General features: G+C 41.8%; 6 protein-coding genes across 7 annotated transcripts; 3 read left to right on the forward strand and 3 right to left on the reverse strand.

The window, feature by feature from the left end:
- Positions 1-43,131: 43,131 nt before the first annotated feature.
- Positions 43,132-54,453, forward strand: si:dkey-181m9.8 (E3 ubiquitin-protein ligase RNF31). The gene is made up of 21 exons (XM_062987792.1): positions 43,132-43,293; positions 44,187-44,277; positions 46,102-46,167; positions 46,260-46,426; positions 46,557-46,681; positions 47,224-47,315; positions 47,917-48,069; positions 48,300-48,407; positions 48,530-48,775; positions 49,552-49,643; positions 49,726-49,914; positions 50,073-50,255; positions 50,556-50,654; positions 50,825-50,914; positions 51,437-51,551; positions 51,867-51,985; positions 52,161-52,274; positions 52,994-53,060; positions 53,151-53,244; positions 53,319-53,487; positions 53,570-54,453. Exons 1-21 carry the CDS (start codon positions 43,249-43,251, stop codon positions 53,750-53,752), a joined length of 2,607 nt encoding a protein of 868 aa, XP_062843862.1. The 5' UTR covers positions 43,132-43,248; the 3' UTR covers positions 53,753-54,453.
- A 65-nt stretch (positions 54,454-54,518) lies between these two features.
- impa1 (inositol monophosphatase 1) lies at positions 54,519-59,016 on the reverse strand. Of its 2 annotated transcripts, none has more exons than XM_062987795.1 (9): positions 58,963-59,016; positions 57,852-57,972; positions 57,563-57,696; positions 57,260-57,364; positions 56,889-56,934; positions 56,489-56,597; positions 55,807-55,915; positions 55,483-55,634; positions 54,519-55,258 (listed from the first exon to the last, which is right to left on the reverse strand). In XM_062987795.1, exons 2-9 carry the CDS (start codon positions 57,912-57,914, stop codon positions 55,134-55,136), a joined length of 843 nt encoding a protein of 280 aa, XP_062843865.1. In that variant the 5' UTR covers positions 57,915-57,972; positions 58,963-59,016; the 3' UTR covers positions 54,519-55,133. The 2 variants fall into 2 exon arrangements, with proteins under 2 accessions (XP_062843865.1, XP_062843864.1); XM_062987794.1 differs by lacking the exon at positions 58,963-59,016 and adding an exon at positions 58,592-58,659.
- An 896-nt stretch (positions 59,017-59,912) lies between these two features.
- fbxl7 (F-box and leucine-rich repeat protein 7) lies at positions 59,913-101,090 on the reverse strand. The gene is made up of 4 exons (XM_062987867.1): positions 101,054-101,090; positions 95,976-96,065; positions 65,590-66,162; positions 59,913-61,531 (listed from the first exon to the last, which is right to left on the reverse strand). The coding sequence occupies exons 1-4, from the start codon at positions 101,088-101,090 to the stop codon at positions 60,795-60,797; spliced, it is 1,437 nt and encodes a 478-aa protein (XP_062843937.1). The 3' UTR covers positions 59,913-60,794.
- Positions 101,091-104,222: 3,132 nt separating this feature from the next.
- Positions 104,223-106,881, forward strand: c25h7orf25 (chromosome 25 C7orf25 homolog). The gene is made up of 2 exons (XM_062987805.1): positions 104,223-104,271; positions 105,207-106,881. The coding sequence occupies exon 2, from the start codon at positions 105,223-105,225 to the stop codon at positions 106,525-106,527; it is 1,305 nt and encodes a 434-aa protein (XP_062843875.1). The 5' UTR covers positions 104,223-104,271; positions 105,207-105,222; the 3' UTR covers positions 106,528-106,881.
- Positions 106,882-108,370: 1,489 nt separating this feature from the next.
- On the forward strand, positions 108,371-113,833 carry ralab (v-ral simian leukemia viral oncogene homolog Ab (ras related)). Its single transcript, XM_062988151.1, has 5 exons — positions 108,371-108,783; positions 111,362-111,549; positions 111,645-111,853; positions 112,670-112,844; positions 112,930-113,833. The coding sequence occupies exons 2-5, from the start codon at positions 111,436-111,438 to the stop codon at positions 113,047-113,049; spliced, it is 618 nt and encodes a 205-aa protein (XP_062844221.1). The 5' UTR covers positions 108,371-108,783; positions 111,362-111,435; the 3' UTR covers positions 113,050-113,833.
- Positions 113,834-115,083: 1,250 nt separating this feature from the next.
- mplkip (M-phase specific PLK1 interacting protein) lies at positions 115,084-116,787 on the reverse strand. Its single transcript, XM_062988152.1, has 2 exons — positions 116,339-116,787; positions 115,084-115,519 (listed from the first exon to the last, which is right to left on the reverse strand). Exons 1-2 carry the CDS (start codon positions 116,654-116,656, stop codon positions 115,325-115,327), a joined length of 513 nt encoding a protein of 170 aa, XP_062844222.1. The 5' UTR covers positions 116,657-116,787; the 3' UTR covers positions 115,084-115,324.
- Positions 116,788-144,179: the final 27,392 nt, after the last annotated feature.

The following is a 144,179-nucleotide window of genomic DNA, read 5'->3' on the forward strand; positions in this document are numbered from 1 at the left end:
ACAAGAGTAAAAAGTTTATATAATATTCTATTTACAGAGTTTTGTAGTGATATACGATGAGCAGGTAAATTGGTAACAGGTGAGCTGTGATGATTGGGTATAAATTTGTTCAAACAAAAATGGGTTGTGGTTTATCAATTTGAGCCAGTTTTCATGACAGAATGGTCAGTTAGTTCAATAACAATGTTTATTAAGAAGAACGTCTTTCACCGTTTACCGTACATAATATTATAGAAAGATATCGTCTGGTCAGGATATCTGTAGAATTCTCAGTCCGTGTAGGGCAGCGCTGGAAACCGCTGTTAAATGTGTGTGACGTCTGCACTCTCAGACCGCATTCAATTAAAAAAAGCATCATGCTGCTGATAAATATAGTCAGACGAGCTCGGGAGCACTTTGGAAAAGTGTTGTCACTTAACGCCGCAGAGAGAAAACCGTTCATCAGTTGTGTGCATAAACATCACCAAGCTCTCAGACGGAGTGAAAGCAGAGTGGAAACGTCCAGCTTGTTTATAGGGAAAATGGCCTGTCCAGACTGTTATCAGCGAAAGAGGCAAAAGTCATAGTATCTGTCATGGTATAGGGGTGCATCAGTATCCTCGGCATGGATGACTTGCATACCTTTCATCAGTACCCTTGACACAGAGGCATATGTTGGGATTTTAGGCATGTGTCCTTGTCTGGCCTGCCTGCAGCCCAAATCCACCTCCTATTATAATCTATGAAGCATTGTGAAGAGGAGAATCGGACAGTCGTGAGCACAGACCGTTACGCGGCTGGAGTTTTTGTATCAAGCAACAATGGGCAACAGTTTCACTCGCAAAACAAGTAATTAGCATCTTCAGTTCCCGAATTTTATAATGAGTAATTAAAGGGAAAGGTGATGAAACACAGTAGTAAGAACGACTTAACTCTGTGTTGTTTTGAGTGTGTTGCAGGCATCAAATTATAAATGTACTCATAAAGCATTAAAATGTTTTCTTTGTACTTTTATTAGTTAAATAAATGCTTAAAAGACGGTCACAACATGTCCCTAATTTTCTGGAAATGGAACAGTGGTACTTTGTCAAGGTCAGAAACAAAGAAAATGGACACAGGATTTGATAAAAACAGACCTGACATGAATTAGAATCTGCTGCTGTCCACAGTCGACTGAGCTTTATGTATTTATGGGTTTAAAGGCTGCTGAAAGAAGAAAGAAGACCTTGAATGAATGAAGCTTGTGTGACTGTGAACAGTGTCGCTTTCACTCCAGCAGCTTGTAATTTAAAGCAAACTTGTTTTTATTGTTTTGTTTTTATTGTTTTGTTTTTATTACATCCAATCATCAGGACACATTTTCTCTCAGCATAAGTTCATATTAATCTAACTAGCACTTTTTATACAGTATACGGGCACAGAGAAGTCACCAGCTGTGGTGAAAGTAACTTACGTTATATAACTTTTTACACTATGAATATAATGTAAGATGTTTAATTTTGAGCCGTCAGATTTAAAGTAGGGTGATGAGGATGGAGACGCCATGCAGGAGGAGAACGTAGAGGCCAACGAGGGAGGTTTATGGATGAACAGGCAGGGGGGTTGGGTGAAAGAGGAGGATGTTCTGGACAGGGCGAGATGGAGACGAACGATCAGGTGTGGCCACTACCAATGGGGGAAGCGAAAGACAGTTTTTAGACAAACCGTTGGTCCAATGATTCAGTCACAGTCAAAATAATTCCTCACACATGGGCTGTTTACATTTTTGGCATTTGGCAGTGGTGGGGCTTGAACCAGCGACCTTTTGATTATTAGTCCAGTATCAGGCTACACCTGCCCCACCTGATCATGGCATGTCCGGTTTCATTTCTACCGTATAAGCACCAGCAGCAACAGCAATAGTCAAATTTATTTTATCATTCATTTATTTATTGTCTGTTTGACCCCGCTTTATCCTATTTAGGGTCGCGATGGGTCCACCAGTCCATCACAACGTTAAAAGAGCAAATTTGATCGCTAGCTTTTCATCATTGGTTAATTATCTTAAACAGACATGTTCAACTTCAACCATGGGCATGCAGTTTACCCGCCTGCTCCCAGATCCGCTGCAAATCGCAGCTCGTACTTTATCGCAGCTCGTGCCAACTTAAATAAATCCAGAAAAAAAATCTGAACCACTACCTTAACAAGAAAGAAAAAGTGTTAACCCAATTTACCACGGCAATTAAGACGGGAGGAAGGAAGGGCAGGGAAAGGTGGCAGCGTCCCGAGGGTCCCCGGGGTCCCGAGTGATGCCACTTCCGTGCGGCTCCGCCGGTCGAGTTCAGTTCGTCTCCAATTAGCTGTAAAAGTTATTGTGATTAAAACCAGGCCGACGGTCCCCGACCCCTCATTATTTCAGTCCTTTTGTTTTTACGCAGAGCTCCTCTGCCGCTTAGCCTCCCCTAAATACGCCCGACTTTTAATCACCGCGGTCATTCAACTGATACGGTGGACTTTTAATTACCGCGGACGAGGACGGGGCAGCCGGAGGCCGTGGGGTCGGCGGGTCGAGGATGAAGAAACGGTTTTGTTAGGGGGAACGTCGGGAGTGTTGGGACGGGTTTCGGCTCCGGGCTCGCTGTGTGATGTCGGGTCTCAGGCTTTTGCTATCATGTTAGTTTGCAGCTTCTGAAACTTTGGCTGAGATGTTAAGGGTTACGAACAGAAAGCAAAATACAGTCTAATACACTGTAGAGCCAAAAGTATTTGGACACATGAGCATGAGCTTGTCCAGCATCTGATTTCAAAAACTAATGCTGTTAAAACAGTGTGATCTTTTCAGCTAGAACGACAGAAGAGGCTTCTCACAAGACTTTAAAGTTTGTCTGTGGGAATTTGTGCCTGTTCACTCACAAAGTGTTGATGTTCCTTATAAATCAAGTAATTGAGCAATTGTTGTGGCTAAAACATGTGAATCCAAAAATGAAAAAGGGCGTCCCGATATTTTTGTACCTTTTAGAGTTGTGGTGTGTCTGGAGCTTAACCTGAAGCCCTGAGTGCAAGGCAGAAGCACATCCTGAATATCATTACAGGGTACTATGTGAGCCAATCCACCTTTTGCATGTTGTTTAGGAGATAGGGGTGAATCTGAAGGATGCCCTCACACAGACACGGGGAGATTATGGGTCATTTTACACTCCTGAGAACAGGGCATGTCTAAATTCTTAGACACCTTAAAATGCTCCTAATGAGGTGCCTTAATTCTGACTTACTCACTCATTAGGGTCGCGGGGGGTGCTGGAGCCTATCCCAGCTTTTCAATGGGCGCAAGGCACACAGTAACACCCTGGACGGGGCGCCAGTCCATCACAGGGCAGACACACATATAAACACACACACACACACCTATTGGCACGGGGAGAACAGGACAGAAAGGACCTGGACCGCCCCACCTGGGGATTGAACCCAGGACCCTCTTGCTGTGAGGTGATAGTGCTTCCCACCGAGCCACCGTGCCGCCCCTTAATTCTGACTTAGTTCGTAATTCTGGTGAGTGTGGGAGGAGGAGGAATCGGTCGTGTCTGACAGACTGAGAGACGCTTATGTTCCGGATTTAGCTCCATCTAGTCTCCACCTTTTTGGAGAGGAAGAAGATTTTCATGTGATAATGATGTGAAAGCAGCGGCGCATCAGTGGCTACGAGCTCAACCAACAATATTTTTTGTTGACGGCATTAAAAAGTTGGTACGACGCTGGAAAAATGCATCGGAAGGCGACGATGTAGAAAAGTGATGGAACTTATGTTTAAAATTCTTAATAAATAGAGTTAAAAAAGTGCTGGAACTTTTGAAGAACCCTCGTATGAGAGTCTAGAGTGTTCTCGCCCCCAGGTACCGACCGCAAACACGACGATCCTGTAAAAGATAAAAAACTTAATCTCGCTCTTCGGGAGCAGAATATCTGAATCTAAGGTGGATGTGATGGTGCAGTGGAGCAGGCGGGTGCACCAAGGGGGAGTCGCTGCAATTAATTAAGTGTGTGTTTGCGGGCGAGTGTGTGTGTGTGTGTGTTTGTGCGAGGACACAGAGGAGTCACTTAATTAATTAAGTCACGGATTTGTGCGGAGGCTAATAAGATGACTTTATTGCATATGCACGGCCCGTGTTTACAGTCAAACATGATATTCTGCACGGCGACGGAGCTGCAGGAGAGAGAGACGATGTGTAGATCTGCTGGTGTGTAGCGTACCTGTGTGTGTGTGTGTGTGTGTGTGTGTGTGTGTGTGTGTGTGTTTGATACGGTGTGTGTCACCGCATGTTCGATAGGCTATAGCGCAGCACCTCTAGTGCTTCAATAATTAGCTTGATTGCGCCACAGCTGGCGGCGTTAGTCAACATCGTATTTCAGCGGCGTTTTCATGACAAAGTGGTGCCACGCGGTCTGTGATGTATTTAGCGGGACCGTGTACGTACGATTTACTTTCCACCCCCCACGTTTACCTCGTTCCTATTATTCCTGCCATGATCATGCACTGTATTCATAACATGTACCTACAGGGAATTCAGGACTGTAGGGGCCGGGGTGTAAATACACACGACATTTTTGACTAACTGTTTCCCCCGACCGACATTCTCAGCTATTTTGCTGGCAAGAAATGGTCATTATGACCAACGTTGTGTCCGAAATCGCATACTTCGCATACTGCACACTTGCGTCCTGAAAGAACGTACTGCTTAACCGGCCGAGCAGTGCACACTGCCTCCAATTTATTACGTAGTGTTTAAGTATGCGGGCGGCACGGTGGCTTAGTGGGTAGCACTGTCGCTACTCAGCAAGAAGGTCCTGGGTTCGATCCCCAGGCGGGGCGGGGCGGAGTTTGCATGTTCTCCCCATGTCTGTGTGGGTTTCCTCGTGGAGCTTCGGTTTCCTCCCACAGTCCGAAAACATGCAGTCCAGTTAATTGGATACACTGAATTGCCCTATAGGTGAACGGGTGTGTGTGTGTGTGTGTGTGTGTGTGTGTGTGTGTGTGTGTATGTGTGTCTACCCTGCGATGGACTGGCGCCCCGTCCAGGGTGTTACTGTGTGCCTTGTGCCCTGATTGGATAAGCAGATAAGAAAATGAATGAATGTTTAAGTCTGCGATTTAGGACGCAGCCCAAGTGAATCTTGAGGAATAATAAACATAATATACAGACGAGTATCGGGACGCCCCTTCTAATATCTAATTCACCCACAACAGTTGCTAAAAAGTGTAATAAACAATAATATATTGCAGCAACAGTTTAGGGAAGGCCCTTTCCTGTTCCAGTCCTGTCCTCAACCCCACTCAACAGCTCTGGAATGAACCGGAACATCAACTGAGCCTTTCTCGCCCGACATCAGTGCCCAGCCACACAAGTGCTCTCATCTTCTGACATACAGGGCACAAGTTCTCACAGACATGCTCCAAAGTCTTAGAACATGTCACACACAGGTGACTCTATTTGAATATTGTTTGTTTTTGAAATGATGTGCTTTTAACTGTACACAGGAATCCCTAAACCTGCACACACACACACACACACACACAACCCCTTTTTCATTTCATTTATGAAATCCTGCCTGAGCCGCCTCAGTTATTTGTCAGCGATTTCTCATTCTCAGTCGTAGCGCACCCGCGCGTCTCCGTAATAGGAGGCGTCACTACAGAGCCCCGCCGCACCTCCATCCTAATGCGCCGCCATCGATATTGCAATCCAGTTTTATATCCAAAAACACAATTACATAACGGACGCTCCTCGCCACGGCGGCCGAATGCTAAACGAAATAACGGCGCTGGGGTTTTACTGCTGATGTAACGTTTATGTTTGTTTTACTCTTAATATATACAATGGATTTAAGGCTTTTTGTACAGACACTGACTTGCATTGCATCAGTTCAGGCTGGAATAAACTGGAAAAAAGGACAGAAACACTTGTATTAAATACACGGTAGCTTTACTGTAGCTGCCTGTTAGACTCACACAGCTCCATGCTCCACAATATTAACCAGATTAGACTGCATTTACAAAGACATTCTGTCATCTCACAGCAAAAGGGGCGTGGGTTAAGTGACTTACAGTATTGTGACAGTATATTGTCTAAGCAATTGAGGGTTAAGGGCCTTGCTCAAGGGCCCAATAGAGGCAATCTGGCAGTGGTGGGGTTTGAACTAGCGACCTTTTGATTACTAGTCCAGTACCTTAACTGCTAGGACACAAGTGGTTTCCTCCCACAAGTCCAAAGATGTCCAGTCAGGATAAGTGGAGCTACTACAAATTGCCCTAAAAGTGTGTGTGTGTGTGTGTGTGTGTGTGTGTGTACTGTGATAGACTGGTGACCTGTCCGGGGTGTTACCTGCCTTTCGCCCAGTGAATCAGACCCCCCGTGACCTTGACCAGGTTAAAGTGGTGGTAAAACAGACCATAAATGAATGAATGGAAACAGTTAAACTTACATTAAACTAGCTTAACTTACTAATTACAAGGGTGTCCACATACATTTGCCACGTCTCATAAAATTAAGTAGATATTATAAATTACAAACAATCAACAACATCCTAAGACTTTGATTCCTCCTTCACCACACTTCACAGCTGCCACTTTGCATTCTGAAACCGAGATTTGTTGGGATCATAAGATTGATGAATCACAAGGGTGTCCACATACATTTGGCCACGTCTCGAAAGTTTCACTTCAGTCGGCTGCAGAATTGGACTCGGTGTCGCCGCGTTACTCAAACTTAGTTTTAAAGATAGTGCCGAGGTCAGCGGTGTCGGTGCAGGATTAAATCCTGATGATGCCACGGGGCAGGGCTGACGAGCGTGAACGAGATGCCCGAGACAATTTAATGCAATCACAGATTACGCTGCAGGACCAATGTACCAATCTACACCCCCCTCACACACACACACACACACACACACACACACACACACATACAGACATACACGAACATACACGGCAGATTGTATTGGTGGTAAATCCAGGAGTATATGAAGCAAGGACACCCACACAATGAGGAGATAAGCTGAAGGGATATTATATCCTCGGCTCCTGAATCCCAGCTCCAGGTTATCAGTTCCCACCGCACCGCTTTTAATTCGCCGCCCAAAATCAGCGAGACCTCAAATGCCACCCGGCCGGGGTGTGTGTGGATTCATCCTCTCACTCGTCACGATGACATTTCGTTCCCGGTGACACAGTTTCCTCACGTGTAGCTTAATCCTCGCATCGACGTGCATCTGTTCTATATGCATCAGTCTCATTTGCATGGCGGTGATTATGCAGCAGCGAGCCGACAAGCGAGCGAACGCTAAAATCTGATGACATTTTATAGAGATTACGTCCGTGCATCTGTCAGCGTGCGGTTCGAGCCGGAGCTGAGCAGCAGGTACGAGTTTATTGCCACAGAACAGTGGACTTAATTAAAGATGACATAAGAACCTGATCATGTCTGGAGAAGATACCACATGCATTTCAATTAGTCATTAATAACACAGACAGAAAATAACGCAAAGCGCACTTCTTTTAACGCTATTTATTATCATTTATTATTTCTACATACATTTCTACCAATATATTTTTCCAGCATCATACCACCTTTTTAAAACCGTCAGCGAATAATGTATGTGGTTGAGCTCGTAGCCACTGATGCGCCACTGCTTCCACATCATCATCACATGAAAATCTTCTTCCCCTTAAAGCTTCTCTGAGCATCCAAAAAGGTGGAAATCAGATGGAGCTAAATCCGGACTATAAACGTCTCTCGGTCTCTCAGACACGAGCGATTACTCCTCCTCCCACCCTCACCGCTTCCAACCGCATGTGGACGTGGATAGAAATTGAACCCGTACGTCTGGGATCGTTGTACTGTGCTGCACTCTTGCTACCAGCTGTGCCACAGTGCTTCAAGCTATATATTATTTGTCCCCGTATTTAGGCGTCGCCACAGCAAATCTGGTACTTATACCAGTCTTATACCAGTATGTGGACACCTGACCAGGAGCATTTCAGAAACCGGAAACAGCAGGAAAACGAGACCAAAACCTAATAAAAATAAACCAGCCAATAAAGCAATCCTCTGTGGTTGAGTGTTAGTAGGATTTTAAATAAATTCTGTATGCTGGTGTCTCAGAGCCGTAAAGACGGGAACACGCTGCGATCGTAAGCCTGAGCTGAAAACTCTTCATTACTTTCTCAAGAAACAAGAAAAGTTCCCGAATATCACCGGCACAACAACTTGGGGCTTCACTAAATATTTTTGATTTGATTATGAAATCTAACCGCCTGCAGTAATCTCCGATACCGACAGACAAGCAAACGTGCTAAAAAGGATTATACTGACTGACATTTTTATGAAACGCTTGATTTCCCTGCCGTCTGCAGTGGCGTCTCTCGGAGCTTTAATTACCTCCGGCTATAGTTTATCAGTTTAGCTCGATCGGGCTCGACGCGGCCGTCCGGTCGCTCGGCGTTCGCAGGGCGGCGAGGCTGATTAGGAAAGAACCAGCAAGGTGGACAGCGATGCTTTTAATGAGCTGCCTTGAGGTTGGGAGTGATTTAGCGGGTGTTAAATTTTTCAGACTCGCCATGAGGCTAGCTCTTTGCTGTCATGCTAGAGGATTGCTCGCCTTCATTTATTAATGCGTCTCATTATCACGCGAGTCCTCGGCGAGGGAAGCCTGCGCGGCGGCGTAGCCATTAGTTCGAACGCTGCTTCAGTCTACCGTGTGTGTGTGTGTGTGTGTGTGTGTGTGTAGATTTACAGCAGGATGGATAGCGCACGAGCGTCAACGTTTTATTTGTATTCATTGCATTCCTGACATCAATATAATATACACGTGGTCACGTAGCCCAATGAACCGCCGCTAAATCAGTCATCAGATTCTGAATGTGATATGATTCTGTTCCCGCGACCCAACATCACACAACAAACCACGACAAGATCGAACAAACTAATATTTACTGCAAAGCTAAAGCTAACAGCGCTTCGTTAATCCATGTGGACGCTGCGCATCACATTTTGTTGACAAGTGCTAGCTGTAATGTCAAAGGAGCCGCGTGTAGTGGACGAGGGATTCGTCAGCAGGCTTAATACACTCAACCTTAACAGTGCTTTGCTCACCAGCAGAATAAAGTCGTGTACAATGGAGTACCAGATACAAAAACATGCAGCGTGTTTCATTAATAAATAATACAAAAGTATTCGGACACCTTTTAAAAATCTGGCGTGAGAGAATAATGTTAATTTACACTAGAAGTATTAATACATAATCAAATACTACTTAGAAAATGTAGATTTGGGCGCCCAGGTGGCACAGCAGGATATTCCGCTAGCACACCAGTGCCGAGATTCTGAACTCCTCGATTCAAAACTCGGCGTTGCCTTCGGTCAGCTGGGCGCCATCTAGCGGCCATAATTGGCAGTGCCTGCAGCAGACACGGTTTTGCTAGGGCGGGTTGACCGGACTATGTGGGTGGGGTCTTCAAGCGCTGCTCTTATATTTTGAGATCATTGTGGTGTTCTTTAAGTTTAAGAACAGAGGAGTCTTGTGTTAGTGCTAGTGTGCTAGTGTTTTTGCTGTTTTTCTAAAATCTTTGGTGAATTTCTTGCAGGCCAGAAACGTTGTTCTTGGTCTTGGTTCACCTAGAAACCTTGATCTTGGTTCACCTAGAAATCTTGATCTTGGTTCACCTAGAAATCTTGGTGTTGGTTCACCTAGAAACCTTGTTCTTGGTCTTGGTTCACCTAGAAACCTTGATCTTGGTTCTGCTAGAAATCTTGGTCTTGGTTTACCTAGAAACCTTGGTCTTGGTTCTCCTAGAAATCTTGGTCTTGGTTCACCTAGAAACGTTGGTCTTGGTCTTGGTTTACCTAGAAACCTTGATCTTGGTTCTCCTAGAAATCTTGGTCTTGGTTCACCTAGAAACATTGGTCTTGGTTCTCCTAGAAATCTTGGTCTTGGTTCACCTAGAAACCTTGGTCTTGGTCTTGGTTCACCTAGAAACCTTGATCTTGGTTCTCCTAGAAATCTTGGTCTTGGTTCACCTAGAAACATTGGTCTTGGTTCTCCTAGAAATCTTGGTCTTGGTTCACCTAGAAACGTTGGTCTTGGTCTTGGTTTACCTAGAAACCTTGATCTTGGTTCTCCTATAAATCTTGGTCTTGGTTCACCTAGAAACATTGGTCTTGGTTCTCCTAGAAATCTTGGTCTTGGTTCACCTAGAAACCTTGGTCTTGGTTCACCTAGAAACCTTGATCTTGGTTCTCCTAGAAATCTTGGTCTTGGTTCACCTAGAAACCTTGTTATTGATCTTGGTTCTCCAAGCACCTTGTTCTTGGTCTTTATTCTCCTAGAAACCAGGCCAGACATGGTTTAAGTTTCCTCCATATGGAGATAATTGCTCTCACTGTGGTTCAGTTAAGTCCTTAAGGCCTGGTAACTACTGTATTATATTATTATATATTTTGCACCATTTCTTCTCCCAGAAATCTTGGCATGGTGTTCCTCTCACGTCTTTTTGATGTCTCATGCTCGTTCTAGATGATGCTGAGGTGCACATAACCCACCGCCAGATTGGTCCCCGAAAAAAAGCCCATGATTGCACCTCTGTGTTCCAGGCTCTGATTCACCCGGCACATCACGCCCTCACCATGCCTCGAGTTTATTCCGTCCACCCTTTCACCCCCTTGTTTCAGTCTTATTATGACCATTATTCATCCCGGGATTGATTTTCTCCGTGTACGCCGCACCGCTCTAACGGCAAAACATTTACTGCTGTAGCAATCGAAACCAGGAAGCTTGTAAAACAGTGCTGAGGGTGGATTTAAGAATGCACACTGTATGTGGACAATATCGATCCTTATAAAAAGAAAAAGGTGGAATTAGCATGTGATTATAAATGCACTCGTAAAAACTGAACTCAGGAGCTGAAAGAGCAGCAAAGCTTCCCTGCAGCAGCTGGATTTACTGCCAGGACATCTAGAGAGAAAATATATATATATTTATATCCACTTCAGTCTTGGTCCTGGTCTTGATTCTTAGAAACCTTGGTCTTGGTGGTTCTCCTAGAAACCTTGATCTTGTTCTTGGTTCTCTTAGAAACCTTGGTCTTGTTCTTGGTTCTCCTAGAAACCTTGTTCTTGGTTCTCCTAGAAACCTTATTCTTGGTTCACCTAGAAACCTTGGTCTTCATCTTAGTTCTCCTAGAAACCTTGGTCTTGGTTCTCCTAGAAGTCTTGGTCTTGGTTCTTTTAGAAACCTTGTTCTTGGTCTTGGTTCTCCTAGAAACCTTGGTCTTGGTTTTCCTAGAAGTCTTGGTCTTGGTTCTTTTAGAAACCTTGTTCTTGGTCTTGGTTCTCCTGGAAGTCTTGGTCTTGGTTCTCCTAGAAACCTTGTTCTTGGTCTTGGTTCTCCTAGAAGTCTTGGTCTTGGTTCTCCTAGAAACCTTGTTCTTGGTCTTGGTTCTCCTAGAAACCTTGTTCTTGGTCTTGGTTCTCCTAGAAACCTTGTTCTTGGTCTTGGTTCTCCTAGATGTCTTGGTATTGGTTCTCCTAGAAACCTTGTTCTTGGTCTTGGTTCTCCTAGGAGTCTTGGTATTGGTTCTCCTAGAAACCTTGTTCTTGGTCTTGGTTCTCCTAGGAGTCTTGGTATTGGTTCTCCTAGAAACCTTGTTCTTGGTCTTGGTTCTCCTAGAAACCTTGTTCTTGATCTTGGTTCTCCTAGAAGTCTTGGTCTTGGTTCTTTAAAAAACCTTTTTCTTGGTTCTCCTAGAAACCTTGTTTTTTGGTCTTGGTTCTTCTCACAGAATTAGTTGTTCGTTTTCCAAACTCAGTTACCCGAGTCGTCTTTTTAGCTGCTTTACATTTCGTCAACTTGAACGTTTTGACTAAGCAATTGCTAACTGAATTGCCGTAGGGTTGCTAGGACACCTCATAGTGCAGATTAACCAGTAAACATGAGACACTTGAACTCTAGTGAATGATTAATGTTAAATCACTAAACACAAACATTAAAGTTTGAATTTCACAGCAAATTGCACATTACAAGAGAAACGGCTCATTTCACGGTCTGTGAATCAGGTCCTTAATTCTAACCGCATGTTATTATTATTATTTTATTATTATATTTATATTCGAGCAGGAAATGATGCGGGGTGACTTGGTAGGAAACAGAATCTCACTCTCACCTCGTCTCACCTCATCGTTTCTGTTTTGGTTGTTTTTTTGTTTCAGCTCCAGTCGAGTGCAGCAGACTTTTCTTTATCAGCGCCGCTGATTGAATCACGTTCAGCTCCAATAAGCGGCGAGCGTGATGGAGGGACGGCTGTGGAGCAGAAATGGGTTAAGTGCTGAGGGTTTAATGGAAGATGGCGTGAGAGATCCTGCACAGCGCTGCTCTGATGATGTGAGTCATGCTGTGTGTTTTTCACTCATACTTTACTATTGGATTATTTTTTATATATTTTATTTTGTGTGTGTGAGTTTATGCTTTATTTTTTCTCTACAGACGCTGTAAATGCGCTCACTCGCTCATGTAAGAAGAGCCCTAATAAGCCGTCAGTTTAAAAGGCCACACACTTCAAATATTCCTAAGACCCTAAATAGGACGACGCTGCGAATGAGAATTTACTGTCAGCGTGAAATATTTTGCATACAAACCCGCGAGTCTTTTATCCGCTATCTCCATAATAGAGCCGAATTGTCAGGCAGGTACGAGCAGCGGAAAGCTGGATTCACCAAACCGTTAAATTACAAGGCGGCTGAAATAGCGCCGACGGCTCCCGGCATGATAGGCCAAATATTGTATGAGAACAAAAGCGTGTCTCTTGTCCCCCCCAAAAGATACCTCAGACCCATCAGGCAAAGCGTGGAAGCGTATTCTTCCCCGGACGTATCAAATGTCGCAGTTATAATAAGGACCATTCATCAAACCGATGCCAGCCTTCCAGGGTTCTGGGGAACGCGCCATTCTTCTACAACTCTCTGACCTTCATTAGCATGGCAGCGTCTGGGTTTCTGTACTCACAATGACAATTGCAAAGTACTAATTGCGCCTAACTTTTCACGGAAGAAATGTCGGCGCTGATGCCGCAAAGGTTGCCGTTGTGTTTCTTCCGACGGCGCAAACTGGTGAGTCTCACCGAGCTGGATGTGATTTGATGAGTGAGAATTCTCTGTTCCGGGGTGGCAGGGTGGGTAGCACTGTCACCTCACAGCAAGAAGGTCCGGGGTTTGATTCCCAGGCGTGGCAGTCCAGGTTCTTTTTGTTCGGAGTTTGCATGTTCTCTCCACGTGTCTGTGTGGGTTTCCTTCAGGTCCTCCTGTTTCCTTCTACAGTCCAAAAACATGTAGTCAGGTTAATTGGAGGCACTGAATTGCCCTATAGGTGAATGTGTGTGTGTTTATCCAGGATGTTACTGTGTGCCTTGCACCCATTGAAAAGCTGGGATAGGCTCCAGCACCCCCCGTGACCCTAATTGGATAAGCGGTTAAGCTTGGTGTGGCTCGGTGGGTAGCACTGTTGTCTCAAAGCAAGAAGGTCCTGGGTTTGATTCCCAGGTGGAGCTGTCTAGGTTCTTACTGTGTGGGGTTTGCATGTTCTCCATGTGTCTGTGTGGGTTTCCTTTGGGAGCTCCGGTTTCCTCCTACAGTCCAAAAACATGCAGTCAGGTCAACTGGAGATACTGGTGTCCCCTCTACATGGGTGTGTGTGCCCTGTGATGTACTGGTGACCTGTCCAGGGTGTTTCCTACCTTTCACCCAGTGAATCAGACTCATTGCGACCCTTGATAGGATAAAGCGGAGGTAAAACAGACAGTGAGTACAGCACATGAGCATGAATATTGAAACAGAGCCGTGAAGAACTCATCATGCTCTGAACTTCACCTGTAATAATGAGACGCTTCCCCGAATCTGATATCATGCACTGTTTATCTTCTGATGTACGCGGTTCAAAGCCCAAACTTCCTGCGCTAATTCCCCGTCCCTCCAAACGTCTAAGCGTTCGTTTCTTCTCCGCTCGTGGACCCAAAACGTCAGCTCAGATGAAACGCTCCGTCCCCCGTGTGCATCACTCCCACTCCCTGGAACCCTGCACCCACCCCTCCGATCCTACCTGCGTCTCTTCATCCAGGATGGGAGGTCCGCCTGTCACTTCCACGCCTGCGTTCTCTCCCCGGATTTCTCCCGCGGCCCCGTTCTGCTTCCTCATCTCAGCTTCGTTTGCATATTTATCTTGCATATTTTCACTTCCCGTGGTTTATCAGTCCTAGCTGATTAACGTGATGGAGAGAGGAGTCGGCGTGAGGTTTTCATGTTCAGGAACATTAAATGGAAGTGTAGAAGAATAGCACGCAGCGTATATTAACGTTACAATATTTATTTATTGTTTTTGCAACCTGGCTGGTTGTTATGAGGATTTTAATCATTTTTTTATTTAATTGTCTGATATTCATTGTGCGCTACTGGTGTGCATATTTCGGTCCAAACTGTCACAAACAGACCCATGAGGGTGGCATGAGGACCTGACGTCTTCTAGCGGGACCTGTGCTCACAGCCCAGCACCGTACAGCTCGACTGGTATTCGAGAGAGAACACCAGGATTGGCAGATCCGCCAGGACGCCATCCACCACCTCATAAGGAACACGCCCAGACATGGTATGAGGGTAAGGGGACACTACTGGGTCACAAAATACATCAGATTGTCCAGGTGGCACATCGGGATATTTCGCTGGCACGCCAGAGTGTTCAGAATCTCAGCTCTGCTACTGGTCGACTGGGCGCCAACTAGAGGGCACAATTGGCAGTGCCTGCAGCAGACAAAATTGTCCATCAAGTCTACTGGGTGGGAAAAGGCCGGACTAATAAAGTGGGTTCTGTAGTTTCTTTGAGACAATGACTTGATTCAAGTGATTCATTGTATTTCCTGATGAACTCATAAAAGATCTAAAATTCATGCCGTTTTTTGAAAGGAAATCTGTCAATGTTCCACCGTTTCAATCCTTCAGTCACAGTAAATCATTCAGTCACATTTGCACAAATCATTCGAAACGTACGACTATAAACAAATTTACTTCCCTTACAAGCTCACGTTAGCGTTTGACTTCACGTCTGGCGCTCTTCAGTGAGTCCGAAACGTCTTTTTAAGTTGGTTAGAGCCTGAAGAGGAAAATAAAGAGAAAGAAATGAGGTGTCATTACAGATAATGAGACGTTTGTGACTCTGTGTGTGTGTGTGTGTGTGTGTGTGTGTGTGTGGCTGCACCACCTCAGCATTCGATTATCACACGGTGCACAGTTTGCATGGACACACACACACTTTCTCCAGGTGCCCTGGTGTGTGTGAGGGATTAAAGCAGGTGCCACCGCAGCGTGTTTGTTAACGACGTCTCACATTAAAGAGCTCCGATTTCCCATCATCACTCTCTCCACGCTGTACTTGTTCATCAGAAGAAACTCTTTTCACGTACATGATGTGAGGCCCCCATGGCTCAGAATCCCAGTTTAAAGTGTTGGGTTGAGTACTTACCAGAGCTCTGTGTAGGTGACTGGAGTCAATTTAGAACTCGCTTTGTGCTCAGGGATGTAATCGTGCTGAAAGAGAAAGGGGACTTCCCCAAACTGTTGCCACAATGTGTATCAAAAAGTGGATCCTTTACCTTTATATCATTTTGTACACCTGTTATGGATGTGGCAGAAACAACTACATGTAATTATTAGGAGGGCCGTCCACATACTTCCATCCATGTAGTGTATTAAATTTTATGATTATTTTTTTTTTTATTCTTGGTTGATGTGGAGTGTGTTTTATTTATTTATTCGGTCACAAAATGATCAGGAACCCATCCGTGTACACACAGCGTCCTCTCTCTAAACCATCTCCGGCACCTTCAACAGAACGGACGTTTTCACGAGTCTCAGTGGGAGATGGACACTTCTAAGAAAGTAAAACCTCATTTAGACACATTTTCCCCCAATCCACACTCTCCTAATTACTGTCTGGGCCATTAAATCCCAGTGGTGTTGGACATAACGATCAGTAAATAGCCTCCGAACGTCGCAGCCCCCTGTTTTGTTTAACTGTGGGTGAAACTATTTAAAAGTCACTGTGGTTTAAGTAGGAATCAGAATGGCATTTTAAATGAGACTCCTGCGAGTCTGAGATAAAAATATAATAAGGGTTTTAACGTCGTAAATAATTCAGCTTTATGTGAAACGTGCACATCAGATATTCCACATAAAGAGTAAAAGAATCTAAACAAACAAGCTGCTTCAGCAGTTAAACTCATCTAGTTTCAATTATTAACATTAGTATTATTATTCATTCATTCATCGTCTGCCACCGCTTTATCCTGGTCAGGGTCCCGGGGGGGGGGGGGACCCTGACCAGGATAAAGCGGTGGCAGACGATGAATGAATGAATAATAATACTAATGTTAATTAGTACAATACACTGAGCGAAAGGTAGGAAACCCCCTGGACAGATCACCACTCCATCATAGGGCAAACACAAACACTCCTATGGACAGTTTAGTATCTCCAGTTAACCTGACAGTCTTTGGACTGTGGGAGGAAACCCACACTCTGAAATAGGGAGAACATGCAAACTCCACACAGAAAGGACCCGGGCCACTCCACCTGGGAATCGAACCCAGGACCTTCTTGCTGTGAGGCGACACTGCTACCCACCGAGCCATCATGTCTATTATTATCATTAGTAGTAGTAGAAAGTGTGCATATACGCTTCACTCTTTCATTAAAGGCATACACATAGATTTGAAGTGTGAGCTTTGCATCCTCTCGTGGCACATGTGACTCACCCTAACAGCTAATTAGATGCTGCCAGGCTTGCTGGGTTACCAGGCAACAGCACCAGGGAGGCATCGGTGAGATTAGCAGGTTGGTGCTGCCCCCGAACTCCGGATCCTCAGCAGGTTCCTGTTTTCACTCTGCAGCTGTGAGGACCAGAGATGAAGACTTCTACACCCTCTACACCTTCTGCTGCTGTGAGAGGACGGGGAGCGCGTGCTCGACCCCTGACTGTGAGCGCCCCGCCATCTCCGGCTACACGAATACGACGAAAAATAAAGTTCCAACGATCTATTTTTCACTTTTTATTATTTAGATATTTTTTTATTTGTTCCTAACAAGTGAAATATACAGATGGTCGTGGAAGAAAAATAGCAGAATTAATGAGTGAGGAAATGTAATGAGTGCAGATGCTGCAGACAGGTGTAGTGCATATTCAATTAAGCAATTAACTCCTCACCACGATTCCTGGTACGTCTAAAAACAGCTCAGTTTAAACAGGACTAGGAAAAGATCTTAGTGACTAAACCTAGGGTTTGTTATTGGGTTAGAAGCCTGGAATAAAAACTTCAAGCGGTGCGGTGTCAGTTACTTTTATTATTTTGAACACAGCACGGTGACATGTTGCATGCTTAGGGTTGCAGTTTGCCGCTGACCTTTTCAAAGCTCCTCCAGTGAGACAAACTGTTTGATACGAGGCGGTAAAATCGTCTCAGGCTGTACAAACAAAGCTTAACATGACTTATTACGAATTTCATTAGTGGAGGAACTTATGAGCAGTAATAATAAAGAGGAGTTTAGTGCTCCTGTCTCCTTCTTTTAATACATTAAACCACGTTAAGCTTTCATTTGAACCAGAAGCGTTTTAGACTCTGGGAGAAGCTGATTCTGATTCTCACAAATTCTCAGAAGCTTAAGCTGTAACACAAGTTTAAAAGTGAAACAGGGAGGAAAATCCAGATAAACACAGATACACGTGGAGCTGTAACCCTGGATCTGACGCTTATTCCACACAAATGCAGTTGCAGCACACGAATCCAGCCACTCTGTTCTCCTGAAGCACATGTTGATGTGCCACACCCCTCTCTCCAGGAGCACGAATGATCCTTAGCTGCTCCTCCTTTCAGGTGTAATGCTCATGGCATTTAATGGAGCAGCAGTGGATCCTTCAGTGGAGACTATTTTGGTTTGACTTGTCATGATTTTGGTATGGTATGCTATGCTCTTGTCTAGTCAAGTCCATGCTCTTGTTCATGCTCCAAAGTCTTGTTAAGTGTTGTTCATGTTTAGTGTTAGCTTAGCTTATGGTCTAGTATAGGTCAGTCAGTTCATGTTTAGTTGTCCTGTTAGCCCATTCGTTACAAATCAATGAGTCTTGTGTAACCCGTACTTACCTCCTGTCCTGTCATAAATGGAACCAAAGGTGTAAAATATGATGTTAAAATCCTAATAAATAAATTCTGTCTGTTTTTATTGATATTATGAATCTATTTGTCGCTGTGGATCTACATTTCTGTAAAAGTGACACAGAAGACAGCACGTCTCTTGTGTGCCATGTCAGCCGGCTGGTTATTTCTATCACTAAATGATGTGAAATGTGTCAGAGAAATATACAGTCGGGGCCAAAAGTCTGACAGCAGCTGTGAAAATGCTTCGTCTTTGCATTTTATTCCCAGAATTTAAATTTAATACAATGTTTTTTGGTTTTTTTTCATTACAGATGAAATGAAACTGCTGCTACGTACACAAACACACATACTGCATAACTGAACCTTTACAATGACTGCTGTGTGTCTGCTGCTGTTATTTATTCTTTTCGTTGTGTACAGTAACTAGTTTTAGCTTTATTAGTTTTTAGTTAGTATTTTAGGTTAGTTTAGTTTTAGTAGTTCTAGTTTGTCTAAGTTTCTATTTTTTATTGCTGCCTTAGTTTATTTTTATATTTTGTATATAACAAGTTTTATATTATAAACGTTTTATACCTTTTATTCTGTTAGTTTAATTGATGTTCATGGCTCAATGGTTAAGGTACTGGACTACTAATCAAAAGGTTGCCGGTTCTAGCCCCACCTCTGCCAAGTTGCCAGTGTTGGGCCCCTGAGCAGGGCCCTAAACTCCTTAATTGCTCAAAATGTATTCAATCAAAATTGTAAGTCTTTGGAAAAAAGCGTCTGCTAAATTGTGGAAGCTGTAGCCTAGTGGTTAAGGTACTGGACTAGTAATGGAAGAGTCTCTGGTTCAAGCCCCACCACTGCCCTGTTACTGTTGGGCCCTGTGAGAAAGGCCCTTAACCCTGAATTGCTTGGACAATTTACTGTCACAGTAGTGTAAGTCGCTTTGGATAAAAGCGTCCGCTAAATGCCGAGAATGTAAATGTAATGGAACCAAATGTTCTAGCATTCTTGCATCCAAGATCCAAGATAGGGCAGCTGTAGCCTAGTGATTAAGGTACTTGACTAGTAATCGAAAGGTTGCTGGTCCAAGCCCCTTGAGCAAGGCCCTTAACCCTCAATTGCTTAGACAATATACTATCATGGTACTGTAATTTCCACTACATCCCTTACATCTGTCAGAGCTGAATTAGCTCTAAGCTGGAACTCATCATCTAAACAAAACTGCACATAAAATAATGAGTATTATTATATTCTATTATTTAGCTTGACAAAATACTGATAATTCCACTAAGAAAAAATATTACTATCCCAATTCATTACCTTTTTATTCTTTAAAGAATTTATGATGGATCATGTCAGATTAATCCCGTCTGCTATACGTGGCAGTTGTGACATCAATAAACCCAGAGACAGAAAACAGAAGCGAAGTGGCAAAATATTAAACACGTATCAAAGCGCTAATGTGACGTTCAGGTGGCTTTCCCAGAACTAGCTTGTTAGACGTTAATAGAACATTGTTCGGAATGATTGAAGGCTAGTAGGCGGTTATTAGCATTAAGCAGTTGAAGTTTCGCTCCCAGCGAGCTGTCATCCGTTATTAGTTAGATTAGAGAGCTATTAATTTTGGTGAAGTGCTACTTACAGAAGCGATTCTTCCTCTGCGTCAGCCAACCTGAGTATCAAAGTACAAAAAAGAAATGATTTTAAGCTTTATGCTCGTTTTTCTGCGTAGTTCCTGCCAGTGTTTTCTGCTGAACAAAAGGAAATGAAAGGAAATACATTATAATCATCAGGAGTGAGTGTGTGAGTGTGTGGGTGTGTGAGTGTGAGTAAGTGTGTGGGTGTGTGAGCGAGTGTGTGAGTGAGTGTGTGGGTGTGTGAGTGAGTTAGTGAGTGTGTGAGTGTGTGTGTGTGAGTAAGTGTGTGGGTGTGTGAGCGAGTGTGTGAGTGAGTGTGTGGGTGTGTGAGTGAGTTAGTGAGTGTGTGAGTGAGTGAGTGTGTGAGTGAGTAAGTGTGTGGGTGTGTGAGTGAGTTAGTGAGTGTGTGAGTGAGTGAGTGTGTGAGTGAGTAAGTGTGTGAGTGAGCGAGTGAGTGTGAGTGAGTGAGTGTGAGTGAGCGAGTGTGAGTGAGTGAGTGAGTGTGAGTGAGTGTGAGTGAGTGAGTGAGTGAGTGTGTGAGTGTGTGAGTGAGTGAGTGAGTGTGAGTGAGTGTGAGTGAGTGAGTGAGTGAGTGAGTGTTTAAGTGAGCGAGTGAGTGTGTGAGTGTGTGAGTGAGTGAGTGAGTGAGCGAGTGAGTGTGAGTGAGTGTGTGAGTGAGTGAGTGAGTGTTTAAGTGAGCGAGTGAGTGTGTGAGTGTGTGAGTGAGTGAGTGAGTGAGCGAGTGAGTGTGAGTGAGTGTGTGAGTGAGTGAGTGAGTGTTTAAGTGAGCGAGTGAGTGTGTGAGTGTGTGAGTGAGTGTGTGAGTGTGTGAGTGAGTGTGTGAGTGTGTGAGTGTGTGAGTGAGTGTGTGAGTGAGTGAGTGAGTGTTTAAGTGAGCGAGTGAGTGTGTGAGTGTGTGAGTGAGTGAGTGAGTGAGTGAGCGAGTGAGTGTGTGAGTGTGTGAGTGAGTGAGTGAGCGAGTGAGTGTGAGTGAGTGTGAGTGAGTGAGTGAGCGAGTGAGTGTGAGTGAGTGTGAGTGAGTGAGTGTGTGAGTGTGTGAGTGAGTGAGTGAGTGTGTGAGTGTGTGAGTGAGTGTGTGAGTGTGTGAGTGTGTGAGTGAGTGTGTGAGTGAGTGAGTGAGTGTTTAAGTGAGCGAGTGAGTGTGTGAGTGTGTGAGTGAGTGAGTGTGAGTGAGCGAGTGTGAGTGAGTGAGTGAGTGAGTGAGTGAGCGAGTGAGTGTGAGTGAGTGTGTGAGTGAGTGAGTGAGTGTTTAAGTGAGCGAGTGAGTGTGTGAGTGTGTGAGTGAGTGAGTGAGTGTGTGAGTGAGTGTGAGTGAGTGTGTGAGTGAGTGAGTGAGTGTTTAAGTGAGCGAGTGAGTGTGTGAGTGTGTGAGTGAGTGAGTGAGTGTGTGAGTGTGTGAGTGAGTGTGTGAGTGTGTGAGTGTGTGAGTGAGTGTGTGAGTGAGTGAGTGAGTGTTTAAGTGAGCGAGTGAGTGTGTGAGTGTGTGAGTGAGTGAGTGAGTGAGTGAGCGAGTGAGTGAGTGTGTGAGTGTGTGAGTGAGTGTGTGAGTGTGTGAGTGTGTGAGTGAGTGTGTGAGTGTGTGAGTGTGTGAGTGAGTGTGTGAGTGAGTGAGTGAGTGTTTAAGTGAGCGAGTGAGTGTGTGAGTGTGTGAGTGAGTGAGTGTGAGTGAGCGAGTGTGAGTGAGTGTGTGAGTGTGTGAGTGAGTGTGTGAGTGTGTGAGTGTGTGAGTGAGTGTGTGAGTGAGTGAGTGAGTGTTTAAGTGAGCGAGTGAGTGTGTGAGTGTGTGAGTGAGTGAGTGTGAGTGAGCGAGTGTGAGTGAGTGAGTGAGTGAGTGAGTGAGCGAGTGAGTGTGAGTGAGTGTGTGAGTGAGTGAGTGAGTGTTTAAGTGAGCGAGTGAGTGTGTGAGTGTGTGAGTGAGTGAGTGAGTGTGTGAGTGAGTGTGAGTGAGTGTGTGAGTGAGTGAGTGAGTGTTTAAGTGAGCGAGTGAGTGTGTGAGTGTGTGAGTGAGTGAGTGTGTGAGTGTGTGAGTGAGTGTGTGAGTGTGTGAGTGTGTGAGTGTGTGAGTGAGTGTGTGAGTGAGTGAGTGAGTGTTTAAGTGAGCGAGTGAGTGTGTGAGTGAGTGAGTGAGTGAGTGAGTGTGTGAGTGAGTGAGTGAGTGTTTAAGTGAGCGAGTGAGTGTGTGAGTGAGCGAGTGAGTGTGTGAGTGAGTGTGTGAGTGAGTGAGTGAGTGTTTAAGTGAGCGAGTGAGTGTGTGAGTGTGTGAGTGAGTGAGTGTGTGAGTGAGTGAGTGAGCGAGTGAGTGTGTGAGTGAGTGAGTGAGTGAGTGAGTGAGTGTTTAAGTGAGCGAGTGAGTGTGTAAGTGAGCAAGTGTGTGTGTGAGTGAGTGAGTGTGTGAGTGAGTTAGTGAGTGAGTGAGTGAGTGAGAGTGTGTGAGTGAGTCAGTGCACCCACACCCACTGGCACCAGCATCGCGTGCCCAGATTTGGAGAACACGTCTGCTGGCTGGACGTGAACCTGCAGGACGGTCATTTCATCCCTGTTGTGATGCGTCTCCTCCGTCTCGTCAGGCCTTTCGAGGCTAATTAAAGCGAAGAGCAGCTTTACGGCTCGGCTCCCTCCTGTCACTTCCACTCGCCGGCCCGGTCCGTGACTTTCACCTTGAGGGATCGGTGCCTGTTAGTCACGGCTCTCCCGGCGACGGACTGAACCGGAATCTTGTTTAGCTCGCGGTTGAAAACCTTCCACTCTTTCACTCGGAATCTCTGCAGGCTGAACAGGCGAGCTTCTGATCATCTCTGACAAACCGAGTGAACTCTGAAACACAAAAATCGAGCAGACACGAGGGTCGAGGGTAACGAGAGAACGAGGATTTTTGGTTCCATACAGACGCATTTCAGTTGAGTAGTGAGGTTAAAGTAAAGGTTACATACACTTACACCGATCAGCCATAACATTAAAACCACCTCCTTGTTTCTACACTCACTGTCCATTTTATCAGCTCAGCACTTTGTAGTTCTACAATTACTGACTGTAGTCCATCTGTTTCTCTACATGCTTTGTTAGCCCCCTTTTACCCTGTTCTTCAATGGTCAGGACCCCCACAGGACCACCACAGAGCAGGTATTATTTAGGTGGTGGATCATTCTCAGCACTGCACTGACACTGACATGGTGGTAGTGTGTTAGTGTGTGTTGTGCTGGTATGAGTGGATCAGACACAGCAGCGCTGACGGAATTTTTAAACACCTCACTGTCACTGCTGGACTGAAAATAGTCCACCAAACAAAAATATTCAGTTATTCACTCGTTACTCCCTTATTATTCAGTCAGATTATCACTAAGAATTAAGGCGCCTCAGTAGGAGCATTTTAAGGGATCTAAGAATTTAGACACGCCCTCTTCTCAAGAGTGGAAGATAAAATTTATCTAGTGTAAAATTCTATATGGAGTTAAAATCTTTAAAATTAAAATTTTTAATTGGCTGCTTCAGCAGTATTTTATTAAAATATATTTTACTATACATTTACATTTACATTTTCTGCATTTAGCAGACGCTCTTATCCAGAGCGACTTACAGAAGTGCTTCCATAGTAAACATTTCATTTCTCAAGTTTTAGTAAACAACAGTCAAAGAACACAACTCTGCAGAAAATAAATATAACGACCGTACGACGTGTTATTAAGTTCATTTCACATTCATCCCAATTGATTTGGCAGCTTTTTATACAGAACACAACGTCCCGACTGTACCTACAAACGCCGGAACAGATTGTGGATTTAACGTGAGCGCATTTATCGCAAAGTTTACGTCTTAATTTAATGCCAACTTGGATTTTCTGTGCCAAGTGAAAATGCACTCGGCGTCACCCTTATATCAAAACAACAGCCCGTCAGAGGTGTTATTGAGCGGCTGCTTCAGGACTCCAGAAATCTGACGAGTCCTTGGTTTGTTAGGTGATCAAATGGGCGAGAGACAAAATAAATAAATAAATAAATACATAAAAAATGCGAGTTCATGATTTATTCCTCCTGATGAATCGACTCGAAGTTTAAAAAGCCTTGAGATGAATGCAGGAAAGTTTTACATCTATTTTTTATATTTATTACAGCCTTCAAATAAATGTTCTGCACGTATTGAACATCTTTGCAGCCGATGATGCAGAATGCCAACTAAAACAATTCTGTAGATTAAAGTTTCAGAAGAAAAAAGGATTCATTTTACACGGTTAGGAGAAATAAAAAAGTGCATGTAAGGGTTGAATTAATGTGAAGAAATGTGAAGAAATGTGCATTCATCTCGGTAACGGAGCTGCAATCTAATTTTAACCAATCATAATTCAGGCGGCTCCCCGGTCCCTCATTATTCGTCTCCTTTCATTTCTCCTCCTCTGCCATTTTTTTTACTTTATTTCTTTAACGGCCTGACAGGACTGTGGCCTCATCTGGCTGTAACTACATCACATCAGATCTTGTATTCACACACAGTGTCCAGGTTAAAAGGAAATGTGTATCATGTCAGTTTGGGGAATTCAAGGATTTCTGCCACTCTCCCTTCTGCATGTTAAAATGTTCACAAATTTGACTTTATATTTTTTATATAAAAAATAAATCAAAATATTTATTCAGTGTCTGTTCTACCATCGCATTGTCCTGGTCAGGGTCACAATAGGTCCGATTTATTGTGCAAAAGGCAGGAAACACCCCAGACAGGTCGCCAATCCAGTCATCACAGTCTTAGGACTTCTGGGAGAAAACCGGAGCACCCGTAGGAAACCCACATGGACCCACTTCATTAGGTTAAAGTGCCATCAGATTAAAATCTCTAAATATTAAATGTGCATTTGTGTGTGTAGAAAGTTTCTAAGGTCGTTGAACTTTGTGGTGATTATGTATCTACAGCTGCTGACATCTGTGCATCTGTGTGAACATAAATAGAGCAAGTTTTTTTATGCGGCAATTAAATTAAGCCTCGATCATGGTGATGAGAACGTCTGTGCTGTGAAGAAATGATACCGAGCATGTCGCAGATGTACATGAGCATCACTGAGGCCATTTCTAAGCAACTACAGGCACAAGATCTGTAGGTACAAAGTACATGGAACAGTAGACGTGATGCCAAGTGCTGAAAAGCTGTCATTTACACTGAAAGGACATTTTTCAGTTAAACAGATGAAATCCAGGATCCACAAACACATTTCACTGGAACATGCAAGACTGTACACAGTTGAGCAAGCTTCACGTTAATGCTTGAGTAAAGTGTAAATCTTGAATGCGTTTGGATGTTACAGCAGTGAGTGAGTCAGTGAGTAAATTAGTGATTCAGTGAGTAAGTCAGTGAGTCAATGAATGAGTTAATGAGTGATTGAGTCAGTAAGTGAGTCAGTGAGTCAGTAAATTAGTCAGTGATTCAGTAAGTCAGTAAGTGTATGAGTGAGTGAGTCAGTAAATAAGTGAATGAGTCAGTGAGTCACTAAGTAGGTAAGTGAGTAAGTCAGTAAGTGATTGAGTGAATAAGTCAGTGAATAAATGAGTGAGTCAGTGAGGCACTAAGTAAGTGAGTGTGTCAGTAAATTAGTCAGTGTGTGAGTGAGTCAGTAAATGAGTTAGTGAGTGATTGAGGCAGTGAACGAGTCAGTAAATAAGCGAGTCAGTGAGTCATTAAATAAGTGAGTGAGTCATTTAATCAGTAAATAAGTAAGTCGGTGAGTAAGTCAGTGAATGAGTCAGTGAGTCAATGAGTGTGTGAGTGATTCAGTGAGTATGTCAGTGAGTGAGTCAGTAAATAAGTGAGTGAATAAGTAAATTACTAAGTGAGTGAGTCAGTAAATGAATCAATAAGTCAATCAGTGTGTGACTGAGTCAGTGAGTGAGTCAATAAATAAGTGAGTGTGTGAGTGAGTCAATGAGTCAGTAAATAAGTGAGTGAATCAGTAAATTACTGAGTGAGTCAGTAAATGAATCAGTAAGTCAATCAGTGTGTGACTGAGTCAGTGAGTGAGTCAATAAATGAGTGTATGAGTGAGTCAATGAGTCAGTAAATAAGTAAGTGAGCGAGTCAGTAAATTAATCAGTAAATCAATCAGTGTGTGAGTTATTGAATCAGTAAATAAGTAAGTCAGTGAGTCAGTGAGTGAGCAACAAGTATTTACAAGTGGTAAAGGAACCAGTGCAACCTTGACCAGGATGAATCAATTAGTAAAATTAAAGGCTATAATCAGAATCTAATGTATATTTGATGTAAAACTAACAGATTCCACTCAGTAGCTTTGTGTAACATCAGGATCCATCAGTGTTCCCATCAGTCAGGAATGTTTTAGAATTCCAGCCCCCATTATCTCCCCACTCCCCATGTTTAATTCATGGCTGCAGCCTTGGAATGAATGATTCTTTTGTTTAGACAGAGCATTATTATATTTCAGATATATGAAATGAAATGAAAACAGGTTTATGGGGCTGAAGATGATTTTTTAGGTCTCTACACCCACTGAATCTGACAGTCGACGCAAATGCATCATTTTGACGAATTTCATCTCATTTGGTGTGCGTGTAACCTTCCCCCGATAAGCCACTCCGTCACCTTTACCTCACCAGCGTGTGATATTTCGGAGCTGCTTAAACACCTGCTGCAACCTCAGAGCGCGTCTCCTTTTTAATACGCCGCCTCGAAGCGCTCCTCTGTGCCGCCGCCGTGGTGGCGTAAATGGCAGGGTTCAAAAATATCACACGCCGTGCTTAAAAGCTGCTGCTGGATCTGAGGGAAAACGAGAAACGCCGCGCCTCCGTGTACGAACGTGAGGATTGAATAAAAAAATAAAACCTCTGGTCTCGTTCAGCTAAATCACATTTGGAGTAAATGAGGTGTGTCCCGCTGCTCCCCTTATTTTTCCTCTTCGCTTGATTCCGTCCTCTTCACTCGCCGCGCCGCGCCGCAGTCGTGCAGCAGGCCGCTGGTTTTGGGATGATAATGTATGCGTTATAAAGAGTCTCCCTGCGTTTGAAGCGTGCGGGGCTTACACACACAGACGGTGTTTGAAGTGAGCGCACGCCTGCCAACAGTGTGAGACCTGAGCACGTTCCCGTACCTAAAAAAGCCCTAATATATCGCATATATTACAATAAATTCTATTTATACATAGAAATATATCCTATGAATAATGCATAAGCAAATGAGGAATTCATAATGGTCTTGTTTTCACGTTCTGTGGAGTCTTTCTTCCTGTCGGGCAGATACCTGAGCTGGTTTGCAAATGAAAAATAATAATGCCTGGTGCTCTTTGATTTCAGTGAGGTTGGGACGGCAGTTCTTGTTATTTTTAACAAATGTGCGTGTCACATTTAGGGCTCTATTAAATGTTGGGCTGATGGGAGGAGCTCGCTATAGATAAATGCTGCAGATATGGGCACCATTAATACCTGATTATCTTTGATAAAGGCCAAATCATTATGGCCAGAGATTGTCTCAGTGGGTAGCTAGCACACTGCCCAAGTAGCCACTGTTGGGCCCCTGAGCAAGGTCCTTAACCCTCAATGGAACAGCCTACATAAGCCAAATGGCATAAATTGTGTTCAGTCATAATTGTAAGCTGCTTTGGATAAACGCATCCACTAAATGGCACAAATGTAAATGTAAGTTTGCATGTTCTCTCCACTGTTAAAGTGACAGATGTACAATAGCCATTGATATTAAACATATATTTACATTTTTGGCATTTAGCAGATGCTTTTATCCAAAGCGACTTACAGTACTGTGACAGTACACTTCCTAAGCAATTCAGGGTTAAGGGTCTTGCTCAAGGGCCCAACAGTGACAACCTGGAACCAGCAACCTTTTGGTTGCTAGTCTAGTATCTTAACCAACTGCCCTAGAACAACAGGGTGGTATTTTTACTTTCAGCAATTAAGTAACACAGGTTAGAAAGTTTTGAAATGCAGTGCAGGCTTACTTGCCACCCTTTCAGCCACACTACATTTAATTGTTAAAGGGGGTGTGGGCCGTACAGAGATCGAACCCGAGACCTTGGCGTTATTATCACCTTATAGTATATATTATACTATACTTCACATAATGTACCATAAGTACCCACCAGTAGTGCTATGAGGAGTGACAGGCCCCAAACTTCAGTAAGATGTTCTGAGACATGTTATTTAATAAGTACCTCGGCCAAAACCATAGAAAAGTTCTGATTCTTTTGTTTAAAAGAACGTGTTTAATTTTTACCTATGACTACATGTTAACCAACCCCTTATTGTAAAATGAACGGTTAAAAAAGTCCTACTGGCATGAGAAACCATAAGAGCACCAGGGATTCAGTGGATCATTTCATGTGGCTCTCAGACACTTTTGCTGAAGCTCAAACCAGAAATTAATGTCCTATTCCTATTCCAGTAGACAGTATACTGCTATTTCAAATCCCAGAAAGAACCAGTACGGGCCCCTAAACAAGGCTGTTAATCCTGCACAGCTCAGTTCTTTGCCTGTTAAGATTACACCCCTACAGCAAGCATGTATAAAACTATCATGTCAGAATCGTGTGTAACGCCCCGGAGAAAGAAATAAAAGTTAAACAAGCAACGTGTTTGTTCGGCTCTTTTCGCTGCGACTCGCGCTGATTTATGTTCCTGCGCGTTTGGGTTTTTAAAAAAAAACTGCAGCTGCAGCCGGAGAGACTCGTCGCTGAAGTCTGGATGAGGTGGCGTCGGAGGCTTCACGCTTAGTGGGAGGTTCAGTCGGGGACAGGAAGAGCTGCTGCTTAACACATCTGCAGATATGCTGAGAACGGCTCTCGTACCCGGCTATCTGTCACAGGTTGTGCTGCTGCCTTAAACAAATTGAGAGCTCACAGAGCTAGATTTATGGGGTGCAAATCTGGGAAATTTGCATAGCAAAGCTAGGAGAGGTTAGCTGGAGGGTGTTTGTTTTGGACTGCCTGCAGGATGGTGGGTGCCAAAGCTGTGCAACCTGCAAACTGGCATAAATAAAATTTGGTAACACTTTAACCGTATAGTTGACGTCAAAGGTGTTCTGTTATTATCCAGGCTTGGGACCGGCACTAAGAGTGCACTAACAACAGTGCCCCCCAATGGTTAGGCTCTATGCGGACGCCCACTCGGCCGATAGCACTCCTGAGATTTGAACCCTGAATCCCCAGATCTTAGCAGTGATTGGTCAGTGTACTTTACCACATTTCCTGTGAATAAATAACATCCAAAAATTGTTTCCTGTGGGTTTTGGCTGTTCGACATTATCTCTACAGAAAGAGTGAAATGAGAGACTGAATGAATGTGTGATTGGATGATGGATTGGCACCGTATCCAGGTTGTAATCATGTTTTTCACCCATAGTACTTCTCCACTGCCATGGTACCATGTTGGTGCCAAAATCCCAAATGGTTCGACACATTTCCACCACAAAATCACAGGTTCTCAGCCAGAAAGATTGGTGCCCCTCTGGCCCCATCATCAACAAACCTGTGACGCAAGCGGCCGAAGAGCAGGGGGTCCTGGCATCAGCATGGTAACGTGGTTTACCCGCCTTTTTACCATTTACAGCTAAAAGCGAGAGAACCGCGGCAAAAATGGTAGTAATGGTAGTAATAAATCATCACTGATCGCATTACCTGTGATACCGTCCTCATGAGAAATACAAGATGAACTTTCTACAAGATAATCTTTGTCTATGATCATTGATCCATTTGTGCTTCACAGATGCTCAAAAAGATCGATTCTGGACAGTCAGATCCGCCCTCAAAGAAAGAAGAATAAACTGCATATGAAGAGCGTTCATGTTGTTTACAGAGTCTTCCGACTTCTGTTTCCGGATGATCTGACGCTCACATCCACATACGTAATCGTTGGGCTTACAGACCAGTGGAAATGCGTGTTTGTTCTTAAAGGGTTCGCTAGTTTCCAGTGTGTCCAAGTGGCATTGGAACCCCTACGACCTTCACGAAGATGAAGTATTTTAATAAAAATGTAGAATAAAAGAATAAAATAATACATTGCACGGCGCACATGCCTGCTTTAATCTGACCTTTTTCAGTACTTGCCATGAATTCTTATCTTAAAGAGTAAACAGCAAATAAGCTAAATAAAGAAAAGGCTGATTCATCACGCACGGGTAAACGCAGCGTCTGCAACCTCTCGTGAAGGAAATGCAAGCTCATCCATATACGCGGTAAAGAGAAATAAAAATGGAAACCAATTCGTCTGCGCTGCCTCCCGCTTCACATTCGCGCCCGCAGAGAGGAGGGGTACGAGGCCTATCTGAGCCCGAGGTATGGTATCTGAACGCTGCGGCGGCGGCGGGTCACGCAGGGTGAGAACGAGGACGAAGGAGGAACGCTTGACCGAGTCTGCAGGGCCGGGAGCTGGAGACACGGCAACACAAAATGAGCGTGTTTATTTTACTACTGCTGATATGGACACAGTGTTCACTGACCTAAACAAAGAGACCACTGTTCCATACATATACACTGATCCACCATAACATTAAAACCACCTCCTTGTTTCTAAACTCACTGTCCATTTTATCAGCTCCACTTACCATATAGAAGCACTTTGTAGTTCTACAATTACTGACTGTAGTCCATCTGTTTCTCTGCATGCTTTGATACCTCCCTTTCACCCTGTTCTTCAATGGTCAGGACCCCCACAGGACCACCACAGAGCAGGTATTATTTAGGTGGTGGATCATTCTCAGCACTGCAGTGACACTGACATGGTGGTGGTGTGTTAGTGTGTGTTGTGCTGGTATGAGTATCCACTCACTGTCCACTCTATAAGACACTCCTACCTAGTTGGTCCACCTTGTAGATGTAAAGTCAGAGACGATCGCTCATCTATTGCTGCTGTTTGAGTCGGTCATCTTCATCACCTTCATCAGTGGTCACGGGACGCTGCCCACGGGGCGCTGTTGGCTGGATATTTTTGGTTGGTGGACTATTCTCAGTCCAGCAGTGACAGTGAGGTGTTTAAAAAGTACAGCAGCGCTGCTGTGTCTGATCCACTCATACCAGCACAACACACACTAACACACCACCACCATTTCAGTGCTGAGAATGATCCACCACCTAAATAATACCTGCTCTGTGGGGGTCCTGTGGGGGTCCTGACCATTGAAGAACAGCATGAAAGGGGGCTAACAAAGCATGCAGAGAAACAGATGGACTACAGTCAGTAATTGTAGAACTACAAAGTGCTTCTATATGGTAAGTGGAGCTGATAAAATGGACAGTGAGTGTAGAAACAAGGAGGTGATCAGTGTATAACATGATTATAATCATAACCACATATGTTAATTAGATTATAGAGTTTTAACCACCCAGTTAACAAATCTTAAGTCTGTAAGTTGCTGTATGTATATTTTCTATGTTTTTCATAAGCATGTGGTTTAATCATTCCCTTCACATGTAAGTAAGCTTTTAACTTTAACGTGGACGTATTGAGAGTGAGTAAACTCTAATGTGCACAATAAAATATAACACACACAAACCTCTGTAGCATTAAACAAGATAAATATGAAGTGAACACACGGCAGCAGGAATTACACTTTAAAAAAACTGCTGATCCCCGCCTGCGCCGGCTCTCTTCATCCCGCTTCACATTCCTTAACGTCAATTAAAGGAAACACTTTTAACTTTCTATTTTATTTGTTGCAGAAAGCCGAACGTCTCTGCATGACAGCTTTGTAATTTAGCTAATTAAATTTTCCCAGCGTGCGTAGAGATAAGAGATTTAAAATCGGCCTGCGCTGTACTCGCCGTGCTATCTTTATACTGTGAAGAGATCGATGTGTGCTCTCACTGTTCCTCTCACGTTCTCACGTGGAGGTGTATGATAACACTCTGATAATTACACTCTCACGTTACCCGGGGACAGGATGAGTCCGGGCGCTGGGGTTTATACAGGTGAGTAGAACTCATGTTCAACCGGTGTGCCATTGTACGACGCCCCTGGAGCAGAGAGGATTAAGGGCCCTGATCAGGGGGCCAATAGTAGCTGCATGGCAGAGCTGGGATTTGAACTCTCAGCCTTTCAGTTCATAGCCCAAAGTTCTAATCACTAGGCTACCACTGTCCCTATATTGGTAATTTACAGTTTAGCTATCTAATGACCCCCACACACACCAAACTGGTGTTTTTATGTCTTTCTGGGGGGTCAAAGTAGGGTTATACCCCCCATACCCCTCATAATTCAGCAGTTTTTTTGAGTGTTGTTAAACATTCTACTGTATAATAAAATTTGCATTTATTTATTTAATTGCATTTTATTTATTTATGCTATGTAGGGAGCTCGGTGATGCAGCGGAAAGCATGCCAGCCACTACTGCTGAGATCTGGGGATCCAAGGTTCGAATCTCAGTGGCGCTATCAGCCGGTTGGGCCGTTGGGTCCCAAGCCCAGAAAGAAAAGGGAGGGTTGCATCAAGAAGGGCATCAAAGGCAACTCTGGATGGAGTTTATGGGGTTAATACAATAGTTTTAAAAGTTCACTAGTAGACTTGGAATAAATACTATCTCTCTTCAGTTTTCTTTAAGATCTGTATTTTTATTAAGTAAAACTGGTCTTGTTTGGACATCCAGCATGGAACCGAACAGGAGCACCCTCCCAGACACACTATCAAATTACTGGCTCCAACAGAGAACAGAAAAATCTGCCTCCTAACCTCTTCACCTTCAGAGAAGCGAAGAGTCTGATAGATTTCCCAGTGTCGCACAGTTGCAGGATTTCTCCACATGTCATCAACGTCTTTGATCAGCGATTCACAAACCAAAACGTCGGTCCGAATTCCGACTGATCCGGTCTAATCCACACCAGAGCCGGCGGATGTAAAACATCTGGACCTTAGTGGTGAGATTCTTGTTTCACGCTCACTTTTATCTCGGCGTCTCTACTCACTCGTGAATTTACACAGATTGTTTGAAAGATGCCACCTGGGGTCTCTGATATGAGGAAGCAGCAACACAGGCTGCGTTTCTTTAATCCATTTCAATCCTGCCGACACTTTGATCACAGTCGGACCTTTCGTGTTAATCAAAAAATGTTTTTATTTATTTTGCTTTTCATTTTTTCTGTCATCCAGCGCAGTGCTGGGATTTGAGCTCGTAGCAAATAGCGCACAGACACAATAATATACGCTATATGGACAAAAGTATTGGGACACGACTTCTAATTACTGTTACCATTTATTATTCCTATCAGATGTTTAAAACCCATGATGAAAAATTAATGATATGCCTCCAGTACTAAGTAAGCTCAATAAAGACTACACAGAGCTCGGACTTTTAACCCTGTTAAAACCACTGAGATGATTTGGAACTTGATTGCAAGCAGCAACCTTCTTGTTCAGCATGTTTTGCTGTATTTATACCTGCATGTGATATAGTGACAGATGCAAAATTTGGTCCATCTTGAATCAACGAAGTTCTTTGTTGCGCATATGGCAGAAGATGTCTCCTACCATCTTTACACCAAATCCCTAGCCAAAGAGCCCAGCGGTCACTCTATTTCCTGTAGAGACTGACCAGAGCAAAACATACTTGTCACAACAAACATCATCCTGAACCGCCGTCCATACTGTCTGTTATTAGAATCACAATCTTTTGTAACACCCTACAGCGGGTAGTAAAAACAGCTGAATACATCAGCGGGGTCTCATCCCTCTCCAGTGAGGATCCTTACATCTAATAATGCATCTGTAAAGCCACCAGCATAAAGAATAGACTCGTTATCCCCCTGCTGTCTTGCAAAAGGTACCAGAGCATCCAGGCCACAACTGCCAGACTCTGTAACAGCTTTATCCCCGAGGCAATCAGAACCCTTAACGCCCAGCTGCCCACCAGCAGATTAAACACCCGCAGTGCTGATGGTGCACGCTCCTTATAACACAGTGGGCAGACGGGGATGGAAAGGTAAATCTGCGGCATGAGTGGAGAAGCTAAATCAACAGATTCAGAGTAAAAAGGTACACCAGAAAGTGCCAGTAGCATGCTATTATATATCATCAAGGTTGTCTCTCTTAGATTATTAATGTCACTTGTTGCAATGAAACAGTGGAGCAGGTCTACCTGATACTTAGTGATAAAGATTCTTTCAGAGTAATGTGTAGGACTGTGATTAATGAACAATCAGGGAAGAACAGCTTGTGCTGGTCAGGATCCAGTAAGGAAAAACGACTGTGTGAGAGGACAAAAGCAAATTCAAAGCACCAAGCCAACCCAAGGCTGTCAGCAAGCAGATCTTGAAGTTTAGAATTTGTAAGTACAAGCAAGTGTTTAGTTTTATTAGGAGAAAATATTATGAGTTTCTTTCTATTAAGGTACAATTTCTGTTTAAAAACGCTCTATAATACAGCAGAATTATCACTATATGGGAGAGCTTTATAGCTACAGTAATTCTACTGTGCTTCCCAACAGTATTTGAATGTTAAGTTGTAACCCTGTTAATTCACCTGCTATTGAGCATTTTATCATCGAGAGGAGTGGAAGGTTTGGGACGGAATGCTCAACACGCTCATGGTCAGGTGTCCACATAATTTTGGCCATATAGGTTTGGTCTAGACACACTACTGTGTAGGTACAGAGTTTAGAACCACATACTGTTGATCAGGCTATGTTGTAATGATGCCTATAATTCGGTCTGGTTTTATTTGTATGAAATCTGCCAACCATAGCCAGGAAGTACTTTTGATCCCAATAGCAATAATGGAATGGAATAGAATGCCTTTATTTGTCATATATACATATACACGTGTACAGTACAATTAAATTCTTTCTTTGCATATCCCAGCTTGTTTGGAAGCTGGGGGTCAGAGCGCTGGGTGAGACATTGTAACAACAGTGGCTTCATGCAGAGCCGGGATTCAAACTCTCAACGTTTTAATTGATAGCCCAAATCTCTACCCAGTAGCCAGTAGGCTACCCAAATATACTTCGGGTCAGGAACAGTGATGAGGCTAAATGAGATTAAAAAATATTTATAGAATAGAATAGAATAGAATAGAATGTCAGGTTCATGTCATATTGTGCTCTGAATTGGTTGATATTTACCTGTGCAAATATTTTCCAATCAATCACTGGCAGTTGTTCTAACACTTGGACAGGGGCCATTTACGCTGACCTGAGAGCAAGCAAATATACAACATAAATTACATTCCAAACAAGAGTGCTGAGCCGGCAAGCTATAACCTCAACAAATTATCAGACGCAATCAGACATCCTGATACATAATCAATAGCTCGCACCGTCAGGGTTTCGGCCCTTACCCTCAAAGTACAGCCTCGTCCCTCCTAGACGGTCCTCACATTAGGCATTCAGAACACAATCGTCTGGATCATATATTCGTCTGCTTAACCTTTTCCTTCTCTACATCTAAGTGAGGAGCGACGTGTGATGGAGACAGAGGTGCAAAGCCTGCGGTGCTAAAGCGTCTTCAATTAAAATGGATTACAAAATCAATCCACCCTTCTCACTCTGCACAAGGAGAATGGATTAAGTGGACCTATAGAGAGCTGCAGAGAGGGGAATTTGAGCCATGGAGAAGACGTGCAAAAACAATGAGGTGATAAAACGCTTAAACGGCTGCAATCGATGTCCATTATGCTTTCAGAATTTATAGGCCACGAGGGGATTCATGAAGTGTAACCATTTTCTTTTAAATAAAGCATGTGCATCACTTCGAACCCGAGCAGGTGATTATTGCGATGCATCGGGAGCCGTCCAGCCTAAATTGCAAGGGCTTGAAAAATGGAAGGCTCGCTATTTGAACAAATGAAGGTGCCAAGAATCCTACAGGGGTTCTGTGCTGTTTCTTTAAATCTCACTATATTAAACTAGCCTCCTTTTATACAAACGTTTAGTCTGATATCAGATGTTAATGTTGTGTTGTTGAGTACTACATTCTATTTTTTTTAGTCAAAGGTAAAAGGTCTGTACACATAAAATAATAAACATTCAGAAACACTATTATGCTTATAATTCTTATACAGTTACGGATGTGTTGTAGCGTAGACTCTTTGCAGTAGTAACATCAGGGTCAGTGTAAACTCAGCTCTCTGTGTTCTCTTCTCATGAGTACAAGGTCTAGTTCAAATCCAAGACTGGCAAAGAGCCACTTGAAGTTCTTAAATAAACGTTAGGTTCTTAACTCGTATCCGATCAGCTCAGTGCTCCTGCCTCACTTGTGCTACTTTGCATGAATAAATCTGCACTATGAATCTTGAAAATGAAGAAAGTTACCAGAAATAGATGAGACATGAAATAAATAACTGAGATACAGAACAAATAAAAGTAGAAAAATGATAGTAGAAAATTGAGGGAATAAATACCAGAGAAACTGGAAACTTCAAACAGGAATAGTCTTCAAGCCGAACTGGTGAATAGTTAAATATGAAATAGACACTACACTACAAGAACTAGCAATAAAAAAAACAAGGAACTGGTAAATACAACCAAAGGAAGGAATAGTTCAACTTCAGACATGTAGGTTTGTAACTAGTATTGTGAACTAGATAAACAAGGAACTGGAAGAACTATAGACTAGTAACTAGTATCGTGAACTAGATAAACAAGGAACTATGATATAAAATAACTATGAATTAGACAAACTACGATAAACTAGCATTCAAAATCAGTGGAACAATAAATAACGTGGACGAACCAGGAACGAGGTGGCTGGGGGCAACTTTGTATAAATGCTCATGGTTTTGGAATGGGATTTCCAATAAGCATTTATTCAACTCTTCTCCTATTTTGACCATATGGTGTATATTGTCTTCTACAACTTTTAATCCTTGTATTTACTCAGTGAAATAGAATAAACCTAATCCAGAGGGGTGTCCGGAGGGTTTGGGGCCTGGATAAAAGCTGAAGCAGAAATAAGAAACCTCAATGGACACTTTTATGACATTGATGCCATGCTAGATGGATTTAATCTGAAATTCTATGCTGTCAGCCAAATGGGTGTGGAAGGTTGGGGAAGGGTTAATACTGGGCTGCTGCTGAGACCCTGATGCTGACTGCACTGTGGGAGTACAGAGTGTTTGCAGTGGGATTAACAGCTGATTGCTCTTTTCCACTGGGGCATCACCACTCCCCCATCCACCCTACGGTGAGGGAAGCGAGTCCAGGCCAGGGCTGCACACCAATTTTCATTACTAGCCTGCAAAACTTTATAGATCTCCTCCCTGTCCATGAGGATCTTCCAGAGCTCGGGCAGATCAAGACTGTGGGCGCCCATTAGAAGATGACAAACCCCATTACTCGGTACCCCACGTTAGACTCAAGTGGATCTGACAGGGCGACTCGAGCCGGTTCAAAAGCTTGATAAAACACACTCACGGTGCAGAAACATACAAACTTGCATCGAGTCCACAGAGATCAGGATGCACACGATTAAATCCCTTTCTGCAGACAGCGGTTTGCTTTATTCTCTGCTGGGTTTTTTCCACATCCATCATTGAAGGTCCGCTGGATAAATGCATAAAACAATAAATCTTGTGGGGAATTCTGGGTCAAACATCCGTCGTGCAGAACAAAGCAAATCCAAACAGCGTGCTGCATTTCTGCTGTGGGTCTCTATAAAAAATAAATGACTAAATAAATATAAACTATTTTTAAAGCCAGAGTTTTTCCCCATCTGGTAAGCTCTGGATTTCTGGTTCTACCACAGCAGCCGAAAGCCCTTCAATCTCTATCGGGTTTTAATTACATTTCTTTGGTCTGAGGTATTAGCTGCATTTTGTGCTTCAATCCGAGACGTATGTGATCCGTAATTTAAAGGCCCTCAAAGCCTAAGGGATTTTATATCCTTTTAGGCAGAATATGCATCACGCTACTACTTTCATGTGGAAAAGTGTGCGTGCATGTGTATGTGACAAAGGCACTTAGCTAATATTAATGTCTCCCGTGCTAAGCCTCGCTGAGGTTTTTAAATGGGTTGTCAGGCTGGGGATGGTTGCTTTGAACTTGGCATCAGAGTTCTGCTGCCAGACCAAGAACCAACAAAAGCTAAGTGTGTGTGTGTGTGTGTGTGTGTGTGTGTGTGTGTGTGTGTGTGTGTGTGTGTGTGTTTCTCTCTGTTGACAGTCTCAGAACACAGCTTGGGCAGATTTGATCAATTTTTTTTCCCTGCGCCTGATAATGCTGCACCGTCTCTAGACAAAAGTGCACCGAGAGCCGAGGTAATGAAGTGTGCTTCTATTGTCTGGAAGTAGGGCAGTGGTACAGCACTAGATACATACTCTCCCACCCGAGATCGAGTGAGCTATTATGCTTCAGCCAGGTGATTTAGTCTTCACGTTGAGAGCGCACAGAGTGCTTTCTTGTGGAAGAAAATAAAATATTTCTAATAGCCAGGCATCAGTGAACCATGTTGCTTGGAAAATCGGGCAGAAACTGGGTGAAGTGTGTTTGTGACCATGCAGTCCACGTGAAGCTGAACTAAAAACTAGCATGGATGGAAAGTTGCGACTGGGCATGTTTACCGTTGGGCAGTAAGTACAAAATGTTCTCTGCCTCATAGTAAAACTGCAGAAAACGCACTGAATGTATAATGCAAGTCCAAAAGGTGGTGATTTTATATCAATATATTTAGTTTATAACCTCAGAAAAGGAATGTATGTGGACACCTGATCATAACCAATGAGTGACTGAGCATCACCTTCCAAAACCATGAGCCCTATTTGTAACTAAAACAGATTCCACTTTTCTGGGAAAGTTGATATTGGACCATGTCTGTGGTATTTTGCACTTATTTTATCACTAATGTTGGAGGAGAATGTCTGGAGAATGTTTTTATGGACCTTGCTTTGTGTACAGAGACGCAGTCATGCTAAACCTTGAAAGCGCTGTTCACTTTAACGTTTAAAGAGTATAATGTACTGTATCTAACTGATTTATTAATAAAACCTGTAAGCAATGGGTGTGGTAGGGGTGTCCACATACTTTTGTCCACATAGTGTGTCCACATGTTGGAAGGTTTTTCAATGCATATAAATCCAACATGCCATAGTGTACACGGAGCCTGTCAGGCTGATCAATTGCTTTTTTAGATCACATTTGTGTAACAGGACATTTTTCAATAAGACAGCTATTATACTTCCAGTTCTAGCCGTACATCATGGCAGTCTACAGTCTTCGGCACCCTCTCAGCAGCACACACAGCAGATGGAAATGGAGCTGCACCGTTGCACCAAACTAAAGGAAAAGCACATTAGTCTTACAGCTTTTCTTATCTCACTCTGTCCATTGGCTCCTTTTTTTATAAGTAACCCGTGTCTATCTGTCCTGTCCACCCACTACTTCTATTTCATACCAACCGAAAAGCAACCGAGAGTAACTGCAATCCTTTAAATATATCAAATTGGAGGATGTGACCCACATTACATGGACTTTATTAGGAGAAGAAAAGCTTGGTCTGTTTGTTGACTGTGACCATACACAACAAGTATACTAAAATCCTTAATGCTAACCATAAACTTACATTATACTGTATGTTAACTTGGATTTGTAGACTAATATACCAGTCGGAGGACCATGGGCTCCCCCTGCTGTCTCCTGAGGTTTCCTGCCAATGGATAGCTATCATTGGGGTTGTCCAGTAAGCTCATGGTCAAGCATTTGCCCATATTGTGTAACCTTTTTAGGATTTGGGCCTGTATCTAAAATATAATCTAATCTATACAAAAACATGTACAGTCAAATTATTAGTTAAATAGAAACGTATGTCATGACATTCTTGGTGTTTTAATGATTTGTGCAACAGTACTTTTCTGTGAGTAAATATTTGCAACACAATTTCATTGTGTTCACAAGTTTTATTTATCTGCTGAGTCAAAAATATACGTAAAGCATCGTAGACTTAGGTTGGTGGTGCAGAATGTTATATATTTATCAATTAACTTCATGGCAACTGACTACAGCTGTCGACTTCTCTGTGATTATGAAAAATGGTTTGACTGCATGAAACTACATGAATCAGTGCTTTTTTGTCATTACCTTTTTGGGTGCTGGTGCAGAAGAAAGAAGCCCATGCGTGTATTTTTAATGGTTCTTTTAAGTTTGGGAAGAGACTACTCTTCCATGTAGTTTTAATAGGTGCAGTCAACAAGAATGCACATCAAGAAACATCCCTTACAAGTGTAGGTAATGTGTAGATGTTGTCAAAAGCTGCTTTTTTATTTTTGTATTGGTACACACAGCATATATTAGCACCAGTTAATGATGCTAATGTGTTAATGTGGCAGAATAATTAGCCAGTAATTAAAATGTCAAAGCAAATACTAAATTACACTTTCCTGTTTTCTTAAAGAAAAAAAATAGTGGTAATTTTTACTTTGTACTTTACTTTTTTTGTACTCTGGCATTACAGTGGTTCATGGGGCATAAAGCTTATAATGTCTCATTTTAACAACCTAAATCAATATCAGAATCGATTTAATTGCACTTCACAACATTTTATAACAGCACATTTGTCAGCAGGTTCTTGTGTTTCCTATAAAACTTGCTTTTAAAACCTACACCGGTGTAAATGCACATCTAACTTTATGTTAATGTAATGAAATATAAATGAACTAAATTTAATGTTTAGGGTGTTTTTAATGAACATAATTAATATGTTTACAAGTTCTGGGGAGGTAAAAACCACAGCAGTCACCAACTCAAATACTTCCTGATGGGTGTAAGAAAGCAAGTCCAAATTTTGCAGGGTGAAATTAGCATAACGGGTCGATCAGTTTGTAGCATTGTAGTTCCACATAGACTACATTACCCACAAGCTACCGCGCTCATCAGCACACATTAGCTTCACCTGTATTAGGTGATATATTAGTGTGATCCAGGATCAACGGTGTGCTGAGTCTTTGTTTCACATTGACTCAGTGGGTATGGAACATGGTAGGTATGATAAATAAAAATATATGCATAATATAAAAACTAAAATAAATAAACATTAAGAACAAATGAGAAAGGGTTTCTATATTTATCTAATAAGAGAATCTTGACTGTGATCAGTATATCACATCTGATAAATAAATAAAGTAGTAGTACTGCAGAGTGAATTACAAAATTGAGCTGATTAGTGTTAAAGTACTAAGGGCTGATTGCATTCAGTGAAATAATTAATTACTCCTTTCATTCAGAATCTGATCAGTGTCTTCTCTTCTAGTCCTATTATGCAGTGGTTTAGTACAGTCTGTAGTTAGTTTTTAAAACTCGAACCTTGATCTATGTGATTGGATTCACATTTTAAGCCAGCCACATACTGGTTTTGTGGTTGGTGTGTTTTTTGGGTGTACTGCCTCTAAAACTTTATTCCTGCACTTGGGTCCTAGTCATTTGGATGGTAAATTGGCAGTCTGTTTTTTACTACCTCTATACAATTAAACATTTATTTTCTAAAATTAAAACTGAAGGAGCTCATGCACTAACACACACTCAACTCCCTTCGACTTGTAGATTCATTTAACGTTTTCTAAATTGGGATTTCTTAACTGCCCTGCTGTGTTTCCCCAGCACCCACCACACCTGATTAAGTTTGAGCTAATTATGAAGCTCTCCATGAGCTGGCTCTGGTGGTTTGGTAGCTGGGAATGTTTCTTACAATCTTAATATAGCCTTAAAGTGTGTTTCTTTGCAAATGATTAACATCTCTTGAATGTCTTTTAAATGATATCACAGATACTCCAAATTAAGGTGTAGATCTGTTTTACGTAAGATAATGAGCTGGCAATGAGATTCATCTGCAAATTCAAACCAAAGCTCACCAACACTTATTGTCACAAAGAAATCTTTAGGTTTATTTAACCGCTTTTTATTACATATAAAACATGTCATGGCACATGTAACTCCTATTTGCTGTGGCGATAGTGTTGTTTGATCGTACGATTTTAAGGTTATTCTGCCCCCCAGTGTCATTTGTACAGTAAAGCAAAGTTAAATGCAGCTTGACTATACAGTATGTAGCAGGTCTTTGCACCTTTTTGATAATTTATTTTAGTTTATTTTAATAATTTTACTTTTAAGTTTTAATAATCTACGCACATTTTATTTAGCAATTGAATGATTTAATCACATCTAGCCATGTAGGGCATGTGGAATAATGATTGCTAACCACATAATGTTCAAAACATATACTATAGTGTGATACGCTTATTTAGTTATTTAAGCAACACTTTATTAAGACAAATTGATTCCTGTTTATTGAAGTAATTTTAGTCTAATTAAATTTGGTTGATTGAGTAACCATAAAGCAATTACTTTTTTACATGGGGTTAGTTTGTGTACCTTTTTATTTGCAAATAAATAAAACAATAATTTAAAATCCTGTTTGCTTGTGTTTCTTTTGAGCTTGCTAAAGTTGCATTTGCCTGAAATTAAATAGACCTATTGTTTAAATATGACGAAAACAACAGCATTGTGTGTAAAACTTAGACTGACTGTATTTACATTCAGCTATTTACAACTAAGATGAAAGGGCCCAGGGCCCAACAGTGGCAGAATAGTGGTGGATTGGATTGAATACTTCCAATCAATAGTCCAGTACCTTGACCACTAACTAACCCAATGCCATCAAACATAGGATCACTGTAAGTGTTTGATGGTGCTCCATACCACATTTAACCCAATTTCTTGCCCCATCAACTATGGAAACAGATTTGGTCTCGGAGAGGCTTTTCTAACATTGGTTTGATTTTAAGGCTCCAGTATTATTTATTACTGTAATAAAATTTGAGTGTCTCATACAGTGCTAAAAAGTAATTGTTTCCATTTGTGATTGCCTTAGTTATTGCATATTTGACACACTGTAGGGGAACTTGAGTAAAACACTATTGTAAAACATGTTATTTGAAATGCCAACAACCAATTCACATTTAATATACATATTCCAGTGTGTGCGCCTCGACCCACAAGACTGCAGTGGCCTGTTTTTTCTTAACAAAACATGCCCACTGATCATTACATCATAAGGAACGGAATGTAAACAGCACCTAATGGATGAATTTGATTTGTAGATCTGCATTAACTGGCACGTTCGGTCGTTTCTGCTTGCTCTCTGACGTGCTTGTGTTAGAGTTCGTTTTCAGTGATATACAAACCATGCTTAACGGAACTAAGAGTTTGGATAGCTAAGAACTATGATTAGTAGATCTGTGCTAAATGTCACGTACGGCAGCCGCATACTACACCCCTAAGTAGTATGCGAAAATAGTACGTATTATGATGTTTTGACGTACTAGGTAGTATGGTAGTGAACTGGTTGGAAATAGACGATCCATGAGTCAAAACTGAAACTGTCAACTTTGATCTGCGAGGGAACTTGTGGATATGTGTCTAAACATGAGCGGCAGCTGACAGCAATATGATCAATGTTAACGGTAGTTTGCAGAAATATAAATATATAACATCGGCATGACTCGTGTAACTTCTGGTTTGGAGTGTGAAACATTAGCAGAGGTAACTATGCTTTCTGATCTCTAGTACTGTATGTGTAGCTACCAGCTAACTGGCTAAGCCTGCATAACAAGGTGCATAACAACTGAACACATTTTATATTTTATATATATATTACGTCTATTACAAATATGGTTGGCTAATAACATGGCTGTATTAACTCCACAGTGCTAAACAATATTGTTTTGGCTTATCTTGTAACTAATTGTGTAATAACCAGTTATAGTTTTTGTATACACATATTACATATATGTTGAGTGTTTCATGGTTTTGGGCAGATGGATGGGTGTGGTTGTGTGTGTTTGTAAGAGGGTACGTTTTGAGTTTGGGTGTTGATTAAGTGTGTGTCCAAACTTTGTGTCTGTGTGTGTCTGTGTGTGGCAAGCTGTAGCTTAAGGTAGTGGACTATCAGAGGGTCACTGGTTCAGAAGGTCACTGGTTCAAGCCCCACCCCTGCCAGATTGCTGCCGTTGGGCCCTTGAGCAAGGCCCTTAACCCTCAATTGCTCAGACTGTATACTGTAACTGTAATGTAAGTTGCTTTGGATAAAGGCGTCTGCTAAATGCTGTAACTGTAATGTCTGTGTGTGTGTGTGTGTGTGTGTGTGTGTGTGTGTGTGTGTGTGTGTGTGTGTGTGTGTGTGTGTGTGTGTCTAATATGTCCCCAAAGCCACTAAAAACACAACTCCGGGTGTTCCATAGCTGTATTATAACACAATAAATGTTAATACTGACATGGTGTCCAGATTGCACTCTGAACCTAAACACATGAACCTAACTTTCAAACCTATAAATAAAATGGAAGTCCATGTTTGATTCCTGGTAATATAAATGTCTGCTTTCATCATGTCTGAATAGATGAGTATTTATCATGTGGATCTTTGTTTTTATTGATAGTGTAACTACTGCTACCCAACTGAAGTTCTGTCTGAAGTCAGAGATGTCACAGCAGCTTTTCTAGACCTGCACTTGTATGTCGGCTATTACTGTAAGTTTATGTTTTATGATTACATAATCATTGGAGAGATTAGCTTATCCCCTTATCAAATTAAACATTCAACAATGAGTAAAGCAGTTTTATAGTGCAACATTTTAATATTTGATATTTGAGACTTGACTTTCCTAGAGTGTTACCAAGAAAATGCATACACACTTACTCCTCTTTTATATACTGTATATATACAGGGGTTGGACAAAATAACTGAAACACCTGTCATTTTAGTGTGGGAGGTTTCATGGCTAAATTGGACCAGTCTGGTGGCCAATCTTCATTAATTGCACATTGCACCAGTAAGAGCAGAGTGTGAAGGTTCAATTAGCAGGGTAAGAGCACAGTTTTGCTCAAAATATTGCAATGCACACAACATTATGGGTGACATACCAGAGTTCAAAAGAGGACAAATTGTTGGTGCACGTCTTGCTGGCGCATCTGTGACCAAGACAGCAAGTCTTTGTGATGTATCAAGAGCCACGGTATCCAGGGTAATGTCAGCATACCACCAAGAAGGACAAACCACATCCAACAGGATTAACTGTGGACGCAAGAGGAAGCTGTCTGAAAGTGATGTTCGGGTGCTAACCCGGATTGTATCCAAAAAACATAAAACCACGGCTGCCCAAATCACGGCAGAATTAAATGTGCACCTCAACTCTCCTGTTTCCACCAGAACTGTCCGTCGGGAGCTCCACAGGGTGAATATACACGGCCGGGCTGCTATAGCCAAACCTTTGGTCACTCGTGCCAATGCCAAACGTCGGTTTCAATGGTGCAAGGAGCGCAAATCTTGGGCTGTGGACAATGTGAAACATGTATTGTTCTCTGATGAGTCCACCTTTACTGTTTTCCCCACATCCAGGAGAGTTACGGTGTGGAGAAGCCCCAAAGAAGCGTACCACCCAGACTGTTGCATGCCCAGAGTGAAGCATGGGGGTGGATCAGTGATGGTTTGGGCTGCCATATCATGGCATTCCCTTGGCCCGATACTTGTGCTAGATGGGCGCGTCACTGCCAAGGACTACCGAACCATTCTGGAGGACCATGTGCATCCAATGGCGGTGCCGTGTATCAGGATGACAATGCACCAATACACACAGCAAGACTGGTGAAAGATTGGTTTGATGAACATGAAAGTGAAGTTGAACATCTCCCATGGCCTGCACAGTCACCAGATCTAAATATTATTGAGCCACTTTGGGGTGTTTTGGAGAAGCGAGTCAGGAAACGTTTTCCTCCACCATTATCACGTAGTGACCTGGCCACTATCCTGCAAGAAGAATGGCTTAAAATCCCTCTGACCACTGTGCAGGACTTGTATATGTCATTTCCAAGACGAATTGACGCTGTATTGGCCGCAAAAGGAGGCCCTACACCATACTAATAAATTATTGTGGTCTAAAACCAGGTGTTTCAGTTATTTTGTCCAACCCCTGTATATATATATATATACATACAATACATATCCGAACATGCTCACAGAACTACATTCCACATTAAAATGTTACCCAAACATACATAAAACTTTAAATATTAAGTTGAATTGCTGTGTTGTATTTCCTGACTGCTGGATCCTTTGCTGTTAATAATTAATTCAAGTAGACCAAAGCAGTCCACCACTTCAACATGTTGTTCATCAGTGTCAACTTCATTGGTCTATCCTGTAGTCTGACTCTTACCTACTTTATATTGAGCTGAAGTCCCATTTTTAACTCTGTTTTTTAACCTTCCTTATAACGGCCTTCAGGTCTTCCTGATATTCACACGTCCTTTTTTAAATCATTATACAATTTCTGGTGTTCTCTTTTTCCTGAACAGATTACCCTAACAATGACAGGAAGAAGCTGGTATGCTTGCGTGGCACCGTCCCCGTTATTTATGAAGGTAACCTCAATGTTCTTCACAAATACTAAATGCCGTGAGACATCTAGATTAAAATGAAGCACATCAGAGATCTTGTGATGCTGCTTTCCTAGGTACTCAATACAACATCCCAGTGTGCATCTGGCTCCATGAGACACACCCACAGAACCCACCGCGCTGCTTGGTTTGCCCCGTAGCTTCGATGGTGATTAACAGCAGAAGCAGCAGTGTGAACGAGCAAGGCCATGTGCTCCTGCACTGCCTCAGCAACTGGAAAAGCGTGAGTTGAGCTTTCACCGTCCACATCAGTAACAGTTCCTGAACAATTCCTTAAATCATCATGAGTTTGAATTTGATCATGAATGATATTTCCAATGTTTTCCTAAATGTGAATCTGTTTTGACTAACAGAACTGGTCCAACTTGTCCATTGTCCTGGAGGAGATGGTGGCTGCATTTCAGCGAGAATCACCTCTGTTCTCCACTTATCCAGTCAGATCTCGGGATCATCGCAGATCTGATTCGTCTGATGGCAGGTCAGTAACAACGTAGCAGAGTAATAATGAGGTGCTGCCTGTGTGTTGTCTGAAAGTAGCTGATTGTGATTGATAGTTACAACACTGATGAAGCTAACGTATGTTTATTTATACCTTCTATATTTAGGTGACATGAAAGAGTATTTAACATTAGCTTGCCCTGTATAATAAGTAATTGCCCTCTTGGTTGCTCAAATCTCATTAATATTTAGTTTAAGTTGGATTAGACATGTCAAGGCTTTGCCTTAATAAGATAAAACAATAAATTCAGCTCTTTACCAGGAGATCCTAAGGAAAATGTTAAGCTATTAGTCCATAATCTGAAGCTTGAGGGCTGTTGGTTCATGCAGTAAGATAACAGTATAAATCAGAGTAGTTGAACCATTTAATGGCATAACAAAGTTAAGCTTTTAGAGTAAAATATGACTTGTCATTGAGACCAAATAATGATTAAATATCTATTCTTTGCTCTCTTTTTGGATTTTTGGATTCTGCAAATGAAATTAACTCATTCGAATGATCCCCTCTGCTTTTCCATGCAGTCTGACCAACACCGTTGGTAACTCGGTTCACAGGAAGTTCTCGCACCCTGAAATGTCGTCGTCATCATATGTGAATCAGTCAGCCATCAACTGTAAGTTCCCTTATCTGTTCTGCATAGCCTATTATATATTTTTTTACAGGAAATTTCTTCAAGTCGACCATGCTGTGAGCATATGTACTCACTATTGTGTGTGGTAGATGGTAAAAGACCTTAATTGTTTGCAATCTTGAACTGATGAACAATTCTCTCACGAAAATTGGCACAAACTGGTGAGCCATGGTCCATTTTTACTTGCACAAACTGCGTCTTTAATGGATCCTTTTTTTTAATATAACTCCTCACTCTTATTTTGCACATCCCAACTTTTTTTGAGTGTGCTGCAGGCATTCAATTTATGTTTATAATTACAAAATACAATCAGGTTGGTCATTAAAAAAATTAAAGCTCTTTTCTTTGTACTTTTCAGTTAAATGAAGGTTCAAGATAATTAACAAATCACAGATACTGCATTTTACACGTCAGGTGAAACTGTACTGCTGTAGCGCCGGTTTATCACAGGCATAGATATTGTTGCCAGAAAGAAATGTGGCCTACACAAGCTCATGTTTCATTTCTGATCTAATCTGTATGTATTTTGGCTACAGATTTACGATACTGATTTCATCTTTTGCTTTCTCTTTACTTTCATCAGCAGCGTCTATGGGAATGAAAGCCAGCCCAACGATGGCTGGTGCAGGCGAGCTGAGCAGCGTGAAGAGGTCGTACACACAGGAACTGCTAGATTTTGGGATTACATTCGGAGCATCCAACGTCCCAAACAACCCAACTAACCCGTTTATCACTGGTAAGACCTTTACTATTGTTTGTATAGACACAAGTAGCTTTTTTGGACTTGATTTTAGCTTTTCTAACTGTTTTTACTTACTAGGAAAGAATTACAAACATGTTTTGTGAGATTTTAGGCTTAACTGCAGTTAATCCTGTAATATAAGCTTCACGTGACCAACAATAAGTAACAAGGAGCAGCATTTTGTGTGCCTGTCAAAAACAAATGAAACTCTTGTGCTTTTGTAGCTCCGAATGTAAACACCTCTAATCCAGAAGACATTCAGAACCTGTTTAAAAGCCTTCAGCTGGAAAGAACAGTCGGCACATACCAGCTCGACAACAAAGACACAAAGGGTACGAAGCTTAACCTTTTTAAATAACAAAGTATTTGGTCACGCCAGCAATGTTGTACCTTTTATTTTTAGAGTCAGTAAGAGTAATTAAATTCTGTTCCTCTCTGAACTGTTCCCTTAAAGATATCCCCCACGTGTGGAGGCAGAGTCAGGGCCACGAAGGGAACCTTTTCACACCGACAGGGTTACTCAGTGATACACACAGGGTTCTGGTGAGCCACCTGCCCGTGGGCGTGTGTCCTCACAGAATGAAGAACAAACTCACTATTTACTTCCAACGGAGGCAGAATGGAGGCGGCGAGGTGGTGGCGGTTACGTACCCTTCGGTTCAGCCCGATCAGGCCGTCATCACCTTCAGACACTACAAAGGTAGCAGTGGTAGCTTTTATTGTCCCTGATTTATTAAGTAGAATAAGATGTACCTTTTTAGCAAGTCATTTTTATTTAAACATCTGCATGGTAGTGTAGTACTACACTGTGTCAAACTGCCTCTACATTTATTTACATTTATGACATGACATTTAACAGACACTTTTATCCAAAGCGACTTAAATTGTGACCATATCTAGTCAATGAGGGGCTTAAACCAGTGACTTATTTACATTTGTGGCCACTTTTATCCAAAAAACATTTATACAATTTAAGCAGTTGAGCTCAAGAGCCCAACAGTGGCAGCTTGGTGGTGGTGGTGGTGGTGGTGGTGCTTGAACCAGCAGCCTTCTTATCACTAGTCCAGTACCTTAACCACTGAGCTACCACCATTCTAGAAGCAACAAAAACAGTCTATTAGTAGTTGAATAAAGCACATCACTATTAGACTCTGGAATAGTGAAAATGCATTCTGTAGATTAAAGAATCACACTTTGGCAGTATTGATCGAAAGATCTCGCAGTCTGATGTTCTTTTAGATTCTTTGGGCCCTTAGCTCTAGTAAAAAGCAGGCTTGATGCTACCATTTATGGTGCAACTGTAGAGAATTGGCATATAATGATAACATTTTGGGGAATGCCCTTTTCATTTCTAGTATGGCAGTCCATATTATTGCATATAATTGTCCAGAAGAACAAGACTTTTTGCCCATTTTGTGTTTTACAGACGAAATATAAAGTGGGATTGTATTTGAATTGTGTTTACATGTCGTATAGATGCAGCACGTGTTCTCATAGAGCCACACCGGCTCATCACGGTGGAAGAACAGCAAGTTGTAATCCATCTTAAAAAGTTTGTAGGCCGTCAGGTAAGTGCACGCCGAACCTGCTCTGACCCAATCGAATCCTTTCTACGTTTTCCACCCCTGACCCCGAGCTTTCCACGGACAGGTGGCCATCCCAGAGGACGTTCAGGGCGAGAAAGCAGAGGTGTTCAGCATTATCTCGAGTCTGGAGGGGAGTAATTTTAGCCCTGCAGATGTGCTGGAGGCAGTTCAGGCATGCCAAGATGTTCCGTCTGCTCTCAAATACCTTACGCATGACTGCCCTATCTGCCGGGAGCAGATGTCCTTCAGTAAGGTCAGGCAACGCTGCACTCATTTTGTAATGTTAGCAGCATGTTAGGCTCAGTTTTTTTCTGCTGTGTATGTTAATTCTGTAAAACAGGTCCAGTTTTCAGCTGGTACCAGTGTTATAGATCGTTTATTATCCTGAGTAACCAGATTATGGATCCACAGATGATCACCATGACCCACTGCTCATGTACGTTCTGTGAGACCTGCTTCAAAGCCTACTTCTCATCCGTTATTAAAGAGAAGAGCATTGAGCATGCGGTTTGCCCAATGTGTAACGAGCCTGATGTGCGCGGTGCAGGACGGAGGGAGGAGTCCATGGAATATTTTAACCTGCTTGACACAAAGGTCAGACTTCCATTGTTCAGAGTTATACAATTCCAGCACATTTTAGTTGGACCTAAGGGCATGTCAGTCAATGTCAGTGTGTTCTTGATGTGAAGTTCTGTCATTGTCAGGTCTTACGCAAAAGTTTTGACAACCCAGTCCAACTTGGTCTATAAAAAATCAATCAAATACAAATTTCTGTACATTTTAGTCCACAATTCCTATTTATTTGCTGGATTTATTTGCATTTAGGTTGTATGCAGATGTGATAGTGGTACATGCTTACTTTATACTTCTGCTGTTTGTCTCAATTGCTAACAGATCAGGCATTATCTGGATACTCAGACCCACGAGTTGTTTCAGAGTAAGCTAAGGGACAAAGCTCTGCAGGAGATGCCCAACTTCCGCTGGTGTGCTCACGTAAGTGTTGCTTATTTTTAGTTATCATCCAAACAAACATAATGTTAAGCATTAAGTAACATCAGCCTTGCCATTAGTTAGGTTATGACAAGGTTATGCAGGCTTAATGATGCTTTATTATTTGTTTACTTTTACTGTTAATAAGCTGGAACGATACCTCTCTTCTGCAGTGTTCTTTCGGGCTCCTCCACGAAGCGGACAGACTAAGGATGGACTGCCCAAGCTGCAGAAAAAGCACATGCTTCAAGTGCAAGAACCCAGTATGTATAACTGTACTGCAGATTTACATTTATATTAGCAATACGTGCAAGCAGTTAAATCAGTAATGTTGCAGAAGATGCTCTAGGTCAAGGTGTTGTGCGATTTGACTAAAGTGAGAATGAACTGAACTTAGCAAATGTGGTATGTATAGTTAGTACAAACAATAAAAACAAGTATTAAACAAGTTCCTTCATTACTATGGAACATGGTACAAATTATAGGGGAAATAAGCTTAATTCCCTACTATTATTATATACAGGGAACTGCTTAAATCCATACTTATCACAACTGTAGTCTTTCTTTACAGTATCCTTACTCTGGTACTCCAATTATTAATTACTACTTAAAATTGATAAGAATTGTGTTGCATCAGGGTGAGAGTATTGTGCGCACTACAGTGCTGATAGTTTTTGTTCTGTTTTACCCCCCAGAGCTTAAATACTATACTTACTATAAGCGTTATCTTACCATCAATCTTCGACACATTGCTTTAAATTGTCTCCTAAATCTGTGTTTTCCAGTGGGCTCCTCAGCACGAGGGACTGTCTTGTGAGAAGTTCAAGGAGTGGCAACAGTTAAACAGCCCGGAGTTTCAAAACTCACGTCTGGAGGTCCTTCTCAGCCGAAATAAAATAGGTCCGATGCAATAATACTGTATTATCCAACTGTACCAGTAGTACTCTCCTCTTGTCATAGTTGTTGGAATAGACATGGTAGTTAAAATATGCATGAATTAATTGGTTTTCAACCCCACATTTCCCTCAAACTGTACTAAACGAAGCAAATTTTAAAACTACATTATCCATGTAGCTCTAGTACAAAACTAAAGAACTAAACGTGTAGTTGCAGATGCTTTGATTTCATAGTCTGAGGGATTTTTTCATCTGTAATTTAGCTCTATATATTCCTCACAGCTGAAGCTTAAATAAAAACTGCTCTGTTCTTTCACAGACTGCCCAAAATGCAAGTTCCGGTTCTTCCTTTCTAAGGGCGGATGTTTACATTTTAAGTGCACCCAGTGCCAGCATGAATTTTGCGGAGGCTGCAGTCGACCCTTTAGACTGGGCTCAGTGAGTCTTTCTTTTTGTTTCCATGTAGTAATGTAGTAATTACTTTGCATTAACAGATTAAATTCCATCCTACTGATTTTTTATGAGGCTCTTGTGTGAACATCTTAAAAAGACCCTTCTAAAAGACCTGACCTGGCTTCCCTGACATTTAACTTTCTTTATCTGGACGGTGCAGGCGTGTGATTTCTCCGCTGAGTGTGCTGCTAAAGGTTTACATGCCCATCATCCCAGAGACTGCCTGTACCATCTTAGAGACTGGAATGTGTCCAGATTGCACTCTCTGCTACAGGTAGGTGCTTATTGTAAGACTTTCTGTGCCAACTAGACATCCGTCAGCATTTGATAATATCGGTTATATGCTATATTTTATTATACTATACTATTAAGAATATTTGAGTGTCTAACATATTAAGACCATTTTTATTACAGTTCTACGTGTGTGCTTATGTAGTCAGTGTAGTCAAAAAGGCTTCACCTAGCAATAAGCTTGTTATGGATCTTTAGTCATTGTTTTATCGTCAGTTTCATCTTCGTGCAGCTCCACATTTATTTTCATGTAAGCTCCTATGGATATTTTTCTGTTGTGTGGTTTCCATACATGATGTTTTTTTGAAAAGCGTATATACAACCCTGTTTTATTATGTTAAACAAACAATATATAATAAATATACCCATTTTAGTCTGTACTGGAGATCAGGTATGTAAACAGCTGGACTAGAGTTGTCTCTGTCCGTTTTATCAGTTTAATTCCACTAATTTTGGCGGCACGGTGTGTCCTTTCTGTGTGGAGTTTGTATGTTCTCCCTGTGTTTGTGAGCTCCGGTTTCCTCCCAAAGTCCAAAGATGTGCAAGTGAGGTGAACCGGAGATACAAAATTGTCCATGACTGTTTGACATTAAAACTTGATCTAATGAATCTTGTGTAAGCAGTAACTACCTGTTGTCATGAATGTAACCATGAATAAATAAATACATTCCCCTAATTTTTATCTTTTCTTGTCTTTTTTAGCGTTATGAAGTGTCTCACCCGTTTGTGTCCAGACAGAAGGACGATGGTGGACAGAGGGGCCCAAGAGGTAGCCACTGCTGTGTGTTAGACTGCTTAAATTTGGTGATACACACATTTAAATACCACTTATTAGTATCACTGATTTTGTTTGCGGTAGGTGTGTGTGCCGTGATGGAGCACAAAGAGCCAGGCAGTGTAAGAGAAGAGCCATGTGGGCGTCCAGCGTCCCCAGAATTCAACAATTACTGCACGTACGTTGGACCTTTTTATTGGCTGTTAATATTTTTAGTGCTTGGTGCAAACTACATGTCGTTCTTTGCTTCAGGCTGCATTTTAAGGAGTGTCTGGTAGAGCTGATTAACCAGAACAGACTCGACCCAGTGGTGCTGCTGGATGAAAACGAGCTGCGTGTCGAACTCGGTCGCTGGAAGGTCCCGGTCCCAGAGAAGGAGCCTCTGGAAACAGAAAAGCTCTACAAGAAACGACTGAAACAGGTCAGACGGGCTCATGGATACTTCATATAAGCAGGATTCATTAGCCGGTCGTCCTTCTATTGAACCTCTTCTTTTCTTATAGATCTTGATCGAGAAGGTGCCGCTGACCGGCAGGGCTGTTTTGGGGGTGAACCCAGCTGCCTCTCCTACCCCGTCACCCTCCCCCACCTCCCCGATGCCCGCTGGTGCTCCCTGGTACTCAATGTTGAACCCAAGTAGAGCCAAAGCTGAGGACTCCCAACTTCTGCTGCTGCTTAATGATTGAGGAATGATCCAGATTACACACTCGCATTCATCACATCAGTCTAAGTTGGACACCTCTGGTCATAACCCATGTTTAAGTTAAAACAACTTTTCAACATCTGTATGCACTATTTTTGCTGGATTTCAAATATTTAAAAACACGTTTGCATACAGCGATGTGTCAGCATCTACTAAATTCTGTAGAGAAGCACACCTGACACCTAAGGTTGCAAAAAACCTTCAACACTGAGTTCTCCTGTTGTAATCTATGCTCTCACCAGTGATGCACAACCACGTCTGTAAGTTCAGTTTTGGCTCTTTACTGCAGCACATTGGATTTAAAATGAAAATAATGTGATCAAATGAACTCAGATTGCTGAAATTTGCACAAAATTGTAGTACAGAGCCGAAACAGATCCTACCAGACGGCACTGCGTTTTATCTGACGGGACAAATACGGTTTTTTCCTTCATGAGCTGCCTTTATTTAATTATTCTTTGCACTAAAAGACGTACTAAAGCAGTGTAACAACAACTCCTCAGTTCTTCCTAGCTCATCGGTTATTTAATAATCAAGTGTGATGGTGTAAATAGCTGTGCTGTGATTCTTTTAGGTACGATAATGCGACGCACTTTTAATGAAGAGGCTCGAATGCTGAAGTGAAAATATGATATTAATCTTTAACTGTAAATAACTGCTATAATAAAATATTTTTTTACCATGCCCATGTTTGAATGCCTTTTTAATATAAATCAGTGTTATAAAATATACAAGCTGGGATAAATATATTACAAAAGAAATATGTTTATTCTGAAAATAAAGAGAAAAAAGCACAAATTTGATCTTAGAGTCTAAAACAGAACCGTGATAGAACTCAGTGGCCTCCTAAGTTTACTTGCTAATGCTGCTTATTGGTGCCTGGATGGCACAGCGGTCTATCGGCTGGCCAGGCGATCACACGGGCATGATTGGGTATAAGGATGAGTGGTGTGGCCCAGCAATAGACTGGCTGAGACTGGTGGTACAACTGGACCCACCATGTCCCTGACCAGCGGTTGATGAAAATGAAATGAAGGCTTGACTATAATGGTGACTTCTCAGTGCCCATATTCTGGTAGTTTAGGTGCACCCATCAGAGCGAGTCATTAACATCACTCGGAGCCAAATTCAGGTTCCACGTTCATCTGTACAAGCGATTGTTCAGAACTAAAACCTAAAACCACCAACATGCCATAGCTGATCAACATAATTTGGGAGGTAGGAAAGAATCAGTGGCATGAATAATAACTTTTGCACAAGTATTCCATTTAAACAACAATTCAATTTTCTTCAATTTTCGCTTTATAATATACACAATTCTATTAAAATAAACAGAATATTGAGAGATAAACCCGGTATCTTCATTAAGTCTGTAAAGGAGCATCGTCCCGGACGGCAGGAAATGCCTCCACTTCTTTGACGACTCTCTCTGCAATCACGTCGTTATTCGCTGCAACGATTCGTCTGGACATCAGATCCATCGGCCCGCCTGCACATCATCACATTAATGTAAACATACACACACGCGTCTGATCTACAGTTTAAAATTTAAAAAAAGGGCTGAGAATAATGCACCAATGCCACAACAGCATTATGAAACTCATTCTATCTTTCTAAATCATGTAGTGCTAAACGTGCACGTCTCTTAAACCTGTGTAGGGCTCATGAGCATCTTCACGCTGTGCTAAAGTAATGTCAAGGTTATAATCTTACCTGCTAGATCCAGGAGAACTCCACCCGCCTCTTCCACTATGACGGCGGCCGCCGCGATGTCCCAGCAGTGGATCCCAATTTCGTAATACGCCTCCACACAACCAGCGGCCACCAAACACATGTTCAGTGCTGCCGAACCCACACCACGCATCCTGACGGAGAGAAGAGAGTCAGTGTGCAGTATTCACTTACTTCTAACTGCTGTGTTACTGTTACAAATCAGACACGGATATGATGAGAATAAACAGGACGCTCATGTGCTGGCTGTGTGTGAATAGCAGCAAAGCAAGGTGTGTGTGTGTGTGTGTGTGTGTGTGTGTGTACCCATGCACTGGCAGGCAAAGTATCTTCCTCATGTTGGAGAAGATCTTGTCGACCACTTCAGGATCTCTGTTTGAGCCGAACTCTGTGGCGATAATTGACTGGTTGATCTCTAAAACACACCGCGGACAAAATAATGGAAACATGATGAAGTACTTAAACTTCAATTTAAGTAATTTAATCCCAGTTCTAAACAAAAAGTGAGTCTACCGTTGACTGACGATCTACTAAATTGTGTATTTTATAATAAGTGATCTTTTATTGCATTAACCTATAAAATTTCAAGGCAAAATAAGGCAACTAGGTGAGTTTTAATAATCTAATTGTGGGTCACAGCAGCTTCTTCTAAATACGGCCATGTAGTTCAGCCAATCCACATTCTTGCATGTTCTATGGGGTGGGAGGAAGGCAGAGTACCAAAGCATTCAACTTTCACAGACAGTGAGTCTTAGTCAGTATTAAGACTTAGTTATTGCTGTTAGTGCTAGTTTGGTATCATTAATGGAATACAAATTAACTGTCTTCAGACAACTCTGCTAAAGAATCATCACGACTGGTTAATAATACAACACCAGTTGGTATTTATTATATAAAGATAAAATTTAAACATTTTAGCGCTTGATTTAAATTTTTAAACCTGTTAATTACTTGTTAATTAATTGTTTGTAAATGAGCTGTGGCTGACCTTTCTGGTCCGATACCTGGAGAGGCTCCCCGTTACAAAACGCCCCCTTCCCCTTACGCGCCGTGTACATCTTATCCTCCATACAGCTGTACACCACTCCAAACTCCAGCTGAAACACAAACACCAATACACCCAGGTCAAAAGTTTACATACATCTGTGCGAGATGTGTACAACAGTTAAATAACATTAAAGAATTTTCTACATCACTGTATAGAGTCTTTAATTATTTTGCTGTATGTACGTTTATACAGAAAACACAAAATAAACTTACAAAGGAACATTTTATTCGTTAAAGTTTGTTTTAATAAATTGGTATGTGTTGTAATTACACAGTCATAAATAAAACAGTAGCAGAAAGCACTGAGCGTCACAGACTATGTGAACTTTGGAGTCTCTTACCGTTTTATTGACAGCAAAGCCAATACATATAGCAACGAATGGGTATCTAAATAATAAACAGAAGAGCTTTTACTATAAAGACATCAAACATTTTAGCATTTGTATATTTGGCTGTTTTTATCAAAGCAGGAGAAATAAGTTCATGCATAAAAATGACTGGCTGAAAAAAAGACTAGATTTTTTACATTTATGACATTTAGCAGAAGCACTTGAGGGTTAAGGGCCTTGCTCAAGGGCCCAACAATGGCAACCCGGCAGTGGTGGAGCCTAAACCAGGGACATTCTAATAACTAGACCTGTACTATTGGCACTAGGAATATAGCAGAACATAGTTTTAAGTAAATACCAAGCACTAGAGGTAATACCAGTACCCATGTACAAAGTTGGTGGTGCCGTCCACCGGGTCCACGATCCAGGTCGGGTTTTCAGACAGAATGCAGGGCTCTCCAGCAGCCACTGACTCTTCACCTATAAAACTGATCCAAAACATGGAGACATTACTTTGACTGAAGTGAGCAGTTAGCATCCATGTATGTTTATTTAAACATCATGGTTCACAAATACATATTTCCTGGACATACATGGTTTTAAATCGTTTTTTTTAATCTGTATTTGTTCTACTCCAGCTGTATAAACTGAGGTATAAAGCAGGCTTTAGTGTGTGTGTTTTATACCCATGTGTGGGGAATTTCTCCTTCACTGAGGAAATAATGAGCTGCTCCACTTTCTGATCAGTTTTAGTCACCAGATCCACAGAGGAGCTCTTACACATGATCTTCATATCATTCTGCACAGCGTCCCTCACAATCTGTACAGGAAACCGAGCAAACATCATGATGTGTACTGTAGTGATAAAAACCTTAGCCTATCCAAACTCACACCAATAGGCAACAGAACTGACCACTGAAAAAACGTCAAAGCAGATTGTTTATATTTATTGATATTATAAAAACAGAGACAAACCTCTCCTGCTTTCCTGGCCAGAGCCACAGCGTGGTCCATGGCTTCCTGCCACAGATCAGACATCTCACCTCTATGCAAATGTTCTTTCTAGCAACTGGAATCAAACACACGGACCCCAGCACTGAGAATAAAGTATAATTAAGCCATCAGATGCCAGGGGTGTTAAAGCTATTTAAAAGTATATTACCATGAAATATAAACAGTATTTTAGGGGGGAAATCAGTAAATATTATTTTTCTTCTTTTTCTTTGATGTAGTCATACATCTATAACATACATCATTACATCACACTATCCCATTCCAAAACCAGGGGCATTAATATAGATTTGCACTCGCTTTGTGTCTATAACAGCCTACACTCTTTGGAAAAGACTTTCACAAGATATTGGAGTCTGTGTCTGTGGGAATTTGTGACCTATAAGTCAAACAAGTATTTGTAAGGTTAAGCACTGATCTTGAACGGAAAGATTTGGCTCAGAATAGACTTTCCAATTCATCTCAAAGATGTTTAATAGGGTTTTGATTAACTGACAAAAGATTTCTAATGTTTATACTGACAAACCTAATTTTATTCTGTAAATATAAACACATTTCTATTAAAAAAGTTGGGACAGATGCCTGTTTATCACTTTTACATTAACTTTCCTGTTAATTACACTTTTAAATAGTTTAGGAACTGAAAACACGCGCCTGGGAGTGACAGCAAATCCCCACAGTCATGTTAACAACAAGTACACAACCTCTTTTGGAGTAAAGCGTTCTGATGTCCTCAATCTATTGGCCAGCGTGTGAATTATTTGATTATTTGATTATGAATACGATAATAATATATAAATCAGATTTATGCTTCACTCGGGTGCATTTCACTTATTTTATACGTCGTGTCATCAAATCACAGATCTGCTAATCATGTGTTCGGTTTAGTTACAGTACGGAAGTCAATCGCTATGTTATATAACTCAGTAAATCTGAATAAAACTGAGACATCCTGCTTCCTGACATTAACGCGAAACAAATCGTGATGGAAACATACACACAAAAGCACAAATAATAAAATGAACCCACTTATAAAAATATAACACCAAGAAAATACAATAAAAAAATCACTAACCGATTCAAATAAGCTCCCGCAAAGACAAGAAAATCCTGTATACTCTTCTTCTGTTTGGAAATAAGAGAAACAGTAAGTTAAAAACGACCCCAACTGTCACCTAGCGGACAAATACTGAATTACAATATTAACGCCACATACAGACTTACCGCCACCTAGCGGACAAACACTGAACTACGTTCTCATCGCCACCTAGCGGACAATAACTGAATTTACCAATTTTACACACGGGTTTTACTGCCATCTAGTGGACAACTGAACTGCACTCCAAATGTCACCTAATTATTATTATTATTGTTGTTGTTGTTGTTGTTGTTGTTGTTATTATTGTTTGCATTATTGTTATTGTTATTGTTATTATTATTATTATTATTATTTTGTTATAAATAGTGCTGCAACACTGCAGCATTTTTACATTTTAATTGCCTAGACATGTGTCTGTAGTCTATTCAGCTTTTACGTTGGCCAATTTACACAGAATTCACAAATTCTAATAATATTTACAAGACTTGCAGTTCTGTCCAATTGCTGCATAATTTAAATTCATATATAAATATTTTTAAGAGAGCAAAACCAATCAGCACCCAACAATGGATGGCTTATCACATCCAGGGGCTCAAACTCCTGGAAAAATGGACTTGTGTGATGCTTCTTTACACCAACCGATCTGTAACCGACTATAATAAAGTCCATCGTTCATCCTGTTACATTCTATACTAAATGTTTGTGAGATTAATCATTAGCTTTATGATTTGTTTCTTTAAACATTTCCAAGTTTTAAATCATTTATTCCTTTAAGAAATACCAAACGATATATATATATTCTGTACATGGTGGCTGGGTTAAAAACTCACGTGTAAAGGAAACACAGACAAAGCAGATACAGATAAACACATAAAAACATTCTTTAATGGTAAAAAAAAAAAAAGTTATATCAAATGTACAGAGCTTCAAAAGTGTAAAGGCAGATAAAATGCTTTATTAGTCTTAAATCATTCATTTGGCACATTTGTAAAGATAAGATGAATATTTGTTTCTGCAACATTAACGTATGGCTGAGACAGTTTACCTGGTTGATGTTTGAGGGGATAACGCGGCGGGGCGGGGCGGGGCGGGGCGGGGGTGTTTGGGGGGTCATGAACAGTTTAAAGTCAGTAAAATTCATTGCTGATTATTAAAACATTACATTCATTTATCCAGTTATTTATTTGTACTTAAGGTTTCTTAACAGCAGGTACCACAAACCAAAGTGACTCCTTGGACCTGGGTTTAAATCTCGCTTCTGGTCGCCGTCCATGAGGAGTTTGGCATGTTCTTCTTCGTGTTGTGCTTCTCCTTCTCAAAAATATGCAGCCGGTACAAAAATCAGTTAATAAATAACGTTTACTCATGGTCAGGTTGCAGTGGGTCCTGAACCTCCCGTAAATACAGGAATCACATATTTCATCACAACTAGAGTCACCTTAGAGCCACCAATTCACTTAATGCATGTAGTTTGGAAGGTGGTGGTGGGGGGGACCAAAGTACCTAGAGGAAACCAACCCAGGCATGAGGAAAACATACCAAACTCCATACAGACAGTAACAAGAGCCTGGCTGTATCAGCTTTAACTTCAGATTTAAAAAACCATCATCATGACTGGCTTTACTTCACTGTATCCAGACCTCACTTAAATATCTGACCCCAAAAGTGCTAGCCTTGCTAACAGTGAATAAAACCGGGACTAGTTAGCACTGTACAATGATTACAATAACGCTTGACGTAGCTTCCGTTCAGATTAGTACACTGGTGATAAAAGTACTCGACTGGAACCAGTCGCTCTTGTGCATCGTTTAGAAAAACGCCGGGTTGGTGTGTTCGATGATGCAGCGTTTGCAGTGGCGCTTAACAAACCGCAGCGCCTCCAGGGGCATGTCGCAGTCCTGCACGTTGAGCAGCTGGAGATCGAAACAGTTAGCCGCCACCACCTGAAGCCCGCGGCCCGTGATGCTCTCGCAGGCCTTCAGGCTCAGACGCTTCAGGTTGAAGCAGTTGAGCGCCAGAACCTCTAGCCCGGCGTCCGACACCAGCGGGCATTTACCGATGTCCAGGCTTTTGAGCTTGGAGCAGCTCTTGGCGAGGTGCTCGATGCCATGGTCCGTGATTCCCTCGCAGCCGCGGGCGTTCAGGTAGCGCAGTCTGGAACAGTACTTAGCGATGTAGCGGATGCCCACGTCTGTGATGCGACCGCAGTGCGCTATGCTCAGGTAGCGTAAGTGACCCTCCAGTTTGGCGATCTCGCGCAGGCCGAAGTCGCTGACGAAGCGGCAGTCGCTGACGCTCAGCTCGCGCACCGCCGGGCAGTAGATGACCAGGAAGCGCAGGCCCTCGTCGGTCAGGCGGACGCAGCGGCGCAGGTAGAGGTGCGTCAGCTGGGTGCAGTGAGCCGCGATGGTGTGCAGACCCTCGTCCTCCAGCGCGAAGCAGTCGCTCATGTCCAGGAAGCGGACGGAGATCTGCTGACCGTGCAGAGGCGAGAGCTTGATGGAGGCTTCCCGCGTCAGGCTGATACACGTCACCTTCGAGCAGCCTGCACGGACGAGAGGAGAGAAATAACGGTTACTAACAGGTTACTAACAGGTGTAATAAATCAAGGCTCCAATTATGCAGAAACAGTTTAGGGAAGGCCCTTTCCTCATCCAGCATGGCTGCGCCCCTGTACAAAGCAAGCTCTATAAAGACATGAAGAAAAGTTTAGCCCTACTCAACAGCTTTGGAATGAACCGGAACATCAACAGAGCCATACACATGCTCGTTTGACTGAATGGGCACAAATTCCCACAGACATATTTCACAGTCTTCTCAGAAGAGCGGCCGTTGTTCTAGCTGAAAAGATCACACAGCTCTCAGTCTAATTTAATAGCTTGCCTGCTCCAAGTGTCATTTGGACACCATTAAACATATTTGGGATGAAGTAGAACCTCAGCTGAGAGCCAGGACTTCTGTTCTAACAATAGTTTGAGCAATTAAGGGTTAAGGGCCTTGCTCAGGGGCCTGACAGTAGCAACTCGGTTGTGGTGAGGCTTGAACTGCCAACCTTCTGATTGTTAGTCCAGTACTTTCACCACTGAGCTACCACTGGCCCATGCCCATGTTTTTGGAATAGGACGTCCAACTAAGTCATGGTCAGGGTTCCACAGATTCTGGACCGTATAGTGAATCTGTATGTGGTCGTTACACGTGTTCTGAATCACAAGGTTAAACTAGCGCATCGTTACTGACTCTGGATTCTCGGCAAGGTTTGTCAGAACAAAGAGAGAGAGAGAGAGCGCGAGAGAGAGATATATCTCAGCGCTGCTACGATCCGTTCTCATTCAGGGCTGCGTCGGCTTTCGCAACCAGGCGGGAAGATTCCAGATGTTTTAGTTTGAGCTGATCCTCGCACAAATCACTAGAGGCTGTTATAGGAAATCCATAATGTAATACATGCGCCCGGAGACGCCGGCCACCTCGGCCTGGATCCGAAGAGTGTGTGCTGGTTTCAAAACACAGCCAGGGACGCCTGACGTCACCCGCGCGGAGGGTCGGCTCGGAGTTTAAGCTTCCCCACATGTCAGAAATACAGGGTACAGTCACTCAAACACTGGAGGAGCATCTGAGCATCTGAGCAGAGTTATGTCTCGTACAGGCGGGGTGGGGGGACTCTCGAAACCGGGATCCGGGTGCACAAATGGCCCCCGTCGAAAGATGGCAGCATGCCAGCTGGTATAAATACGCGGTCCTATCTGACAACAGGAAGTGCAGGAAGTCTGGAAAAAGCACCAGGAAAGGGTTCGTCGGAGGAAGTAGAGGACGTTCCGAAGTTCACCGTGCTCGAGGACTGAAAATGTCATCTTCTGTATCTTTCTGGTCAGGATTGTCTCGCCCCGTGTATAAAAATAAGCTGAAAATGAATAAAAAAAGGCGCTCGGGTGGGGCAACGTTAAAAACCGCTACACATTACTGCTGGGATCCAGGGTCCGAATCCGAAGTTGTACTATCAGCTCGTCAAGCGCCTACACATAGAGGACAGGAGTTAATGGTCAAGATCCCATGATTGATTGCCGTCCTGTTCTGTGTGTGTTACTGCATTGTACCCAGTGATTCCGGGAAAACCGGGCCCACTGTGACCCTGACCAGGATAAAGCAGTTGTAAGACGTGAAAAAAGAAATTAAATAAATAAAAATAGGACTGAATATTAAATTAGTTAAATCATTAAATTAATGACTTGCTGGCAGCACAAAAAGCAGAAATGAATGCACTTGTTATTTGTTTATAGTCTATAATGTTTTTAAAAGTGTAGGAATAGATTTTTTATGTGTGAAGGAAATTATTTATTTATTTATTTGTTTGTTGATTTATTTTTACTACGGGCTCTTAAATGATCAGACTCTATCTAATACAAACTTCATTATGTTTCATTATGTTCCAATTCATCCCAATTCACCAAGTGTGCTGAAGGGGTTTACGGTCTGAGTTTTGAACAGTTGAAAACATGCTATTTATTTAATATAATTATTTATTTTATATAATATCGGGGCAGCACTGTGCCAGCGTGTACAGACCCCGGTCAGTGAGTCTGCAGCAGCCGCTCAACGTCACCATCTCCACAGTCAAACACTGTTGGTCGTGTCCTGACACAGCCGGCGCGTCAGCACCCGCAGCGCCCGGTCCACGTGAGAAACGTCGCCAGTCAGGCGGACAGTCCTCTATAGAATTGATTTTGCCCCTGTATGGGTGTAGGAGTGTCCGCATTTTTTGGCTGTGTATGACCCTACCGCCTGTCCCTTTTGTAGATGACTGAAACCTGGCAACCCAAATGTATAGCTTCCTTCAGTGCACCAATCGTATTTTTTAGTTGCAGGAATAATAAATGTATGGGAGGATTATAAACAGAAACAGCACACATAATAAAATACATCGGGCAGTGTTCTGGTATACTGGAGTAAAGTCATGTGGTTAAAAACGTAACATGTCAAGACAGTCATTTACCATAAATCGTTTAGAGTGAATTTAAACTTAAATTTATGTTGGATGTTTAATCAGTAATTCTCCTAATGAGTGGAACAGATTTAATCCCAGAGCACCTGGGGGTCAGGGGTCACGGTCGTGCACCGCGCTTATTTTTCTGCTGCATTAAACAGACAGCCGGAGCTATTAATACGTTTCCCAGCTCCAGAAGGAAGTCGTAGTCGTTTCCGAAAAACCCTAAAAAAAAAGACCCCCGCGGTGGACCTCGCTGATGATGAGTGAACGGAGCAGGAGCAGCAGCAGAGGTCTGTTCGGTTCCAGGTTGTGTTCGGTTCCAGGTTGTGTTTGGTTCCAGGTTCTGTATGGTTCCAGGTTCTGTTCGGTTCCAGGTTCTGTTCGGTTCCAGGTTGTGTTCGGTTCCAGGTTGTGTTTGGTTCCAGATTGTGTTTTGGTTCCAGGTTCTGTTTGGTTCCAGGTTGTGTTCGGTTCCAGGTTGTGTTTTGGTTCCAGGTTCTGTTCGGCTCCAGGTCCTGTTTGGTTCAGGTTGTGTTTGGTTCAGGTTGTGATTGGTTCCAGGTTCTGTTCGGTTCCAGGTTCTGTTTGGTTCAGGTTCTGTTCGGTTCCAGGTTGTGTTTTGGTTCCAGGTTCTGTTCGGTTCCAGGTCCTGTTTGGTTCAGGTTGTGTTTGGTTCCAGGTTGTGTTTGGTTCAGGTTGTGTTCGGTTCAGGTTGTGTGCAGGTTTACTTGTTTTGGTTTAGCGGGCTATAACAGGCCACACACTCGATAGACAGACAGACAGACACAGACAGACAGAGAGAGACACAGACAGACAGACATACAGACAGACACAGACAGGCAGATAGATGGATAGATACATAGATAGATAGACAGACAGAGACACAGACAGACAGACAGACAGACAGACAGACAGAGACACAGACAGATCTTGCCGTACGACAGTTCAGTTCATTAGATGTACAGCGGTGTGTATATCATTAATAAATATATAATAGTCAGGGGCATAAAAATGATCATATTTTATGTTTGTTAATGATTATGAATGATAACTGAGCTCATTTATTTATACAAGTACTTGCCATAAACATTAAATACAGTTTTAGCTTTAAGTAAGGCTAAAAAACTACAATCCACAACTTTTGTCTTTCAAGTCGTGGCTGTTTTGTCTCTGCGGTGAGCTAACCGTCCACGTGCCCTGCTTTTCCTATTGTAAGCCCCTTTATTTAAAGTTTTTACTCCGAGACGTCGGCCATCTGTAAGTCCTCAACCTCCTACAACATGCAATTTCTTCTGCCACAGAGACATCAAGGCCTACAGACACATCAAAGAATCCTAAAAGTGTGTGATGTGCATTTGATGAGAGCATGTACTGTTAAACACACACACACACACACACACACACACACACACACACACGAGCTGGACACCACAGTTTTTACTCTGTTAAGTTACTCTTTTCATCACCACTGCAAAACGCATCATAGAAATAATTATAATAAACAAAAATACACTGAGGAAGAACCAAACAGGAGAGCAGGGAAATATATGAGGTCAATTTAATGCCCAAGAAACCCAAAAAACATCAAACCAACCGAAATATCCCAAAATATCGGCCTTTACCTGAGACATCCAGGTGCTCCAGGTTAGGGCATCGCGAGACCACCTCGAACACAGCCTCGTTAGACACGTTGTAGCATCCGGCCAGGTCGAGTCGCCGTAGCTCGGGGCAGCACTGTGCCAGCGTGTACAGACCCCGGTCAGTGAGTCTGCGGCAGCCGCTCAACACCACCATCTCCACAGTCAAACACACGTTGGGCGTGTCCTGACACAGCCGGCGCGTCAGCACCCGCAGCGCCCGGTCCACGTGAGAAACGTCGCCGGTCAGGCGCACAGTCCTCCAGAGCCGCGGGTCCCACGCCAAGTTGTACCATCGGCGGCACACCCGGGCACAGCGGCACAGCTGGTTGGTGGGCAGATGGGCGAATATCTGAAGGAAGGCGTGGTCCGGCAGCATGTCGATGGGGGCGCCCTGATGCTGGTCTTTGGATTGACACATCCCACGCTGGGGGTAGGTGAGGCCCGTGGTCTCGGGACTGAATGACAACGAGGAGCCATTGAAGAAGGCGGGCGAGGAGCGAGGAAGGATGAGAGCAGGACTGGGCGTGCTCAGAGTACGCATGCTCACGTCCGAGTCTGTGGAGAAAAAGACAAAATAGGGGGAAAAATTATCAGGGAGGTAAGAGAGACAGCGTGGCAATTTAAAAAAGCAAGGGCTCTAACTAGCACCCATAAGCGTACCTTTGTTTGGTACAGTCATGGACCTTATTGGGGAAAAATACCTCAAAACTCAACGTCTTTTAAACTCAACACCACTCCAAGACTAGATACGATGGATGGATGGATGGATGGGTAGGTGGTTGGATGGACGGACGGACGGACAGACAGACAGACAGATAGACAGATGGTTGGATGGATGGATAGATAGATAGATAGATAGATAGATAGATAGATAGATAGATAGATAGATAGATAGATAGATAGATAGATAGGTGGATGGATGGATAGATAGATGGGTGGATGGATGGATGGTTGGATGGATGGATAGGTGGATGGATAGGTGGATGGATAGGTGGATGGATAGTTGGATGGATGGATAGATAGGTGGATGGATGGATGGATGGATGGTTGGATGGATGGATGGTTGGATGGATGGATGGATGGTTGGATGGATGGATGGATGGTTGGATGGATGGATGGATGGATGGATGGATGGATGGATGGATGGGTGGGTGGGTGGGTGTTTGGGTGGTGGATGGATAGATAGGTGGTTGGATGTATGGATGGATGGATGGGTGGATGGATGGATGGTTGGATGGGTGGATGGATGGATGGATGGTTGAATGGATGGATAGATGGGTGGGTGGGTGTTTGGGTGGTGGATGGATAGATAGGTGGATGGATGGTTGGATGGATGGGTGGGTGGATGGATGGTTGGATGGATGGGTGGATGGATGGATGGTTGGATGGATGGATGGATGGATGGATGGATGGATGGATGGATGGATAGATGGGTGGGTGGGTGTTTGGGTGGTGGATGGATAGATAGGTGGTTGGATGGATGGATGGATGGATGGTTGAATGGATGGATAGATGGGTGGGTGGGTGTTTGGGTGGTGGATGGATAGATAGGTGGATGGATGGTTGGATGGATGGTTGTATGGATGGGTGGGTGGGTGGATGGATGGTTGGATGGATGGTTGGATGGATGGATGGATGGGTGGATGGATGGTTGGATGGATGGATGGATGGATGGATAGATGGTTGGGTGGGTGGATGGATGGATGGATGGGTGGGTGTTTGGGTGGGTGGATGCTTTATTTATCCCGAGGGAAATTATTGAGAAGATGATAATGGCACAAGAGACACTGTGGAGGTACCAAAAGCTGTTCAAAAAATGTTCTACAGTTAATCCATGCAAGGGTCCTGGATTGCTACTGTCGACATCCAAGGGTTGTAAAGTGGCTTACAAACACATCTAGACCCAACAGTCTTTCTCTAAATGTTTGTAAAACTCCAAGATGACTGTTGTACATGTTGTCATGGTCTACCACTCTCAAAAACTCTAACAAAGGTTGCAGGAATGTGTAGTATGAAGTAAAAATGCTGGAGAACATCAGTGAACCTCAAGTAGACATTCACATTTGAAATATTATCTTATGAACTTCAAAACTCCACTATCTGGCATCCAGGCTCTGTAAGAATGCCATCCCGATGACGAACTAGCCTCCAGCATACCAGACATAAAGCTCCCCGTCCCATCAAGATGATATAAAAGGGTGGGACAGAAAGTTTAAGCCACAGCGTTCTGAAATTCATTACGTACGAGGAGACGAGCTGTTGAAATAATTGAGGCCGGTCTTTTTATTTCTCGAGTCGTTTCCTCAGTAAATCTTCCAGCCGTCCTCACCTACAGTAAATTGGTCCTTGTTGTGCACTAATGACCGAGACTCAGTGTGTGTTTCAGGAAATGCCACGAATACATTCGGGGCTGTACGGAAGCCATATACACCGGCGTTAATCTCTCACGCCGGGCTCGACGTTTCCTCAGCCTGTCTGGCCTGTCCACTCCACTCACATCCCCGAGCTGGACGCACTGACCCCGGATTAAACCCGGCTTCCTTTTTACCCTGTAGTACACAATGCTTTCTGGTGCTTGTTGAAGACATTGCTTAATTATGCGTTAACCCCTGGACTAATGACTTCCCAAAACATCAGGTGTTCCATTTAACAAGATCAGGTGAAGCGCCCTAGACTATAAAATGCCACAAAAGTCTCAAAAAAGAGCTGCTGATTAGAACAAAGCCCCAATCGAACCATGACATGAAAATCTACAAAAATATAATTAATGACACTAGTATGTGAATCTACAATGTGATACATATACACTGATCAGTCATAACATTAAAACCACCTCAATGTTTCTACACTCACTGTCCATTTTATCAGCTCCACTTACCATATAGAAACACTTTGTAGTTCTACAATTACTGACTGTATTCCATCTGTTTCTCTACATGCTTTGTTAGCTCCCTTTCATGCTGTTCTTCAATGGTCAGGACCACCTCAGGACCACCACAGAGCAGGTATTATTTAGGTGGTGGATCATTCTCAGCACTGCAGTGACACTGACATGGTGGTGGTGTGTTAGTGTGTGTTGTGCTGGTATGAGTGGATCAGACACAGCAGCGCTGCTGGAGTTTTTAAACACCTCACTGCTGGACTTTCACTGCTGGACTGAGAATAGTCCACCAACCAAAAATATCCGGCCAACAGCGTCCTGTGACCACTGATGAAGGTCTAGAAGATGTATTAGCCAAATGAAGCACTTAGAATGGGCTATACCGTTACAGTAAATAAGCAAGACGTGCAGGAGCTAAAGGTTTAAGGTTTTTTAAAGTATGCAGCAGATCTTTGAGGTCATTGAGGATTTCTGAAGCAGCTATAAATCAAATATAAATAAATGTCATAGTTTTAAATAATAGGTATTGTTTTTTTATTAACCATTAAACTCTCTTGTACTTGTGGATCCCAAGTATCCAGTAATGGAGCTATTTTCATGAACACAGCCGCAGTATTGTTCTCAGTAGCAGATGTTTTTGTTGCCAACGGTCTGCAATAATTAAAGTGCAAAGTTGTTGAATTTAGAGCGGAAACATTAAAAAAACTAGCATTTCCCATTATGTGGCGTGCTGGCATAATGGCTTCCAGTTCAGTGCCACCAGTTCAGACTCCTCATATGGAAACCACATCGCCATAAAAACAGCAGTCGTGCAGGGGACGTCCGGCTCGGACGGACTGTTTAATGCATTTTAAATAAGAACGGAGATAAGAAACGAGACCATCGGGTCTAAATGTGAAAGCCAGAAACGCAGATATCCCAGCACGCGGGTTCAGTGCCTGTCGCTGTCAAAATGCCATCCACAACCACTGAGCTCGTTCACTATCGTACCCTGCTGGTGTGTCTTGTACCCTGCGAGTGGACCGACCGGATCTGGCAGACCAATCTTAACCCAGCTGCACTTTTAAAGTCACCGCCGGAGATGCAGGAGGGGGACGTGGGCCTCCGTCAGACTCACGCTACGATACCGCATTCTGTGTAAGCACAAGCAGGCCACAGCTTCTGAAGAGGCTCCTGGAAGGCAATTAGCGTGAGGTCTGACCCCAAGGGAGCGTGCAGTCGTCTTTATTTTCAGCACCGTCGTCCACACTGGCGTCCCCAAAACAATAGAAGTTAAAAACAAGTTAGGAGGGGGTCTGAAGGAGCAAAGCGATGATGGATAAGAAGAATGTCTTGGTCATTCGTGGTCGCCTTTGACCCACTGATTTTATGCAGACATAAGAAAGAATATTCTTCATGTTCATGTAAACCCTTTTACTTCATTTTCTGCTACAACAAATTACACGCACAGAAGAAAAGGCTCCAGTTCTTGAACCCTTGGTTTAACAATATTTCACCTCCTTTAATACAACAGGCTCGTAAATATGCTGGTTTAAGATGCAGTCATATATATTACCGGAGCGATACACGGGCCAATAATTAGGTCACGAACATAAACTGCTCTGAGGTCTCAGAACGCTCATTATACGGAGCTTTGGGTTTGGCTGGTGGAAACGAGCCTCATGACTAACATCAGCTACACAAAGACAAAGTCTAGGTTAAAATGCATATAGCATTTCATAACTGTGAGAGTAAAAATGACTTTTTTGTTAAAAATAAGCCAACAAATGTTAAAAAAAAAAAAAATACATATGCATCGTTTTTATATGGTAGGAGCTCTGGAGGTGCAGTAATAAATTACACTAGCTCACTACCGCTGAGATCCAGGGTTCGACACCCTAGAGGTGCTACTGCTTAGTCGGTCGTCTGCCTACATGCAGGGATTGGCGTCCTGTCCAGGGTGTGTTACTGCACTGTGTCCAGTGATTCCAAGGAAACCAGACCCACCGCAATCCTGACCAGGGTACATACTGGTCAGTAAGTAATCTGCCTACATGCACATATGATTGGCTATGTCTAAGGGGGAAGGATTGGCATCCTGTCCAGGGTGTGTTACTGCATTGTGCCCAGTGATTCCAGTGACTCCAAGGAAACCAGACCCACCACAACCCTAACCAGGACTCATACTGGCCAGTCGTTGGTCTGCCTACATACACATATGATTGGCTATGTCTAAGGGGGAGGGATTGGCGTCCTGTCCAGGGTGTGTAACTGCATTGTACCCAGTGATTCCAGGGAAACCAGACCCACCGCAACCCTAACCAGGACTCATACTGGCCAGTCATTGGTCTGCCTACATACACATATGATTGGCTATGTCTAAGGGGGAAGGATTGGCGTCATGTCCAGGGTGTGTTACTGCACTGTGTCCAGTGATTCCAAGGAAACCAGACCCACCGCAATCCTGACCAGGGTACATACTGGTCAGTAAGTCATCTGCCTACATGCACATATGATTGGCTATGTCTAAGGGGGAGGGATTGGCGTCATGTCCAGGGTGCGTTACTGCATTGTGCCTAGTGACTCCAGGGAAACCAGACCCAGGATGAAATGGTGGTAAAACATGAAAATGAAATGATCCCTGTATGGTTCTTCTTGTTCCACATCCTAATCTAAATTTTAAAGTCACAGAGTACAAAATGTTTTGGACATCTGACTTTTTTGCATCCTACATGTTTTTAAACAGCCTTAAACACAAAAATGTGAAAAATGGTAGAGACATATAAGAGGAAAATACTGGCAGATGACTGGTGTGCAGATTTTCTTTCTTTTCATTGTGCTCGAGGAAACCGCAATTAACATGATTCACTTTTGCGCAGAAGAACAGAGCGCCGAGGTTAAACGGCCACTAATTGAATATTTAGAAAAACAGAAGGCCTCCAACCGGCACGGGGGCTCAGATTTCAGCTTCCTAAAATTAAAGAGATATTTAAGCCGGTGTGTCAGGGCTCCCCTTCCTCGTTAAGAGGGGAGTTTTAGGATTTAGCACGCAGTCCTATGTCATCCTACATAATGCACCCTCCCGTGCGTTCCTTAGGGTTTACACAATCCAGTTTAAATAATTACACCTTCAGCGGTCGACTAATACATCGGAGCGATATTTGTATTAGATGTATTTGCTCGGAAATTCAAACGTATATTTCTTACACAAAGTGGCGTCTATCCAAGTGAAACAGCACCGGGCGTGGGTAATGTAGGACAGGACTTCCTTTTAAAATTATATTTTTGGTGTAGATAGAGTAAGATGCTATTAATCCCATACCCAAGAATTGGAGCCAATTGTGTGTAAGATATTAGAGAACTGCAGAGAGTAAACATGCTCAGTCAAGCTAATACAACACCAGCAAGCTGAGATAAAGCAAGCCAGCATTATTTATAGTGCTTAGTCCTGATTTGTTTAGTTAGGGTCACCATTTGTCCTCTTTACAAGACCTAAAAATGCGTCCAGCCAAGATTTCTAAATCATCAAAAATGTCTAGGATTCTGCTTTTCTAGTCTGTGCGCTATTCACTATTCTGTGTGTGGGTTTTTGCATTGATTTCATCTTTGTTTTTAGGTAAATTAAATTAAATGACAGTTAAAAACACTTCAAATAAGTCAGCTGATATGATTGCGCAATACATGAAAGAAACAAAGGTAAATAAGCGTTTTTTATTTATAGGTGACAACTGTTTTTTAATTTGGTGTTATTATTGTTTAGGGCTAAACACTGAATGGAAAGGAATAGGACTATCTGGCCATAATGGCATTTGTTAGATGTATATGTATTAAAGTTGGATGGCTATTGATGCATCTGGCAACTATATAAACCTCTACCCCATACACATTGCCCAGGGTGCCACCCCCTGGACCAAGTATCTCTTTTTTAAAGAGCAAAATATGGTCACCCATATGGTTTAATGTGTAAAGTAAAATTTGCATTTAATAAAATGTATTTATTTACTTTCACTAGCTGCTTGTTCCTGTTCTGGGTCATGGTACGTCTGATAGGACCTTGTAAAAGCTCATGCGGGTGAAAAGATGGGTCGGGGGTGATGGTCACGACCCTCCTCGGTCAGGATTCGGCCGCAGTAGAGACGAATTACGATTGAGTAATTGGATACGACTAGATTGGAGAATTAAGGAAAACATGCATACACAGAAAAAACACACTCTGTATGTATATTTTTGATCATTATACACTCTTTTTTTTTTTTTTTTGAAGCAAAAGCACAGCTGCAAATACTCGTCCCTTACACGTGCATGTACATTTTTTACTTTAACACCATGACAAATGTCCAAAACTCTTGCAGCAACCTTCGACTTTCAACAAGATTTCCAAAAATGGTTGTTGCACCACAAGAGTAATCGATAACACTTCTATACTTAGTTCTTCGTTTATTTCCTGACAAAGGTTGACAAATTCAAGGTATGGACGGTGACCGGCGCGTACAGGTACTTAACATGAATATGAGCGGACTCCTCTGTAACTGCTCTGTCATTAAGATAAGCAGTGGGACGCGGGTCAGACCGATGACTCCTTCACATGACAGGAGGGAATGCACGGAATGCTGTTCTACCATTTAGCATCTTTCATACGGGGCTCCTGTGAACACTCAATCCCGGGACTCCTCCAGAAGTGTTCAGTTCACGTCAACGCTCTGACTAACTGAATAATATATTTCCTCGGAAGAAACATTACAAGTTCTTGGACGTTCCCAGTGCTCACATTTTTTGCAGTTTCATCTCCAGGGTTCCAGTGTAAAGTGCTCTAAAATGTGCTTATCTTTTGGACTCTTGGACGTGATCTGAAAGAGAATCTCCTCCCTGTTGAGGGATGTGAGTGAGATGCGGGAGTACATGCAATTCTCCACGTTTTCAGCAAACCCCTGACGGCTGGGCTGCAGGTGAACCTGAGGTCACTCGATTCCCTCCTCAAGCCGGTTAGATCAACGTACACGCTGTTCAAGCCTTCAGAAAAACACATTCAAGCCGTACAGATTATTCCATGAACAATATTTACACTAGCATTTGCATTACGTCATTATAGCGAGGCATATTTTTAAGTTCTCATCCAACAAAACAATCCGAGAACGTCCGAACTGCACGAGCACCTTCCACGAACGATCCTGAATGTTTATACAATTACTGACGGAACCGAGCCAGCGGCTGCTTCTCGAACCACACGCTACATAATAAATAGTACGTCAACGTAGTAACGACAACACTGGTGGTGTTCTAATTTGACAGTATTTATTACATAGTGTGTGGTTTGATACGCAGCCAGGCGGCTTTCTTAGGATGGATGGCGAGGAAGAGGCGAACAAAAGACTATCGGAGGCCAAAGCCACAGGAAATACAGACTGGAAGTCGTGTCAAAACAAATACAGTCAGATTCTGGAATGTTTCATAGAGCAGTACCTGTGCGCTGTAACTGGGATTAGAACATAATCAGGCGCTACTCACGGAAAATGAGTAAGGTCTGCGATGATCCATAACGAGATTTGATGTCTATGGACGGATAAGCTTTACCTCATTGTTTATGCGAGACATGATCGGCTCACACTGTGTGTTTACATTCCTTCGGTGTCTGTTTTACCACCGATTTATCCTGGTCAGGGTCACTGTGGCGCTGACACTGGCCGGCCACCGGGGAATCAAACCCAGGCCCTTCTTGCTGTGAGAGGTGTGACATCCTGGTCACCTTTACGTCTTACAGTGGTCTACAAAGCTTCATGATTGCTCTTCATTCATCTACTCGGTGTCTGTTTTACCATCAATTTATCCAGGTCAGGGTCACTGTGGCGCTGATTCATTGTGTCAAAGGTAGGAAATACCCTAGATCATTTTTAGTAGCTTTAGCTTTTAGCAGTAGGACCACCGGGAGAAAACCCACACATGGAGAACATGCAAAGCACACAGAAGGAACCCTGGCCGCCCACCGGGAACTCAAACCCACGCCCTTCTTGCTGTAAAGCGACCCATTCAGCCACACATGCATTTACATGCATACTAGTAATCTGATTAAGGTCAGGTTCTGGTAGTGATCTAATTATTTAAATGATCATGTAGACCTCATACCCGATTATCTGGATTATGAATAATCTGATTAGGATATCTGGATTCCTGCCCAGCAATCGGTTTATTCACGTCATGTATACAGGTAAACCGCTAGCTATCGAATTTCTGCATCTGCCCTCATGTGGCTGGAGAGGCTGGAGGTTCCCGGAAACAGTAAACACTGTACAATGTGAAGAAAAGAACGTGTATACAAAAATGGAAGGGGAAATCTAAGTTTTAAACAGGACTAAAAAGTTTGTACTGCTGTTATTGCCCCTCACATCTCCAGTGTTTTACTGGACAGTGGTAAAGCTGGACATTGGTCACCTTTTTATTACGGGTGAGTGTGACCTCATTTTGGGTTCATTACATCCCTCAGTGGTCTACAAAGCTTCATGATTCCTCTTCATTCATTCATTCATTGTCTGTTTTACCACCGATTTACCCTGGTCAGGGTTGCAGTGGGTTGAACTCACTGGGCGAAACACAGAAAACACCCTGGTCAGGTTGCTAGTCCATTACAGAGTGATTGCTCTTCATCCCATCCTAATATGAATGTAAACGTTTGACTTTAACTTTGACTTGAAGAACAGTGGCAGCTCAGTGGTTAAGGTACAGAACTAGTAATCAGAAGGTTGCTGGGTCAAGCCCCACTACCACCAAGTTAGCACTGTTGGGTCACTTTGGATAACCAGATAAAAAGGTCCAAATATTTAAAACTAACACACTTGGCATAAAAAAGGTTTTTTTCACTTTACTATTTTTTTTTGCTCTGTCTTATCCATTATACATCAATATCAGGACATTTTATTACATTAGACATTATCTTTAATGCTTTATGTACTACGATAAGAGAAAAAATTCAGTATTAGTCACTGCATTACGTTATTTCTAATAATTCACGTTCATTCTGCACAGACAAACCCTCCACTCTTTCTCATCCTCCTCTTGGCTAAAATATGCAGGACTTGACGTCTCGACGCGTGTCTCTCTAACGCAGACACGGATTCTGACCTCTGGCAGCAGACGGTAACCTGATCTCACAGCAAGTCCAGGGGAACTCGTCACATTTCGCCGTCAGGGGTCGAAGCCCGGCCGACTGCATTTTAACAAACTGACAACTTAAGTCCCCCGTGAACGGCGGTCAAAAAAATCTAATATGATCCAACGCTACTGTGCAGGAAAAGCTGCTTGTGCCTGACGAAGACTCCGGTCCTGCACATGCCTCTCTGCTCTACCCCTTCCAGCCGGGCATCTTGCTTCGATTAAAATGCCTTCTGCGCTTCTCATGCGAGAGTCCTCTGGCTGCTCGTGCTAATGTTTGAAAGCAGCTGCGCTCGGCCCGGCATCGACGAGTACACATGGACAAATCACTCACAGACATTTTGCATTACTGCGCTCTTACGACATCGGACGTACAGACGCTCGCAGAGTCGGATGTGTTTACGACGGGCTGATTTAAGCAACAGAAAATGAGCCAGTCAATCATCGAAGATGGAAACGTCTTCAAACAAATCACTGAGTGAAAGCAGTAAATCTTCTGAGGAACGGTAGCTAGATTGTGTCTGAAAGACGTCGGATCTGCTGACTGAGTCTGCTTAAAGGCAGAAAGCCACATTTACACCACATAGTGTTCACCTTGAATGAATTTTAAACCTGTAATGGTTGATATTTATATTTAAAAGCACTAATGCAAATAGTTCACATGACACATAGAGAAAGCAGGAGTTGTGCTCAAAGATGGATCAGATTTGAACCCCCTAGTGTGCACCAACGGGTTCAACATGGCACCTGATTAACATTGGTATTACAGGGGATGATTCCTTCCGGCTGCTCTCATTAGGCGCCGCCACAGTGGATCATTTGTCCACATATTTGATTTGGCACACCAGATGCCCCTCCTGATACCATGCTTGGGACCAGCACTATGGGTGCACTAATATTTCCACTCCACCGATGGCTAGGTTCAAATAACATCATGCATTTTGTGTATTTGTGAGCCCAACCAAATGCAGAGGAAACCCACACAGACACGGGGAGAACATGCAAACTCCACACAGAAAAGACCCGGACCGCTCCACCTGGGGACCGAACCCAGGACCTTCTTTCTGTGAGGTGACAGTGCTACCCACCGAGCCACCAGGAAACACCAGGATCGATGATATTTCCTTTTGTTTCGAATTAAGAATTACAGAACCTCTATATGAAGTTCTGGAGTAGTTCTCCACCTTCTTTATTCATTTAGAAAAATGCTGGAGGAAGATACCACCACATACCACTAAGGTATGTTGGTATTAAAGCTGCTTATAAGCAATATACCACCCTACAAATAAGGTCCTTGATATGGATATTTGTTCTTAAGATCTTTAACGTCCTCTTGTGTCCATGTGGGTTTCCTCTGGGTCGTCTGGTTGCATGGCAGAAGGACATTTGGCCACTTGATGTAAATGGGTGACTGCTGGGCCGTGTGATAGATTTTTTTCAGTTCAGTTTATATTCTAGGAAAGGCTCTGACCCATCATGACCCTGATCATGTTAATTGAAGACGAATGAATTACGAGTCAAAGCAATCAGAATTTCTTTTATTTATACATATTAGCCTTTATTATCATTTCCTTTATTATTATTATTGTTATTATTCCTTATACACTTCAACGCTCTGCCTAATTATCCTGAAAAGAACTTTAACAATGGTGTCGGCGTGAATCTCAGCGGCCCTCCCTCGAATCTCTCTGAAAGCAGTGACTCATTCCCTCTAGTGCAGGATTCGTTTTATTAAATCAAGAGCATCATAGAGGAAATATTCAAACATCTGGTCCATAAACGAGGGCTTTGCCACAGTAAAGGAGGCAAAAGAAAGGGGTTTCCATGTCCCTAACCACCCTGCCTTGCCCTCTCTCCCCCCTCCTCTGTGGGTTCGGGTGATTCTGGCCCGTGATGGATAAAGCAGAACGGATCTGGAGAAACGGTCTGAAGTCTGATAGCTTCGTGCTCCGACGCGAGCCCCCGTGCACTCGAATTAACCACACTCATGCACATTAGCGAATCGGGGGGGGGAAGAGGGGAAATGTGAAGAGGGTAAACATTTAGGGAGCTCATATGGTTTCAATATTCATTCCACATCAGGCTGAAAGAATAAGGATCATGATGAGGGCTTCAAGAATAACAGTTTTAATTGCAGGACTCTGCAGGTCCCTCAACAAGTGTGTGATAATAGAGACATTATTTAATCTGCTCTCTGATTACAGCTGGAGATAAAGACCCGTGTGTAGTCTGGAATCTTGGTAGAAAACGTTTGCATTTATTAGTGAAGAGACGTGTGTCACAGCCCTGTTGGGATTTTAATTATATTTATAACTGTGCTTTTTAAAAACGTGCAGGACAATGCCTATTTCTATTAAATCTATTAAATTCCATGGTGGCTGGTGGTAGTTTCTCCTGGGGCTCAGATCACAGATGTGTCACAACATACAGTGCATCAATCCCTTCGGTTTATGGGGCTGTGTGGTCGCAAATGAGTCAAAGTGCCCATGCAAACTTTGGTCCACAGTCAAAAGCGCCTACGATGGCTGTACGTTGGAGCAATGGAAGAAGGTCAACTGCACAGACAGATCCTATTTTTTCTTCGAGATCATGTTGACATACCTGTGGAGGAGAGATGCACCAGGATGCACTGTAGAGAAGATAAAGGGCCTGCTGGTATGCCCTGGTCCAAGATACTGATGTTGTTTCGATGGCATATGCTTAATATGGCGGTCCTAATGTTTTGGCTCATCAGGTTATGTATAATGAACAGATATAGGTGATACAATAAAGCTGACAAATAATAAACAGGTTGCAAATATATTTTGCAATGTATTTAAGCTCACTTAATGACTTCCCTGCAAAAAAGAAGTTAATAAAGTATAAAAAATAATACATTAATTAAAGAATAAGGATAACGCCAGTCTAATAATAAGCATGGTCATGTTTTACACACTTCGGTGGCATTAAAAAGGTGGTACGATGCTGGGAAAAATGCACCAGACGTTTATTATATCATCACTATTGTACTAAATTTAACTTCACACACCCAGCACAGGTTCTTGGGTAATGTACCCAAGTGTAGAAGCATGTATTGTTAAAAAGACACGTCCGATCTAAATCTCACATCCTATCACAGAGCTCTGGTGATCCTGTGGTTAAAAGCTAAACCTCACACCGCCGTTCCCAGTGCTCACCCCTTCCCTGGAACATATGGGTGCTCGTAAACGTAGTGAATACAGCCTTCTCTTATTTCATTGAATTCTATGTAAACCCGACCAATTAGCTTTCCCATGGTGGCCCGTCCTCAGCTGTCACTGTCAGCGATATCGTTTCAAATTCTCTGTTTCACGTCACGCTCGCGAAGAGAACAAACAGCGTGTGATGCAGCGCAGAGCCAGATCCACCTCTTTAAAGGAAACGACGACGTCACAGGATCCGTTTGGGCACAATGGAACTAGCTGCCTACTAACTTCCTGTTCTCGGCCCTCTGTTTCACCATGCCGGAAACCGCCACTGAGACAATGGCCGTTACGTTCACCACGGTGGTACAGAGCGTTCCATAACAGGCTCTTTTCCACAAGAACTACATCCAGTCATTTGTGGTTTGGATATTTTGATCTTCAAGATCTATTTCATACAAACTTCTAACATAGTATTAGACAATTGGATGAATGGATTCCACTTTTGGACCCCACATGCTAGGAGAAGAGTCAGTACTGCACCCAGTACTCAGTGATTCTGGGCACCTGGGTTTCATTTGTCCAGCACTGGATCAGAAATCTGTGGTAAGCATATAACAGTAGTATGTACAGTAAATATACCAATAAAAGTAAATATACTGCACAGATCTTGGCGATTGCGATGTTGTAATATATGATGTACGACATACTCAGTGTCCATCTGTTGCTCATTATTCACCCAAACACAGGATTTATGGGTAAGTCTACAAACACGTGGAAACCGTCCAGGTCCAGACTCAAGGTGGATGAGTTGTGCAGCCTGATAGCTGCAATGACTCTTGGGTTTTCTAGCAGCTCCGTGAATGAATTAGCTATTTGCTAAAAGTGATGACGGAGATTAAGTGAAATATATAATAATAATAATCTGACGGCATAACGAATACATCTAATTTAGACAGTATTCTCTTCACCTCCATATTCACTGGGGGCTCGATTTTACTTGAGCGTACCACATCTTTAAAAAGTAAGCTCTCGTACCTCCTGTTAAATACTGTACATTAATATTAGTGATTCATACAATTGCACAAGTCTAAGTTCTCTTTATAAAATGGAACTTTGTCTATGAAACAAGACAGGATTAGGACACTGGTACTACATACTGTATATGCTATATAACTCATAACAAAGTACAGACAGGTTTTTACATTAGTGACCTAGTATGATATTTAGATATTTAGGGGCAGTTGTAGCCTAGTGGTTAAAGTACAGGACTAGTAAGCATAAGGTTGCTGGTTTAAACCCCACCACTACCAGGTTGCCACTGTTAGGCCCTTAAGCAAGGCCCTTAACCCTTACTGTATACTGTATAAGTCGCTTTGGATAAATGGTGTAAATGTACACCAGTGATGTAGTATAGGCATTTGTTTATGCTAGTAATGTAATACAGTAGTACATCTGTTTATTTTGGTAACTTGGCCCTAATGCTGTATTACAAACATTTGTTAATGATGTTGACAGTTTATAGTAGTTACTTAGTACAGAAATCTGTTTATGGCAATAAAATAACACATTAAAATAATATATATTGTGCTATTGTCTTCAGCTGAGCTGTTTTTTTGACGGGTGTGTAAACAAAATGTTCTTAATCGGACCACATCTTTGTACAAAAAATGCTGAACAGACATTTGTACGTTTATTGTGGTTTTCAGAAAACATGCTTAATTAAATTGGTGGCGCAGAACGTCATAAAATGTTATTTGACTGTGTGGCATGGCTTCCTAATTCCCTGAAGACTTCTCTACGCCCATATGAATAAAGATGGTTCACTGCACTTATTAAAAAGTACATAAAACAGTGGTCACTTTGCCGAAGTAATAATAAAAACGTATTACTTTAAACTGTCACCTTATAATGAATTAAGAATAAAAATGTCTCCAGATGGTTAGATACAATCCAAAAACTGGTCTGGTATAAATTAAAGTTGATGAAACATGGGTGGCACTGTCCACAGTCAAGTGAACTTTATAGGTATAAAGGTAAAGGGTCATGAAGTTCTTTGCATTAAAAATCTATCTGAGTCTTATAGACAGAGACAGATTAAACTGTAGCAGGATGATGGAAATAGGAAAATATGGATGGAAAAATAGGAACGGCTCCTGATCCAAAGCAAACCGCCTCATCTGTGAAACATGGACATGCAGTCCTGCCAGTGAAACTGGATCACTCATCTTTATTGATGATGTGACTGAACAGAAGCATCTGGAGCTCAGATTCACCCAAACACCTCAATGGATTTTGGCACTTTGCAGCAGAACAGCACATTGTTAAAGCAATAAAGAGCTTCAGGGCCAGAGACCGAGTGGACAACTCAATCAGTGAACCGTTACACTCTGCTCTTAATTGCACAAATTATCAACGCCGGTACTTATTGCGTCCTGGCAAAGTAGTCAGACTTAAGCTGTTGGACTGAATTCTTAGGAAGACACGGATGATGATGATTGAACCTAAGCTCTTCACTGGCCTCCACAATCAACAGATCTAAATGGACAAAGAGCCAGACAAAGCTGGAGCAGCCGATTCTTTCTCTCATGGCAGTATAGCAGCCTGTGGTGAAGTAAAGCTTGCTTGATTGTTAACGATGGCACTTTTTTTGTTTATGCATCTTCTTAACTTTTTCTCTTAATCTAGTCATATCCAATTACCCAGTTGCATTACGCTTTATCTCTACTGATGCCCCTCCTACTGTATAGCCTATTCCATCTTTTCACCTGCACGAGGTGAGTTCATATGCAGATCAGCTTTGTGTACAGAGATCTGGTGTGCTAGTGTGTTTTTACCGCCTAAGCGCCCCAGCCATGACATCCACTTCTCTTACAAGTGCATGTGAACATTCAACTTCAGTGTATTTGGTTTGGTTATCACAAATAATACAAAGATGAGCCAAAACATTAGGTCCACCCTTCTAACCTGCTCTCATAACACCTCTGAGCCACCAAAACATGGACTCCACAAGACATCTCAAAGAGTCCTGTGGTACTTCTTACCAGAACATTTGACCTAGTTGTTTTACCTGAAATGCCCAGAAATGACCATCATAATCTTTTAACTTGTACCAACCAAAACACAGTCAACAACAATTGCTGTTACTAACGTCATGCAGGGTTGCACTTAATGTTCCCCCTTGGCCATCGTAATAAAGACTATATGAACTAAGTTGCCAGATGCAGAACCTGTTTTGCCCGATTTTCCATCAATAATTACCCGATTGCTATCATAACACACTGTACCGTTCCAGAATCGCCCCCTTTCCCGTAGAACCGAGCACTATATCACCCTGTCAGCCTGCATAACTGAAGTGCAAGTAAAACGAATGAAAAATTAAAGCTGCGACCACACTAAGAACCGAATCCCAACCACACGGCTACTGCACTTTCCAAACCCGAAAGCTCCTGAGCCTCAGACGTTAATCGATTTAGAAGCAAGATGGAGCGCTGGAGTTTGAGGCTTACAGTGGAGCAGTCCTTAAGAGACTTCTCAGCTCGTTCCATCAGAGGTTCAAGCTGGGCTGTGTTTACTTCATACTCTGTAGATACATCCCTCCCTTCTCTGGACTGATCTGACCTGACTAGGCTTTTTTTCAAGCATAGAAATGCAAGAAACTAAATATGAACGATCTGCAGTAAATAATTCTGCATTATTTACTCATCAAAAGTGGGTCTGAAAACAAATCTGCTGACCTGCATGGTAAGAAGATATTTTAGACCTGAGATTTTGGGATTTCATGCATGTTTTCAATAACTGTCTTGATTTATTAACTAAACCAGAGGTCCCCAACCACCGGGCCACGGAGCGGTCCCGGTCTGTGGGTCATTATTTACTGGAAAGAATAAATAATTTCTTTTTTTCTGTTTTACTGACAAAAGATGTTTTATTTTAAAAAACGGATTCTTTTTTATTAACATCCGTCTGTTCCTCTTGACGCGTTTGACAAGTACCTATTTCAGCCACATAATACCAAAAAATTTAGCCCACAAGGTAGCTAAAATGAGCCAAAAAGTCATTTAGGGTTCCCACTGATATTCCATCATTCATATCTTATATGAAACCGGTCCGTGGTGCAAAAACGATGTGGGATCGCTGACCTAAACAATACACTTTGTTATAAGCTCACTCACTCACTTTCTTAACCGCTTATCAGGGTTGCTGGAGACTATCCCAGCTTTTCAATGGGTGCAAGGCACACAGTAACACCCTGGGTGGGGCACCAGTCCATCGCAAGGCAGACACACACACACACACACCCATTCACCTATAGCACAATTCAGTGTCTCAAATTAACCTGAGCTCCCGGAGGAAATACACGCAGACATGGGGAGAACATGCAAATTCCCCCGCCTGGGGATCGATCCCAGGACCTTCTTACTCTGAGGCGACAGTGCTACCCACCGAGCCACAACAACGTGTTTCCTGCATTCGTCCATGAAGTCTAATAAGGATGGCACGATAGATTGACAGAAAAGCTGCCAATTTTTCCTCAGTGCTCACAAAAGCCTTTCAGTGGATGTTTGTAACAGTGTGTGCTGGACAGAATGTGTATCTTATCCTTTCATGGCTCATTAAATGACAAATTTGAGCCCTCACAGCGAATAGGAAAATCTCATGAATAGCACCAAAAGCAACACAGCCAGAGAAACCACATTAAACTGCTCAATAAAACACGTCTATATTGCAAACTGTAAAAATATATTCACAATTTGCCGTGTTCCAAGATTCCACTTGGAAGTTTTGTTTCAAAATATTCCCGAAAGGAAAAAAACTGTTATGGATTTTCCCGATGTACCGTGCAAGTTTTTTGTGGGAAAGGAAACTTTGCTTCAGCTAAATACTCATTTAAAATAAACTACAATAGCAGTGCATCTTTATTCCCAGCTCTGTAATAGACAGACAGAACCCTGAACCCTATTAGAACCCTAAAGTTTAAGCACCTCTACTCTTATGTAAGGCATCTCAAATCACAACCAGGTCGATCCCACGCTGAGATGAGCTTTTTGCTGGACTTCAGTTTGAGAGACACAATCCATCCTACAGCCTTGACTCTCAGGTGGTATTTATTGATGAGCAACCGATATCTCAGTCCTTGTTTTTAAAACATACAAAACTGGCCCCGGATTTGCTCTTGGATGAGGCCCGGACGAGCTCTCGATTCAGCTTTCTCACCGCAGATCAGTCCGAGCACAGATGGGTGTTATACAGGACACGGTGTCGAGCCATTGTTCTGGGTGGAACCTCACAAAGCCTATCGAGTTGCTCCGCATACCTCTTTAGCCATGATTCCTTTCCAAAACAAACGGCACGTGGAGCCAAAAAAATCTGCTCTTACCAGGCGTTCCGGGGGCTAAATAATATAAAAGAGGTTCGGTCAGTTCAGAACTAACAGAATATCAAAGAGCATCAGGAATCCTGATCTTGGCTTTGTGTCAGACAGAGGGTTTTTTTCAACTTCTGGATTAAATAAGGCATAATGGGTATGCAAAGTATTAGGTCCTAAATTAAGTCCTGACATTAATCAAGTCATTTTAACCTTAGCGTCTGTGGACCATATTTTTTATACATGGCATTTCTGGAGAATGACACTGAGGGTGAACAACAGACATAATCTTATGAATACTTTAATAAACTTCCAGAAGTGGAAGGTCAGTGGTTATGGTGCTGGGCTGTAAATTGGAAGGTTGAGGTTTCAAATCCAAACACACCCAAGCAGCTACTGTTGGACTCTTGAGCAAGACTCTTAGACCTCTTGGTTTCATGGTCACCGTACAGTGCATCTTTATTTCCAGCTTTGTAATAGATACACAGAACCCTAAACCCTATTAGAACCCTAAAATTTAAGCATCTCAAATCATAACCAGGTCGATCCCACGCTGAGATGAGCTTTCTGCTGGACTTCAGTTGTGGCTCTATTGTATATTTGTCCACACCATTTGGTGCGTTTGGTGTTTGAGAGACAAGATCCATCCTACAGCCTTGACACTGTAGGATTTTTGCTTTTGTTATTTAAAATACAGCCATTGCGAATATTCACTTAATCTTCTAAATTATTTAAGAAACTTCCAGAAGGTAGGTCAAGGGTTTTGGCTCTGGGCTTTAAATTGGAAGGTTGGGGTTTCAAACACCAACTTCCCCAAGCAGCTGCCGTTGGACCCTTGAGCAAGGTTCTTACAGCTCTTGGTTCCATGGGCATCATATAATGTCTGGCCCTGGCTTTCAAACAAGCTGCAATACGCAACTATTAAACTGAGCATAAAGTTAAGCTTAAATAATGAGAGTGACATGTATTATGACACAAAATTATGAGAACAGAACTCCATTAAATACTGCTCGTATGTGTATTTACTAGCAAAATTAATTTATTTTTGCATTTTTTCCAACACAGAGCAGCGTCAAATTCTTAATTCTCCACAAGTTACACACTTCAGCTTCAATTCCATTTATTTTCATTTCATCTTTTAAATTTTGTTTAATGTTGTGATCACACAGATGGCAGTAAGACATGCTGAAAGAAATGCTCTACTACTTACATGTACAGATTTTTGGTTTAAAAAGTGTCTTTTATTAAAGGTGACTTTCAACTGAGCTGAGCAGAGCCTGTAAATGGCAGCCAGTACAATGAGGATTTGCTCCCATAGCCTTTTGAAAAGCCTTAAATGTTCAGTCCAACTAAGCTCCATCACGTTTACCAATCTGCTAAAACCAAAATATAATAATAAAATATTACTCCTAACTTCGGGTCATCATTCTGTTATTTATACACAAGCCCAGCAATAAAAGCTACAGAAAAAAACCCAAGCTGTCCATTCTTAGCACTGAGTAAACAAAGGCAGGCTCGGTGAGACTGTACGGAGCAGTCGCAGTGGGGAACTTTGACATAATTCCCATCTAGCAGAGCAATAAAGCAGCGCTTGGACGAACACTCAAAAGAAGCACATTGCTTTAGACGTGTACTGTTCCTCTCCTCAGGAAGTTCATGCCTTATTCCAAAAAGTATTACAGCATGAATTGCTCACAGAAACTGGATTATACTCGGCAGAAGTGGGATAACGGCTCATATAAACGAAATTATCTTTGCTGTTCGACAGTAATAAATTTTGCTCCTCTAATGGAAAAAGCGGTTCACAAAAACCCTTTAAAACCCTCATCTAATGTTCAATAACACCGAGGATGTTTGGGTAAACTGAACTCGGACGAGTCAAATGAAAAGCTTAAGCTATAAATCCGCAGCGTTAAATTTGACACGATGAAGAAAGATGAGATTTGTGCAGCAATATCTGGGTGGAGCTCTGCAGAAAGGTCTTTCTCATTTTCTGCTCTCCAGATGTGGCGCTTTGGGGCCGGCATTTCCGAAAAACGCAGCCACAATTGTAAAAACAGTGGAATTATGTGCACCTACAAACATCAGTGACTGAAGCATCTAGTTTAATAGAGGACTGCGAGTGTGTGTGTGTGTGTGTGTGTGTGTGTGTGTGTTTAAGTGAACTACAGCTCAACCCTGACTCCCCCTCTCCAGCAAGCTCCAGACATCTAGCTCAGATTTCCTCAGCAAGCTTACAAAGAAACACCACGCAACGCTCTCTTGCAGAATTGCCCCGCAGAACCCGAGCTAATCGCGAACAAAGTCTCGGAGCTACATTCCAGAGAAAGCATTTCTCGTCCTAGCCAGAGTACACAGATACGAAACTACTGCCTGGTGTGCGATACGCTAAACAAAAACAACACGAACGCTCGTGGTACAGGCCACGCTGAGCCGATCTCAAATCTAATAAAGATGCAGTAATGAGCGCTCGTCCTGTGGGGAGGCGGCCCGCACTCCCTTTAAATCCGTTCGGACAGGGAGAGTGAATTCCACTCGCCTGACGCACACACGCTCTCTCAATCACTGACGGCTAACTCAGAGGCCCACCAGCTTTTCTGACATACAAGAGTACTCTCTAATGCAAAAAAGTCTAATGTTTTCTACAATTTTAAAAGTTTAACCACACAATTAAAGGTCTAGATCAACTGTCCTTACTTTTTTACCCAACTGCCCACTACAGTGTCCAAAACTCCTCAGGCTGAAAATAATCATGATAATTAATGATAGAAAATGATGAGGGCTGCAGTTTCATGTCATGATCTGCTGGTAGACCATAGATCGCTGACCCTTAAACAAGCTCCCACAAAACAGGGTCAGAACCACATCTGCATGTTACCACTGGTCAATACCAAGCAGCAGCCCACAACAGGTTATGCTGACCAGAACAGCTCAGAACTCCCCACAGCACAGAAAAGGTAACATTTTCCCCTGAAGCAAACGACACGTCATAAGCACATCTGCAGCCCATAACGGGTCAGAACCACAACCCACAAGACGTTACAACCACCGCACTGCCCACAACAGGTCATAAACATGTTTGCAACCCTCAATAAGTCTGAACCACCCCTGCAGCCCACGACAGGTCAGAACCACACTCGCAGCCCACAATCAGTCAGAAGCATGCCCAAATCCCACAACCATTCAGAAGCATGTGTCCACCACAGGCCAGAACTACCCTCACAGACTCTAACAGAATATAACCACCCCTGCAACTCAAGTCAGGACCATGTCTTCAGCCCACCCTTCTAGCCAATAAAAGTTCAGAACCACCATCCTAACCAATAACAGTTTAAAACCACCATCCTAGCCAATAAAAGTTCAGAACCACCATCCTAGCCAATAAAAGTTCAGAACCACCCCCTAGTCAATAGCAGTTCAGAACCACCCTCCTAGCCAATAGCAGTTCAGAACCACCCCCTAGTCAATAGCAGTTCAAAACCACCCTCCTAGCCAATAAAAGTTCAGAACCATCCTCCAAGCCTTATTACCCTCCTAGCCAATAACAGTTCAGAACCATCCTCCAAGCCAATAACGGGTCAGAACCACCCTCCTAGCCAATAACAGTTCAGAACCACCCCCTAGCCAATAGCGGTTCAGAACCACCATCCTAGACAATAAAAGTTCAGAACCACCCCCTAGCCAATAGCAGTTCAGAACCACCATCCTAGACAATAGAAGTTCAGAACCACCCCCTAGCCAATAGCAGTTCAGAACCATCCTCCAAGCCAATAACGGGTCAGAACCACCCTCCTAGCCAATAACAGTTCAGAACCACCCCCTAGCCAATAGCAGTTCAGAACCACCATCCTAGACAATAAAAGTTCAGAACCACCCCCTAGCCAATAGCAGTTCAGAACCACCATCCTAGACAATAGAAGTTCAGAACCACCCCCTAGCCAATAGCAGTTCAGAACCACCATCCTAGACAATAAAAGTTCAGAACCACCCCCTAGCCAATAGCAGTTCAGAACCACCCTCCTAGTCAATAACAGTTCAGATATAGAACTACCCATCTAGCCAATAGCAGTCCAGAATCATCCTCCTAGCCAATAACAGTTCAGAACCACCCTCCTACCCAATAACAGTCCAGAACCACCCTCCTGCCAATAACAGTTCAGATATAGAACCACCCTCCTAGACAATAACAGTTCAGAACCACCCTCCTAGCCATATAATAATGGCTATATATAATGGGTCAGAACCCCCTCACAGAAGGAAAGAAAGAAAGAAAGAAAGAAAGATATCCTTTATTTGTCATATATACATATACAGATGTACAGTACAATGAAATTCTTTCTTCGCATATCCCAGCTGGTGTTGGAAGCTGGGGTCAGAGCGCAGGGTCAGCCAACTTACGGCGCCCCTGTAGCAGACAGGGTTAAGGGCCTTGCTCAAGGACCCAACAGTGGCTACATAGCAGAGCCAGGATTTGAACCGCCAATCTTCCGGTTGATAGCCCAAAGCCCTACCCACTAGGCTACCACAGGCCCACCATAGAACCTTCTACCTGCAAAATGTCAGCGGTATGTCTTTGCCTACAATAGGTCAGAAAACAACAGGTCCATATAGATATAAAATCGGCTTTTACATGTAAAGATCAGTACGTTTCCCAACCACCTTCAGGACAAAAGCTCTTACATTTCTCAGACGTGTATTCTCATTATGAGATCATGTCTGGCTCCAAAACTCCAACTGTAATCAAATACTTCATGTTAAGGATTGGAAAAAAAATATAATAAAGGAAAAATGCCAACAAGCTACAGATTGGTATAACTGTCTAAGCCAAATTTCTACATGCTCTCTCCTGAAAAATACCACATGCTTTTAACAATACATGATCTAAACATTAAACTTGATTTGGCATGAATTAAGACTGAATGTGGTCTCATGTTCATGTAATCATGTATTTTCTATGGTTCTGTACAGTGTCATATAGACTGGGAGCCTGTTATAACCACAAAGAGGGAGCCAACTATATAATACAATAGATTTTGAAATGGGATTAGTTTCTAGTCTGGTGTCTAGATACTTTTGGCTGCATTGTGTATTACTGATACCGTCCTGTAGTACCTACAGTTAAACGATCATTGGTATAGTTCGTCCTTGTCAGGATCCTGGATCATCTGTTCAGGGTCTCACTTTACAGTTTGTGCATTAGCCATGAGAACACATGTTGCTCGGATGGAGCTAGCATGGGGCTAATGATTGTTTCCAGCAGGGCCAGAATGGCTAAACCAGCTGACTGCATCTGATAAAATCTATCCAACCTTGGTCTTGAGTTTCTGTGTGCTCAGTGTCGGAGCCAGGCAGAGAAAAAAAACAGTGTTTTAACACGCTTCATACAGGCCAGCAAATGAACCGCTCAGTCAAACATTTGTTTTATCTGTGTTAGCTTTACTCTGGAGTTTATCTGACGCATAAACAACAGAAATGCAGAAGCTTGATTGACAGTTTCATACAGTTTTTAAATAGTGTCCACTTGCTTGTTGCTTGTAAAGATTTCAGATGTTGTAGTGATGCAAACACTGTACAACAGTGGTGTTTTTTTACTAGCAGGGCAACAGAAATAGATAAAACATGGTGTCACAGTTTGCACTAATGCATTAATGCATAGAACAATTTACAGAAATACCAAGCTACACCTTCATGTATCATAAACTGCTAATGGCTTACAAGAGACAGGCTGAAAACTTGTGGGTTACAATTAGTAATGCATCCCACTAAAGTACTGGGACACCACTTTTAATTTTTGAATTCATGTTTCAGCCACAACAACTGCTAACAAGTGTAATAAATTAATTATATACAGGAAATGATGTGCTTGGCAGTAACAGTTTAGAAAAGGCCCTGTGTGACCCTTGGGTACAAAGCAAGCTCTATAAAGACATGAAAATCGGTAAAAAAAAACTCCAGACCTTAGCCCTACTGAACAGCTTTGGAATGAACTGGAACATCAGCTAAGACTTTCTAAACTGTCAGCACCCAGCCATACAAATGCTCTTCACTAAATAAGCACAAATTTACATTTACATTTTCGGCATTTAGCAGACGCTTTTATTTAAAGTGACCTACAGTACTGTGACAGTATTTTGTCTAAGCAATTGAGGGTTAAGGTTCTTGCTTAAGGGCCCAACAGTGGCACCCTGGCAGTGGTGGGGCTTGAACCAGCAATCTTTCAATTATTAGTCCAGTACCCTAACCACCCTGAGATGACCAAATGGCCCTGAGAGACTAGATATTTATGATACTTATGACCTGGAGGACTAAACACTTATATAAAGGCCAGTTATTTCACACAGCAGAGGAAATTTCAGATCTATTGAGTGTCTAATTGTTTTGCGTCACTATAAATCCCATTCATTTACTCTAAGAACAAACAGCATCGAGGTTCTCACAGAGGAAATGCTAGGAAAGGCCTCAATCTTGAAACAATGCTATCTTCTCAGGCTAAAAGCTGCCCAGCATTCTTCAGCAGGCTATCACGGCGCCTGCTCGACTACTAGGCATGTCACGTTATAAAATTTACAATGGAACTAGTTCCCAGTTGAAGTGTACATACATTAAAGCTAATGGTAATGTGCTGTATGTTATATGGCGGTCTTGAAATGAACTTTAACAAGTTCATTGTGGATTGAATTCTATCATAGAGTTCTTTTATAGAGTTCTATTATCATAATCATTTGACTTGATTATTATTACCTCTCGCTGACGACCTCTCCATGCCCCTATAAATAAAGCCTGATGGCACCCAAATATAAAAAATGAAACCGTAACCTCCTGCCAGGCAAAGAAAGAAAATCCAAACTGTCATCTTATGCTACAAGGATTTATCCCCAAATGCTCAGATTTAATCCAAGACCTGCCATAAACATACTGTCAACAGTCGAGCCAGCTGTAAATCAAAAAGGGTTTAGGAGCTGTTGTGTAAGAATGAAGCCCCTGTTTTTATTGCTGTGTGGGTAGCAGATTATTAGAAAACCTGAAACAAACTCTAAGAGCTTAAGTTTAATTTAGACAAAAGTGAATCATTTTAATCATTTAGTTACAGAAAAAAACAGATGCAAAATGATTGAAAATCCAACACTGTCATGAAACACTGATTGTTTACAGGTGTTTGTATATTTTTGTCTTTAACTTAGGGTTTAATCACTGTCTTATTATAATGTTGTGCTGATTTTCAATAACAAGGAAACCTCCGAAGTGTAGATGTGTCTATATTTTGCTTTTTGCACCAAAAAAAACAGGGAGGGAGGAGCAGGGTTGCCAGGTCCAGCAAAAACAACCTATGTCATTGATGTTTGAACAAAACAGGATATACACGAACTAGGCATAACATTATGACCACTGACAAATGATTTATGACACTGATTATCTCTTCGTCACGGCACCTGTTAGTGGGTGGGATATATTAGGCAGCAAGTGAACATTTTATCCTAAGTTGATGTTAGAAGCAGGAAATGGGCAAGTGTAAGGACTGGAACAAGTTCGACAAGGGCCAAATTGTGATGGCTAGACGACATCACAGTTACAGGGCTGTTTTGGCAGCAAAAGGGGGACCAACACAATATTAAGAAGGTGGTCATAATGTTATACCTGATCGGTGTAAATGGCAAAAGAACTACCAGATTACTTCTCTTAAATCTTCTCTTAATCTTACTTTGTTTTTAATTTTATATTATAATTTATAGTTTTTGTAAAGCATTTTGCTTACAAAGGTGTTATTATTAGTATTATGTTATTAATAATATTTTTTCACGCTCTCCTCTCTCGTCACTCTTGCTTTATGTTCTCTTTTTAACAATTATTGGAATTCATCCTCTTTGGTGTCCACTTCTGCGCACGTTCACCCGACTTCCAAATTATGTCAGTCAGGACACGGACGTCTCTAATCTAATGATGTGATAGACAACGCCCGCTCCACCCACCCAAAAAAAAGCACCCTCAACCTTATAAACAGGCCCAATTTGGTGGGAAAACCACAGAACCTGGCAACTCTTTACACTATACTGAAATATTGCTAGTCAAATTTTATAAACAGCCAGCGAAATTAAATCTAACTTGGTAGTATTGTAGTATTCCAGTAGAATCTGTCTGCCCGCTGTGTTGAAACTGTCCACTGTGCCCACAGCATGAAATATACACTGCCAGTATACTAAGGGTTCTACATAATTTGTGAAATGAGTGTGTTGAATATTGTGGTATATTGCTTATTCAACTCCGTGCCTACTGCCTACAGTAGCGAGCTGATCTCAGCATTTCTCTCAGCAGTGAGCAGGACCAGATGAGGCAGATTAAAGCCAGCGACTGCTCACATTTTCCCAGCACAAGCAGACAATGAGGCAGCAGACATACTTTAACACAGTCCTGCGCTCTGGATTAATAAACATTGGGCTTCTTCAGACTGGATGGAGTTTGACTCTCTGCAGCTCAAACGCAAAACATGTGCGACACTCAGGGTTAGCAGTCGTGCAGAAATCCTCATTTCACAGTTCATTGTTTACACTCTTTACGCCAACTACATTCTTTAAGTAATATGACTTAGGAATTCCAGTAAAGCGGGGGTCATTTAAATTTTTTTAACATCATTAGCCCAGATGCGAAGTTTACCACAACACGTGTTACGCCGAATGCTGCATTTGTCATCAGATGTGACATTTTTAATCACAAACAGGAATCTATTTTGCACTTAAATCATAAACAGTTTGAATTAATTACTTAAATTAGGTACATATGAGGGTGGAACAGTGAATCTATACATTATGCATTGATGCAAAGCTGATATTGAACAGCAAATAGATGTAAATGTCTCACTCACTGTCTTAACCGCTTATCCAATTAGGGTCGTGGGGGGGGGTGCTGGAGCCTATCCCACACACACACACACACACATACACCCATTCAACTATAGGGCAATTCAGTGTCTCCAATTAACTTGACTGCATGATTTTGGACTGTCGGAGGAAACCGGATCTCCTGGAGGAACTCCGCAAGGAAAGGACCCGGACCGCCCCGCCTGGGGACTGAACCCAGGACCTTCTTGCTGTGAGGCGACAGTGTTGATGTAAATGTGTATTTTATAATTCATGCCATATTACCAAGTGCTTGTCATGCTATGGTATGCAGCCAAAAGTTTGTGGACACCAACACCTACGAATCACATACTATAGGGAACATAGCACAACTGTCGCATGTGCTCATTGATTAATAGTGTAATACCAGAGCATTTTTTACTCAAACATTATTTAAAAGCAAAAAAAGCCAGAGGAACTGAGCCAGTGACCTCATTGTGTCTGGACAAAGCAGGAGAACAAGTCCAACTTTATTCCCCAGGAAGATCTTCACTCATAAATCATGCACCTTTTGGCTTGTGTTGCCAGATTGATTCTTGAGAGATTCCTAGTTCCCTCCATGCATGATGCAGACATAATAATGTCAATTTTAATGTGATTTCTGTGTGGACATATGGTATATATTTACTAATGGTGTCATGTGGAGCTTTGGATTACCAGCTGCATCTGTTGCTTGATAAGCCTGTTTAGTTAGTCCCATATTTCAATGCACTGCTAGCTACACACTTCCCCAGTTTAAAATACATTATGGGTGCAGAACCAATACTGGTTCAAGTTTTTATGTCAGTCCTACTGTTGTACATTACTGCCACGTTCACTGAGTTCAGCTGTTTTTCATTCAGTATAGTCTAATGCCTTGTTGACATGAGGCTCAGCGATGTGTTTCATTTTTAAATGGCTTGTTATAAGATTCGCTGTTAACAGGTAACTGTAGACTAATGATGGTCAGTTATCGCTTAAGAGAATCCGACAAAATTTGCACCCGCAATAGGAGCGTTTCTGATCACATCTGTGTCAAATGAAACGGCAGGCAGGCTTTCAGCTCAGTGAGCTCATACACAAGTGTTTCTCGTTCATAAGCTGTTTAATAAACTCGTACCACAGTTGTTTTGGTAACGATGATGCCGTTTAATAAGCAGAATTACAGTCTGGGCTTCGGGTAAATGCATTTCTGCGAAGAACTGTCATTACGTGTGAGTTTGGTACTGGCACCGAGCGGAGCAGACACAGATTGGTACTGACCAGCACGATCATGCTGTAATTTTTAAACTTAACTGACTGTAGTAAATCCCCAGAGCCTGGAATGATTCAATGCTGCTGCATGTATTTCTGTAACAGAAGTAAACATGCAGTTTAAAACTTATATAACAGATAAGGCAGATATAGGAGGCAGAAAACAGTGTATTTCTCTCTGAATAACACTGCATTTGAGAAGAAAAGCTTTAAAAGCAAACCTGGGACTCGGGTCTGACTTCCTCGCGAACACTCTTTTCGAGCTTTTATATCCTCGTCCTGGGAACTCAGTCGGTAAATGGTAGCACTGTTCTGGTTTTGTTGGATGACATGGCTGCTACTGGACTTCTGAGTTTCCCTGTCTGGCTCCTGTGGTAAACTTTGTTTTGTTTCTGCTTTAGTCTGTCGCTGTTTTCTGTCTCCTGGCGATTGAGTGGGGTGTGGCATTATGGTTTGCTTTTATTTTGTTTATTTATTGAGTTTTATTACTTTAATCCTTCATTTACTTAATTTCCTGCCTTTTTATTATAAATTAAGTCCATTTTTGGAGTTCTGCCAACAAAAACACAATATTTTCTACACTACAGCATTTTATCCTCCGCACCCTCGCCCATCCATCCCCTCTGTAAAGACACCACGGGGAGAGGTCAGTGTCTCCACGGCCGGAGAGCTACCCTTACATTACTGCAGGAAGAAAAGGATATGCACTGCAACCACACACACATAAACAGCATGGCTTGGTACTGGGATACACACACATTCTTTACCCCCTGGAGACTCATGCCAGGCTTCCAGCACCCTGTCCAAAACGGACAAAATAGAAGCCTGTGCCATTCTTTCGGTGACATGTTGTGAAAGGCGAACTCCAGTGGGTGGTTAAACTCCAGTGGGTAATAAAGTTTCAGTAAAGTGTTTTCGCTTTATTTTGTATCATTAAAGTAAATAAATGTATTTTCCTTTAACAGTTCAAGTCTGTTCTGCTTGTATATACTAAACAGCTTTGGAATGAACCTGAACTGAGGCTTTCTTGACCAGCATCGTGCCCAGCCATACAAATGCTCTTTTGACTAAATGGGAGCAAATTCCCACAGACATCCTTCAAAGTCTTGTGAGAAGCAGTCTCAAAAGAGCGGCTGTTGTTCTAGCTGAAAAGATCACATAGAGTTCAGTCTGTTTATTACCACTGGTTTTTGAAATGGGATGTCAGGCATGTTTATGGTAAGGTGTCCAAATACTTTTGGCCATATAGCGTGTATAATAAATTAGTCATGTGTTCCACAGCTGCCTACTATTGAAATTCCATGTGTATGACTTGTATGCATAAATCTCACAAGTGTTTGATAAATCTTGACCATAACTAGATTTTCCAGGACACAATTTGAAGCCTTGTCATTCATGCAAAATAAAACAGCTAAATTAAAACCCAATTTTAAAGTTTTAAACTTACACCACAGATCTGACGAGGAGATTCCCCCACTCGTTATGCCCTGTCACAATGAGGTCAAACCAATTTAGACTCATAACAATGAGTGAATTCCCAAAAACCTCCAAAAACAACACGATCTTCACTTTCACGGCAACCGTTCTGTCCTCATCACAAAGCAGTTTGGAAAAAAAGGCCTCAAAATAGTCAACAAGGCAAAAAAGGAGGGGAGCAGGGGAAAAAAAGGAAAGGCAATCCAGTGACAGCTAATGAGGACCAGATGCCCTACCTTCGCTGGTAGCTGCATTCTTCAGCGCTTTGGTCGACGTCTGATCCGTACTTGAACTCAGGTCGGAGGAAATGCTGGAACTGCCCTTCCCTGCAATCAGACGTGAGATGAGATGTGAGAGCAACACGAGCTGATATAAAACCACAGCATGGGTTCAGAATAAAAGAGACAAAGAAAGAAATCTAGGTGCACACTGTGCTCAACAGTAGCCTATAAAGACTAGCACGCTGTAATTTACCCAAACAGAATCTCAGCTAAATGTTTTGTTTTCTTTTTTTCTGCTCATCAAAAACCTTTAACAATAATACTGGCATTCCTCTTCAACTTGTAAAACCTGAAAAAGCAAAAACAGAGAACTGTGTTTTGGAAGCACCGTGCTGGCTGGAACTCATTAATCAACCAGCTTCGATGGGGTGCTTCGGTTTTATAGCTGTGGAAAACATCTACAAAGCTTTCATGGCATTTAGCATTACCAGTGATGGAGTGGCATGCATGCTTTTCAGAAACAAAACCCAGATCAGGAAACGTTCCCAACACTACTTTTAAATGCAGACTCAACTTTGCATTTTACCATACATGGTCCTTCCAGCATACCGAGCTAGAAAATATCTGTTATATAAACCGTTTCTCAGTAAATACTCCTGCAGTGACGTCGACATTTTGGAGTCTCCTTTCTTTACCACTTTGCCCTAATTACATCAAGGGCTATTGTTTATTGTCTATTGTCTCAGACGTATTTGGGCTGCATTGAAAGTGAGATTAATCATATTAGCACATTGTGAAGGAATCTGTGTGAGTCTGAGTTTATTCCCTAGAAAACGTACAAGTGGAGGTCAAGTTCAAAACAAGAAGCTGCAGAACAACAGGACTGGTTATAATAAACACTAATTATATAAGTGCTGTGGGGAATATAATAATATAATATAATAATAATATAATATATCAAGATACATGGCCAAACATCTGCATATACCTGACTGCAAAATGCCTCATCTAAAAATATACCTTAACACCCTAGATAGATAGATGGATGGATGGATGGATGGATGGATGGATAGATAGATAGATAGATAGATAGATAGATAGATAGATAGATAGATAGATAGATAGATAGATCTCCAATTTACCTCACTTGCACGTCTTTGGACTGTGGGAGGAAACCGGAGCTCCCAGAATAAACTCACGCAGACACAGGGAGAACATGCAAACTCCACACAGAAAGAACTCGGACCGCCCCACCTGGGGATCGAACCCAGGACCTACTTGCTGTGAGGCGACAGTGCTACCCACTTAGCCCATATATGGTATTATGTCTATGTACATAGTACTACAGTATATACATAATAGTAATAATAATAATAATAAGCATATGAATAAGAATGGGATTAGTTAGGTAGGCATTATAATAATAATAATAATAATAAAGATAAATAAATGTAAAAAGATAACTATACAACTGTAACTATAACTATATAAAGACGTGTAATAGAAGGCAACTACAAGTCCATTCCTTTAAAAACAGTAAAACACTTTTGTCAACAATGAAATAAAATGTGCAAATATGCAATATGCCTTTGCTGCTATAACAGTCTCCACTCCTTTGAAAAAGCTTTTCATTAGACTGACTGACTAAGTTTCTCCTAACACATGGAAGGAAAACAAGTGAGCTAGGGCACTTATGTTGAGCATTAATGCCTGGCTCACCGTTTCTATTCCAGTTAATTCCACAAGGTGTTGGACTGGGTTGAGGTTTGGGTTTTGTGCAGGCCAGTTAAATTCCTCCACACCAAACTTGCCAGACCATTTCTTGCTTTGTGAAAGGGACCAAACCACATCTATAAAGCAGCTGTAGCATCTGTATCATGTGATTTTCTTTTACTAAAATGAACAATAGTTAAAAGTCCAAAGTAAAGCTCAACATGTTCATGTTCTTTTCATTAATGTTATTCCTTCTGCAGAGTTTTTTTATTGTGCACTTTTACAAGTGTGCTGAGATGGGTCGACCTCAGTGACCCAAAATTGGCGCTCTGGTAGACTTGGCATTCGGACCCACAACTTCTCAGTCACTAGCACAGAACCATAATCGCTGAGACTGACCACTTCCCCATGAAATAAACAGCAAAGTAGAATTTTTTTCTGCATAAATTTGAAACCCATTACCAATTTGTTACCAGAGTCTTGGATGCTGATGCCCAGTCTTCTGTCATCTGCGTCTTGTTTTTCAATGGAACAACGGGATGAAAATTGGTGACCAGTGCACCGAAGAGCACGCAATCCCTGGTTGTTTTGCATTTATGCCTCACGCTTGAACATACCAGAAGGGCTTTTTCAGAAGCTTTGTGGTGCTTTGCAGTCCCAGAGCTAAGCTGTTAGTACTTTTGAGGTTTGGGGGTGAAAATGGTTTCAAAGCACTTTTTGTCTTCGGAATGTTCCATTCATGGCTGGAGAAGACGGTTCTTTTTTTCAGTGTGACACATTTGACAGCAGCAAGGAGGAACGAGACGTTTCCAGGGCTGGAAAGGTGAATCGCTTCTGTCTCCACCTGTCAGAGCAGACATGAGTTGGAAAGCTTGTTTCCTGTTAGCGGATTACTGAATAACATCCTAATATAGTAGCTGCCATTTTTTTTAAAAGGACGCTCTTCTAAAGAGGATTGATCAGCCAGTAAAAGACATGCTGTGTGGGTAAGCTACTGAGGTAGATGCCAAAAGGTTGTAAGTATAAATCTCAGGAGCACCAGTGTGCCAGTGCACCAGTGTTGAATTGATGGGGCTCTTAAACAGCTGCACAGATGAATTTGCATGTTTAATCAATGACATCTAGGGACAATGTGGAGCAGCCAGTCCACCTACTGTACCCAGCCATCCAAAGTACCCAGAAAAAGACAATGTAAACGTGGGGAAAAAATACCACACCCCTCTCCACCAGTGACCGGAGGTAAGATTCAGACCCAGGCGAGGTTTAGGACAATGCTACCTGCTGCACCCTGCATCCCTATGGAAGTATCAATAAACCAAATGTAAAGAAATCAAACGAATCATATAACCCCCCCCAGTGCCCAAACCATCTCGTCCAACCGCATTAAAACACAAAGCTTTCCCAGCTAAGCAACTGGTGAAATCGTAGATGGGAACTTTCACAGCTGTGGCACCATCTGTGGAAACATTTTTGTGAGTGCCAGGTTCAAAAAGAAAGCCAACCTAGAACCTTCTCGAGAAATAAGGCGCGCTTTAGCCGACCGCAGATCTCTGAAACAGCCGACGTCTTCTTCGCTAAGTGAAAGCTCTCTGGCACGGGCACTGATAATTATGAAATGCTCCAGATGAGATCGCAGCCAAGATGCCAGTCATTAGTACCTAATGTTCAATGAGTCTCTGCCTAACTTCACTTAGGATCAAAGATTGCGGCCAGTCAGATTTATTCTTGACCCAGTTGTGAAGACCAGGCCAGGATTTAAATTTTCCAGCTCCTGACACACCTGATCCTGATAAATCAGTGTTCTACAGCCTTAACTGAGACAGAAAGGATAACTCTCCACGTCACTGAGTATGCTGTAAACTGAGTACTTGTTTGAAATTAATAATTTAACACCAAATAAAGACTATTTTACACAAACCAGTGCACATACGACCCCTTTTTCACTATGTAGAAGCTGCAGGATTATATAAAAATGATTTCTGCAACTCTTCTTTTTTGTGACTAAATGATTTTAACACAGACTTTAAATAAAAAATGACTTTTAAGAAGTTGTGTTTATAAGTTATATTAATTTATTGTGGGTTTTCTATACATATGAACCAAATCTGCTGGGAAAATGTATTACAGTGGATTCAGAAAGTATTCAGACCCCTTGACTTTTTCCACACTTTATTGTATTTTTTTTAATATTATGTTTTTTTTTATCAAAAACTCTTTAGACCTTTTATTTAATTATTTGCAGAAATCTCTTTGGCAGCAGTTACAGCTGTAAGTCTTTTGAAAACGTCTGTACAAGCTCTGCACATCTGGATTTGGGCAGTTTATTCCACTCTTCATGTCAGATCTGTTCAAGCTCCGCCACTGGATGGCAAGTGTCTGTGATCTGCCATCTTCAGGTCTCACCGCAGACGTGCAGTGAGGTTTAAGTCTGGGCTTTGTCTTTGCCAATCGAGGACATTCAGAGGCTCGTCCTTACATCACTCCGTGGGTCACTGTTCCGTTGAAAGATGAGCTGTAAGTTTGTGAGCCCTCTGGAGGAGGTTTTCTTTATCTGGCTGTTTTTGTCTATCCCTCACTCCTTACCAGTCTCCCTGTCTTTGCCACTGAGAAGCACCCTACAGCATAATGCTACCACCACCATGTTTCACCATAGGGATGGCAGTAGACAAGTAACATGCAGTGTCTGTCTGCTGTTCTTGTTGCAGTCTTATTGGACCAGATAATCTTTTCCTCACATTACCAGAGTCCTTAATATGCTGTTCAGCAAACTCCAAGCCTTTTACTTAACGCTAGTGCTGACAGGAAAAGTGGTAGCCTAGTGGGTAGAGCTTTGGGCTATCAACTGAAAGGTTGAGAGTTTGTATCCCAGCTCTGCCATGCAGCCACTGTTGTACCCTTGAGCAAGGCCCTTAACCCCCATCGGCTCCAGGGGCGTCGTATGATGGCTGCCCCCAGCTTCCAAACAAGCTGGGATACACGAACAAAGAATTTTGTTGCACAGTACGTCTGTGTAAAGGCATTCTATTCTATTCCTGGGTTGGATTCCCAGGTGGAGCAGTCCGGGTCCTTTCTGTGTGCATATTCTCCCTGTGTCTGCGTGGGTTTCCTCCGGGAGCTCCGGTTTCCTCCCACAGGTTAATTGGAGATACAAAATTGTAAGCACTACCTGTCCTGTCATGAATGTAACCAAAGTGTGTAAAACATCCTAATAAATAAATAAATGCGTTTATTAAGGAGAACCAAACTCAAGCATGAATCTCTGCGACTCGGCGTCATGAGTAAAATACATAAGCAGTTAAAAAAAACATAATGTGAGTGACCCGGGCACGGTCGGGGTCGCGGCGCGCCCCGGATCTGCCCCGCGCCGCAGCTCAACTCACCTTCGCTCCCGCTCTGCTTGCCCTGGCTCGCGCCCATCCCGGGGAGCGCGTGATCTACCGGCCACCCATGCACGGAGAACCGGAGAAGTGAGACGATGGAGTTCCTCAAAAAAAGCAGAAAATGCTCCGAGCGCCGCGCTTTAACAGCAATCCGTACAGCTCATAACGGTCCGCGGTTCATAAAACTCCAACTTATGCTCCGGTGTCCTCCAGACGGATATCAGGCCACTTAACCGAGTCTCCTCTGCACGATGTTGGATCGAATTCCATTACTCATATTCCACCAGAAACAGCGTATCAGAAATGAAGAGGAAAATAAGCGCAAGAAGAGCCGAAGTTAGACAGGATTTGTTGCGTCGGGGACGCGCGCTCGCTCTCGTCTGACCCGAGACGCGTGCACAGCAGGGAGCGCGCATGTGCTATACTGTAATACAATTCTTTATGTATTTAAAGGGCGACCGCGGGGCTCAGCTTGCAGAGTGGATGCCGAAAAAGTGACCTAATGACCTGGGTTCGTTTCTCGTGTCGGTTCACTGACCTTGACTCTTGGTTCCCCAATTTCCCCACAAAACGTGCAGCTTGTAAATGAGCTGGGCGGCACCGTGGCTCAGTGGGTTCGATTCCCAGATGGAGCGGTCAGGGTCCTTTCTGTGTGGAGTTTGCATGTTCTCCCCGTGTCTGCCTGGGTTTCCTCCAGGAGCTCCGTTTTCCCCCAACAGTCCAAAGACGTGCAAGTGAGGTGAACTGGAGATTGTCATTTGCTCATGACTGTGTTTGATATTAAATAAGCTGTGTGTGTGACTGTGTGTGTGTGTGTGTGTGTGTGTATGTATGTGTGTGTGTGTGTGTGTGTGTGTGTGTGTGTGTGTGTGTGTGTGTGTGTGAATAAATGAGGGTGTGGTGTCCTGGGTGTGATTCTGCCTGCCGCTGGACCAAAATGATGAACTGATTCATTTATTCCTCAGGGAAAACAAAAGGCAAAGAACATAAAATAAATTCTGGTATTATTGTCTAAATTACTTTAAATCAAATTAACTAATGAAGTTACTATTTTAGTTAAATTTTTCTCTTATTTTAGGAGGCAAAGTAAAAAAAAGTCAACTTGTCAAGTATTCATTGTTTAGTGTTTGGCTGAACCCTCATTGGCAGCTAATACAGTCAGTAGTCTTCTTGCATGTCTTAACTCATCTTGCACAATAAATTGTTCGCCTAAAACAGTGAAATATCTTTATTTCCTCCCTGTACTTTTCACCATGTGTTTACCAATCAATCATGACCAGATAAGCATCCCATAACATGATGTTCCTGCCAACGTTTTAAAGCCGGGATGGTTTTAGTTGGCCAATGGCCGGAAAGATTGAGTGCAAAACATTAATAAACCCTGGAGAGTTTGGCAGTCTTGTGTAGGAAATAAACACTAATATAAACAATATATTTCATAATGTGCATAAAGGGCAATTTAGGCAGTGCAATGCCAAAGCATTGCAAATAAAAAGCCTAAAACAACACCAATGACACCACTGTGTCTGTATTGTATAGGGGTAACTTTTTTATGATAAATTACCCATGCATGTACAGACTAAGTGATGTCACTGGTTCAGTTTCTTAAACTTCTTCTCACAACTAGTTTGAAGCTTCTGTTAGCAAATTTTAGCTGTTTCTCTTAACTAGTTTGTTCAGACAACCTCACATAGGTCCTGACCCCAGAGTTGAGAACAGCTGGGGAAACTCGAGTAAAAACAAGAAACCAGTTGTGGCAGCGCTTGGTGCTTCCACCACAGGAAACATCTCTTTTCCTCTGGTGGTCCCTCTGCTGACATGTTGTAGAAGTGCAGTGCTGCCCAACAAATTAAAGCTAAACTGGGTTGAGAAAGTCAACACATAGACCACCATGGATCAGATATATCAGGGTGGTGTATGGAAGACTGGGTTGTACTGAAGATTGCACTGACTTTCAGCACTGGCTGGAACCAGGTCTGCAGTGGGTGCAAGACAGGAATGAACTCCAGACAGGGTGCCAATCCATAAATGGGCAGCAGACACACACATTCACCCAGTCATTCATCTTAGCCTATAGACAATTTTGAGACACCATTCTTGGAATGAAGGACATTGATGGACCTGGCGGAAAACTTAGTGATGAAGAAAGTGATGGCCAAATTCTAAGATGCAGTGCACCCATGGCCGAAGCATTAATAAGGGTTCAAATGGAATAAATGGTTGGTTGTAGTGTGTTTATGTTTTGAATTTGTAAGTTACCATTTTTGTTATTTGTGTTCTGTTTGGTTGCCTGTCCACTTGTTCAGCATAGTGGGATGGATCTGCTGTATATCAGATCTGGCCACTTTTTCATGCTAGTAAAGAGTAAAGAGTGCTGCCTCTTACAGAGTGGAAATGTTTCCTTACATATGTTCTATTTGTGTGTGTATATACTGTATATATATATTTATATTTGGCCCAGCGGCTCTTGGGAATCCACAAGTTATTTGTTTATTTGTTGCAGAAATCATTGATATCCCAAGACTGCCACCATCAGGAGCCTCCAGACCAAGACCAGCAGACTGAGGAACAGCTTTTCCCCCAGAGCTGTCTCCATACTGAACTCTGTCCCCCGTTAACCCCCCACATCTCTCCTCCTTGCAAAGGTTGCACTATAATCCTTTTTCTGTTTTGTATAATATATCATTGGTACATACCTCATACCTCATTTGTACATATCTCATTTGTTTACTATGTTTTATATACTGTATACATTCCTCTACTATGTTCATAGCACCTTAATCTGTATCACCTTAATCTGCATAGCACCTTAATCTTAATCTGCACCTTAATCTGTATATCATGTCTTTAGCTATATATCTTGTTTACAGTACATTTAATAATATATCACCTGTATATCTTGTTCATATCACTGCCCATATCCTGTATATAATGTATATCATAGATACCATTTATCCTGCACTTGCTGCTTATTGCACTTCTGGTTAGATGCTAAACTGCATTTCGTTGCCTTGTACTTGTACATGTGTAATGACAATAAAGTTGAATCTAATCTAATCTAATCAATCCATGCACCTTTAAAGTGAGCTGGTCTCCTCTCCACTCCAGTCCTGTTGGCGGCGGTATAAAGTCTGGAACATCTGCACCGATCACCAGAAAACGAAGGAGAATCAGAAGCAAGTTCGCTGTAGTTACTACAGAGCAGAACCGAACTTACTGTAAGTGTTTATTTATAATATTTCTAACATGGACGTTATTAAAACTCTTTAGTATTACATAGTTATCATTATAACTATGGAATTAAAGGTTTAGAATGTTATTTAGATGTCTGCTGGTGCTGGTTACCGTTTCGAGGTGCAGGTTTCAGCTGTGTTGAATTAATACAGTTTGAGTCCATTGACGTGTCCTGGAGACACACAGTAACCTATTATTATTATTATTATTATTATTATTAAAACTGTTTTATTAATCAAAATGTTGCTTTTCTGCCTGGTGAATCCAAAAAGCCTTGAGGTATTTAGGATTGTACCATGACTTTAGCTGTAGGTGATTCCTAAACTCTGAGCATCTGTTTTTTAAGTCTTGTTACAGTACTTGGGTTGAGTTCAGGTCAGGATTTGGACTAGGACAGTCCAGAACTACATATTGGTTCAATTTCAGCAAGTCAAATGTCGACCTGCTTTAATGTTTTTGGATTACTGTCCACTGCTGCAGCTTTAGGGTGGTGCGGGAATGACAGGGCATAACGTGTCTCTCTGTGTGAGATATTATTATTATTATTAATTTAAGTATTTATAAAATATCAGCAAATATTCAAGGCCAGGACAAAGTCACCATGAGGGCAGCACGGTGGGTAGCACTGTCGCCTCACAGCAAGAAGGATTCGATCACCAGGTGGGGCGGTCCAGGTCCTTTCTGTGTGGAGCGTGTTCTGTGTGGGTTTCCTCCTGGAGCTCCGGTTTCCTCCCACTGTCCAAAGACGTGCAAATTGGAGATACAAAATTGTCCATGACTGTGTTTGACATTAAACTTGTGAACTGATGAATCTTGTGTATCTAATAAATAAATAAATAAATAATACAAACATGTCATGATGCAAGAGTCACATCCTAGTCGTGCTTTCTTTTCACTCTTTGTCTTTTTCCTGCTGTAGGAATGAAGCGACAGCTATGGCCACCAGTCCGTTGCTTCAGGAGTGCATTAAATTAGCCGAAGATCTGCTAGCACGGGTGGATAAGCTGTGTAACGGTCAGGCTGAAGAAATCGAAGGCCGTGCCAAACTCGGCAGCAAACTCCGCGCTGAGCTCAGATTTCTTCATAAAGTTAAAGCTGGACAGGTCACTATCAAAGAGAGTCACTTACAGAGCACCAATCTGACCCACCTCCGAGCTATCGTAGAGTCTGCCGAGAGCCTTGAGAACGTCGTGAGTGTTTTGCACGTCTTCGCTTACCAGGGTCAGGATGGTAGAAAGCAAACGCTGGTGGTGGACGTCGTGGCCAACGGCGGGCACACTTGGGTGAAAGCTATCGGGCGCAAAGCAGAGGCTTTACACAACATTTGGCAGGGCAGAGGGCAGTACGGTGATAAAAGTGTGATCAGGCAGGCGGAGGATTTTCTGGAGGCAAGTTGCCAGCAACCTGTTCAGTACTGCAACCCTCATATCATCTTCGCTTTTTATAACGGCGTCTCCTGCCCCATGGCAGACAGACTCAAAGAGATGGGCATCTCTGTCAAAGGGGACATTGTCGCGGTAAACAGCGTGGTTGAAGAGGAGGACGAGGATGATGACGATGAAGACGAGGAGGAAGAAGACGTAGGTGGTTTTGGACAAGATGAGCATGATGCTGAGCATGATAGTGATAAAGTTGAGGAGGAGGATGATGATGAGGGGCAAGTTCTGCACACCCGGGTGGACCGAGACACCATTGTGGCAAGTCTGGCATTTCCGACTGATGTGAAAATAGCCGAATGCCAACGTGTCAACCTGGATATTACCACCCTCATCACATATGTGTCATCTTTGAGTCATGGAAACTGCCACTTCACGTTCAAGGAGCACGTTTTGACCGAACAAGCTTCCCAGGAGCGCCAGGATAAAGTCCTGCCCAAGCTGGATGCCTTCATGCATGGCAAGGAGCTGTTTGCTTGCCACTCAGCAGTGCACGACTTCCAGACCATCCTGGACACCCTGGGTGGCCCTGGTGAGCGGGAACGAGCTAAGGCTCTCCTTGCCAGGCTAACTATGGTGCCTGACCAGCCCTCAGAGAGGACGCAGCGCCTCGTTGCCAGCTCTAAGGTTAACCATAGATCACTTATGATCTTCGGAACTGGGGATACTCTACAGGCTGTGACCATGACTGCTAACAGTGGGTTTGTGCGTGCAGCCGCGAACCAGGGAGTGCGCTTTAGCGTGTTTATTCATCAACCTCGAGCGCTTACAGAAGGGAAGGAATGGAGAGCAACGCCGATATGATCGAGCCATCAAACATGCGCTACGTACAAATTGAGTACCTTTCTAGAGCACTTTAATTAATGCCTGTTATGTTCTAGATGCAAGAGGCGCTGCCGTGCGGGGCGTGTGTTGCACAACGCAGCAGGAGCCGCATCTCAGTCGGTCCAGGCTGCATGAATACCAAATGGCACTGCGTTGTCAGAAATATCTATCATCAATCCACAGAAACGTTACACTGTGTTTGTATTGAATGGTTACCAGCTTATCAATGATTTAGTTCAAATTGATTTTCTTTATTTGGATGTGCGACAGATAAATAACAGTGTATGGAACTTTTTGTTTTGCACAAATGTAAAATAAATCTGTATAATGGCTCGTTTGATTGCTTGTTCTTTTCCCAACTTACCATTTTACCAGTAAGCTTGTTGAATTGTGATGGTAACTTGGTCACTGTGTATTATTTGATGGTTCCCTCACAGCTGAGTTTTTCTGGAAGCATTATACTTCCATCCATGCATTCATTTTACTCTCTTTTTACACAGAAACTGACTGTTATATCACAACGAGGAAACAAATGTGTGTGGTTATTGTTTTCTCACACCAGGTAAGGTGTTTCACTTTTAAGGTCCTACAAACACAGTGATTAATGTTACACCACTGATGCATGTCGTATTACAGCCATTAACATGTTGGCATCATGAATTCACACAAATAAACGAATCAGTCAATGTTTAATCATTAAATAATAGGAGGAAAATACCAGTAATATAAAAGTGATCAGCATTGAGCTGCCACCTCTGAAAACATGCGAAAGGTCGGTTGATGTGAGATGATTAGTGAGAATGTCAATACTCTGGTTCGCATTAGTATTAGATTGCGACCTCTTAATTCTGTAATGAGTCATTTAATGAGTTTATCTGCCTCAGAAGGAGTGTGGACAGTTTTGGGATTTCCAGCAGGAAACTTTGCTTATTCCATGTGAAGCACCGAGGCAGATCAGAAATCGTGACGAGTTCATGCATCACGCCAAAGGGGTAGGGCAGTTCTGTTCCACCAATGAGTCGACTCCACATTCGACTCCAAGCTTTGAAGCTTGAGTGAATTTTACTACAATCGATTCTTCAGAGTCATTGTCTCAATTCTAAATTTCAGGAACCAAAAAGAAGCCATAGCAGGAACAATATGTTTTTATTTTGAATGTTATGCACTATTATGAATGCTGTTTAGTCAGGCATGCTTCATCTATGGTTCAGTGACAGTCGGTGACTAAATAATTACAGAGCTTTTGGACTGGGAACAAAATAGTAATAGTAATCCTCCAACCATTTCTTTATTTACTTTTACTTAAGTTAATCTTGATCAGTGCTTTAACAGCCATATAGCTACTATACCATAAACCTTAATAATTCAATACCAACAACTTTTGATTAGGATCATTCATTTACTCATACATAGAATTTACATTTTCTGCATTTAGCAGACGCCTTTATCCAAAGCAATTTAAATTACGGTTACAGTATACTGAGGGTTAAGGGCCTTGCTCAATGGCCTTACAGCAGCAACCTGGCAGTGGTGGGTCTTGAACCAGAGACCTTCTGATTACTAGTCCAGTACTTTAACCACTAGGCCTATGTTTGCCCCTAGAGTAGCCAATTCAGTTTAAAGTACCAACTTAACCTTTGCATATATTTATGAGGAACAATGAACAATTCGAGTACAAGTTATAAAGTGTTAACTTAAAATAAATAAATGATCCAAGTACATACACAACGTCAGATTCGACTCTGAGTCGATTCAGAGTCGGCTGTCGGTTCGGTAGGCTTGGAACCAAAGAATCGACTCTCTTTGGGATCGACTCCCAGCCTTATTCAAAACAAAGATGTCAAAGTTGCTTCGTAGCGAAGAGATTGGGAACAGGAAACCACTCTCGAAAACCTTGTTCAAAGGATATACATGTTAGTTACGTTCTAATCAATTCTAATTAAACAAAAACGAAACGTGTGCGTTTATTAACGGACGGTTGTGCAGTAACGTTGGACGTTAGTAAATAAACTGAGCTAGCTGAGTGAAGCTAACCAGGCTAACTTCATACTACAGTCGGCAGATGTTTCGCGTTTGTGGGCGCTTTTAACTTTCTTTTTTATCTTAAATCAGACTAAAGTGATAAATCTAGTTTAGTGGGAGTAATCACTGAGTTATTCTTCATTGATGTAAAATAATAAAGTGACCGACAGCAATAGCGGTGGATACATCACCATACTGTCAGTACAAGAGCCGGTGAGTCTGTTTATCTTTAAACGTCTTTATTTCTGCTGTTTTTTATACATTAACAGATACAATAATAACTAACAGCTGTATATTGTGTTAATTATGTATTTTAGAATACACACAGTTGAAGTTAAAACTTGGTGTGGTTTAGGAGGTTCTCACGTTGTTTATTGCATAATTCCTTGTTAATGATTATGATTAATTTGAGCACATTCAGTCCATATAAATAGGGCTAGTTTGACCACACTCATTGCCACGCACATGAACAAGTTGTCTCTTGCCTAAGAAAAAAAGTCTTTATGTTGAAAAGAAGTCAGATGATCAGATGTAATTAAAAACTGAAATACTGAAGACCCTGGATTATGGGTGACATTACCATAAATCTAGACAAGAAAGAACTTGTTGATGTTTGTTGGACTGTCATATTTACATTTACATTTTTGGCATTTAGCAGACGCTTTTATCTAAAGCGACTTACAGTATACAGTCCAAGCAATTGAGGGTTAAGGGCCTTGCTCAAGGGCCCAACAGTGGCAACCTGGCAGTGGTGGGGTTTGAACCAGCGACCTTCTGCTTACTAGTCCAGTACCTTATCCACTAGGCTATAACTGCCCTATATGCATAAATATTTGTTCTAACTGTCTGTCTAAGTGTGTAATGGATCATGTGTTGATGATCACATTTAGTTTTGTTTGTACAAGATGTAATAACCTTGTAATGAAGCAGGCAGAGCAATAAATCTAATATTATTATCCCTGTTTTAACCACAGACTGTCCACTGGGCACATTGATGCGTTGCTTTTGGGACCTTTAAGGACCTGGTTTGTGGAGTTTAACATGTCCTCCATGAGCTGTGTGGTCATTCTCTGGAATTCTCAGTGATTCTGTCTTCCCCCACCTTTCAAAAAACGCATGTAGGTGAAGTGGCTACTCTAAACAGTGACAGTAAATGACTTTGTGATGGCCCGTGACAGTTTGTGATAGTCTAGCACATTATGCTGGGTGTATTTGTGCCTTGTGTCAACTTTTTTTTGAATAGGTTCCACATACCATATGACATACATGGTAAATTGAGCTCATTGTAAAATACCGTGGGCATCCGTCACTTTTTAGTCAAAACATAATGTTGCTTGCTTGCTGGATTTGATGTTACGACACCCTCCTTCCCCCAAAACCCGCCTCGCCAACTTGGATTACCCGTGTCTTTTTGACCTTTGTGTGTTTATGTATAAACAAAAGTGCTTTTTGTGCTCAGCCTCGCGTCAAACCACAAGCTGTCGGCCTGTCGCTCGTTTGTAAAAGTCGACAGATGTTAAGCATTAACTGTGTGTCGTATCAGTTCCTGCACTGTTTATCTGCAGTAAGCCACGCTGTGGAAACATCCATCACAGCAAGCAAACAGAATAAATATTAGTTAAAGAAAACGCAGCTATAAAGTCTCGTAAAACCACCGGCATTTGTAACTCATTTGAATGTCCTCTTTTTTCTCTCTGTGTTAATATGACGTCAAGGCCACTACAACAGGGCACAAACAGTGAGTATTTACATTTTGAGACACACCCTCGTAAGGGCGGCTGCAAGGACCGGTTCTAATGTAATTAAATACTATTTACATTTTAACCTCGTTTTTGTATTAATGCATGCAAACCGCTACTTAGATTTGTACATTTGTTTTGAACATTTTGTGAACTGACCACACGAGTGGACTAAATGAGGTGTGACGGGCTGCACAAATGCAACAAGCACAATGCAGTAACCCTGGATCCCAGTGGTATAATGTATTATAACAATAGTTATAACAACTACAAGTGCAGAAGTGTGTGCTGCACTACCATTTGTCACAGGTTGCACATGGCCCACAGACCTTCAGTTAAGAAACCCTTGAAGATTCATAATTAAGGATTATAATCTGTTGCGGTGCTGCTAATATGACATTGCCATGGTGTCTCACATTCAGACCATGATATCACCGCGAGTGAATGGATAACAAGCTCTATTGTTTGGTGCCTGACACATCAGGAACCGCTCGTCATTGTCCTCTAAAACATGATTCACTTCAGGCAGCGTGAGTCTTCCTGTCCAATCCAGCTGTGGAATTTTAAGGATTTTCCCTGTCTGCACAGAGGTCAATGGCTACGTGAATCTCCTGACCATGACACTATAAATCTATAGAGGATTTCTAAATTGAGTCCATCATAGGGGGACCCTTGTAACCTTGGGGAACTGAATGCAGTGTGACAAGCAAGTGGGCCAGATTTAAAGCACAACGCTGCAAAAGACCTGACAGTGGGCATTACAAGGGACACTTTCTACTTGCTCCAGGTGACACATGCTTGTATATTCCAAACTATAAATGTTTGAGCATCGGTTTTAAATCCTCTCTAAGTAATGAGTTTATTTGCCTGTTTGGTTGGAGTGCTTAGTTAACTATGATTATAAACAGCCTAGAGATGTTAAGCAGCAGGATCAAGTGGGTTCAGCTGGAGCAAAGTGCAATCATAAAATACAGCCGCAACTGCAGGAAATACTTTAATAACAGAACAAAAAGTGTAACCCTTTATTTCTTTTTTTTAATTTTTATCTATAGGTGAGCAAGCTTCCTGTCTGCCCTGAAAACCTCTGTCCGTGCCTCTCTCACCCACTGTGGTTGGTTTAGAAACCATGGCAGCTAATAAATCCAAGGGTCAGAACTCTCTGGTGCTTCACAAAGTGATAATGGTGGGCAGTGGTGGAGTGGGCAAGTCTGCGCTTACACTTCAGTTCATGTACGACGAGGTAGGACTCAAGTACATGCACACCTATAATCAATTACATATCATTTTATAAAAGATAAAAAAGTACAACCGGGTTTCTTTCTCTGCACCTCTCAGTTTGTGGAAGACTACGAGCCCACTAAAGCCGATAGCTACAGAAAGAAAGTGGTGCTGGACGGAGAGGAGGTCCAGATCGATATTCTGGACACAGCAGGTCAGGAAGACTACGCCGCCATTCGGGACAACTACTTTCGCAGTGGAGAGGGCTTCCTCTGTGTGTTCTCCATCACTGAATCCGAGTCCTTTGCTGCTACCGCCGACTTCAGGTTAAAACAAGATTATTTTACCCTGATTTTTAAATAAATTCAGTTGTATAACAGTCAGCAGTTTTATACACAGTGAGTATTTATAATTTGTGATCATAAGGCTGGCACAGCTGGTAGAGTGGGTGCCACACAACAACATGGGTCACAGGGACCTGCGTTTATTCACCGTTTAATGTTTGGTATGTTTTATGCGTGGCCGAGGGTACGTGTAGCACTTGGATTAACGATTCTAAATTGCACAGAGGTGTGAGTGGGGGGAAGGTTCATTAGCAAATGTGTTTCCCTTTAGTAGGAAACTTGTCCAACAGACATTGATGTGTGTCCTCATTCTGAGATTTAGAAATTAAAATGTAAAGTGCTACTTAAATTAGGTATAGAAAGAATTTTAAGTAAACCCTGGTCGTTAGCACTGCTCACCTCCCCCATTATGTTTATTTTCCATTTATGGCCTTTATCAGACGCCTTTCTGCCAACCGACCTTTAGTTAAAGCTGATTATGGTGCAAACACCAAGGTTCAAGGACCTTTCCTAAGGGCCCAACAGTGGCAGCTAGGTGGTGGTGATGGGGCTTGAACCAGCAACTTTCTGATTACTAGTGCAGTATGTTAACCACTGAGCTACCACTGCACCTTTCATCTTTTTTAACACTTACTTACCACATGTATTATAATCTTTTAAGCAAGCATTGCAGCTTCCCCTTAAATAATATTTGGTTAACTGGGGTCCAGCTAAGGTTGATGTATGTAATAAACATACATTTTGGTGCATATGGTTCTCATTTCGTATAATTTTTGGTATTTGTTTACGTTCTCAAAGGGAGCAGATCCTTCGGGTGAAGGAGGACGAGAACGTGCCTTTCCTGTTGGTTGGAAATAAGTCCGATCTGGAGGATCGGAGGCAGGTGAGCGCGGATGAGGCCAAAGCCCGAGCCGATCAGTGGGGCATCAGCTACGTGGAGACCTCGGCTAAAACCCGGGCCAACGTGGACAAGGTTTGTAACTCGAGGTTTGTAACGGTGCTGTGTTGGTGTGCTGACGATGCGACAGACGCTGACCATTTATTATCTCGTTTTGTAGGTGTTTTTTGACCTTATGAGAGGAATTAGAGCCAGAAAAATGGACGGAGGCAAGGCCAACAGCGACGATGATAAAAAGAGTTTACTAAGACGGATTCGAGAGAGATGCTGCATTTTATAATGTCTGTCACTCACATATCTGCTTACCTCAAGCCTACTAAACATCTACTTGGCTTCTTATTTCATTTTACTACTCTTTGAAGAGTAATACTGGACTGTAAGGTGCGTGATTGTGTTTATGCATCACGTTTTGGACTCAAACGTCCTTAAAATTTGAACTAACTTTAGCATGAAACTGCTATAAATCTCTCATTTCAACATGTAGGTATACAAAAGAATGTCGTTGCACTACTGCTTATGTTGTTTTTGGTTTAAAGGAGACAGAGAATGTTTTTTCATGAGAAAAATGACTTGTGTACGCAAAAAAATGTATAAAAATAAGAGCTATTTAGTTGCCTTTGACTTGTATAATAGTTCTGCTTGCTTACTGTGTCTTCAGATGTCAGTCTGCTATAAGAAAATGGCTAATGTGAAAGTGTGCAATACACACAATGATTAAACTGTTGAATTAACACACTAATGAACAAAAAGAAATAAACACTAATTAAAAATAATTAACATTAAATGAAAGTTAATGGTTGTTGAATAATTATGAATGATTCACTGTATTTAGGGTAAGAAAAAAATGATGTGCACTTGTCATTGGGCAGTTTGGAAGGTTTTCTCTCCATTTGTGAGATACTTCGGTTGCCTCCCGCCTCTTAAAGCATTCCGGTAAATGGATTGGCTACTCAGAATTACCCACAAGTGCGAGTGTGACACCCTGCTATGGACTGGCTCTCTTTGTTCCTACCTTGTGCTGATGCTTCCTGGCAGGTTGAATAAATGATTTGTTACTAAACTGATCACTGAAGTACGTGCTGTGTGTTTTATAGTGCTCGCTCATATAATCAATACTCACACATAACGTTTGCTTTTCAGTAAAGAGATGAAAGCTTTGGCTTTGTATTTGCTTTACTATAGTAATCAGTTATATTTGTGGTTGTTAAACACATAAAGAAAAACATACAGAGAATAAAAACCAAACAATAACATTAGATTACAATTTACAGTCAATCTTAATGTGCTTGTTTAAATAATGAACATAAAACACCTCTGGGGTGTCAGAAGGTGAAGTAAAAAAGCCTAAGAATGTAAAAACAACTAACTGCTTTATTATTGTATTTTGTTTTGTTTGTCTTTTTTCAATCTATTAACAAAAATGTACCCACTTCTAATAAAAGGAAATATGACTAAATAAAATTTGTACAAAACTGGAGAAATATGAGAAAATAAAAGTATTTTAAAAGATTTTTAAGTTTGTTCGAGTGCTGGTTCAGTAAAAGCGTTTGCTCAGAACGCTGAAATAGAAACGAATCAGACCCAGTGGATCCTGTACGTCTGGTGCCCGGCAGTATTGTTATTTTTCTTAATTCTTCACACTAAACAACTAAACTATATTTAACTTCTAACCATTCTTTGAATTCTTTCTTAATTTAAAACATACATGAGAGCGATCTGATGAACTGAATGAATACTTTCTATGAAGGGACTACGATGAAATCCCAGGTTGACTAACGGCACTGTTATGGAATGGAATGGTCTGTCACTATAGACGATCAGGATTATAATGATGGTGATTTATTGTTAGATTACATGTCTGGATTGTTTTTTACACATAAATTGATGCAAAATTATTAATTGTTCAAACACTATAAATTACAAAACCAATTTTGTAAGAATAACGTTCAGAAATAAAACCTGCATGTAAATTGTTACTCTTATGATACTGTTGTGTTTATAATAATGGCATAAAGTCAGGAGAAAATACAATTACTGATTCAGTGGGTCACTGGCAGTGTACGATGTTCAGTTAATGCGTAAGATTAACAAACTTAATTATTTGAAATACAAATTATACAAAATAATTGCTGTATTTTTAAATGTTAAATGATAAATGCAACCTATTAAATGACCAAAGGAAAGTTAGATGAATCACAAAGCAATACAGATCAGATATACTAATGATACCTCGCCTTCTTCTTACGCCAACTAAATTTGGATCTGAACCACGTTTGAACAGAAATTAGTAAAAAATTGACACATTATGCTGGACTTCACACTTACAGAACCGTAAATGGGTCTGGAACTAAGAATTTATATCAAATAAAATGTACAACAGAAAATTCCAGTGTACAAAAAGTGGTATAAAATAAAAGTAAATGCTGTAAACAGGCAGCATTATGAATTATCAGTACTGTAAAAGTCCAGGTCTGATTGTTTGTCCCGATACCGATCGAGTGCAGTCAGCTGACAAAATAAAAGTTCTGATGACTGTATAAAAGCTAATTTTGCTTTCAGTTCTGGTTGTAGTACCTGCCTGGCCTGCCTGTATGTGTAGCCTGCTGGGTGCTGCATTTGGACTGCGTATCTGTGACTGAAACGGGCTTCAGGTTCGCCCATGGATCTTGAAGCATGGACGCTTTGTAATACTTATCCATTTCATTAGCCCCTCTCTCCCTCCCATACGGCGTGGACGTCCGCGGAGAACCCTTTAGGAGACAATTTTTGTGTAAAAATAGAGAACAGAAAAGTTGGTTTGCGCCCATGGCACAGGCATTACATTAGTGAACTACAATTTTTATACAGTATTTTAACCTTAAAGGCTGGTTTTAATAAATGCTTTAATCTAATGTAATTATCAAGACTTTTGTGTTTGGGAAAACAACACTAAAATGAAAGTGCATAGGCAGTTGAGCCAGATGATAAATGTTTATGCAAAATATGCTTTTATGTAAGAACACTTGAAAATTGAACCGAATGCATCAAATTTATCTCTTAAAACACCCTGGACGGGTCGCCACTCCATCACAGGGCAAACACACACCTCACAATTAAGGCAATTTTGTATCTCCAGTTAACCTTACTGCATGTCTTTCGGCTGTGGGAGGAAATCGGAGCTCCTGGAGGAGAACATGCAAATTTCACACAGAAAGGACCCGGACTGCTTCACCTGGGAATCGAACCCAGGACCTTCTTGCTGTGAGGTGACAGACTTTCATCAACTATATGAAGATCCAGGCTGTGTTTTATTTAGTGTTCTTTTTTTTATTCGCCTCACCGCACTGTCTTTGGACTGTCGGAGGAAACCGGAGCATCCGGAGGAAACCCATGCGGACACGAGGAGAACATGCAAATTTCCTCCTGTTCACAATAAAAGTGCATTTGTTTTGCTATGTAGCGTGACTAAAATAGTGACTTGTTAGTTGAATCTAATAAACTTTCTCTAAACACACTAATAAACATGAGATTACGTGGATCTGAGGCTTGTTATAATGATCATTTTAGAGATCTGAAATACGATTATGTACCTGGTAGGCTCCGGACTGTCCGGGACTCTGATACGGAGAGGTTCTGTAAGCCGGACTACAGTTGGATCTGCGCGGTGTGTTTAGCGGGGATCTGTTGTTGTATTTACCGCCCCTATTGACGCTAAAATCTCGGGGTGGAGTGTCGGGCGATCCGCCACCATACGGACTAAACCTGGGTCCGTACCCCGCGTTAGGACGCGCCCAGGGCGGGGAGGGAAACCTGCACCCAGGCCGGTCCATGCCCGGGGGAGGACTCCGAAATCCTCCAGCTCTCTGAGCCGTTCCGTTCTGAGGGGTTCTGAAGTTCCCTCTCTGCATTCCAGATCTTAATAAAGCAGTTTGTTAAGATAAGAAGCTGATTTTAAATAAATAAAAACACAAACAGCGTTATTATACTATTAAATAAGCAAATTTCTGTTTTGTTTGCTTTGTTTCCCAACAAAAAAATGGCCGCGATGCCTCGTTCAAAACGTGCAACGACAAAATAAAAGTCCCAACAGAAAATCCAACCACGCAACCGAGATCAGGTCAGGTCCCGCACAACTGCAGATAATCCGGTTATGTGCACATATATACGTGCTCAGTTGAAGTCAGTGCGCCTGAAATTCTTCCTGAATCCTAGTATAATCTCTGTGTGATCCGTGTTCCAACTCAGGAGTCTATCTGGTCCTCTAATGCTCATGCACTGATCACAAGTCTGGCTGCAGGTTCGTCCTTACAAATACTACCAAGCAAACCGCACTGCATTGTGGGTACTGTAGGTTTTAAGGACCAAGCAAGACAGTAAACGAGTGTTGATGATGGTGGGGGGTTAGGCTGGGTTTGAGTTTGGGGGTTGGTTGTGTGAGGAGGGGGGTGTGGGGATCTTAACCTGATCATTTGGTTTGTAAAATGTACTATCAGTGCAAAAGCAAGCAAATTTAAAATGAACTTATATTACATTTTGTATCCCTCCACCTGGAAAAGACAGAAGTCTAATCTTGAAATAAAGAGGACAAGGGTTACATTTAAAGTCAAAATTTAAAGTAAAAATCAACATTTAGACATTTTAAAGTCAATGTTTAAGGCTCCAGAGTTTAAAGTTTTAAGTTATTGTTGTAGTCTAGTTATTAAGATGGTAATAGATGTTAATTATGTGCCAGATAGATAGATAGATAGATAGATAGATAGATAGATAGATAGATAGATAGATAGATAGATAGATAGATAGATAGATAGATAGATAGATAGATAGATAGATTCAACTTTATTGTCATTGCTCAGTACAGGTACAAGGCAACAAAATGCAGTTAGCATCTACCAGAAGTGCGAATAGTAGCACTGTGCAAGAAAAAACAGAGAATATCAGTTACATATCTATGAATAATATTAATATATAATTATATACGTATATATATATTATCTGTACAGTTTAATAGTACAGTTTAACAGTTTTAGCCTTTGCAGATATATTATCTGTACAGTAAATCTCTACAGTTTTAGCCTTTGCAAAACTACCTGTAGTTATTATATTTGTACCAATGTGTGAATGAAGTTTACTCAAAGCTCAAATATAAATTCAATTTTAGAATAATTTAAGTTTAAGAGAGCTCAAGAGAGGCTTTATTGTCATTCCAGCTCTATACAAGTACATACTGAAATGAAACAACGTTCCTCCAGGACCAGGGTGCAACACAAAACAAAAAGTGCAATTACAGTATTAAAAAGTAATTAAAGGACCAAGACTCGAGACAAGTGTAGTGTTGGCCAGTACATGGTACTGAGTAAATGATAAGTGAGGTAAAAAAACATATTCTGATATACAGTAGCAGCGTAGGGTTTTTATAGCAGCAATATATTAAAGATTAAGGTGCAAAATGCAATACTGTGTAATTTATCTTACAGTAATACAGAATGTCACTCTTGTATCAGTCTGTGTTTGGGATTTGTGACTTTTTATAGATTGTTTTTAGTGTTAACAGTAAAAGAGAGAATTAGATGTGTTTCAGTAGGCGAGAGGTCAAATGCAAAATGTTACATGATACTGTTTCTATTGTACATGCAAAAACCCAGACCACAGTAAAACTGATTGTTAAAAGTATGCAGTCAGTAAATGCTAATTGCACCATCAACATATTTTAAGCACAGAGGAATACCCCACCTGTACGTCTACCCACCCATCCCAAACTCATTCACACCTCAGCATTGATTAGAGCTTTTTACATTCAAATCAGGTACCGAAACCTCCACATTTACATTCACGGCTGTTCTGATCACATCATTGTTACTGGAGTATTTCAAATTAAAATCTCTCCTGCAGTCAGTTTAAATTTAGGAAATAAAATCTGAGGCACTAAGGAAAAAGGGCCATATGAAGTGGCCTGCAAGTCATGATCTAAATCCTATTAAACACTGGAGGAAACCAAAACTTCCTTAAAACAAGAGTAAATTAAACTACCAACACAAAGTCCAGAAGATTATTCAGGATTACAGTCAGTACCTCTGAGGGCTGTGCTGCAAACTGTTACCAACACCAAGGTTTTTGTTTGTGGACTTTTTGTTTTACTATTTTACTTAGTTTTATGTGTTTAGATATAAGTCAAATTAAAGTCTGTGTTTAATGCAACATAAAATATAGAATATAGAAATTTGAGGATTTTATTGTTTTGTTTGTATGTGGAAGGTTTACAATATTTAAGCCACATCTGTCCTATCAAGTCCTGCCCGTCCTCACACAGTTTAATTTAATTATATAAACTTTTAATTCTAATAAAGTATAAATCAAAATGATTTTTAGAAAATTTACTATGAGCTCAAGTGTAGAAAATTAAAATAAAAAAATCACTGAAATACAAAAAACTGTTGTTATACAGTAAGTTTACTGTATACTTTTAACACAACGAGGTTATGCTGTTTTATTATTGTTATATACAGTGTAATAACGTAAATTTAACTGTTTATTCTAATAAAAACTACCACGTCCCAACAATAAATAACCTAAAATAAAATATCTTGTTATGTCAGTAGTTTAGAAGTAGTTGCTAAACCCAAACTTCCAGCTATTGTTTTATATCAGTTTATTTAATGATACTTCAGTGCCATTAGGGGCTGCTGTTGTCTGTTCAGTCTCTGATGTATTCAGGAACAGTTAAGACGTGTATTGGTTGCCAATAAAAAGCTATTTATAATGGTAGAAATCGTGCTTTATCATTAATAACTATGATAATCCTCGATTTATTATGTAATTTATTACTGGGCTTCTAGGGATTACTGCATTATCTAAAGTACCTATCAGTGGCTGTCAGGCAGTGCTGGAATTTATAGGCAACATTTCACTACAGGCTCAGAAAACTAAAACTTGAGAGAGTGAAGAGTGAGAAAAAACTCTTATACAGCCAATCATGTCTGTATAGACGCCTGGTTGGCTCATAGCACTCATGAGATTCGAACCTAGACTTCATGAGTGCTTGGCTAATGTAATAGACCGCCATGCTACACGAGTGCAGTGAGTTTTGTATCAAAACATTTATTACGAATCGGTGAAATATATCTTTAGGAAGTGTGTTACTTAAGCAGTAAATTGATCCGTGGGATTTGCACTTAAAATAACCCAGAGGTTGCCAGATTTCTGACGTGTTGAATCCACAATTCACACTTTGATTCAAAAAATGATTCAACAGTTTTTGAAGCTTCATCCCAGCATAACGTCAAAAATCCAGGTGGAAGATGAGATTACTGATAATGCTCCAGCTGTAGGGTGAGGGTTTGATTCTTCAGCACCTGAAACAGCAGCTAGGATGAACCTTAAAGGTTTGTTTGTAATACAGATAATAATGCTAAGCAGTTATGGCTTGTTTGGGCTATTTGTTTAGTCCTCTTGTACATGTAAGTACACTGTCCCGATGTGCTGTATGTAGTATTGTATTAGATAGGGTGATGTGCCAGTCCAGGCCTGTGTTCAGACACACTCTATTTAGCGCCAGGGCAGATTTGGAGGAGTAAAAATGCTCACCCTGACATGACCTCAACCAGTACACAAATTAGTCTTGCCAGAAGTAATTACAGGATAATTAATTACTAACAATATGAACAAAATGTGTCACTTCATTAACTTATCCATTTTTAATCCATTGGGGTTATTAAAATGTATGGCACCAGAGTTTTAGGCATAGGTCAGTAAATCCCCCCACCCCTAATGCCACCCATGTTCTGCAAAACATTGCCTAAGTGATCAATCCTTGCCAGCATTATTATCACTGTTCTCACGAATGGACAAAGGGTGCATCGTGGCCGTGACCGACACCACAAAATGTTGACTAATAAACACGTGGGTCAGGCTTGGGTCATCACAGCTACGGACAGTGACCCCCTTTTCCTTTTCTAGATGTTATTACATATTACATTTACATTTGCAGCATTTAGCTCAAGCTTTTATCAATTATGACTGAATACAATTCAAGCCATGCTCAGAGGCCTAACAGAACCCGAGGCTTTGTGTGTGTAAAAGACAAGATATAACAAAGAGGTGCTTTGTTATCATCAGCGCGTGATTACCCAAAATATGAGCTGGTGTTGGTTGACGGGCGAAGGCAGAGGAATCGTTTGGTGTTATGTAATACCAGGAATTTTATTATATACAATAATTATACACTAGAATGATCACTGTGCCACCCAGTAGTGGTTTTATATAACTCACTTACTTTCCTAACCGCTTTTCCAATCAGAGTCAAGGGGGGTGCTGGAGCCTATACCAGCTTTTCAATGGGCCCAAGGCACACAGTAACACCCTGGTCGGGCAGACACACATACACACACACACATTCACCTATAGGGCAATTCAGTGTCTCCAGTTAACCTGACTGCATGTTTTTGGACTGTGGGAGGAAACCGGAGCTCCCGGAGGAAACCCACACAGACACGGGGAGAACATGCAAACTCCGCACAGAAAGGACCCGGAGCGCCCCACCTGGGAATCGAACCCAGGACCTTCTCTGTGAAGCGGCAGTGCTACTCACTTAGCCACCGTTCCGCCCGTTTTATATAACATTAAACAATTATATAACAGCAAAGCAGTTACATCAGATTTGCAGTGTGGTTCCTTCACTGGGTTCCTGTCGGACGTGCTGAAAACATCTCAGATAAAAACGTCCCTGAATGCTCAGAAGGTGTGTATCTATTTTCCACATGTCTGGCACAGGCAAGAACAATCTGTTAGATGATCTGACAGAGGAAGTCGGTAATCACATTTTGAGAAATTAAAAGTGGGATTCTGTCAGCGATCCTGCTGAGAACCTCAGGTGCTTATCTGACAGACCTCTTCCTGTACCGATCCCCCCTGGATAAGCGACTGGACAGAAAACGAGTTGATGGATGCAGCCATTATGCAAAACCACTTATTAAAATGATGCAAACATGAGACAGCTCCGGGTTTAAAAGCACTCTATGTGCTAAGGATTTCTGCTCACGCTATTTAGATAAGCCGAACTGGAGAGCCGGACAGTCACGCTCGAGCTGACGTTGAACTACGGCTCTACTGAGGTTAAAATTGCTCTCCAGGGGACAATTATCACCCATTCTGGAAATTAAAAGAATCACCACAACCTTAAAACTGAATCAAAGAAGGACCTTAACCACTGTATATTCCTATAAAATATTTATAAGTTAAATTAAGCAAAAATAAAACTGCTTTTACTGCCTCTATCGTATGTCAAAAGTTCAAACTGGTGGTGCTGATGTAATAGTGTGGGTCCACTGGTGCAACCAGTTCTGACCACACTTTACTGTACTATGATGGTGAATTATAGCATGATAATGCACCATGTCTCAATAAAATGAACCAAATTCTCAATGTAATGTCAAATCTGCAGACTAGTGTGACTAAAATGTTTACTAAGCATAAATGAATGAGTGAATGTACTAATTACATCAATATTATTGTATTTTAATTGTCATCCTCTTTTGTGTCAGGAGGCAGGAGTCTTGGTTTCCAAAATCGTCTGTCCTGCTTGTAAAAGTCTCTATAAATAAGCGCAATCGAGCCGCACGCAAATCTATTGACTCATTCCAACACAACAAGCAATTAAAGAAAGAATTCGGGACAGGACAATGAAGTCTGGGATGTCCTGCCTGTTCCGCCTCTAATTAACCGAGCCGAAATGCCCCAGTTCTGCCACTTCTCCACTGAGTAAGTGAACAGTGTGTGAACCCAGAGTTCCTCCACCAGCTGGGCTTTTGTTTCTACAATCAATGGACAAGCGTTCATTTTTTATAGCGCACAATATTTTTATCAGACCCCAAAACAATCAAGTAAACAAACCCGAACAGACCTGATTCACAGACGTGAGGTCTTGCTAAGAATGAAAGCCTATTTTAGCCTAGAACGTGTTCATCTCACACCTTCACTGTGGTCTGCTTCTCCTCAGTCCACACCATCATCCTGCCTGTTTATACCGTGTGGAAGCAGGCCAGCGCCAAGGGTAAGTGAGGGTCCCTCTTCGTTAGTGTACTTCTATTTTGGGAGTTTACCTATCAAGGGAAGATCAATGAAAGGACTTCATGAACTAAGAGCTTGTGCCCAAGAAAAGGTAGTCACGTAGACCACGTACAAGGTTCATGTAAAATAGATGGATAAAAGAGCTGCATTTTGCACGAACGTATTAGTTTAGCTTTTGTTAACACTTTAGCATGATCAGGGTCAAGGTTCCACAAGACAACAATACTGGATACACCCAGCGCCAAGTACATTTCAATAAATAACAGGCAATTACATAGTCGCTCTGAGTGTGTGTGGCATTAAGTTAGACTCTGGAACCAGCCGAAATCTGTTCAAATTAAACTGGAACTGGAAATGAATGAAGGAAGCTACAACCAACACTCAAGCCTTGTTGGGCCACCTGATCCTAGGTAATCAATGGTTTATATATTTGGCCATATATGACTGGGGCTTGGTGACTCAAGTCCAGTCTCAAGACATTTTTTGTGTTTTAGACTTAACTTGGACATATTTTTTGTCATAACAAGTATTCATCAATTAGAAGCCGGTGGAACACTGTCCACAGTCAAACAAGCTTTAGCTCAACATGGTGTTGGTGACTGTAGTGTCCATAAGTTTATTCTTTTCCCATGTCATCAGCAACGAACTTTAATCAGCTTTTCAAGGTGATGATTTTGGACCATGGCTCTTTTCGTAAATGGCAGGCTGGAAATTTCTTCCAAAGGTCGAACCACAGGTTTAAAATCCAGAGAAATAGGTGATGGAAGAAGTCAGAAATTCAGCCAACAAGATACAAGGAACACAAACACAAAGTGTACAAAGGAAAAGGTGCAGACAGTGATCAAAGAAACCACTAACAGACAAACGGCTATGACAGGGCATGAGAACAGACAAAAAGAAAATAAATACAGAAAATAAAAACCTGGGAGGACGTTCTCTAAACTGTGGACCATTCCAGAAGCCTTTAAAGCACGGCGGACCTGTTTTATTGGTTCTTGGATTACATCCGACCATCAGGACAAATGTATTCACTGCATTATGTGACCGTTTGTGGTTTTTGTACTTTTTATAAGTGTAGTTAGGATAGATTATAGATTTGGTGGTGTTGAAAGTTATATAACGTCATTTAACTTTATGGCTCAACTTTGTGATTCCTCATTATTACAGACTACAGCTGAATCCAACATTCATTTATTAATTTACTGTCCATTCTACCACTGCTTTATCCTGGTCAGGGTCACGGTGGGTCTGATTAATTTGACAAAAGGCAGGAAACCCCCCGGACAGGTTGCCAGTTCAGCACAGACAGACACACACTTAGGGCAATTTCTAGTAGCTCCAACTGGCCTGACTGCTTGTCTTTGGGCTTGTGAGAGGAAACCCACTCAGACACATGGAGAACATGCAAACTCCACACAGAAAGGACCCTGGCTCCCATTGCAACATGTGCCTTTAACTAACAGAATACCTCAATTTAAAGGCTGCTCACTTTTTAAAATGTATACCCAGAAAGTTAAACTGACAGCTTCTAACTAAATGTAAACTTTGTAAACACAATTTTCACTCTATTGGACTTAGAATAAAGATATAGAACCATATTTAAGCCATTGAAACTGGTTGTTCTTATTCTGTCATATAAATACACATTCTTTTCCTCTAAAGCACACACAAGATTTACCCTCGTGCTCGACCTCATGTTTCCTTCTCCAACGTGATAGAACTAAACAGTAAAAATCACGCTAAAAGAACTCACTGTGTGTCCGTCTAGGACGCTCTGCCCTGCTGGGGGTTCAGGATGGTTTTGAGGGGGCTGTGAGCCATGACGACCTCCTGACATCAAACAAAGAACAAATAAACGAAGTGTTTAGAAGATCTGTCAAAGTTCCCCACACACCCCACCACATCATACAAACTCAAAAACAAGACGTTTCGTTTGAAGGCTGAAGCCTTACAAGCACAAGTCAAGTTTTGTTAGACGATTTCTCGGTCGCCAGATGGAGGTCAGATGTAGTTTCATTTTGAATGACGCTGTTATAATAAACGTACATGTTTTAGGTGTAACTTTGTGGTGTGCTGGTGTAAAAAACGTAGAGGAACATTTTCTTACGCATTCATTTACAGGACTGTGTTTGTGGTTTTAAGAGTCAGGGACATCTTGATATTTCAGTTTCAATTCATTTCCCGAAATGTCTAAATGTTCTTTTCTAAGTTTCCTTCAACAAGGTTTTGGAACGTCTCTAAATGGATCTACTGCAGAATTGTCTCCAACTGTTTTGATTTCCTTTACATATTTGACGTTTTAGTAAAGTCCAAATTTTTTACAACATGTGTGATGTAGGACTTTGAAAAGGCCAGTTTACAAGCTCAATTTTATCCTGATTTAGCCATTCCAAAATCAGTTTTAACCCAAGTTGCACCCAAGATTCAACCTGCATTGTGATTTAATGTTGTGCTAAAGAACAACCACAAAGCATAATACTTAAATACATTTCCTTCTTGTGTCCCAGCATACTTCAGGTCATTGTGGCCTAATAACAGAGCAGCACAGTGGCTTGATGGGTAGCACTGTCGCTCCACAGCAAGAAGATCCTAGGTTTGATTGTCAGGTGGAGCGGTCCAGGTCCTTTCTGTGTGGAGTTTGCATGTTCTCCCTGTGTCGGTGTGTGTGTGTGTGTGTTTTCCCTGTGATGGATGAGTGGCCTGTCCTTCCTACCTTTTGCTCAGTGAATCAGACCCACCGTGACTCCAAAACCAACAACGATTGGTTGGGGTACAATTCATGTAAATGGGTAATTTATGGGAGTTCAGTTGCCTGTTTTTTATACAATTCTGATAAATAATGTCCAATTTCTTCTTTCTGTCTGGTTTAGTGCTCACCATTATGTTATTTTTAACACCAGTCTTCACTTAAACCATAAACTCCAAACGAACCTCAACCCCGCCCTGAACTCTAAAGGAAAACAATCCATTTCTCCTGAAATACGAGTCGGAACCTGCAGTAAATCTAACCAAACTTTTCCAAACGTAGCGAAACCCATGAACAATTTTAAACCTGTGTATTTCCACCGGGCTAGATCTCTGCTTGTCCCACGATAGATATCATGTCAAATTCTTTTCATGGATTTGGAGCTCCGAGGACCTTTTACAGAAAACCATACGAAAATCTCTGTTGTACCTGCGAGTGCTGAACTAGAGCCGTCAAAGCGAGAGCCAGAGATTTATAGATCTGGCCATGAAGGCATGGGAACGGCTTTTGTTTTTATTCTGGTCTTGTTTTTCCTCCTGCAGGTGTGGGATGAATGAGGAGCGAGCAGAATCATTGCAAGAATAACACCCAGCGTTAATAGCCATTATACACCGAGGGCCAAAAGTCAGGGGTTCAGTACACTACGTACACTGTATCTTTTTCTATCAAACATCATAAATGTTCATTCATCTGGAAATATTTAATGTATTTTTATATATACATGTGGCGTGAATATTACAGCTGTGGGCTTTCCCTTAACATAAGGAAACAGTTTGGGGTTTTCCTGCTGACTTTGGCGAGAGACTACTGTTCCATGTACTATCTTGGGTGCTGACAAACTGAACTCCCTGTAATTGAACTGTTATTATTATTTTTAAAATTTGTACTTAATCCCTTGTATAAAGAATTAAACAGATAAAGGAGCTTTGAACTTGGTGTGGCAGGTGGGGTGTGGTTTTGGGCGTAAGCTGTAGCAGGTGACAGAACTGGTGTTCATCTGGTGGTTCCAATCACCCAACCTGTTTAAACTGTGCCGTTTTATTTTCATAAGTGACAGTAGAGAGAGTCACCGGTCCCGGGCGAGCGGAAATGTATTGATCTTTTTCTTTGGTGTGGTTTTGTGATGATCTTTGTGAAGAGTTTACTGTTTATAGTCGCCTGTGGAAAAAAGGCAAAACGTATCTGCGGTCCTCGTGCTGCCATCCACAAACTGTTGTATCAAACTATCCCAGAAAAAAGCACTGAGAGATGCTATCAACTGGTTCCCACATCATCCAACATTATCATCACTCAAATTTTCTGTTTCCTGAACACTATTTATGTAATGTTTTACGTTAATAAACATTTACATACTTCTATAACTATTTTCACAATGTTCAGTTCAGTTCACTAAGATCACAGTAAAGCAAAACAAATGTTCGAACCCTCCACTGGGGTCATCTACATAATGTGTACACGAGAATTCAACACGTACGGCTCAGTCATGTGGTTTTCATAACTTAACAAGTCTAAATATTCTGATTTCTGACTTTACAAGTTGTGACATCGTGTTAATGTTTCTCAGCAGGACAGAACAAGCTGGAAACTTTCTTTAGACGATTATGAACACACTTGAGGAAACTGTTGATATTCCATAAAGCTTGTTCTTATTTCCTTTTTGTGTCCCAACACTGTCCTGATTGCCAAATGAAAGCACATGTTTCGACGTATATGCTTGTAGTCCTGGCATTTTGATCATTTCTGCAAGTGTTCTTTGTCTGTGACTTAATAGTGAAATCACACTTCTTTGTTAAAATCATGTGAACACATTCAGTGTGGTCTTCTAGACGTAATGTTATTATTTTGGTCATATAGTAAGATCTGTAGCCTTTCGGTCACTTGTCCATGCCCATATGAATAAGACTGACTGGGCGCCCAGGTGGCGCACCGAGATATTGCACTAGCACACCAGCGCCGAGATTCTGAACTCCTCGGGTCGAAACTGCATAATTGGCAGTGCCTGCAGCAGACACGTTTCTGCTAGGGCGGGATGACCGGACTATGTGGGTGGGGTGACCGGACTATGTGGGTGGGGTCTTCAAATGTTGTGTAAGGGCCCTGATTAGCAGAGTGCATGGGTGAAAAAGGGTTCCGCTAAGGGCTGCGCGCGGGTCGGAGGAGGCGTGAGCAAAAATATATTATAAAAATATATTCATAATTAATTTATTACACCTGTTAGCAAATGTTGTGGCTGAAACACATGAATTTGAATATTTAAAGGGCGTCCCAATACTTTTGTCCATATTGTGTAGAACTTGAGCGCTGAAGAGAGAGACACCTGCTGGAAACTATTACGTTAGTTGACGACGCTTCTTAAGTTTTCACACCACATATAACGTTTAATCACTTCACCTTTTGTTCCGACAAACGGAAGGAGAACAGCCGGTGATTCAGCCAGGATCTGAGCTGGGCTGAGACTCTTCCTGTACGGTTTCCGCTTCTCTGTTCTCCAAGGAGGGCTTTTGGTTTTCCACGACTCCGTGTTTGGCTCTTCTGAGGAAGGAGAAATCCCTCCTAAATCTGACTTTCCCATCACCGCTACCAAACGTGTTCATTATTTTATAAAGGCTTGACAGTTCCAGTGCAGTAATGATGTGGTGGAGGGGGTGGTGCGCCGCGATGACGGATGGCTTGCATTAATGGCTGATCTGCAGACAGGATGGAGAGGATGAGAGCTGAGCTGGATCAGAACTTCTCCCACAATAAAGTGAGCAGAGATTGTCATCGTGCACCATTAAATATGATCCATGTATCAAAATTATTCATATAATGGCCTGTGTGTTTTTGTAATGTTAGGAAGTTACTGTACTAGCCAGGACATGTGTGCACATCGTGCCTAACAAAATACCAGAAGGTGTGAAAAATAAAACCAAAAATGCCTTTTTTTTTTACCTCAGACATGGTCTTATATCCTGATAGAACTTGGACAAAGACATCACATTTTTTAAAATGCTTTATTTAGTTAGTTTTCCATTACACAACTCACCCTTGGAGGAAAAAATACCACATCATAAATTAATCAGTCAGTTTACTAAATTTAATTAATGAACCCATTTTTCGTTCAAGATTTGATTGCCATTTTACCCATCAATGTACACTTTATCACCCATCATAACAAACTTAAAACATCTTTTTGACTCCACACTGCATATATAATATCTATAAGTACAAAGTTAGGTCATTGCAGGTCAGTGTTTTTATTTCCAGGTTCTCATTCTCCTGTTCCTGGGTCTCTTTTTGCCATTCTTATGATTCTTATGGAGTCTGGATTTGCTCTGGTATACGACCCGGGTAGCTGACCCTGGTAGCTGACATAAGTTTTGTATTAGAAGCAGAAATTCTGAATATGCTCTGATACGAAGCTTGAGGTCGTAGCAGCTTCTGCTTCATGTTTGTTACAGATGTTGATAGTAAAGATTACAGATGGAATGTGAAACATCTCACATCTCAATCCACTGAATCAAGCTAAAACTCGGAGTCACGAATGTCACTGGTAAACATTTGAGGTTAAAAGTTAGTTAGATGTATAAAGCAGTAAGTGACATGTACAGTAGGTCACGGCATAACTGAGAATTCACTGATTTCCTACTTTGATTGATCAAACATCTCTTATCAATCATCTCTTATCAATCATCTCTTATCAATCATCTCTTAGCTTATTTACTGTGAACTTCAGTGGGTTGCATGAAGCCCTGACCTCAGTGCGATTGACCACTCTATATAGGAAGAAATCAGACCATCAGCTGTGGTCCAAACCTTTTTTATCCAGCATCAGTGCCTGACCTCACAGATGCTCTTATCTAATGGGCACAAATTCCTACAGACACACTTCAAAATATTGTGGAAAACTTAGGCTGTGACATCTGTATAGTAGGGGCTGACACTTTATTTATGCACATGGTTCTGCAACAAGCTTGTGGTTATGTGTCCACATACTTTTTGGCGATATAGTGTATTTATTATTTACCTCAGTTTCACTACAAGTAACTACAGTTGAAATACTGTCCTAATACTAAATGATAGAAGCCAGTGTTTTATTTATTCTGTTTAACCACAAGATGGCGTTCTCATTTTCTTTAAGCAACCTTAACCGTCCACGAACCACAGAATTAAACAGTAAACATTGTTTTGCCCTTTAATAAATGTAGATGTGCACGAATTATAAAGAAAATTAATTTAAATTTACAGTAGCATGTAAAATCAAGAGCATATATAAAGGTCTATGGTCAGAATTGGCACATAAAAGCTTAGAGCATCTTGCTGGCACAGCAGCCATTAAGCACATGGCAGAGTAGAGCCTGCTTGACTGTGATCACTCAAACCTGTTAAGCATCATATTTTTCATAATTTAAAGCAGACCTGTTTTCTGATGGTTATTTAAATACTTTGGACGACTGGAACACAGACTTTCCCTCAACGTAAGGTAAGTTTGGGTTTCCTCACAACTTTGTTTTAATTCGGTTCATTTAGCTCTGCTTATAGGGGCACAGAGAAGTCACCAGCTGGAGTGGCTGCACGTTTAATTGTAATGATCACAATACACTTATTAAGAACAAAAAATTTGCAGAAATGAATAAAAATCCCCAAAATGGTATAAAATACTTCTTCCACTTCTATACTACAGGTCTATAGCATGAATATTACTTCTGCTCATTAATATTCACTATGTTGTCAAAAGTAAATGGACACCCCTTGTAATTTTTAACCTCAGGTGTGTCAAGGTGTTTTTAGCCACATTTCTTGCTAATAGGTGTTAAAAATCAATAATATAAAAGCAACTATAAGCTTACACCTTTGTGGCACCAGTTTGTAGAGGGTCTTTAAAGCAAAATGGAGCAGCAGTACCAACGTGCCGGCCCGGGCTCTTTGTACATTTTACCCCATTTTTCTTCCAGTATAGTCATACCCAGTTCCCCTGGTTATATCTCTACTCCAAACCTGGCTGAGGAGGGTCAAACGCCCCTCCGACACATGTGCATTTGCCAAACACTTCTTTTCACGTGCACAAAGCGGGTTCACACGGAGATCAGTATGGCGTACGGAGAGTCACACACTAATCTCCATTATACTCTGTTAGTCCTCCGGCCCTTCCCCTCGGCAGACGTTAGCCAATCATGTCTGTGTGTCGGCGCCCAGTCGACGTACCTTTCAAGCTTGACTGACCTTGACAAAATACACAGGACTGAAGGCATCAAGGCTCCAACCAGCTGATACTCTCACTAATAAATAATTAGTCATTTTTAATCAGTGTTGAATATGCACTGTAAATAAAGTAAATATTGATTTATATGACTTTCTGTTCTCTGACTGTGGCCTATTTAGAAACAGGAAAGAGAAATGAACCCAAAGGCACTTGTGTAAGTTGTTCTCGAAGTCTGTAAATATAAATTTAATAAACATTTAAGGCTAAAATGACCAGAATGGAATTTTTTATGTGTTGTCCTTCCAGAAACGAAGGAGCCACCAGTTGGTGCACGTAGCCATTTTCAAGTATACTAATTAGAGTCCTCGCTGGCTCACTCTCGACATCTATCATTACTGTACAAACAAAGTAGTTATCACTTACAAACACGTTTCTTCATGTTGTTTTGATGATGAAGTGCTGTTTGTGCGAGTTTGAAAAGGAGACTTAAGTGTACAGTAAATACAGCAGTAAATATTCAGCGTCTCCGCCTGACACTCGTGCACTCGCAGTAAAATCCCAGCCTGCGGGCGTTTCTCCAGACCAAAAATCCAATCATTGAGGCTGAAGGAGAGGCTTATTGTCCAGTGGAAGGTGAGTGGTGGATGGATTTGGGTTGGAATGGTAAGGACATTTCCTGAGTAATAAAGACACTTGGGATAATGCTTTTCAAAAAACGGGCATTGTGCATACTTCGGCCTTGACGACAACCACATGGCTATTTAGTTTTTTGTTTTTTTAGCTCAGACTGGATTTTTCACATCTGCAGCACAGAAACAGCTTGTAAAAATATAATTTATCTGATGTTTGGGTGCCAGTGACGCCTAAAACCGCAGTAAAATCTTAAAATTGTATGTGTAAACATTAGGTTCAGCATCAGAGGAGACAAAACAGCATTTACAGTCCATAATCCAGGACGGGTTTCTATGATTTATAATGTCACCTTATGAGACTTATCAGAGTATCAGAGTTTTTCTGCTTTATAACCTAAAGCTTACAGTATATACAAATACACTATTGGGACACACTTTCTAATTTTTAAATTTATGTATTTCAGCCACAACAGTTGCTAACAAATGTAATAAATCAATGATATAAAGGAAATGATATACCTCCAAGCTTTGCAGCAACAGTTTAGGGAAGGTTTTTCCTGCCCCAGCATGACTGGGCCACAAGCTCTATAAAGAGAAACTCCAGTGGCCTGCACAGAGCCCTAACCACAGGGCTAGTTGGAATGAACTACAGCATCAACTGAGAAACATCAGTGCTCAGCCACACAAATGCAGATGCAATTTCCTAAAGAAATACTTCATGTTTAGTTTTGTTTTTGAAATGGGATGTCCAACAAGCTCATAATCAGGTGTCTAAAGTCTTTTTGGCCATATAGTTTAATAGATTTAATCTTACAAAACATCAGGGTTGATCGTGAAACAAGATTGGTTTTAAAAAGGGGGTCAGTGCTTGTTTGATTGACCAAAAAGTCCAGAGCTTAATCCCATAGAACTACTATAATGCAAGAAATTCCAGTATGGGTTCACATACTTTTACTATCCTGAACTAGTAACATCTGTGCTACTTAGTTCAGGCAAAAAAAACTCAAGAATCTAGATAAACAAAAGGGATTTGCTAACTTTTTCTTGGTAACGAACTGATTCACAAAGACGTCAGATTTAAACTGGAATTTTGATAATAAGAAGGAATCATAGGTGTAACCACCACTGAACTGGCTACTTCATACATTCATATCACGCATAAGTGAAGTGAAATCATTCCCAGGAACAAATTAGGAAACAAATACTATGAACAAATTTCTATAGTAAATCTGTGACCCACTATAGAATCACACAGGGGTGTAGAGCCATTGATTCGACACAAACGTATGATGAACAGAGCGCCCGAAGAACAAGGCAGCCACAATCTGGGTCACCTTGATGTCGTGCTTAGTGGGGTGCCCGTTGGACGTCATCATGGTGCAACATGAAAAAGCCCCTTGACCCAAAGAGTTTCCTCTGATGCCTCTCTGACTCACACACGTGAGGAGGAGGAGGAGAGCAACAGAAGTCCTACCACATCAAGGAGAATAAAGTGCTTTACTAAACCAATGGCTGTGTGGTAGACTTTAGTATCAAGGTTTAAATCTGAGGCTTCCAGTCCAACATGTGTAATTATACGATAGTTGGTCTTACTTTTGCCATGGTTCTTTAACCCCTAAATCTTTCATATTCATTCATTTATTGTCTGATTCATTCAGTCACTGGTCGATTCACTAAATGAAGGCAGGAAACACCCCGTACTGGTCGCCAGTTTATCACAGATCACACACACACACACACACATATATTCAAACACAAACTCACCAGAACACCCGGAGGAAACCCACACAAGCGCAGGGAGAACTTCACACAGAAAGGAAATCGAACCCAGGACCTTCTTTCTGTGAGGCAATGGAAGTACCCACTGCTCCACTGTGCCACCCACGACCTAAATCAGAAGTTCTCAAACTGGGGTATTTAAAGTATTTAAAGAGCTACACCACAGGTGGAGGTCACTAAAATAATAGTAATAATAAGTAGTTTTTAATATTGATGTTAATATTTATATGTAATTTTGTTTTGCCCCAAAATAATAAGATGTAATGTCCTTTTGGAATGAAATTAGGGTGTGTTTAAAACTTCACAGACGTGCATCACACATCTGGAGATTTCCAAGAAATACCTTTCCAAGAGGAACTACTTTTAGCAGAAACAGCTGTAAACGAATAATGATGCTCGTGCTGATGTATCAGACTCACCTGTTGAGCATGAAGAGGATCGTGCACCTTTAAGTAACGCAGTTTTGAGGGTACTGATGACAATTTGGTCACATACATCTGAACAGCGTGCACTGTAAGCTCAAACTTTTTCCTAAAGCGGAGCCAAACAGAGTCATGATAACCATAAAGTTTGCTGTGATGTGCAGCACGGCTTCCCAGACCCAGCGGGAGAGCAACAAATCAGTTGGGAATAGTTTCCACACCTCAGCTGTGGCGAGGTTAGGCTCGGGGTTTATACAGGACTAATGAAATGTTTATGGAGAACAGGTGGACATCAAATGACTTCCTCAGCTGTTGCTTCATGGATGTGGGAACAAGAGACGTCGTTTAAAGTCCCCTTGAAGTTGTTGTATGTATACTTTTAAACCTGTAGATTTTTTGAAGCCCACGCAAATGTGTGAATGTTGTGTTAAAGTCATAGAGAAAGAAAAGATGCAGAAATTATTAAGAACAGCAGGAATTGCATGTCTCTTAAAAGTGCATGCTGACTTTTGACCTCCACTGTATGTGTGTGTGTGTGTGTGTGTGTGTGTGTGTGTGTGTGTGCTTGTGTGCGCGTTTCACATTTGTATGTTCGAGGACTATACAGAAAAAGTGCATCTCGCTTCTGTGTTGTGAATTAAATATTCCTTGTCCACACTATGTGGGCATCATCATTATCATCATCGTCCTCTGTGAGCGATGGCATGGAGCACGGGGTGTAGGTACATACAGTGCGAGCGCCACTAATATGAGAATGACACCTCAGCGCCCACACATGGCCTGTTCCTCACTAATCAGAGTCACTCACCGAGGCCTGGCGGGTGGGCGGACGCATCTCGCCGGCTAAGTAATGAAGGTGTTGGAGAACACCACCGTTTTCACACGTCACACTGGGCAGATTGGTCATAACGCTAAAATAAAATTATTTTTTTTTTAAACATGACGGTTTAATAAATACAGACAGGAATAGACGATCACGCTTGGCAATAATGATTCACCTGAGACACATTTTAATTAAGCAACACGTTCCCCCTCAGATGTGCTACCTACATCCCAAAACCCTGGTGACATTTTTACAGACGACGTCTACGTTTGCAGTGATTCATTTCTCCACAAACACACTCAGATTCTTTTTTTCAGCTCATTCTTAATACAAATTCACTTTCCCAGATGGTGGGCGTTTGTTAGCTTGATATAAATGAGGCGTATTTTTAAAAAGACAAAGAAAGAAAGAAAATGTTTTGAGCACATAACTACGAGGGTTCTTCAGAAAGCTTCAGCACTGATCAGATGAAAATCTTCTTCCCCTTAAAGCTTCATTGAGCGTCCAAAAAAGATGGTGCTAAATCCGGACTATAAGCATCTCTCAGTCTCTCAGACACGACCGATTACTCCTCCTCTCACCCTCACCATGACTGGACAGCTCTAATAGGTCTTTGCAGTTTAAAATATCATAATGTTAAAACAGCATCTTATTTTTTGTTTTTTACCGGTATGTTCTTTATAGTCTCATTTTTTTATTTTTTTATATCTTATATTTACAATTATTTTATAACACTGATTTTATTACTTTATTGATTTCCAAAGGAAAACTGCAGTGTTACAGCAATCAGTCAGTTTTCATTAGATGGACCGTTCACTCTTGAGTTGCACCTTTATGTACGTGAGTTTTTACCAAGTTACCAATATTTGTATAGCACTTTTTACAATAGACATTGTCTCAAAGCAACAGAATCCAGGACCGACAGATCAAAAACCCCTGTTGAGCAAACCGAGGGCATCAGTGGCAGGAACCACCATCCACCTTGGGTGGCCTGGAGAATAAGTTGAATGAATTAGATTTACACAAATCATACGTGCACAAAATTTATTTAAACTTAAAGTTGTATTTAGTCAAAAGAATAAACAAGCAGTTGAAGTCTTTCATTATTCAGTCCAGTCTGTGACAAAGTCCGTTAATTAGTGAGTGAGTGAGTTAGCGTGTGATGGCCAGAGATGGACGGATGTTTGGGAGCACTTTAATTACAGTCAGAAACTACGTCTTATTTTTACACACCGTTGTTCAGCAAACATAAACACTCACACTTGTCATCTTCACTAAAAAAACAACATGTTTGGTAACGTTAATTACATCTATGAACATTCCAGAAAATCAACAGCGGGTCTTAAACACATCACCTGCAGCTGTAAACCAAATTAAAAATGGTGCCGGAGGATCAAAGCGGCTCCAGATTAACCGTTGTGTTTGTGTAAGCGGAGCACATGGGCATTAATAAGTGGACCGGGGGCAGCGTTTGTTCTGCTCCTCTGAAGTTGCTTCTTGAATAAGACCACGTCGCTGAGTCATAGCCACAACATCCCCTCGGCTGGCGTGAGGCATCCGAATCGCGCTCACGACTCACCTGGTCGTACCGCCACAACCCCCAAGGAGCGACAAGCCGCTAGACGCTGTGTCATGCCGCTTTTTGAACCGCAATGCCACGCGTCCACAAAAACTGCCCACAACTGCTTATACATGAATGCCCGCGGTCACACCGGCTCCCATGAGATTATATAAACCTTTCAGGTAACAAAAAACACAATAAACGTTTGGTTTTGAGGCTTACAATATTAGCTTTTGACCTCAAAGTTAAATCTTAAAAGGATTAATGTTGTGCAAGATGCTGAGCTCATGTGGTTCGGAGAGGAGAATAGAACCGATGCCACACGTCATATATTCTTAATATAGATGTTTGCCGCAACGTATAGAGCTCGACAGCTCATTTTGTACACAGTAGGATCTAAGTAATGAAGCAAATCCTCCAGAGTTGAGCTGAGCCCACTCTGTGACCTGAGAGAACTGTGGAGGAGTATATTTAACACTGGTGACTCAACTGCGCATCTATATTTTTCCATTAACCTTTTCTTTTTTTCACTTAATTAGAAGTTCAGACAGCAAAGGAAGATTTTCTGCTCGTACTGACGCTCGACGTTTCTCAATATTATGGCTCATTTCCTGATGAAGGTACTTGCTAACCTTTAAACAGGACAGAGAGCTTGGGAACAGTTTGGGAGCCTTTTGTCCTTTTGTAGCAGACTCAGTCCATGGCAATGTCAAGCTCGATTGACTGTGGACAGTTTCACCCATGTTCAGCAGCTTCTAATTCATGTCAGACATGTATGTGGTGGTTCCTGTTATGCATCAATATATTTCAAATTTCACCACAGTGTTTTTCAGGTTTTCTTTACAAGCTTGGTGGAAGACATTTTATGGATGCAATCAAATTCTCCTATTTATATGAGCACAAAGAAGTCACCAGCCTTCCTAAAGTCGAAACAATACTTTCACCAAATGAATCTTCGTTGCTGTACATGTATTTTTCACCACTGTATTTAAAAACAAAACACAATAAACCTAATATAAAACCTAAATTTAACATTTTTTCAAACAAAAAACTATTTAATCACATAAATAAACAATTGCACAAATGATAGAAATCCCACATTCATGACTGCGACAACTGTATGTAAAATTTTGACCTCATAAATCAGTATAAACTGAGTTTTATTTACATTTTCAGCATTTAGCAGACGCTTTTATCCAAAGCGACTTACACAGTGAGTGGAACACAATGAGCAATTGAGGGTTAAGGGCCTTGCTCAGGGACACAACAGTGGCAACTTGGTGGTGGTGGGGCTTGAACCGCCAACCTTCTGTTTACTAGTCCAGTACCTTAACCACTGAGCTATCACTGGCCCATTTAACTCCAGATTACATCCACTGGCCGTTCGTTGGCCCTTTTTTGCGTACCGGAGCACCGGATGGTTCTGAGCCCCTCGAGCCGGCCTGCAGTCGCTCTGATGTGGCCACTTCCCCAAAATCCTTCAGCGAGAGCCAAACCGCGTAACCCAGAGGCCCTGGCAGAGATGTCACGAGTGCGTGACGGCTCATAATTAGACTTGAGATGGAAAAACAGCTCCTGGTCATATTACACTTTTTTGTTTTATTTCCCCTCTTTGATCCCTGTTCATTCCTCCATCGACTCAAAGCTTTGAGCTGAAGCCACCAAATCCTGATTAAGGTCTAGACTAAAATTGATTCCTGGGAGTACTTATCTGTTTAATCAACATTTCTTTATTATTTCTAGTCTGTTTACAAAATGCCATACTGCGCCCTCTGACATTTTATAGCTAGTGCACGACATGACTGAATATATAGACCCCCTTCCCCCCCCCCCCCCGATTATTAATTGTTTCAGCCACACCCATTGCTTGTTTGTTTGTTTATTAGGATTTTAACGTCATACTCAATAAAACACAAGGTTATATAGAACACAGTCATGGACAATTTTGTATCTCCAGTTCACCTCACTTGCACGTCTTTGGACTGTGGGAGGAAACAGGAGCACCTGGAGTAAACCCACCCAGACACAGGGAGAACATGCAAACTCCACACAGAAAGGACATGGACCGCCTCACCTAGGGATCGAACCCAGGACCTTTTTGCTGTGAGGCAACAGTGCTACCCACTTAGCCATCGTGCCGCCCACCTATTGCTTGTGTATAAAAGTGTATAAAATCAATGATAGAAAATAAATGATTTGCTTTTAACTTGGTTACAGTTTGCTAAAGACTCCTGCCTTAAAGTTACGGTTTGGTGTAGAGGAGCTTCGGTGGCCTGCACAGAGCCCCGTCCTCAAGCTCAACCTCAATATTAATGCATGACCTTACTGATAATTCTTTTGAAAGAATGTGCATGGATTTTCACAGCCTTTCCAAAAGAGTCGAGGCTGTTATAGCACCAAATATGCATTAAAAACCAATAACATAACTAAATATTGATGTAAGTATTTACATTTGGAATTGTCCTTATGTACATAGCAGGCTGGCTATAGGCTGGATAGATCATTAGCTCAGCATTTGTCACAGGTAGACGTGAGTTTTACCTTCAGAATCCTAATTCATTAACAAATATTATTATTTAAATGTATTTATTTAGTAACTTCTAAAGTGCTGAACTAAATTCATCATTTTATCCATGCACATCCAAAACCTAATAAAGTCTTCTGGAAAGTGATGAATATGTTGATTGTGTTGCAGCCTTTTTGTCATTTAGTTTTGGGTTGCCTACTTCACATGCTAAGAATGTTGACCAAGGTACACAGTGTGTCCGCCTCAGGGTCTCAGTTCTTCGCCCTTTACAAATCGACGTCAAGTGTGATGCTCTGAGATAAACAGGCACCTTGTTTAGTATGAATTCTGTCCTTGCTCCTTGTGTTCCAAAAAAAAAAAAAAAAGTGGTTACTGAGGATAAATAAATAAGCGAGCGATGTTTCTGAATACAGCTTTTAAAGTGCTGGTTTGTTGTGTGTTTGTGAGTCAGGATCGGTGTTTTTCCACATGTGATGGGAAGTAATGGGGAAACTCATTCACACGTGAAGCTGGTTGAACTTGTAGGACTTCAGTGCTTCGGTTCCAGACGTCTGTCAACACCGTGAAAACGCTGTTCTCATAACAATCAGCATCCAACTCGACTTTTTTGACAGATAACTGAATGTCCTGCTGAAACCGATCCTAATGTAGGTACACCGAGGACCAAACGAGCGAAGACAAAAGGTCAAAAGTTTGAGGAAAAACAAGCAAGAGCAATGAAACATAAGTACCGCACTACGCACAATGTCCTTGTAGAGTTTGGTTCATGTTCTATAACAATCATAATCGGGGAGCTTTGTTTCTTGTAGCGAAAAACATGTGTCTGGAAAAAAAGCATCGTCTTAAACGTTCGGCACCTCAACCACATAATCTGTTTTGCAGTTCTTTGGTGGATTTTTTCAGGGCAACCTTGGATTTACTATAGAAACCAGAAAACATTAAAACATGCAGGAAGTGGCCAAACACCATTCATCATTTTTTTTGTTTGAGGGGATTCCACATCAGCAGGTAGTTCTACTGTATCCTGGTTCCTCTGTGTAGTCTAGGGGTTTCCAAACATTTTCCAAAGAATACTATAAAACTATTAGAATAAGCAAAGACCATGTGCTCTCTAAAATGATATTCAGCAATTAATAAATACAAATTTGAAAACCACAAACCTATACAGGTAAACCTTAGAGACGTGGATGTTTTGATTATTTCTGCTACTGTTTTTTCTCTCTGGAAAGTTTCTTCAGAAGAAAACTCACCTTACACTAAGAAGAAATTCACCAGATGTAGTAAATCGAAATCCCTTACAAGGAAATCAAAAACCACAATGACATGGAAGGATGAGCACATATTGGGAGAACTTGATACTTGATCTTTTCCATCCTAAACCACAAAGCCAGTTAAACGAAAATGTGTAAATCTGTTCATGGTTCTATAGAAAACCATTGAAATATCAGTGCAATTTATGGATATTTACGGTGTCAGTGGCTTAAAGGTGTTTAATCCCTAAAGCACGGAGCACTTATCGTGAGAACATCCTGATCCTCTGCATCTTAAACAGTTTCTTCTGTGCTAGTTTGATATAAATACTAAATATTGAGGAACAATCGGTCTGTGGTCAGTTCAACTGGGACGAGTGGGAACAATTCCATTGTGGATGTGTAAGCTCATTTTCATGCCATCAAAGAACAAGCGAAGCTGGTCAAGCAATGTTAAACCAGTGTGTTTTTCCTTAAGCCTGCGAGCAAGAACTGAAGGTTCAACCAAAATTCCACTTGAGTAGGTGGTGCTCCTGCAGCCAGCTCCAAGGAATGTGCACACAATGTTAGACCTTTATGAAAAGCTCCATCCCAAACCTTACTCTGCCAGAATCACATTTATTGTGGAACAGACAGTATTTCCAAAATTGTCAGAATGCCGTATCAAAGGAACAGCTTGTCGGCTTCGATATTCCTTTTTTTTTTCTCTCTCTGCACAGCAGGGAATCTTCACATTAAACTGTCAGAAATACTGTCAGGATACCTGAGGCTTCTTTGCCTTACAATATGTCCATGATTGTTTTTTAAACCACTAGTATAATAATGTGTGGATTGTTGAGATGTTCATTACTGAAACTACAGACTAGTCTATACTCTTAGCTATAGAGATCTCTGAGCCTACAAGATGTTTTAAACCGATTCCACTTGATTAGGTGGTATTTTGGAAGCAGGTACCATGAAATAGTGAAGAAGGAGCATGACCAAGGTCTTCCTTGTTACATAGCATCCATGAAGATTGTGTTCCAGCAGCTTTTACTGAATGAATGTTCTTTTTTATTGTGAATCTTGAATTACATTTGACCATCCAGACAAATTTCCCATCAGCATGAAGTGGCGGTTTCAATTTTATTTCCAACTTTGGCAAAGATCAAATTATTTGATAGTCTTGAGACCTTAAATTGCTTGGAACTGCGGTCTAACTAGCCATTTTTATATGGACACAGAGAAATTTTAATCATTTATCAGGGATGAGAAGGCACTGCTGCAAAAATAATATTCTAAAAAATTTTTGCACCACCAAATCATTATTTTTAAGCTGCTTGCTGCTTGTATATTTTGATCCAGACAATAATTGGACAAAGAATGTGTTTCAGTCACAGAAAACAAGTTGCAGAAAGTACTGCAGGTGTGTATATGTTTGATTTTTACTGTATACTGCAGATTCCAGATCCTCCCACGTTCAGCCAGATTAAGAGTTATAATGGAGTTGAATTTCAGATCATGTTTATTTACAGCACGTCCGACTCTGCAGCGTTCGTATACGACAATAAGTGAAAAGCATCAGCACATAATCCACCAGGCTGAAGGTGTGGGAGGGGTAATAGGTGGAGGGCGAGCCTCCAAGGGCAGATCTATAATGATATTATTTTTTGTCTCTCTGAGGAGCGCAGTGGGCAGAACTGACAGTGAGAGCAGCCCGGTTGTAAGTGGGTTGCAGTGGAGGGCGTGCATGCGGGGGTAAGGGCAGCACCGGTGGGACAGCGAGGATGAGGAGAGACACGATGCTGCCTCGTGACTGATGTGTCAGCATCGCCTCGGCCAGTGGCTGGACATTGTGATCCTGGCCAACTGAAGAATTCATCATGATGAGAAAACACAGCAGTAAATTGTAATTTAGTACGTTGGGGTGTGGTGGAACGGTGGCATACAGCACCAGGGTCCTGTGGATGTGGATCCAAACCTTAGAGGTTGGCAACCTTGGCATGTTCTCCCCTATTGAACTGGTTTAACTTGGAATTAAATTAAAACTTATTTGGGCTGGTACTCTATTAAGCTAAAAGTATGTGGACACCAAATTAATGTACTTTTCAAAGATCATTTACAACTTACAAAATTTGCATAAGTATTCAACCCCCCTCCATCTCCCCAATCAATTAAATGAAATTAGTCCTGGTGCAACCAGATGAAGAAGTAACTCCAAAATCCATCTGTGTGCAGTTAAAATTTCATGTGCTCTTCTTATAAACACGCCTGATTTTAGACACTCATACTTTAACAAACAGCACCGAGTCTGGAACAAAGTTCTGAAACATCTCAGTCAGGGTTTGGTTATATAAAAAAAAATCTTCCAGACTTTGAACGTCGTTGCCTGGAGCGTTAATAAAACCATTATTTAAAAAAAAAAATAGACAGAATATCGCACAGCAATCACCAAAGGTCGTACCGCAAAACTCTGACTGCCGAGGCATTAGTCAGAGAAGCAACCGACAGGGCCTGAGGTAACTTTAAGTAGAAAGATCCACATTCCAGATGTGAGAAGCCGTTCACACAGCCATGGCCCAGACACTCCACAAAGCCGGGTTTATGAACCAGTGGTGAGAAACAGGCATCATTAAAAAAGCCTTATAAAAGTGAAAAAAGTGAGCAACGGTTCTCCGGGCTGATAGCAAAAAAAAATTAGAAATTTTTGGCCTTCCTGCAGCACGCTGTTTGGATGAAAACCCAACGTAATTCATCACCCTGAGACCACCATCAGCCGGAACTGGGAAATCGTTCAGGATTATAGTGAAAATATATGGAGCCAAATACAGGGCTGTTTCCTGCTGTTCACCAACCATCTCCATTCAGTCTGACACAGCCTGAGCAGTTTCACCAGAGCCTGGGGACACTGGCAATGCTTAAAATCAGGCTGTGAAAAATTAAAAAATGTCTACTGACTAGAATATTAAAGGTGAGTCAGTCGTGTATCGAAGTAAGTGGATTCGAACACGTGAATGAATTGACATTTGATTAAGATCTCAGGTTGTGACGATCAATGTGAGGAAGGGTTAGGGGATGAACATTGTGTGTGTGTGTGTGTGTGTTTCTGTGTGTGTGCATGGTATGTGGAGGTGGCACACATGGCATTTACACTTTAATCACCCACAATTGCGGTGAGAGTGAGTCAGCATCTCCACGATGATCAGAGGAAGGATGCTCGTGAGTCCTGCACACCACATATAGCACGTATAGCACGTATAGCAATGCTGGATCTGGATGGCTTCATTTTATGTAAGTTGCTTTGGAATTAGGCATGTATCACACCGCTTAAGTTGAAAGTTTACATACGCTTGTAAGGACCATGTGTGTTGTGGAAGTATGTGAACACCTGAACATAAGCTTGTTCTATATAAAAATGGTGAGATGCTTTCATGTATATGCTGCACACACTTTGCCACAGAATTTTGCCAAGGGTGCCAAATAATTCCAGATTTTCATTCCCACTTTGGCAGGCAGGATTGGCCATACAGCTTGATTTGGACACTAGGCATGCCGTAATAAATCAAATCACTAAATCTGAGGTAAGCAAAGCAGCCGCAGCCAAATCTACCATTTAAATGATCATTTCCTTCAGCTGAATTAGGGGATGCCAGATAACCCGAGACCACAGCGAACAGGAAACCCAAAAATTAAAAAAGGGTTTACTGTACATGCGGCACATAAAAGAGAAATGCAGATCCAGCCGACCGGTATGAATCTGTATCCTCGAGGCTTAAATCTTATTCGGATCACATGCGTGTGGTGTCTGGATGTTCTTTTCCATGCTCTGCTGTTCGGAATTAGTTTTTAATCTGAAGAGATTTTGTGAAACGGGGCTAAAGAGTAACAAACCTAGACAACCCACAACCAATATAAACTCATGCTACATCCTGCATCTTATCTTGAGTGTCATTTATAGTGATTCACTTCCCTTCGAAACTGGACAGTCTCTATAATTCCTTTCCCCTGGTAGCTGTTAGTATTACAGCCTGATGTGCAACAAGAAATAATAGATGTTCTTTTACTCAGCCAAACAGGGTAGGACCTCTTAAGCAAAACTATATATTGTTTTAAGGTAATTGAAAACCCCCAAATCATGATGGTTTACCTGGAACCAGCATGTGTGCTGAAGCCATCTTAAATAAGAAGCAGATCCAGCCGTTAGAATATGAGTAGAATCTGGTCCTAAATGTGGGGTTTAATAAACACAAGCAGTTATTAAAATAAAGGGTTTGTATTCTGTACCGTTTGCTTGATTCTCAGTGGTTTTGGCATCTGTACCTGTGTGGGGGGAGCACAGTGGCTCGGTGGGTAGCACTGTTGCCTCACTGCAAGAAGGTCCTGGGTGGGCCTTCGATTCCCAGGCGGAGTTGTCCGGGTCCTTTCCCCCATGTCTGCGTGGGTTTCCTCCGGGAGCTCCGGTTTCCTC

This window comes from Trichomycterus rosablanca, chromosome 25 (genome assembly GCF_030014385.1).
Source record: "Trichomycterus rosablanca isolate fTriRos1 chromosome 25, fTriRos1.hap1, whole genome shotgun sequence".
Classification (NCBI taxonomy): Eukaryota; Metazoa; Chordata; class Actinopteri; order Siluriformes; family Trichomycteridae; genus Trichomycterus; species Trichomycterus rosablanca.

What these genes read in the sequence shown, in the direction of transcription:
- si:dkey-181m9.8 (XM_062987792.1), top strand. Translation starts at nt 43,249, where the DNA reads ATGACTCGTGTAACTTCTGGTTTGGAGTGTGAAACATTAGCAGAG. An exon ending in TCTGATTCGTCTGATGGCAG is followed by an intron (nt 46,682 to 47,223) that starts GTCAGTAACAAC and finishes TTTTCCATGCAG; the next exon opens with TCTGACCAACACCGTTGGTA. An exon ending in GAATTCAACAATTACTGCAC is followed by an intron (nt 53,245 to 53,318) that starts GTACGTTGGACC and finishes TCTTTGCTTCAG; the next exon opens with GCTGCATTTTAAGGAGTGTC.
- impa1 (XM_062987795.1), bottom strand. Translation starts at nt 57,914, where the DNA reads ATGTCTGATCTGTGGCAGGAAGCCATGGACCACGCTGTGGCTCTGGCC. An exon ending in CTTTGCCTGCCAGTGCATGG is followed by an intron (nt 55,635 to 55,806) that starts GTACACACACAC and finishes TCTCTCCGTCAG; the next exon opens with GATGCGTGGTGTGGGTTCGG. An exon ending in AGTTCTCCTGGATCTAGCAG is followed by an intron (nt 55,259 to 55,482) that starts GTAAGATTATAA and finishes GATGATGTGCAG; the next exon opens with GCGGGCCGATGGATCTGATG.
- fbxl7 (XM_062987867.1), bottom strand. Translation starts at nt 101,090, where the DNA reads ATGGGCGCGAGCCAGGGCAAGCAGAGCGGGAGCGAAG. An exon ending in CAAGCAGAGCGGGAGCGAAG is followed by an intron (nt 96,066 to 101,053) that starts GTGAGTTGAGCT and finishes GTCTGATTGCAG; the next exon opens with GGAAGGGCAGTTCCAGCATT. An exon ending in GGAGCACCTGGATGTCTCAG is followed by an intron (nt 61,532 to 65,589) that starts GTAAAGGCCGAT and finishes TCGTCCGTGCAG; the next exon opens with GCTGCTCGAAGGTGACGTGT.
- c25h7orf25 (XM_062987805.1), top strand. Translation starts at nt 105,223, where the DNA reads ATGGCCACCAGTCCGTTGCTTCAGGAGTGCATTAAATTAGCCGAAGAT.
- ralab (XM_062988151.1), top strand. Translation starts at nt 111,436, where the DNA reads ATGGCAGCTAATAAATCCAAGGGTCAGAACTCTCTGGTGCTTCACAAA. An exon ending in TTCAGTTCATGTACGACGAG is followed by an intron (nt 111,550 to 111,644) that starts GTAGGACTCAAG and finishes TGCACCTCTCAG; the next exon opens with TTTGTGGAAGACTACGAGCC. An exon ending in CCCGGGCCAACGTGGACAAG is followed by an intron (nt 112,845 to 112,929) that starts GTTTGTAACTCG and finishes CTCGTTTTGTAG; the next exon opens with GTGTTTTTTGACCTTATGAG.
- mplkip (XM_062988152.1), bottom strand. Translation starts at nt 116,656, where the DNA reads ATGCAGAGAGGGAACTTCAGAACCCCTCAGAACGGAACGGCTCAGAGA. An exon ending in GACAGTCCGGAGCCTACCAG is followed by an intron (nt 115,520 to 116,338) that starts GTACATAATCGT and finishes TGTCTCCTAAAG; the next exon opens with GGTTCTCCGCGGACGTCCAC.